Source organism: Aquarana catesbeiana, linkage group LG07 (assembly GCF_042186555.1).
Source record: "Aquarana catesbeiana isolate 2022-GZ linkage group LG07, ASM4218655v1, whole genome shotgun sequence".
Lineage (NCBI taxonomy): Eukaryota > Metazoa > Chordata > Amphibia > Anura > Ranidae > Aquarana > Aquarana catesbeiana.
In genome coordinates, this window is record NC_133330.1 from 344,171,657 (window position 1) to 344,315,835 (window position 144,179).

Here is a 144,179-nt window from a genome sequence, read left to right on the forward strand (position 1 = left end):
TTCCCCCCACACATAGCTCCCTTCAGAGACTGGACCGCAGGGCAGTATTCCAACATGATAACCACCCCAAACACACCTCCAAGACCACCACTGCCTTGCTAAAGAAGCTGAGGGTAAAGGTGATGGACTGGCCAAGCATGTCTCCAGACCTAAACCCTATTGATCATCTGTGGGACATCCTCAAATGGAAGGTGGAGGAGCGCAAGGTCTCTAACATCCACCAGCTCTGTGATGTCATCATGGAGGAGGGGAAGAGGACTCCAGTGACAACCTGTGAAGCTCTGGTGACCTCCATGCCCAAGAGGGTTAAGGCAGTGCTGGAAAATAATGGTGGCCACACAAAATATTGACACTTTGGGCCCAATTTGGAGATTTTCACTTAGGGGTGTACTGACTTTTGTTGCCAGCGGTTTAGACATTAATGGCTGTGTGTTGAGTTATTTTGAGGGGACAGTAAATTTACACTGTTATACAAGCTGTACACTCACTACTTTACATTGTAGACAAGTGTCATTTCTTCAGTGTTGTCACATGAAAAGAGAGAAGAAAAGATTTACACAAATGTCACTGAGGGGTGTACTTACTTTTGTCAGATATTGTGTATATATATATATATATATATATATATATATATATATATATATATATATGTATATGTATGTACTGTGTGTGTATGTATGTATGTAATGTGTGTGTATGTATGTACTGTGTGTAGTGTGTTTGTATGTATGTAGTTTGTGTGTATCAATGTATGTACTGTGTGTGTATGTAATGTGTGTGTATGTATGTAGTGTGTATCTATGTATGTACTGTATACCTATGTGTGTAATGTGTGTGTATCTGTTTATGTAGTGTGTATGTATGTACTGTGTGTGTATCTATGTATGTACTGTGTGTGTATGTATGTAGTGTGTATCTATGTATGTACTGTGTACCTATGTGTGTAATGTGTGTGTATCTGTTTATGTAGTGTGTATGTATGTAGTGTGTACCTATGTGTGTAATGTGTGTGTATCTGTTTATGTAGTGTGTATGTACCTATGTATGTAGTGTGTGTGTGTATGTATGTACTGTGTATCTATGTATGTAGTGTGTGTGTGTATGTATGTACTGTGTACCTATGTATGTAGTGTGTATGTGTATGTATGTACTGTGTATCTATGTATGTAGTGTGTGTGTGTATGTATGTACTGTGTATCTATGTATGTAGTGTGTGTGTGTATGTATGTACTGTGTATCTATGTATGTAGTGTGTGTGTAGGTATGTACTGTGTACCTATGTATGTAGTGTGTGTGTATGTATGTAGTGTGTGTGTATGTACTGTGTATCTATGTATGTAGTGTGTGTGTGTGTGTATGTATGTACTGTGTATCTATGTATGTAGTGTGTGTGTGTATGTATGTACTGTGTATCTATGTATGTAGTGTGTGTGTGTATGTATGTACTGTGTATCTATGTATGTAGTGTGTGTGTGTATGTATGTACTGTGTATCTATGTATGTAGTGTGTGTGTAGGTATGTACTGTGTACCTATGTATGTAGTGTGTGTGTATGTATGTAGTGTGTGTGTATGTACTGTGTACCTATGTATGTAGTGTGTGTGTACCTATGTATGTAAATGTATGTGTACCTATGTGTACCTATGTATGTAGTGTATGTGTACCTATGTGTGTGTACCTATGTGTGTGTTGATATGGGAACACGCAGCGTGTTCATTTCAGGTGAGTTATGAAGAGTATGCGGAGAATTCCGGCACTGATTTGATTACCTCCAGAGATGTCACTCCGGTGGGATGGATCTGAGAGAGAATCGCTATCATTATCCTTCTGACAAATGTGATTCCTCATTCCACATGAGCGACATCCACACTTAACACAAACTAAATAAAACATTGCACATCCTCCCTGACCCCAATTTACGTCACCTCCAGAATCCCCCCCAGCCATGATCACAGGAGAGAAATAAAGAGATACAATAACAGCAGTGATCAGATGAATATTCTTATTTCTATAACTCTGACATATACCGCAGCGCTGTACAGAGATCACCGAGGCAGTCACATCAATCTCTGTACCGGAGGAGCTTACACTCTAATGTCCCCTCCCCCACAGTCACACACAATTATTATTATACATTTATCTGGATCTGTATGATTTATAGGAGAGGAAGCATGCTGTGATTGGGGTGTGATGGGATCTCATGGGGGGATCTGTATGGGGGTAGCATGGTGTGATTGGGGTGTGATGGGATCCTTCGGGGGGATCTGTGGGGGGGGTAGTATGGTGTGATTGGGGTGTGATGGGATCCTCTGGGGGATCTGTATGGGGGGTAGCATGGTGTGATTGGGGTGTGATGGGATCCTCTGGGGGATCTGTATGGGGTGTAGCACGGTGTGATGGGATCCTGTGGGGGATATGTATGGGGGGGTAGCATGGAGTGATTGGGGTGTGATGGGATCCTGTGGGGGGATCTGTATGGGGGTAGCATGGTGTGTTTGGGGTGTGATGGAATCTTTATGGGGGGGCATGGTGTGATTGGGGTGTGATGGGATCCTGTGGGGGATCTGTATGGGGGGTAGCATGGTGTGATTGAGTGTGATGGGATCCTGTGGGGGATCTGTATGGGGGGTAGCATGGTGTGACTGGGGTATGATGGTATCCTGCGGGGGGATCTGTGGCGGGGGGGGGGTAGCATGGTGTGATTGGGGTATGATGGGATCCTGTGGGGGATCTGTAGGGGGGTAGCATGGTATGATTGGGGTGTGATGGGATCCTGTGGGGGGATCTGTATGGGGTGGTAGCATGGTGTGATTGGGGTGTGATGGGATCACGTTGGGGGATCTGTATGGGGGGTAGCATGGTGTGATTTGGTATGATGGGATCCTGTGGGGGATCTGTAGGGGGGTAGCATGGTGTGACTGTGGAATGATGGTATCCTGCGGGGGGATCTGTGGGGGGGGGGTAGCATGGTGTGATTGGGATGTGATGGGATCTGTATGGAGGGGCATGGTGTGATTGGGGTGTGATGGGATCTCGTGGGGGGATCTGTATGGGGGGTAGCATGGTGTGATTGGGGTGTGATGGGATCCTCTGGGGGATCTGTATGGGGGGTAGCATGGTGTGATGGGATCCTGTGGGGGGCTCTGTATGGGGGTAGCATGGTGTGATTGGGGTGTGATGGGATCCCCTGGGGATTCTGTAAGGGGGGGTAGCATGGTGTGATTGGGATCCTGTGGAAGATATGTATGGGGGTAGCATGGTGTGATTGGGGTGTGATGGGATCCTCTGGGGGGTCTGTATGGGGGGGAGCATGGTGTGATTGGGATGTGATGGGATTCTGTGGGGGATCTGTATGGGGGGTAGCATGGTGTGATTGGGATGTGATGGGATTCTGTGGGGGATCTGTATGGGGGGTAGCATGGTGTGACTGGGGTGTGATGGGATCCTCTGGGGGATCTGTATGGGGGGGTAGCATGGTGTGATTGGGGTGTGATGGGATCCTCTGGGGGATCTGTATGGGGGTAGCATGGTATGATTGGGGTGTGATGGGATCCTGTGGGGGGATCTGTATGGGGTGGTAGCATGGTGTGATTGGGGTGTGATGGGATCCTGTGGGGGATCTGTATGGGGGGTAGCATGGTGTGACTGGGGTATGATGGTATCCTGCGGGGGGATCTGTGGGGGGGGGGGGTAGCATGGTGTGTTTGGGGTGTGATGGGATCCTGTGGGGGGATCTGTATGGGGGACAGCATGGTGAGATTGGGGTGTGATGGGATCCTATGGGGGATCTGTATGGGGGGTAGCATGGTGTGACTGGTGTGTGATGGGATCCTCTGGGGGATCTGTATGGGGGTAGCATGGTGTGATTGGGATCCTGTGGGGGATCTGTATGGGGGTAGCATGGTGTGATTGGGGTGTGATGGGATTCTGTGGGGGATCTGTATGGGGGGGTAGCATGGTGTGATTGGGATGTGATGGGATCCTCTGGGGGATCTGTATGGGGGGTAGCATGGTGAGATTGGGGTGTGATGGGATCTTGTGGGGGGATCTGTATGGGGGGGTAGCATGGTGTGACTGGGGTGTGATGGGATCCTCTGGGGGATCTGTATGGGGGGTAGCATGGTGTGACTGGGATCCTCTGGGGGATCTGTATGGGGGATAGTATTGTGTTATTGGGGTGTGATGGGATCCTCTAGGGGATCTGTATGGGGGGTAGCATGATGTGATTGGGGTGTGATGGGATCCTCTAGGGGATCTGTATGGGGGGTAGCATGATGTGATTGGGGTGTGATGGGATCCTGTGGAGGATATGTATGGGGGGGGTAGCATGGTGTGATTGGGGTGTGATGGGATTCTGTGGGGGATCTGTATGGGGGGTAGCATGGTGTGATTGGGATGTGATGGGATCCTGTGGTAGGATCTGTGTGGGGGGTAGCATGGTGTGATTGGGGTGTGATGGGATCCTCTGGGGGATCTGTATGGGGGGTAGCATGGTGTGATTGGGGTGTGATGGGATCCTGTGGTAGGATCTGTATGGGGGGTAGCATGGTGTGATTGGGGTGTGATGGGATCCTCTGGGGGATCTGTATGGGGGGTAGCATGGTGTGACTGGGGTGTGATGGGATCCTCTGGGGGATCTGTATGGGGGGTAGTATTGTGTTATTGGGGTGTGATGGGATCCTCTAGGGGATCTGTACGGGGGGTAGCATGGTGTGATTGGGGTGTGATGGGATCCTCTAGGGGATCTGTATAGGGGTAGCATGGTGTGATTGGATCTTGTGGGGGATCTGTATGGGGGGTAGCATGGTGTTATTGGGGTGTGATGGGATACTGTGGGGGGGATCTGTAAGGGGGGTAGCATAGTGTGATTGGGATGTGATGGGATCCTCTGGGGGGTCTGTATGGGGGGTAGCATGGTGTGATTGGGGTGTGATGGGATCCTGTGGTAGGATCTGTATGGGGGGTAGCATGGTGTGATTGGGATGTGATGGGATCCTCTGGGGGATCTGTATGGGGGGTAGCATGGTGTGATTGGGATGTGATGGGATCCTCTGGGGGATCTGTATGGGGGGTAGCATGGTGTGATTGGGATGTGATGGGATCCTCTGGGGGATCTGTATGGGGGGTAGCATGGTGTGATTGGGGTGTGATGGGAACCTCTGGGGGATCTGTATGGGGGGAGCATGGTGTGATTGGGATGTGATGGGATCCTGTGGGGGGCTCTGTATGGGGGGTAGCATGGTGTGATTGGGATGTGATGGGATCCTGTGGTAGGATCTGTATGGGAGTAGCATGGTGTGATTGGGGTGTGATTGGGGTGTGATTGGATCATCTGGGTTATCTGTATGGTGTGACTGGGGTGTGATGGGATCCTGTGGGGGATCTGTATGGGGGGTAGCATGGTGTGATTGGGGAGTGATGGGATATTGTGGGGGATCTGTATGGGGGATAGCATGGTGTGATTGGGGTGTGATGGGATCCTGTGGTAGGATCTGTATGGGGGGTAGCATGGTGTGAATGGGATGTGATGGGATCTTCTGGGGGATCTGTATAGGGGTAGCATGGTGTGATTGGATCTTGTGCGGGATCTGTATGGGGTGGTAGCATGGTGTGATTGGGGTGTGATGGGATCCTGTGGGGGATCTGTATAGGGGTAGCATGGTGTGATTGGATCTTGTGGGGGATGTGTAAGGGGTGGTAGCATGGTGTGAATGGGATGTGATGGGATCTTCTGGGGGATCTGTATAGGGGTAGCATGGTGTGATTGGGATCCTGTGGGGGATCTGTATGGGGGTAGCATGGTGTGATTGGGGTGTGATGGGATTCTGTGGGGGATCTGTATGGGGGGGTAGCATGGTGTGATTGGGATGTGATGGGATCCTGTGGGGGATCTGTATAGGGGTAGCATGGTGTGATTGGATCTTGTGGGGGATGTGTAACGGGTGGTAGCATGGTGTGATTGGGATGTGACGGGATCCTGTGGGGGATCTGTATGGGGGTAGCATGGTGTGATTGGGGAGTGATGGGATCCTGTGGGGGGATCTGTATGGGGGTAGCATGGTGTGATTGGGGAGTGATGGGATCCTGTGGGGGGATCTGTATGGGGGTAGCTGTGTGTGATTGGGGTGTGATGGGATTCTCTGGGGGATCTGTATGGGGGTAGCATAGTGTGATTGGGGTATGATGGGATCCTGTGGGGGGATCTGTGGGGGGGTAGCATGGTGTGATTGGGGTGTGTTGGGATCCTGTGCGGGGATCTGTATGGGGGGTAGCATGGTGTGATTGGGGTGTGATGGGATCACGTTAGGGAATCTTTATGGGGGGTAGTATGGTGTGATTGGGGTGTGATGGGATCCTGTGGGGATCTTATGGGGGGTAGCATGATGTGATTGGGGTGTGATGGGATCCAGTGGGGGGTTCTGTATGGAGGGTAGCATGGTGTTATTGAGGTGTGAGGGGATCCTGTGGGGGATCTGTATGGGGGGTAGCATGGTGTGATTGGGATCCTCTGGGGGATCTGTATGGGGGGGGGGTAGCATGGTGTAATTGGGGTGTGATGGGATCCTGTGGTAGGATCTGTATGGGGGGAGCATGGTGTGACTGGTGTGTGATGGGATCCTGTGGGGGGATCTGTATGGGGGGTAGCATGGTGAGATTGGGGTGTGATGGGATCCTCTGGGGGATCTGTATGGGGGGTAGCATGGTGTGATTGGGGTGTGATGGGATCCTCTGGGGGATCTGTATGGGGGGTAGCATGGTGTGATTGGGGTGTGATGGGATCCTTCGGGGGGATCTGTGGGGGGGGGTAGTATGGTGTGATTGGGGTGTGATGGGATCCTGTGGGGATCTGTATGGGGGTAGCATGGTGTGATTGGGGTGTGATGGGATCCTCTGGGGGATCTGTATGGGGTGTAGCACGGTGTGATGGGATCCTGTGGGGGATATGTATGGGGGGGTAGCATGGAGTGATTGGGGTGTGATGGGATCCTGTGGGGGGATCTGTATGGGGGTAGCATGGTGTGTTTGGGGTGTGATGGAATCTTTATGGGGGGGCATGGTGTGATTGGGGTGTGATGGGATCCTGTGGGGGATCTGTATGGGGGGTAGCATGGTGTGATTGAGTGTGATGGGATCCTGTGGGGGATCTGTATGGGGGGTAGCATGGTGTGACTGGGGTATGATGGTATCCTGCGGGGGGATCTGTGGCGGGGGGGGGTAGCATGGTGTGATTGGGGTATGATGGGATCCTGTGGGGGATCTGTAGGGGGGTAGCATGGTATGATTGGGGTGTGATGGGATCCTGTGGGGGGATCTGTATGGGGTGGTAGCATGGTGTGATTGGGGTGTGATGGGATCACGTTGGGGGATCTGTATGGGGGGTAGCATGGTGTGATTTGGTATGATGGGATCCTGTGGGGGATCTGTAGGGGGGTAGCATGGTGTGACTGTGGAATGATGGTATCCTGCGGGGGGATCTGTGGGGGGGGGGTAGCATGGTGTGATTGGGATGTGATGGGATCTGTATGGAGGGGCATGGTGTGATTGGGGTGTGATGGGATCTCGTGGGGGGATCTGTATGGGGGGTAGCATGGTGTGATTGGGGTGTGATGGGATCCTCTGGGGGATCTGTATGGGGGGTAGCATGGTGTGATTGGGGTGTGATGGGATCCTGTGGGGGGCTCTGTATGGGGGTAGCATGGTGTGATTGGGGTGTGATGGGATCCCCTGGGGATTCTGTAAGGGGGGGTAGCATGGTGTGATTGGGATCCTGTGGAAGATATGTATGGGGGTAGCATGGTGTGATTGGGGTGTGATGGGATCCTCTGGGGGGTCTGTATGGGGGGGAGCATGGTGTGATTGGGATGTGATGGGATTCTGTGGGGGATCTGTATGGGGGGTAGCATGGTGTGACTGGGGTGTGATGGGATCCTCTGGGGGATCTGTATGGGGGGGTAGCATGGTGTGATTGGGGTGTGATGGGATCCTCTGGGGGATCTGTATGGGGGTAGCATGGTATGATTGGGGTGTGATGGGATCCTGTGGGGGGATCTGTATGGGGTGGTAGCATGGTGTGATTGGGGTGTGATGGGATCCTGTGGGGGATCTGTATGGGGGGTAGCATGGTGTGACTGGGGTATGATGGTATCCTGCGGGGGGATCTGTGGGGGGGGGGGGGGTAGCATGGTGTGTTTGGGGTGTGATGGGATCCTGTGGGGGATCTGTATGGGGGACAGCATGGTGAGATTGGGGTGTGATGGGATCCTATGGGGGATCTGTATGGGGGGTAGCATGGTGTGACTGGTGTGTGATGGGATCCTCTGGGGGATCTGTATGGGGGTAGCATGGTGTGATTGGGATCCTGTGGGGGATCTGTATGGGGGTAGCATGGTGTGATTGGGGTGTGATGGGATTCTGTGGGGGATCTGTATGGGGGGGTAGCATGGTGTGATTGGGATGTGATGGGATCCTCTGGGGGATCTGTATGGGGGGTAGCATGGTGAGATTGGGGTGTGATGGGATCTTGTGGGGGGATCTGTATGGGGGGAGCATGGTGTGACTGGGGTGTGATGGGATCCTCTGGGGGATCTGTATGGGGGGTAGCATGGTGTGACTGGGATCCTCTGGGGGATCTGTATGGGGGATAGTATTGTGTTATTGGGGTGTGATGGGATCCTCTAGGGGATCTGTATGGGGGGTAGCATGATGTGATTGGGGTGTGATGGGATCCTCTAGGGGATCTGTATGGGGGGTAGCATGATGTGATTGGGGTGTGATGGGATCCTGTGGAGGATATGTATGGGGGGGGTAGCATGGTGTGATTGGGGTGTGATGGGATTCTGTGGGGGATCTGTATGGGGGGTAGCATGGTGTGATTGGGATGTGATGGGATCCTGTGGTAGGATCTGTGTGGGGGGTAGCATGGTGTGATTGGGGTGTGATGGGATCCTCTGGGGGATCTGTATGGGGGGTAGCATGGTGTGATTGGGGTGTGATGGGATCCTGTGGTAGGATCTGTATGGGGGGTAGCATGGTGTGATTGGGGTGTGATGGGATCCTCTGGGGGATCTGTATGGGGGGTAGCATGGTGTGACTGGGGTGTGATGGGATCCTCTGGGGGATCTGTATGGGGGGTAGTATTGTGTTATTGGGGTGTGATGGGATCCTCTAGGGGATCTGTACGGGGGGTAGCATGGTGTGATTGGGGTGTGATGGGATCCTCTAGGGGATCTGTATAGGGGTAGCATGGTGTGATTGGATCTTGTGGGGGATCTGTATGGGGGGTAGCATGGTGTTATTGGGGTGTGATGGGATACTGTGGGGGGGATCTGTAAGGGGGGTAGCATGGTGTGATTGGGGTGTGATGGGATCCTGTGGTAGGATCTGTATGGGGGGTAGCATAGTGTGATTGGGATGTGATGGGATCCTCTGGGGGGTCTGTATGGGGGGTAGCATGGTGTGATTGGGGTGTGATGGGATCCTGTGGTAGGATCTGTATGGGGGGTAGCATGGTGTGATTGGGATGTGATGGGATCCTCTGGGGGATCTGTATGGGGGGTAGCATGGTGTGATTGGGATGTGATGGGATCCTCTGGGGGATCTGTATGGGGGGTAGCATGGTGTGATTGGGATGTGATGGGATCCTCTGGGGGATCTGTATGGGGGGTAGCATGGTGTGATTGGGGTGTGATGGGATCCTCTGGGGGATCTGTATGGGGGGAGCATGGTGTGATTGGGATGTGATGGGATCCTGTGGGGGGCTCTGTATGGGGGGTAGCATGGTGTGATTGGGATGTGATGGGATCCTGTGGTAGGATCTGTATGGGAGTAGCATGGTGTGATTGGGGTGTGATTGGGGTGTGATTGGATCATCTGGGTTATCTGTATGGTGTGACTGGGGTGTGATGGGATCCTGTGGGGGATCTGTATGGGGGGTAGCATGGTGTGATTGGGGAGTGATGGGATATTGTGGGGGATCTGTATGGGGGATAGCATGGTGTGATTGGGGTGTGATGGGATCCTGTGGTAGGATCTGTATGGGGGGGTAGCATGGTGTGAATGGGATGTGATGGGATCTTCTGGGGGATCTGTATAGGGGTAGCATGGTGTGATTGGATCTTGTGCGGGATCTGTATGGGGTGGTAGCATGGTGTGATTGGGGTGTGATGGGATCCTGTGAGGGATCTGTATAGGGGTAGCATGGTGTGATTGGATCTTGTGGGGGATGTGTAAGGGGTGGTAGCATGGTGTGAATGGGATGTGATGGGATCTTCTGGGGGATCTGTATAGGGGTAGCATGGTGTGATTGGGATCCTGTGGGGGGTCTGTATGGGGGTAGCATGGTGTGATTGGGGTGTGATGGGATTCTGTGGGGGATCTGTATGGGGGGGTAGCATGGTGTGATTGGGATGTGATGGGATCCTGTGGGGGATCTGTATAGGGGTAGCATGGTGTGATTGGATCTTGTGGGGGATGTGTAACGGGTGGTAGCATGGTGTGATTGGGATGTGACGGGATCCTGTGGGGGATCTGTATGGGGGTAGCATGGTGTGATTGGGGAGTGATGGGATCCTGTGGGGGGATCTGTATGGGGGTAGCATGGTGTGATTGGGGAGTGATGGGATCCTGTGGGGGGATCTGTATGGGGGTAGCTGTGTGTGATTGGGGTGTGATGGGATTCTCTGGGGGATCTGTATGGGGGTAGCATAGTGTGATTGGGGTATGATGGGATCCTGTGGGGGGATCTGTGGGGGGGTAGCATGGTGTGATTGGGGTGTGTTGGGATCCTGTGCGGGGATCTGTATGGGGGGTAGCATGGTGTGATTGGGGTGTGATGGGATCACGTTAGGGAATCTTTATGGGGGGTAGTATGGTGTGATTGGGGTGTGATGGGATCCTGTGGGGATCTTATGGGGGGTAGCATGATGTGATTGGGGTGTGATGGGATCCAGTGGGGGGTTCTGTATGGAGGGTAGCATGGTGTTATTGAGGTGTGAGGGGATCCTGTGGGGGATCTGTATGGGGGGTAGAATGGTGTTATTGAGGTGTGAGGGGATCCTGTGGGGGATCTGTATGGGGGGTAGCATGGTGTGATTGGGATCCTCTGGGGGATCTGTATGGGGGGGGGGTAGCATGGTGTAATTGGGGTGTGATGGGATCCTGTGGTAGGATCTGTATGGGGGGAGCATGGTGTGACTGGTGTGTGATGGGATCCTGTGGGGGGATCTGTATGGGGGGTAGCATGGTGTGATTGGAATGTGATGGGATCTAGTGGGGGGGGTCTGTATGGGGGTAGCATGGTGTGATTGGGGTGTGATGGGATCTGGTGGGGGGGTCTGTATGGGGGTAGCATGGTGTGATTGGGGTGTGATGGGATCACGTTGGGGGATCTGTCTGGGGGACAGCATGGTGTGATTGGGGTGTGATGGGATCACGTTAGGGAATCTGTATGGGGGGGTAGCATGGTGTGATTGGGGTTTGAAGGGATTCTGTGCGGGGATCTGTATTGGGGGTAGCATGGTGTGATTGGGGTGTGATGGGATCTGTATGGGGAATCTGTATGGGGGGAGCATGGTGTGATTGGGATGTGATGGGATCCTGTGGGGGGCTCTGTATGGGGGGTAGCATGGTGTGATTGGGGTGTGATGGTATCCTGCGGGGGGGATCTGTGGGGGGGGTAGCATGGTGTGATTGGGGTGTGATGGGATCCTGTGGGGGATCTGTATGGGGGTAGCACGGTGTGATTGGGGTGTGATGGGATCTTGTGGGGGGATCTTTATGGGGGGCAGCATGGTGTGATTGGGGTGTGATGGGATCTTGTAGGGGGATCTGTATGGGGGTAGCATGGTGTGATTGGGGTATGATGGGATCCTGTGGGGGATCTGTATGGGGGGTAGCATGGTGTGATGGTATCCTGCGGGGGGGGGGATCTGTGGGGGGGGGTAGCATGGTGTGATTGGGGTGTGATGGGATCCAGTGGAGGGATCTGTATGGGGGTAGCATGGTGTGATTGGGGTGTGATGGGATCACATTAGGGAATCTGTATGGGGGGTAGCATGGTGTGATTGGGGTTTGAAGGGATTCTGTGCGGGGATCTGTATTGGGGGTAGCATGGTGTGATTGGGGTGTGATGGGATCCTGTGGGGGGATCTGTATGGGGGGTAGCATGGTGTGATTGGGGTGTGATGGTATGCTGCGGGGGGATCTGTGGGGGGGGTAGCATGGTGTGATTGGGGTGTGATGGGATCCTGTGGGGGATCTGTATGGGGGTAGCACGGTGTGATTGGGGTATGATGGGATCTTGTGGGGGGATCTTTATGGGGGGCAGCATGGTGTGATTGGGGTGTGATGGGATCTTGTGGGGGGATCTGTATGGGGGTAGCATGGTGTGATTGGGGTATGATGGGATCCTGTGGGGGATCTGTATGGGGGGTAGCATGGTGAGATTGGGGTGTGATGGGATCTTGTGGAGGGATCTGTATGGGGGGTAGCATGGTGTGATGGTATCCTGCGGGGGGGGGGATCTGTGGGGGGGGGTAGCATGGTGTGATTGGGGTGTGATGGGATCCAGTGGAGGGATCTGTATGGGGGTAGCATGGTGTGATTGGGGTGTGATGGGATCACATTAGGGAATCTGTATGGGGGGGTAGCATGGTGTGATTGGGGTTTGAAGGGATTCTGTGCGGGGATCTGTATTGGGGGTAGCATGGTGTGATTGGGGTGTGATGGGATCCTGTGGGGGGATCTGTATGGGGGGTAGCATGGTGTGATTGGGGTGTGATGGTATGCTGCGGGGGGATCTGTGGGGGGGGGTAGCATGGTGTGATTGGGGTGTGATGGGATCCTGTGGGGGATCTGTATGGGGGTAGCACGGTGTGATTGGGGTATGATGGGATCTTGTGGGGGGATCTTTATGGGGGGCAGCATGGTGTGATTGGGGTGTGATGGGATCTTGTGGGGGGATCTGTATGGGGGTAGCATGGTGTGATTGGGGTATGATGGGATCCTGTGGGGGATCTGTATGGGGGGTAGCATGGTGAGATTGGGGTGTGATGGGATCTTGTGGAGGGATCTGTATGGGGGGTAGCATGGTGTGATGGTATCCTGCGGGGGGGGGGATCTGTGGGGGGGGTAGCATGGTGTGATTGGGGTGTGATGGGATCCAGTGGGGGGATCTGTATGGGGGTAGCATGGTGTGATTGGGGTGTGATGGGATCACATTAGGGAATCTGTATGGGGGGGTAGCATGGTGTGATTGGGGTGTGATGGGATCTGTATGGGGAATCTGTATGGGGGGAGCATGGTGTGATTGGGGTGTTATGGGATCCTGTGGGAGATCTGTATGGGGGGTAGCATGGTGTGATTGGGGTGTGATGGGATCCTGTGGGGGGCTCTGTATGGGGGGTAGCATGGTGTGATTGGGGTGTGATGGGATCCTGTGGGGGGATCTGTATGGGGGGTAGCATGGTGTGATTGGGGTGTGATGGTATCCTGCGGGGGGGGATCTGTGGGGGGGGGGGGGTAGCATGGTGTGATTGGGGTGTGATAGGATCCTGTGGGGGATCTGTATGGGGGTAGCATGGTGTGATTGGGGTGTGATGGGATCTTGTGGGGGGATCTTTATGGGGGGCAGCATGGTGTGATTGGGTGTGATGGGATCTTGTGGGGGGATCTGTATGAGGGTGAGGAGCATGGTGTGATTGGGGTATGATGGGATCCTGTGGGGGATCTATATGGGGGGTAGCATGGTGAGATTGGGGTGTGATGGGATCTTGTGGGGGGATCTTTATGGGGGGCAGCATGGTGTGATGGGATCTTGTGGAGGGATCTGTATGGGGGGTAGCATGGTGTGATGGTATCCTGCGGGGGGGGATCTGTGGGGGGGTAGCATGGTGTGATTGGGGTGTGTTGGGATCCTGTGGGGGATCTGTATGGGGGGTAGCATGGTGTGATTGGGGTGTGATGGGATCTTGTGGGGGGATCTTTATGGGGGCAGCATGGTGTGATTGGGTGTGATGGGATCTTGTGGGGGGATCTGTATGGGGGTAGCATGGTGTGATTGGGGTGTGATGGGATCCTGTGGGGGGATCTGTATGGGGGGGGCATGGTGTGACTGGGGTGTGATGGGATCTTGTGGGGGGATCTGTATGGGGGTAGCATGGTGTGATTGGGTGTGATGGGATCCTGTGGGGGGATCTGTATGGGGAGCAGCATGATGTGATTGGGGTGTGATGGGATCTCATGGGGGATCTGTATGGGGGTGGGGAGCATGGTGTGATTGGGGTATGATGGGATCCTGTGGGGGATTTGTATGGGGGTAGCATAGTGTGATTGGGGTGTGATGGGATTCTCTGGGAGATCTGTATGGGGGGCAGCATGGTGTGATTGGGGTGTGATGGGATCTTGTGGGGGGATCTTTATGGGGGGCAGCATGGTGTGATTGGGGTGTGATGGGATCTTGTGGGGGGATCTCTATGGGGGGGTATGGTGTGATTGGGGTGTGATGGGATGTTGTGGGGGGATCTGTATGGGGGGCAGCATGATGTGATTGGGGTGTGATGGGATCTCGTGGGGGGATCTGTATGGGGGTAGCATGATGTGATTGGGGTGTGATGGGATCTCGTGGGGGGATCTGTATGGGGGTAGCATGATGTGATTGGGGTGTGATGGGATCTCATGGGGGGATCTGTATGGGGGGTAGCATGATGTGATTGGGGTGTGATGGGATCTCGTGGGGGATCTGTAAGGGGGGTAGCACGGTGTGATTGGGGTGTGATGGGATCCTCTGGGGGATCTGTATGGGGGGTAGCATGATGTGATTGGGGTGTGATGGGATCTCATGGGGGGATATGTATGGGGGGTAGCATGATGTGATTGGGGTGTGATGGGATCTCGTGGGGGATCTGTATGGGGGCAACATGGTGTGATTGGGGTGTGATGGGATCTTGTGGGGGGATCTGTATGGGGGGGTAGCATGATGTGATTGGGGTGTGATGGGATTTCGTGGGGGATCTCAGTGGAATCCTCAGTCACGGGTGGACGGTGTCTGGATGGTGTCGGTGGAGTTATCACGTCTCGGCACCTTACACTCTCACACCTCACACACACCGGACCACCATCCGGCAGCCTAAACACTTTGGCAACTTCATGACTATAATAACGTTCGATGTTGACAGATTTCTGACGTGTCTCACAACGAGCGCCAGTGAGAATCATAAAATGTGACACATTTCAGATCTGGGGGTGAGGAGTTTGCCAATACAACGAGGAGGAGGAACATGCAAGTCATTAGGAGTTCCCCAGATTTGATGCAATAACATTGGACTGGGAAGGGGAGGAGAACCACACTGAGTGCCATGGGGCATTCCTTTCCCACTGTTCTTTTTTGAGGTCCAGTTCGGATCTCAGGGGTTTGGGTGAATAATCGCATGTGCCAGATTGTACCATAGGCTGCCAACACACAGCGACCAAAAACTAGACACGCAGCATTTGATTTTAATGGCGTGCAGCATAACGCACAGCATGCGCATTTTGGTGGCTTGCAGCAGTCCAATGGCTCCTACTTCCCTTTGCTTTGGCGTGACACATGATGGTCTGATAGGAGCCACCTTATATTTCTCTTTATATAATGTAACTCCATGCTCTGGTGTCAGTAGTTTTTTTCTTATACCATTTGTTTTATTTATTTATTTATTTTTTACGTAATTTTTTTTATTATTTAAAACAATAAATTCAGGAGCCCTGTTGGGGGGCTTTGGTGAGATATCAGGGGTCTACACAGAGCTCAGCTACACTGAAGTCTGCTTAGACCCGCTCTGTGCGGAGAGGCTTCCTGTTCATTTACAAACTAAAGCATAGCAAACATAGCTATATTGATCACATGAGCCGTGTGTGGGGAACTGTGTCCTAGTATACCACGTCCACACCCACCCCTCTGCCCAAGTATACCACGTCCACACCCACCCCTCTGTCCAAGTATACCACGTCCACACCCACCCCTCTGTCCAAGTATACCAAAGCCACCCCTCTTTCCAAGTATACCACATCCACAGCCACCCCTCTTTCCAAGTATACCACATCCACAGCCATCCTCCTTCCAAGTATACCATGTCCGCAGCCACCCCTCTTTCCAAGTATACCACGTCTACAGCCACCCCTCTGTCCAAGTATACCACGTCCACAGCCACCCCTCTGTCCAAGTATACCACGTCATAGCCACTACCATGACCAAGTATACCATGTCCACAGCCACCCATCTGTCCAAGTATACCACGTCCACAGCCACCCCTCTGTCCAAGTATACCACGTCATAGCCACTACCATGACCAAGTATACCATGTCCACAGCCACCCATCTGTCCAAGTATACCACATCCACAGCCACCCCTCTGTCCAAGTACACCACGTCCACAGCCACCCCTCTGTCCAAGTATATCACGTCCATAGCCGCTCCTTTGTCTAAGTATACCACATCCACAGCCACCCCTCTATCCAAGTATACCACGTCCACAGCCACCGCTCTGTCCAATATACAACGTTCACAGCCACCCCTCTGTCCAAGCATACCACGTCCACAGCCACCCCTCTGTCCAAGTACACCATGTCCACAATCACCCTTCTGTCCAAGTATACCATGTCCACAGCCACCCCTCTGTCCAGGTATACCACCTCCACAGCCACCCCTCTGTCCAAGTATACCACATCCACAGCCACCCCTCTGTCCAAGTATACCACATCCACAGCCACCCCTCTGTCCAAGTATACCACCTCCACAGCCACCCCTCTGTCCAAGTATACCACAGCCACCCCTCTGTCCAAGTATACCACGTCATAGCCAGTACTCTGTCCAAGTATACCATGTCCACAGCCACCCCTCTGTCCAGGTATACCACCTCCACAGCCACCCCTCTGTCCAAGTATACCACATCCACAGCCACCCATCTGTCCAAGTATACCACATCCACAGCCACCCCTCTGTCCAAGTATACCACGTCCACAGCCACCCCTCTGTCCAAGTATATCACGTCCATAGCCGCTCCTTTGTCCAAGTATACCACATCCACAGCCACACCTCTATCCAAGTATACCACATCCACAGCCACTACTCTGTCCAAGTATACCATGTCCACAGCCACCCCTCTGTCCAAGTATACCACATCCACAGTCACCCCTCTGTCCAAGTATACCACCTCCACAGCCACCCCTCTGTCCAAGTATACCACATCCACAGTCACCCCTCTGTCCAAGTATACCACATCCATAGCCACCCCTCTGTCCAAGGTTTTTTCTTGCCTTCTTATAAAAAGAAGGTTTGTTTGACAACTTCTGTCTTTCGTGAACCCATGCGGTCTGTTTCTTTAAATATTTTTTCCAGCAAGAACTCGTCTATGTGGTCTTTTATTAAACTCTCCAGTATCTTCCCAACTAACAGGTCTATAGTTACTTGGTAAAGACTCTGATCCCTTTTAAAATATTCAATGGATTGCGGACTGAAGATATCTAGATAAAGCCTCACACAATATTGTTACAAAGAAAAAACAAAAACATACTTCTATTTTCTCCTTCTTTATCTATTTCTCCTTCTGTTGCTCCTTCTCCTTCTATTTCTCCTTGTTCTTCTATTTCTCCTTCTTCATTTATTTTGCATTTTTCCATCTCCTATTTCTCCTTCTATTTCTCCTTCTTATTATTATATAGGATTTATACAGTATAGCACCAACAGTTTGCACATTGTTCTACAATATAAAGGAGACAGTACAGTTACAATACAGTACAAGAGGGTTCATGAGAGCTTACAATCTAGTAAAGGTGTTCATATAATATCAGCAAATAGTACGACATAAAATCCTTCTAGGAAAGAGTTCAAAATGTGGTCCCCATTCCTGGCCTTGTCTGTCCAGTGACCCCACATACACAGGTCCCCATTCCTGGCCTCGTCTGTCCAGTGACCCCACATACACAGGTCCCCATTCCTGGCCTTGTCTGTCCAGTGACCCCACATACACAGGTTCCCATTCCTGGCCTCGTCTGTCCAGTGACCCCACATACACAGGTCCCCATTCCTGGCCTTGTCTGTCCAGTGACCCCACATACACAGGTTCCCATTCCTGGCCTCGTCTGTCCAGTGACCCCACATACACAGGTCCCCATTCCAGGCCTTGTCTGTCCAGTGACCCCACATACACAGGTTCCCATTCCTGGCCTCGTCTGTCCAGTGACCCCACATACACGGGTCCCCATTCCTGGCCTCGTCTGTCCAGTGACCCCACATACACAGGTCCCCATTCCTGGCCTCGTCTGTCCAGTGACCCCACATACACAGGTCCCCATTCCTGGCCGCGTCTGTCCAGTGACCCCACATACACAGGTCCCCATTCCTGGCCTTGTCTGTCCAGTGACCCCACATACACAGGTTCCCATTCCTGGCCTCGTCTGTCCAGTGACCCCACATACACAGGTCCCCATTCCTGGCCTTGTCTGTCCAGTGACCCCACATACACAGGTCCCCATTCCTGGCCTTGTCTGTCCAGTGACCCCACATACACAGGTCCCCATTCCTGGCCTCGTCTGTCCAGTGACCCCACATACACAGGTCCCCATTCCTGGCCTCGTCTGTCCAGTGACCCCACATACACAGGTCCCCATTCCTGGCCTCGTCTGTCCAGTGACCCCACATACACAGGTCCCCATTCCTGGCCGCGTCTGTCCAGTGACCCCACATACACAGGTCCCCATTCCTGGCCGCGTCTGTCCAGTGACCCCACATACACAGGTCCCCATTCCTGGCCTCGTCTGTCCAGTGACCCCACATACACAGGTCCCCATTCCTGGCCTCGTCTGTCCAGTGACCCCACATACACAGGTCCCCATTCCTGGCCTTGTCTGTCCAGTGACCCCACATACACAGGTCCCCATTCCTGGCCTCGTCTGTCCAGTGACCCCACATACACAGGTCCCCATTCCTGGCCTCGTCTGTCCAGTGACCCCACATACACAGGTCCCCATTCCTGGCCTCGTCTGTCCAGTGACCCCACATACAAAGGTCCCCATTCCTGGCCTCGTCTGTCCAGTGACCCCACATACACAGGTCCCCATTCCTGGCCTCGTCTGTCCAGTGACCCCACATACACAGGTCCCCATTCCTGGCCGCGTCTGTCCAGTGACCCCACATACACAGGTCCCCATTCCTGGCCGCGTCTGTCCAGTGACCCCACATACACAGGTCCCCATTCCTGGCCTCGTCTGTCCAGTGACCCCACATACACAGGTCCCCATTCCTGGCCTCGTCTGTCCAGTGACCCCACATACACAGGTCCCCATTCCTGGCCTCGTCTGTCCAGTGACCCCACATACACAGGTCCCCATTCCTGGCCTCGTCTGTCCAGTGACCCCACATACACAGGTCCCCATTCCTGGCCGCGTCTGTCCAGTGACCCCACATACACAGGTCCCCATTCCTGGCCGCGTCTGTCCAGTGACCCCACATACACAGGTCCCCATTCCTGGCCTTGTCTGTCCAGTGACCCCACATACACAGGTCCCCATTCCTGGCCTCGTCTGTCCAGTGACCCCACATACACAGGTCCCCATTCCTGGCCTCGTCTGTCCAGTGACCCCACATACACAGGTCCCCATTCCTGGCCGCGTCGGTCCAGTGACCCCACATACACAGGTCCCCATTCCTGGCCTTGTCTGTCCAGTGACCCCACATACACAGGTCCCCATTCCTGGCCTCGTCTGTCCAGTGACCCCACATACACAGGTCCCCATTCCTGGCCTCGTCTGTCCAGTGACCCCACATACACAGGTCCCCATTCCTGGCCGCGTCGGTCCAGTGACCCCACATACACAGGTCCCCATTCCTGGCCGCGTCTGTCCAGTGACCCCACATACACAGGTCCCCATTCCTGGCCTCGTCTGTCCAGTGACCCCACATACACGGGTCCCCATTCCTGGCCGCGTCTGTCCAGTGACCCCACATACACAGGTCCCCATTCCTGGCCTCGTCTGTCCAGTGACCCCACATACACAGGTCCCCATTCCTGGCCTCGTCTGTCCAGTGACCCCACATACACAGGTCCCCATTCCTGGCCGCGTCTGTCCAGTGACCCCACATACACAGGTCCCCATTCCTGGCCTCGTCTGTCCAGTGACCCCACATACACAGGTCCCCATTCCTGGCCTCGTCTGTCCAGTGACCCCACATACACGGGTCCCCATTCCTGGCCGCGTCTGTCCAGTGACCCCACATACACGGGTCCCCATTCCTGGCCTCGTCTGTCCAGTGACCCCACATACACGGGTCCCCATTCCTGGCCTCGTCTGTCCAGTGACCCCACATACACGGGTCCACATTCCTGGCCTCGTCTGTCCAGTGACCCCACATACACAGGTCCCCATTCCTGGCCGCGTCTGTCCAGTGACCCCACATACACGGGTCCCCATTCCTGGCCTCGTCTGTCCAGTGACCTCACATACACAGGTCCTCATTTCCAGCCTCATCTGTCCAGTGACCCCACATACACAGGTCCCCATTCCTGGCCTCGTCTGTCCAGTGACCCCACATACACAGGTCCCCATTCCTGGCCTCGTCTGTCCAGTGGCCCCACATACATGGGTCCACATTCCCGGCCTCGTCTGTCCAGTGACCCCACATACACAGGTCCCCATTCCTGGCCTCGTCTGTCCAGTGACCCCACATACACAGGTCCCCATTCCTGGCCTCGTCTGTCCAGTGACCCCACATACATGGGTCCACATTCCCGGCCTCGTCTGTCCAGTGACCCCACATACACAGGTCCCCATTCCTGGCCTCTTCTGTCCAGTGACCCCACATACACAGGTCCCCATTCCTGGCCTCGTCTGTCCAGTGACCCCATATACATGGGTCCCCATTCCCGACCTCGTCTGTCCAGTGACCCCACATACACAGGCCCCCATTCCCGACCTCGTCTGTCCAGTGACCCCACATACATGGGTCCACATTTCTGGCCTCGTCTGTCCAGTGACCCCACATACACGGGTCCACATTTCCGACCTTGTCTGTCCAGTGACCCCACATACACAGGTCCTCATTTTCAGCCTCATCTGTCCAGTGACCCCACATATATGGGTCCCCATTCCCGACCTCGTCTGTCCAGTGACCCCACATATACAGGTCCACATTTCCGGCCTCGTCTGTCCAGTGACCCCCACATACACAGGTCCTCATTTTCAGCCTCATCTGTCCAGTGACCCCACATATATGGGTCCCCATTCCCGACCTCGTCTGTCCAGTGACCCCACATACACGGGTCCTCATTTCCGGGCCTCATTTGTCCAGTGACCCCACATATATGGGTCCTCATTTCCGGCCTTGTCTGTCCAGTGACCCCACATATATGGGTCCTCATTTCCGACCTCGTCTGTCCAGTGACCCCACATACACGGGTCCACATTTCCGACCTCGTCTGTCCAGTGACCCCACATACACGGGTCCACATTTCCGGCCTCTTCTGTCCAGTGACCCTCATTTCCAGCCTTGTCTGTCCAGTGACCCCACATACACAGGTCCTCATTTCCAGCCTCATCTGTCCAGTGACCCCACATACACAGGTCCCCATTCCTGGCCTCGTCTGTCCAGTGACCACACATACACAGGTCCCCATTCCTGGCCTCGTCTGTCCAGTGACCCCACATACACAGGTCCCCATTCCTGGCCTCGTCTGTCCAGTGACCCCACATATATGGCTCCTCATTTCTGACCTCGTCTGTGCAGTGACCTCACATACACAGGTCATTTCCAGCCTCGTCTGTCCAGTGACCCCACATACACGGGTCCTCATTTCCAGCCTCGTCTGTCCAGTGACCCCACATACACGGGTCCTCATTTCCAGCCTCGTCTGTCCAGTGACCCCACATACACGGGTCCTCATTTCCAGCCTCGTCTGTCCAGTGACCCCCCCATACACGGGTCCTCATTCCCGACCTCGTCTGTCCAGTGACCCCACATACACAGGTCCTCATTTCCAGCCTCATCTGTCCAGTGACCCCACATACACAGGTCCCCATTCCTGGCCTCGTCTATCCAGTGACCCCACATACATGGGTCCACATTCCCGGCCTCGTCTGTCCAGTGACCCCACATACACGGGTCCCCATTCCTGGCCTCGTCTGTCCAGTGACCCCACATACACAGGTCCCCATTCCTGGCCTCATCTGTCCAGTGATCCCATATACACAGGTCCCCATTCCTGGCCTCGTCTGTCCAGTGACCCCACATACACAGGTCCCCATTCCTGGCCGCGTCTGTCCAGTGACCCCACATACACAGGTCCCCATTCCTGGCCTCGTCTGTCCAGTGACCCCACATACACAGGTCCCCATTCCTGGCCTCGTCTGTCCAGTGACCCCACATACACGGGTCCCCATTCCTGGCCGCGTCTGTCCAGTGACCCCACATACACGGGTCCCCATTCCTGGCCTTGTCTGTCCAGTGACCCCACATACACAGGTCCCCATTCCTGGCCTCGTCTGTCCAGTGACCCCACATACACGGGTCCACATTCCTGGCCTCGTCTGTCCAGTGACCCCACATACACAGGTCCCCATTCCTGGCCGCGTCTGTCCAGTGACCCCACATACACGGGTCCCCATTCCTGGCCTCGTCTGTCCAGTGACCTCACATACACAGGTCCTCATTTCCAGCCTCATCTGTCCAGTGACCCCACATACACAGGTCCCCATTCCTGGCCGCGTCTGTCCAGTGACCCCACACACACGGGTCCCCATTCCTGGCCTCGTCTGTCCAGTGACCCCACATACACGGGTCCCCATTCCTGGCCGCGTCTGTCCAGTGACCCCACATACACGGGTCCCCATTCCTGGCCTCGTCTGTCCAGTGACCCCACATACACGGGTCCCCATTCCTGGCCTCGTCTGTCCAGTGACCCCACATACACGGGTCCACATTCCTGGCCTCGTCTGTCCAGTGACCCCACATACACAGGTCCCCATTCCTGGCCGCGTCTGTCCAGTGACCCCACATACACGGGTCCCCATTCCTGGCCTCGTCTGTCCAGTGACCTCACATACACAGGTCCTCATTTCCAGCCTCATCTGTCCAGTGACCCCACATACACAGGTCCCCATTCCTGGCCTCGTCTGTCCAGTGACCCCACATACACAGGTCCCCATTCCTGGCCTCGTCTGTCCAGTGGCCCCACATACATGGGTCCACATTCCCGGCCTCGTCTGTCCAGTGACCCCACATACACAGGTCCCCATTCCTGGCCTCGTCTGTCCAGTGACCCCACATACACAGGTCCCCATTCCTGGCCTCGTCTGTCCAGTGACCCCACATACATGGGTCCACATTCCCGGCCTCGTCTGTCCAGTGACCCCACATACACAGGTCCCCATTCCTGGCCTCTTCTGTCCAGTGACCCCACATACACAGGTCCCCATTCCTGGCCTCGTCTGTCCAGTGACCCCATATACATGGGTCCCCATTCCCGACCTCGTCTGTCCAGTGACCCCACATACACAGGCCCCCATTCCCGACCTCGTCTGTCCAGTGACCCCACATACATGGGTCCACATTTCTGGCCTCGTCTGTCCAGTGACCCCACATACACGGGTCCACATTTCCGACCTTGTCTGTCCAGTGACCCCACATACACAGGTCCTCATTTTCAGCCTCATCTGTCCAGTGACCCCACATATATGGGTCCCCATTCCCGACCTCGTCTGTCCAGTGACCCCACATATACAGGTCCACATTTCCGGCCTCGTCTGTCCAGTGACCCCCACATACACAGGTCCTCATTTTCAGCCTCATCTGTCCAGTGACCCCACATATATGGGTCCCCATTCCCGACCTCGTCTGTCCAGTGACCCCACATACACGGGTCCTCATTTCCGGGCCTCATTTGTCCAGTGACCCCACATATATGGGTCCTCATTTCCGGCCTTGTCTGTCCAGTGACCCCACATATATGGGTCCTCATTTCCGACCTCGTCTGTCCAGTGACCCCACATACACGGGTCCACATTTCCGACCTCGTCTGTCCAGTGACCCCACATACACGGGTCCACATTTCCGGCCTCTTCTGTCCAGTGACCCTCATTTCCAGCCTTGTCTGTCCAGTGACCCCACATACACAGGTCCTCATTTCCAGCCTCATCTGTCCAGTGACCCCACATACACAGGTCCCCATTCCTGGCCTCGTCTGTCCAGTGACCACACATACACAGGTCCCCATTCCTGGCCTCGTCTGTCCAGTGACCCCACATACACAGGTCCCCATTCCTGGCCTCGTCTGTCCAGTGACCCCACATATATGGCTCCTCATTTCTGACCTCGTCTGTGCAGTGACCTCACATACACAGGTCATTTCCAGCCTCGTCTGTCCAGTGACCCCACATACACGGGTCCTCATTTCCAGCCTCGTCTGTCCAGTGACCCCACATACACGGGTCCTCATTTCCAGCCTCGTCTGTCCAGTGACCCCACATACACGGGTCCTCATTTCCAGCCTCGTCTGTCCAGTGACCCCCCCATACACGGGTCCTCATTCCCGACCTCGTCTGTCCAGTGACCCCACATACACAGGTCCTCATTTCCAGCCTCATCTGTCCAGTGACCCCACATACACAGGTCCCCATTCCTGGCCTCGTCTATCCAGTGACCCCACATACATGGGTCCACATTCCCGGCCTCGTCTGTCCAGTGACCCCACATACACGGGTCCCCATTCCTGGCCTCGTCTGTCCAGTGACCCCACATACACAGGTCCCCATTCCTGGCCTCATCTGTCCAGTGATCCCATATACACAGGTCCCCATTCCTGGCCTCGTCTGTCCAGTGACCCCACATACACAGGTCCCCATTCCTGGCCGCGTCTGTCCAGTGACCCCACATACACAGGTCCCCATTCCTGGCCTCGTCTGTCCAGTGACCCCACATACACAGGTCCCCATTCCTGGCCTCGTCTGTCCAGTGACCCCACATACACGGGTCCCCATTCCTGGCCGCGTCTGTCCAGTGACCCCACATACACGGGTCCCCATTCCTGGCCTTGTCTGTCCAGTGACCCCACATACACAGGTCCCCATTCCTGGCCTCGTCTGTCCAGTGACCCCACATACACGGGTCCACATTCCTGGCCTCGTCTGTCCAGTGACCCCACATACACAGGTCCCCATTCCTGGCCGCGTCTGTCCAGTGACCCCACATACACGGGTCCCCATTCCTGGCCTCGTCTGTCCAGTGACCTCACATACACAGGTCCTCATTTCCAGCCTCATCTGTCCAGTGACCCCACATACACAGGTCCCCATTCCTGGCCGCGTCTGTCCAGTGACCCCACACACACGGGTCCCCATTCCTGGCCTCGTCTGTCCAGTGACCCCACATACATGGGTCCCCATTCCTGGCCTCGTCTGTCCAGTGACCTCACATACACAGGTCCTCATTTCCAGCCTCATCTGTCCAGTGACCCCACATACACAGGTCCCCATTCCTGGCCTCGTCTGTCCAGTGACCCCACATACACAGGTCCCCATTCCTGGCCTCGTCTGTCCAGTGATCCCACATACACAGGTCCCCATTCCTGGCCTCTTCTGTCCAGTGATCCCACATACACAGGTCCCCATTCCTGGCCTCGTCTGTCCAGTGGCCCCACATACATGGGTCCACATTCCCGGCCTCGTCTGTCCAGTGACCCCACATACACAGGTCCCCATTCCTGGCCTCGTCTGTCCAGTGACCCCACATACACAGGTCCCCATTCCTGGCCTCGTCTGTCCAGTGACCCCACATATATGGGTCCACATTCCCGGCCTCGTCTGTCCAGTGACCCCACATACACAGGTCCCCATTCCTGGCCTCTTCTGTCCAGTGACCCCACATACACAGGTCCCCATTCCTGGCCTCGTCTGTCCAGTGACCCCACATACACAGGTCCCCATTCCTGGCCTCGTCTGTCCAGTGACCCCATATACATGGGTCCCCATTCCCGACCTCGTCTGTCCAGTGACTCCACATACACAGGCCCCCATTCCCGACCTCGTCTGTCCAGTGACCCCACATACACGGGTCCACATTTCCAGCCTCATCTGTCCAGTGATCCCACATACACAGGTCCCCATTCCTGGCCTCGTCTGTCCAGTGACCCCATATACATGGGTCCCCATTCCCGACCTCGTCTGTCCAGTGACTCCACATACACAGGCCCCCATTCCCGACCTCGTCTGTCCAGTGACCCCACATACACGGGTCCACATTTCTGGCCTCATCTGTCCAGTGACCCCACATACACGGGTCCACATTTCCGACCTTGTCTGTCTAGTGACCCCACATACACAGGTCCTCATTTTCAGCCTCATCTGTCCAGTGACCCCACATATATGGGTCCCCATTCCCGACCTCGTCTGTCCAGTGACCCCACATACACGGGTCCTCATTTCCGGGCCTCATTTGTCCAGTGACCCCACATATATGGGTCCTCATTTCCGGCCTTGTCTGTCCAGTGACCCCACATATATGGGTCATTTCCGACCTCGTCTGTCCAGTGACCCCACATACACGGGTCCACATTTCCGACCTCGTCTGTCCAGTGACCCCACATACACGGGTCCACATTTCCGGCCTCTTCTGTCCAGTGACCCTCATTTCCAGCCTTGTCTGTCCAGTGACCCCACATACACAGGTCCTCATTTCCAGCCTCATCTGTCCAGTGACCCCACATACACAGGTCCCCATTCCTGGCCTCGTCTGTCCAGTGACCCCACATACACAGGTCCCCATTCCTGGCCTCGTCTGTCCAGTGACCACACATACACAGGTCCCCATTCCTGGCCTCGTCTGTCCAGTGACCCCACATACACAGGTCCCCATTCCTGGCCTCGTCTGTCCAGTGACCCCACATATATGGCTCATCATTTCTGACCTCGTCTGTGCAGTGACCTCACATACACAGGTCATTTCCAGCCTCGTCTGTCCAGTGACCCCACATACACGGGTCCTCATTTCCAGCCTCGTCTGTCCAGTGACCCCACATACACGGGTCCTCATTCCCGACCTCGTCTGTCCAGTGACCCCACATACGCAGGTCCTCATTTCCAGCCTCATCTGTCCAGTGACCCCACATACACAGGTCCCCATTCCTGGCCTCGTCTGTCCAGTGACCCCACATACATGGGTCCACATTCCCGGCCTCGTCTGTCCAGTGACCCCACATACACAGGTCCCCATTCCTGGCCTCATCTGTCCAGTGATCCCATATACACAGGTCCCCATTCCTGGCCTCATCTGTCCAGTGATCCCATATACACAGGTCCCCATTCCTGGCCTCGTCTGTCCAGTGACCCCACATACACAGGTCCCCATTCCTGGCCTCGTCTGTCCAGTGACCCCACATATATGGCTCCTCATTTCCGAACTCGTCTGTGCAGTGACCTCACATACACGGGTTCTCATTTCCAGCCTCATCTGTCCAGTGACCCCACATATATGGGTCCCCATTCCCGACCTCGTCTGTCCAGTGACCCCACATACACAGGCCCCCATTCCCGACCTCGTCTGTCCAGTGACCCCACATACACGGGTCCACATTTCTGGCCTCGTCTGTCCAGTGACCCCACATACAGGGGTCCACATTTCCGGCCTCGTCTGTCCAGTGACCCCACATACACAGGTCCTCGTTTTCAGCCTCATCTGTCCAGTGACCCCACATACACAGGTCAATTCTAGCCTCATGTGTCCAGTGACCACACATATATGGGTCCCCATTCCCAACCTCATCTGTCCAGTGATCCCACATACACGGGTCCACATTTCCGGCCTCGTCTGTCCAGTGACCCCACATACACAGGTCCTCATTTCCAGCCTCATCTGTCCAGTGACCCCACATACACAGGTCCCCATTCCTGGCCTCGTCTGTCCAGTGACCCCACATACACAGGTCCCCATTCCTGGCCTCGTCTGTCCAGTGACCCCACATATATGGCTCCTCATTTCCGACCTCGTCTGTGCAGTGACCTCACATACACAGGTCATTTCCAGCCTCGTCTGTCCAGTGACCCCACATACACGGGTCCTCATTTCCAGCCTCATCTGTCCAGTGACCCCCCACATACACAGGCCCCCATTCCCGACCTAGTCTGTCCAGTGACCCCACATACACAGGTTCTCGTTTTCAGCCTCATCTGTCCAGTGACCCCACATACACAGGTCAATTCTAGCCTCATCTGTCCAGTGACCACACATATATGGGTCCCCATTCCCAACCTCATCTGTCCAGTGATCCCACATACACGGGTCCACATTTCCGGCCTCATCTGTCTAGTGACCCCACATACACAGGTCCTCATTTTCAGCCTCATCTGTCCAGTGACCCCACATACACGGGTCCACATTTCCGGCCTCGTCTGTCCAGTGACCCCACATATACAGGTCCTCATTTCCGGCCTCGTCTGTCCAGTGACCCCCACATACACAGGTCCTCATTTTCAGCCTCATCTGTCCAGTGACCCCACATATATGGGTCCCCATTCCCGACCTCGTCTGTCCAGTGACCCCACATATACAGGTCCTCATTTCCGGCCTCGTCTGTCCAGTGACCCCCACATACACAGGTCCTCATTTTCAGCCTCATCTGTCCAGTGACCCCACATATATGGGTCCCCATTCCCGACCTCGTCTGTCCAGTGACCCCACATACACGGGTCCTCATTCCCGGGCCTCATCTGTCCAGTGACCCCACATATATGGGTCCTCATTTCCGGCCTTGTCTGTCCAGTGACCCCACATATATGGGTCCTCATTTCCGACCTCGTCTGTCCAGTGACCCTCATTTCCAGCCTTGTCTGTCCAGTGACCCCACATATATGGGTCCCCATTCCCGACCTCGTCTGTCCAGTGACCCCACATACACGGGTCCACATTTCCGGCCTCTTCTGTCCAGTGACCCTCATTTCCAGCCTCATCTGTCCAGTGACCCCACATAAACAGGTCCACATTTCCAGCCTTGTCTGTTATTATGATTTTTATGGCCACAAATATATGAAATGTATCAATTGTTGAATTGATGGGTGATCGGCAGCACCATATCCCCTAAAATATATTCCAATCAAATATCACAAAATTCACAGAGGACTTTTCACGTGCCTATGTTACACTTCCACATTTCAGATTTAAAGAAAAAAAAAAAGACACAGGTGAACATTTCCGGCCTCATCTGTCCAGTGACCCCACATACACGGGTCCGAATTTCCAGCCTCATTTGTCCAGTGACCCCACATACACGGGTCCGAATTTCCAGCCTCGTCTGTCCAGTGACCCCACATACACGGGTCCGAATTTCCAGCCTCGTCTGTCCAGTGACCCCACATACACGGGTCCGAATTTCCAGCCTCGTCTGTCCAGGGACCCCATATACACGGGTCCCCATACCTGGCCTCATCTGCCCTGTGACCCCAAATACACAGGTCCCCATTCCCGGCCTCATCTGTCCAGTGACCCCACATACACTGGTCCACATATCTGGCCTCATCTGCCCTGTGACCCCAAATACACAGGTCCCCATTCCCGGCCTCATCTGTCCAGTGACCCCACATACATGGGTCCCCATTCCCGGCCTCTTCTACTCAGTGACCCCCACATACATGGGTCCCCATTCCTGGCCTTGTCTGTCCAGTGACCACACATACACGGGTCCCCATTCCCAGCTTCATCTGTCCAGTGACCCCCCCATACACGGGTCCCCATTCCCTGCCTCATCTGTCCAGTGACCCCCCCCATACACGGGTCCCCAGTCCCGGCCTTGTCTGTTGATTGCAGTGTTTATGGCCACAAATATATATCAAATGTACACAAATGGTAAGTGTGCTTTCTTTCTACCCTTTGCAATAGATCAGATTTGACTCCACAGACACACATTGTCTTCTAATATATATATATATATATATATATATATATATATATATTTATGTATTTATTTATGGATCCCAGAGGTGACAAATTGTTCTCATCTTTATTTATCTTTAAAGACAAATTAAAAGGTGTGATAAGGGGTGACCCCAGGGTGTGTGGTATTGTGATGCCTGACCATTGTTCCTTCAAGCTGGCAGACAGGATTTGGAGGACCTATTTCCTCTCCACTTAGAGCAACAATCATCTTCATATTCCCCAAATTGGGGTCAGTAATAAGTCCATCAGCGACAGCAGCGGCCAGACTCCTCCACCTAAACCATGTTGTACTCTCCGAGGGGTTAAATCACGGTGTCCCCTGACCTGTCATACCGCCAACCAGAGATATAAATTGATAGCACATGTAGAGCGCAGAAAATCAAATCTCACAACCTTCACAACATCCCTCTAATGTGACATCAGATTAAGAAAAACCAACGTTTTAAAGGGCTCTTCCCGAGATTTAATATTCCCGAGCCTTGTACCAGGATGGAATTAATCACACGTCCCAAATCCAATTGGCTGCTGGAATTCTACATGAGCCGCTTAATTGATGGGCCTGTTATATATAGGGCTTATTATTATATTATCTGATATTACATGGCTGGGGGGGGCACAGGGGATAATGTGCCATGTTACAACTGTGGGCCCCTGAACTCTGATATTGGGGCCCCCTGCCTATATCAAAGCCAAAGATGCCCCAAATGTATCCTCCCACTTCTGTCTGCCTGGGAGCATAGAAATATATTACATTGATGAAAGGAGGAAATTTTTAATTTTAAAAATACACATAAAGCCCAAATGTCAGACAATGAAGATAAATGAATGTTAGTTAAGAATATTGAGATATGATGATATATATATATATATATATATATATATATATATATATATATATATATATATATATATACTGTATATATAATGAGAGTGAAGGAGAGGAGAAGAATGGAGCAGACAGAGAGGGAGATCCGAAATAACACAGATATACAATATATCACGATATGATGAGATATAGACTGAGAATCATTGAGAGAAAAACAATGGAGCAGACAGACAGAACACAATACAGTCATATATAGTCATAAGTCCCCAATTGCTTTGGCAATACTAAAATATAGTTGCTCCTGCCAATAAAGAGAGAGAGAGAGAGAAGAGAGAAGAGAGAAGAGAGAAGAGAGAAGAGAGAAGAGAGAAGAGAGAGAGAGAAAAGGAGAGAGAGAGAGAGAGAGAGAGAGAGAGAAGGAGAGAGGAAGAGACAGAAGAGAAGAGAGAGGGGGGAGAGGAAGAGACAGAAGAGAGAGAGAAAGAGAGAGGAAGAGAGATACAGAGAGAAGGAGAGAGAGAGAGAGAGAGAGAGAGAGAGAGAGAGAGAGAGAGAAGGAGAGAGGAAGAGACAGAAGAGAAGAGAGGGGGGGGAGAGGAAGAGACAGAAGAGAGAGAGAAAGAGAGAAGAAGAGAGAGACAGATTAGAGAGAGAGAGGAAGAGAGAGAGAGAATAGAGAGAGAATGAGAGAGGAAGAGACAGAAGAGAGAAGAAAAAGAGGGAAAAAGAGAGAAGAGAGAGAGGGGAGAGAGAGGGGAGGGGGAGAGGATTGAGACAGAAGAGAGAGAGTGAGAAGGAGAGAGGAAGAGACAGAAGAGAGGGAGAAAGAGAGGAGAGAGGAAGAGACAGAATAGAGAGAGAGAGAGAGAGAGAGAGAGAGAGAGAGAGAGAATAGAGAGTGAGAGAGAGAGAGAGAGAGAGAGAGAGGAAGAGAGGAGAGAGGAGAGAGGAAGAGACAGAAGAGAGAGAGAAAGAGGAGAGAGGAAGAGACAGAATAGAGAGAGAGAGAGAGAGAGAGAAAGAGAGGAGAGAGGAAGAGACAGAAGAGAGAGAGAAAGAGAGGAGAGAGGAAGAGACAGAAAAGAGAAGAGAGAGAGAGAGAGAGAGAGAGAGAAAAAAAGGAGAGAGGAAGAGACAGAAGAGAGAAGAGAGAGAGAAGAAAGAGAAAGAATAGAGAGAGAAGAAGGAGAGAGGAAGAGACAGAAGAGAGAGAGATAAACAAAGAGCTCTTCCTTTACATTACACAACTGCTCTGTTGATGAAACTAACAGCTACAAATACCTCGGCTTAGAAATTAACAATTCAGGAAATTTCAAATCAGCCATAGAGGCACTAAAAGACATGCAGAGCCTTCCATGCCACCAGAAGACAGCTGTACCACCTAAAACCACCAGTGAGGGTCTGGCTCAGAATATTTGATAGCGTCATCACCCCAATTCTTCTTTATGGCAGTGAAGTTTGGGGTCCCGCCACTTACCCAGACCCCGAAATGGAACCCCAGCCCAAGAGAAATATTCCATCTGGAATTCTGCAAGCACCTCCTCCAAGTCCATCGGAGCACCTCCAACAGTGTTTGCCGGTCTGAGTTGGGCAGATTTCCCTTACTTCTCGCAGTACAGAAGAGGGCGCTATCATACTGGGACCACCTACAGCAGTCCCAACTCATACCACCATAAAGCCTTCCTGAACAGTAAGGACCAGTCCAAGCCGTGTGGCCTGCAACAACTCATCAACACCTTGTCTATCCCAAACTCTCAACAATGTGGCCTGACAAAATCTCAAATAAAAAAAACATAATGACTCCAAAGAAAAACATGTTGGAGAATGGAGAAATGAACTAACAAACTCCAAAAAACTAACTGTTTACCAGTCATTGCAGAGAGACTACAAACTAGCCCTGTACCTGGAGGGGCTACAAGACCCCAAAGACAGACAGACCCTGAGCCTGTACAGACTGAGCGCCCACAGCCTGGACCCAGGGAGAGTAGACTGTGCCAGCAATGTGACCAGGAGGCCCGGGGGGATGAAGACCACTTCCTGCTACATTGCCCAAAGTACTCATCAGTGAGAGACACTCACTTCCAGAGACTCTCCTCTCTCATCCCAGACTTCAGGAAACTCCAAATTCTACTGGGAGAAGAGGAGCCAATGGTGAAAATATCTGCCCAATATGTGACAGCGTGTAACAGACTGAGAGGGACATGAAAGACTGAGGACTTAAAAATCCTTTACATAGACTTATGCCCATTCCCCTCTATATTACCCATTCAGCCCCCCCATCTCCCTTTATATTACCCCCCCCCCCCTTTTTTGCTTATAGAAACTCAACTGCTTTGGCAGTGCTGAGATGTATTTGGCCCTGCCAATAAAGCTTGTTTGAATTGAATTGAGAGAAGGAGAGAGGAAGAGAGAGAAGAGAGAGAGAGAAGGAGAGAGGAAGAGAGAGAAGAGAGAGAAGAGAGAGAGGAAGAGAGAGAAGAGACAGAAGAGAGAGAGAGAGAGAGAGAGACAGAGACAGAGACAGAAGAGAATAGAGAGAGAGGAGAGAGGAAGAGACAGAAGAGAGAGAAGAGAATAGAGAGAGAGAGAGAAGAGAGAGAAGAGAGAGAAGAGAGAGAGGAAGCGAGAGGAAGCGAGAGGAAGCGAGAGGAAGAGAGAGAAGAGAGAGAAGAGAGAGAGGAAGAGACAGAAGAGACAGAAGAGAGAGAGAGAGAGAGACACAGAGAGAGAGAGAGAGAGACACAGAGAGAGACACAGAGAGAGAGAGAGAGACACAGAGAGAGAGAGAGAGACACAGAGAGAGAGAGAGAGAGAAGAGAGAGAGGAAGCGAGAGGAAGCGAGAGGAAGCGAGAGGAAGAGAGAGAAGAGAGAGAAGAGAGAGAAGAGAGAGAGGAAGAGACAGAAGAGACAGAAGAGAGAGAGAGAGAGAGAGAGAGAGAGAGAGAGAGAGAGACACAGAGAGAGAGAGAGAGACAGAGACAGAGACAGAAGAGAATAGAGAGAGAGGAGAGAGGAAGAGACAGAAGAGAGGGAGAGAAGAGAATAGAGAGAGAGAGAGAGAGAGAAGAGAGAGAAACAAACATTGTAACTTAATTTCAGGATTTCTTTTTCTCTCTCTCCTTCCTATCTGTCACACATTCCCGCTGTGGACACTTCTCACCTCTGAACTCCAAGCTAACAGCTGAATACATTGTTAAAAGACATGCAACCTTTTAGCAGTTCAGTTGAGCCAGTTTTTTGACCCTGCCAGACAGCACAGCCAGGTCCCTGACCCACTTATTTGCACTACAGTTAAGCAACACAGCTTGGTCGCTGAGCTGCCAGTCTATTTATTGGACAATGATGGGACAGCACCCTGGTAGTGAATCTGCTCTCTCCTCCTGTCCCTATCCCACCAGTGTTAGATTGTTGTGGGGGGTGAGCAAACAGGTGAGTGGAAGCAGGTGGGGGGTGTTGAAATGCCCTAAAGTGTCTGCATAGTTCAGGTACTAATGAAGATGGCAGCTGCATGGGAGCAACTGTCTGGTAAGTTATCACTGACACAAATAAAAGGAATAGTGTACCCCCCCACCCCCACCCCTCGACACCAATGTACAGGACTGTTTTCCAAAATCGTAAATGTATTTTATTGGGATTTTATGTGATAGATCAGGGGTCTTCAAGCTATGGTCCTCCAGTTGTTCAGGAACTACAATTCCCATCATGCCTAGTCTTGTCTGCGAATGTCAGAGTTTTACAATCCCTCATGGGATGTGTAGTTCTACAACAGCTGGAGGGCCGTAGTTTGAAGATCCCTGTGATAGACCAACACAAAGTGTCACATAATTGTGAAGTGGAAGGAAAATGATAAATGATACAAATAAATATGTGAAAAGTGTGGGGGGGGCATTTGTATGGCGCCCCCCGGAGTCAATACTTTGTACAACCCCCTTTCTATGCAATTACAGCTGCAAGTCTTTTTGGGGATGTCTCTACCAGCTCTGCACATCTAGAGAGGAACATTTTTGCCCATTCTTCTTTGTATAATATATCAAGCTCTGTCAGATTGGATGGAGAACGTCTGTGAAGAGCAATTTTCAAGTCTTTCCACAGATTCTCAATGTGATTTAGGTCTGGACTGTGACTGGGCCATTCTAACACATGAATATGTTTTGATCTAAACCATTCCATTGTAGCTCTGGCTGGATGTTTCGGGTCGTTGTCCTGCTGGAAGGTGAACCTCCCCCCAGTCTCAAGTCTTTTGCAGACTCTAACAGGTTTTCTTCTAAGATTGTCCTGTATTTGTCTCCATCCATCTTCCCATCAACTCTGACCAGCTTCCCCATTCCTGCTGAAGTTAGTAGTTTTCCGCCACACATAGAGTTTTGCTTTTAGGCCAAAAAGTTGAATTTTGGTCTCATGTGACCAGATCACCTTCTTCCACATGTTTGCTGTGTCCTCCACATGGCTTCTCACAAACTACAAACTGGACTTCTTATGACTTTCTTTCTCCAATGTCTTTCTTCTTGTCACTCTTCCATAAAGGGCAGATTTGTGGAGAACACGACTAATAGTTGTCCTGTGGACAGATTCTCCCACCTGAGCTGTGGATCTCTGCAGCTCCTCCAGAGTTACCATGGACCTCTTGGCTCTTTTCCGATGAATGCTCTCCTTGCCCGGCCGGTCAGTTTAGGTGGATGGCCATGTCTTGGTAGGTTTGCAGTTGTGCCATACTCTTTCCATTTTCCGATGATGGATTGAACAGAGCTCCGTGAGATGATCAAAGCTTGGGAGATTTTTTTTATAATCTAACCCTGCTTTATACTTCTCCACAACTTTATCCATGACCCAGAAAGAAGAAAGAAATGGCTGCACATCCAGAACTCCCGATTACCTTTTACTGTTCACAGGGATAACACCAAATACGCCAACAAATGGTCACAAAGATGCGTTTCACACATACGTCTTGTGCTTAATCATTGCATAATGTAATGATTAAGCACAAGATGGGGGCATTTGTATTCAACCCTTTACTCTGATACCCCTAACTAAAATCTAGTGGAACCAATTGCCTTCAGAAGTCACCTAATTAGTAAATAAGTCCACCTAGGTGTCATTTAATCTCAGTATAATTCAGCTGTTCTCTGAAGCCCTCAGAGGTTTGTTAGAGAACCTTAGTGAACAAACTGCATCATGAAGGCCAAAGAACACACCAGACAGGTCAGGGATAAAGTTGTGGAGAAGTATAAAGCAGGGTTAGGTTATAAAAAAATCTCCCAAGCTTTGAACATCTCACGGAGCTCTGTTCAATCCATCACCGGAAAATGGAAAGAGTATGGCCCAACTGCAAACCTACCAAGACATGGCCGTCCACCTAAACTGACCGGCCGGGCAAGGAGAGCATTCATCAGAGAAGAGCCAAGAGGTCCATGGTAACTCTGGAGGAGCTGCAGAGATCCACAGCACAGGTGGGAGAGTCCTGACGTACGTGTTTTACATCACCGTGTTTAGAACGATCAGATTTTCCAACAACTTTGTGTGACCGTATGTATGCAAGACAAGTTTGAGCCAACATCCGTCGGAAAAAATCCATGGATTTTGTTGTCGGAATGTCCGATCAATGTCCAATTGTGTGTACAGGGCATAAGTTGTGCTCTCCACAAATCTGCCCTTTATGGAAGAGTGACAAGAAGAAAGACATTGGTGAAAGAAAGTCATAAGAAGTCCTGTTTGTAGTTTGTGAGAAGCCATGTGGAGGACACAGCAAACATGTGGAAGAAGGTGCTCTGGTCAGATGAGACCAAAATTCAACTTTTTGGCCTAAAAGTAAAAAGCTATGTGTGGCGGAAAACTAACAGTGAACATCACCCTGAACACACCATCCCCACCGTGAAACATGGTGGTGGCAGCATCATGTGGTGGGGATGGTTTTCTTCAGTAGGGACAGGGAAGCTGGTCAGAGTTGATGGGAAGATGGATGGACCTGTTAGAGTCTACAAAAGACTTGAGACTGGGGCGGAGGTTCACCTTCCAGAAGGACAACGACCCGAAACATCCAGCCAGAGCTACAATGGAATGGTTTAGATCAAAGCATATTCATGTGTTAGAATGGCCCAGTCACAGTCCAGATCTAAATCACCTTGAGAATCTGTGACAAGACTTGAAAATTGCTGTTCACAGACGCTCTCCATCCAATCTGACAGAGCTTGAGATATTCTACAAAGAAGAATGGGCAGAAATGTCCTCTCTAGATGTGCAAAGCTGGTAGAGACATCCCCAAAAAGACTTGTAGAGAAAGGGGGTTCTACAAAGTATTGACTCCGGGGGGCGCCATACAAATGCCCCCCCCCCACTTTTCACATATTTATTTGTATCATTTATCATTTTCCTTCCACTTCACAATTATGTGACACTTTGTGTTGGTCTATCACAGGTATCTTCAAACTACGGCCCTCCAGCTGTTGTGGAACTACACATCCTATGAGGCATTGTAAAACTCTGACATTCACAGACAAGACTAGGCATGATGGGAATTGTAGTTCCTAAACAACTGGAGGGCCGTAGCTTGAAGACCCCTGATCTATCACATAAAATCCCAATAAAATACATTTACGATTTTGGTTGTAACATGACAAAATGTGGGAAATTTCAGGGGGTATGAATACTTTTTCAAGGCACTGTACTAATGTAATAATCAGCTTTAAATTAATATATGTTAAATATCGGATTTCTTAAACTTCTCAAACCCAAGGTGAGCCCGCTTATTAGCACCACAGGGTCACCTGGGGTGTTGGGGTGTATCCAGCAGCTGAAGGGTGTTTGCAGGAAATAGTCCGGGAAAGGGTATAACTGAACCCACTGAGAGTACGTCTGGGGCGGAGTCACAGTGGGCGGGGCGGTGAGGCTTATTTCGCTTTTATACACCAACCCCCGGAGACCCGTACATAAAGACGCTTCATTAGCGGCAAAGTTCTCCGGAAAAAAAAAGAAAGGAAAAAAAAAAAAAACTTCTGAAGTTAAGTTGCTCCATCCGAGTCCCGGGGAAAGAGGAAAAAGTCAGTTCTGAAATGACTTCAGTGCCGCCACCACCGCCCGTCTCATGTATCCTTGGGCGTCAAGAATGAATAAAAAATCATAAAAAAAAAGAAAAAAAAAATGAAAGAAATGAAAAGACATAATTTGATTCTGCGCTGAAAGGCACGGCTGAGAATATTGTGATTTCTTTTTTTTTTTTTTTTTTTTTTAAAAAAGAAAAAGTTAAAACTTTTATGTGTCGTTTAAAGGGAGAACGTTCCGGAGTATTTCAGCGGAGAGCCGACGATCGCTGACAAAAAGCAATTTGCTGAAAGAGAAGAGAAAAAAAGAAAAAGAAGAAAATTTCTGTGATTGGGGACTTTATGTGACTCTGCGCGGGGCTCGTTACAGACGAGACTCATTAGGAGCCATTGTTGTACATAGCGACTGACGTTTGAAGCCCATTAAACACATATGATATTGCTTAAATGGACGCATGGAAAAATGTTTGGTTCGTTGGCACAGCAGAGCGCCCCCTTCTCCGCCCAGCTTCAGAGACTCGTAAAAAAAACGTGCGCCGCCGCACGGGGGGGGGGGGGGCTCTTCCACTAAACGCAGCTACAGCTCAACCTCACAACCCGACTAATTGACGTAACACAGTCCATTGTGTGAGAGTCTGTGGAGTAATGAGGGCGTGCGTTCTGGGGGGGGTCACTTCTCCGATAACGTCAGGTGGGGCCCTTAGGTGTCAGACGCCATTTTTTTTTTTCATAGGCTGGTAGACAATGATAGACGATCCTGAGGCATGATTCACTGAATCGCTGATCTCTGTCATTTCCTCCGCTGTGAGCGGACGCAGCAAAGAATGGAATGGGTGACGCACTTATTATGGGAGACTGGAGCAATGCTCGGAAAAGATGAATCCAAAGGGGCCCAGGGACGTGACAGCAGAGCCGCCAATTGTCCTTCGTCTACTACCTCCTCAGACACCACTCATCTACCTCTATTCGTATACAGAACAGGATCATTGTTCATTAAAGCTCCGCCTTTTATCAAGAAAAAGCCTTCCCTGAGCTCCAATCAGTGACTTAGGCTCAGATGATGTCATCAGTCAGCATTTCCTCAATCTGCCCTCCCCCAGTGATCAGACTGTACATTGTAACATTCCCTAGACTGAGATGATGTCATCAGACTGCTGCAGGCAGGAGCAAGCATTTTCTCAGTCCCCCCCCAGCGGCAAGACTGCAACATTGTAGCTTTCCCTAGGCCGAGATGATGTCATCAGCCTACTGCAGGCAAGAAACATTAACTCAGTCTCCCCTCCCCCAGTGATCAGCCTGTACATTGTAACTTTGAAGAAAGAGGGGGAAGCATTTCCTCATTCTCCCCTCTCCCGCTAATCAGGCTGCAAAACGGTAACATTCCCTAGGCTGAAATGATGTCACCAGTCTGCTGCAGGCAGGAGGAAGCATTTCTTCAGTCTCCTCTCCCTCCGGTGGCCAGACTGCAACATTGTAGCTTTCCCTAGGCTGAGATGATGTCATCAGTCTCCTGCAGATGGAAGGAATTATTTCCCTAGTCTACCCTCCCCCAGTGATCAGACTGTACATTATAACTTTGTAGGAGGAGGAAGCATTTCCTCAGTCCCCCCTCCCCCAGTGATCAGACTGTACATTATAACTTTGTAGGAGGAGGAAGCATTTCCTCAGTCCCCCCTCCCCCAGTGATCAGACTGTACATTATAACTTTGTAGAAGGAGGAGGCAGCATTTTCTCAGTGTCCCCTCCCCCAGGGTCTAGCAGGGGGTGTGTCCAGCAGGGGGTGTGTCCATTGCCTAAATATTTTGCACTAAAATGTTTTTTTCTATCCTATGTGAGAAGGTTGGGGAGTACACTAAAGTATGTTTGGAAGCCCAGGCATATGGGTGGCGGGATGCGAAGACAGGAGGGTGGTTGAATATGTAGGCAGGAAGTTGATTGGGTACACAGGCATATGGGTGGTTGGATGGGCAGTCAGGAGGGAAGTTGGATCTGCAGGTAGGAAGGAGATTTGATGTTCCGGCAGGTAGAAGGTTGGATGCACAGGCATATGTGTGGTTGGATACACAGGGATATGGGTGGTTAGATATGAAGACAGTCGGGAGGTTGGATGTGCAGGCAGTTAGAGAGTTGGATGCACAGGCATATGGGTGGTTGGATACACAGGGATATGGGTGGTTGGATACACAGGGATATGGGTGGTTGGATACACAGGGATATGGGTGGTTGGATGTGCAGGCAGGAGAGAGGTTGGATGTTCAGGCAGGAGGGTGGTTGGATGTTCAGGCAGGAGGGTGGTTGGATGTGCAAGCAGAAAATTGGTTAGGCACACAGGCAGGAGATCTGTTGGATGTGCAGGCATATGGGTGGTTGGATGTGAAGACAGGAGGGAGGTTGGATGTGCAGGCAGGTGGAAGGTTGGATGTAGAGTCATATGGGTGGTTGGATGTGCAGGCAGGAGGGAAGTTGGATCTGCAGGTAGGAAGGAGGTTTGATGTTCCGGCAGGAAGAAGGTTGGATGCACGGGCATATGTGTGGTTGGATACACAGGGATATGGGTGGTTTGATACACAGGCATATAAGTGGTTTGATGTGCGGGCAGGAGGGTGGTTGGGTGTGCAAGCAGAAAATTGGTTAGGTACACAGGCAGGAGATCTGTTGGATGTGCAGGCATACGGGTGGTTGGAAGTGAAGACAGGTGGGAGTTTAGATGTGCAGGCAGGTAGAAGGTTGGATGCAGAGTCATATGGGTGGTTGGATACACAGGGATATGTGTGGTTGGATACACAGGAATATGGGTGGTTGGATGTGCAGGCAGGAGAGTGGTTGGATGTTCAGGCAGGAGGGTGGTTGGGTGTGCAAGCAGAAAACTGGTCAGGTACACAGGCAGGAGATCTGTTGGATGTGTAGGCATATGGGTGGTTGGATATGAAGACAGGAGGGAGGTTGGATGTGCAAGCAGGTAGAAGGTTGGATGCACATGCATATGTGTGGTTGGATGTGAAGACAGGAAGGAGGTTGAATGTGCAGGCAGGTAGAGAGTTGGATGCACAGGCACATGGGTGGTTGGATGTGCAGGCAGGAGAGAGGCTGGATATGTGGGCAGGAAAGAAGTTGGATGCAAAGGTAGGAGGGTGGTTGGGTGCAAAAGGCAGGAGGGAGGCTGGATGTGCATGTAGAAGATTGGTTGAATGTGCAGTCGGGAGGATGGTTGGATGTGCAAACAGGAGGTTGTTTGGATACACAGGCGGGAGAGTGGTTAGATATGCGGGCAAGAAAGAAGTTGGATGTGAAGGCAGGAGGGAGGTTGGATGTGCAGGTAGAAGATTGGTTGGATTTGCAGTCAGGAGGGAGGTTGGATGTGCAGGTAGAAGATTGGTTGGATTTGCAGTCAGGAGGGAGGTTGGATATGTGGGCAAGAAAGACGTTGGCTGTGAAGGGTAGAGGGTGGTTAGGTGCGCAGACAGTTGGTTGAATACACAGACAGGAGGTTGGTTGGACCAGCAGGAATAAGATTGGTTGGATGTGCAGGTAGAAGATTGGTTGGATGCACAGGTAAAAGGTTGGTTGGATGTGCAGGCAGGATCCAATCTCCCTTGAGAAACTGAATCTCTGAACTGAAACACCTGGTTTGGCTGAGAGTTCATGTTCATCCAATGTAGGGTAGAGGTTGAGTACACAGACACTTCTCACCACTGGCTTATCGGGAAAAGACTGTGGATCAGGGCGGGTTCTCCAACCTAATTTATTTTATTCCACATAGACACCAGATCTTCACCTTGTCCGGCTGAACACGGAGGGACCAGCCATCTGTCTTCTGCACGCTGTGGTTACATATAGTATAGTCTTCAGCCACTCTGGGAATTTCCAGTCTCATGAAGCACAGAGCTATAAATCGCTTACTGATCACAGATTGCATGGATTAATCACAGCCATTGACTTCTATAATCATTAGATGACGCTAATGTAAACACTGTACTCTGTGATTACAGATGAGCCATAAAGAGGACAAATCTGGACAAAGTTGACTGTGTGATGAATCACAATTTTCCAGTTTTCTGCTGCAGGAAGATTAATGAAGAGCAAACCATGACAATTCCACCTGATTCTCCGAAGATCAGACAATTTACCATATACAGGACAACCTGAAAATTGTCATTTGCCAGACTGGACTTCCTTTGCCTGCTCACAGGAACGGAGATGGTTTATTGGTGGACTACAAATAGTTCAATGCTGGATAAAGGCGCCCAGATACTGAAGGTCACTCGATAGGGATCATACCATAGTTTTGGTTCTATTTTAAGTTCTAATGCGAGGATCTTATTTAACGTTTCCACCACTTCATTCCAATAGCGAAATAGCTTCGGGCATTTCCATAACATGTGAATTAGATCCCCCGATTCCTGACATCTAGGGCATTTGTCATCATTCCTCCCTCCAAACCTGAATAACCTTTTAGGAGTGTAGTATGTCCTATGTAGTAGCATTAATTGTGAAACTTTCTGAGCTGGTGATACTGAAACCTGGTGACCTCCCGCCAATATCTCTTTCCATTGTTCATCTGATATTAGTCCCAGATCTTCTTCCCATTTAGTTCTACATTTCAATTTTCCTGGAGTCTCTATAATGCTTTTACATATATCTGGGTACATTTCGGCTATGGACCCCCCATGTCCACCCTGCATATCTAATTTTTGAAATATAGTAGCCCTGTTCCAAACTGGCCCTTGTTCTCCAAACTGTCTGCTCAAGGCATGTTTAATTTGTTGGTAACTAAAATATGATTGGTTTGGGATACCAAATTCCTCCTTGAGTGATCCAAATGTTTTTAAGGTATTTTGGTTATACAGCTGGGATAATTTATTTATCCCTCTCATTTCCCATGATTTTATTTTCCCTATTTCTTTTAATTCCTCTAAGTTCTTATTATTCCACAGTGGGGTACATTTCATCAGCCCTCCCATTCCCTTCATGGCCTTGATAGTGTTCCATACTTTTTTCATCAACTTTATCGTTGGGGGTTTATGCAAAAAGGAGTTCGCCTCAAGTACTTCCGTCACTGTCCCATGGGGTGCTCCCATAATCATCAGTTCTCTCCTATTGTGGCCGTTAGGACCGGAGCTGCTCACCAGCTGCTGCATCTGTGCCACCAAAAAATAGCCCCTAGGATGAGGCACCGCTAATCCCCCTTCTTGCAATGACAGTTGTAGGGTCTGTAGTCTTATCCTAGAGGGACCCCCCTTCCAGATGAAATCTCTCAGTAGTGTATCTATTTTTTTAAACCAACTCCGGCTTATCCATATTGGGGAGTTATGCATAACGTACAGTAGCTGGGGAAGCCACAACATTTTAGTCAGGTTGCATCTCCCTGCCACTGACAGAGGCAAACCTCTCCAAATTTCAATCTTGCTTTTAAATTTCCTCAGCAGGGGAGTCAAGTTATTAACTAAATATTCCTCCGGATCTTTTGTTAACTTTATACCTAAGTATTTTGTTGATTCTACTATTTCCATATGTATATTACTTACTGGGCCGTTCTCTCCCACAGGATCTATTGGTAGCAACACCGATTTCTCCTGGTTTATGGATAAGCCCGAAACTCTTCCAAATCCTGAGAATATTTCCAACACCTGGTTAAGGGATCCCTCCAGGTCACCTAAGAATATGAGAACGTCGTCCGCATACAATGCGATTCGTTCTTCCCCCTCTGCTCTCTGGAATCCTTTTATTATCCTATTCTGCCTTATCGATATGGCTAAAGGCTCCATTGCCAGGGCAAATATTAGAGGGGACAAGGGGCAGCCTTGCCTTGAGCCTCTTTCTAGTTGGAACTCGGATGAATAGTCACCATTAATTCTTACTTTAGCTTTGGGATCATTATACAGTACTTTTACCCAGCTAATAAAGGAGGGGCCAAACCCAAACTCCCTTAGTACCCGCCAGATTTACTCCCATTCTACGCTGTCAAACGCTTTTACCACGTCAAGCTGCATAACTGCTCTCGAGCCCGTATTATCTGTGGGTATCTGAAGGTTCAGAAAAACTCTCCTGATGTTCATACTTGTTGCTCTATTTGGAATAAACCCTGTTTGATCTTGGTGAACTACTTTGTGAATGATCTTTCTTAACCTCCCTGCCAGGACCTTTGCTAGTATCTTAACATCAGAGCAGAGTAGAGATATAGGTCTGTAAGATCCTGGTTCCAGTGGGTCCTTCCCCTCTTTATGCAATACAATAATTACAGCTTCCGTCATTGACGATGGTAATTTCCCCCTCTCCTTCGCCCAGTTAAATACTTTAAGGAGTTCCGGAAGCAGTGTTTCCCCGTAGCTTTTATATATTTCTGTTGGTAGCCCATCTGGACCCGGGGACTTATTATTGGCCATTTCTGCTACTGCCCTTTTGATTTCTTCCAATGTGATTGGTCGCTCTAGTTCCTCTTTATCTGCCTCCTCAATTACTGGTATAGTTATCTTACTAAAAAAGGAGTCCATTTCCTCTCCCTCCCTGATCCCTCGGGATTTATATAAATCCATATAGTATTCTTTGAAGGTGTCTATAATTATCTCTCTCTGGGATGATATTTCACCTCTCTTAGTTCTAATTACTGAGATCGTGGAGGGGGGGGGACTGTTTTTAACAATACTGGCCAACATCTTCCCTACTTTTTCTCCTTCCCCATATACAATTTGTCTCTGGAACAATCTTTTATTTTCTACTTTCCTGAGTATTGCATCTTTATAACTTTGTTGTTTTTTCTCCCACACTTTCTGGTTCTCGGGTAGGGGGTTCTTTCACATACTCCTTCTCTGCCTCCATTAACTCTCTCCTGGTCTTATTCTCCCAGTCCCGTGAAGCTTTTTTGATTTTAGACACTTTCTGAATCAATAGACCCCTCAGGTAAGCCTTTAACGTATCCCACATCACCCCCTTTGTAACATTATCCGAATTGAACCTTATGAACTCATCCAACTCATATGCCATCCCTTCTGACTCCCCCATAATTTCCAGCCAGGCCGGGTTCAATTTCCATACTCTACCTTCTTTTTTGTTTCCAGGGTTTACTTCAACTGTCATTAAAGAATGATCTGACACCCCTCTAGGCTGATACACTATATTTTGTATTACTTGCCCTGCTAGATCATTACCCAGTACTATGTCTATCCTTGATAAGGTAGAGTAGGAACTCGAGTAACATGAGTATTGTAATATTCCTGGGTTCCGTGATCTCCAAATGTCGGATAATCCTGCTTCTTGTAGATATTGACACATCCGATTTTCTTGTGCTCCCTGGCTCTGTTTCCCTGGAGGAAATCTGTCTATTTAAATAGTTCAATGCTGGATAAAGACGCCCAGATACTGAAGGTCACTCGATAGGGATCATTCCAATTTCTTTCTTATCATTGGGATCGCTTACTGGGGTTTTGGTTCAGAACAGCTCCCCAACCTCATAAATCCCTTTTCCCCAGCAGTACGCCCCATCCTTCGCTTCACCCCCCCCCCCACTTCGCCTCAACACCAGCCCCCCCCACCATCGGACACTGAAATGTGCTGAATGAGTAAAGGCTTGTGTAGATGGCTCTGCTTATGCACATTGTGCTTTTACTATTGAACACAGCGCCACTCCAACACATGCCTTCAGATAAATGCATCAGGGACTACATCTGACCTGCTTTACCTGCAATTATGTGTCTCAATAAGACCCACCCCCAAGCAGCCACACAGGCTTTTATTCCCACAGCCAACCTCAGGCTCCTCCCAGTAATCTGACCAACCCCAGAACACCCACACAAGCTTTTATTCCTACAGCCAGCCTCAGGCTCTTCTGCAATCTGACCCACCCCCAAGCACCTACACAGGCTTTTTTTTTCCCAACAGCCAGCCCCAGGTTCCTCCAAGTAATCAGACCAACCCCAGAAAACCCACACAAGCTTTTATTCCTACAGCCAGTCTCAGGCTCTTCTGCAATATGACCCACCCCCAAGCACCTACCCAGGCTTTTTTCCAACAGCCAGCCCCAGGTTCCTCCCAGTAATCCGACCAACCCCAGAACACCCACACAGGCTTTTATTTCAGCAACCAGCCTCAGGCTTCTCTCTGCAATCTGACTCATCCCTGAGCACCCACACAAGGTTTTATTTCCAACAGCCAGCCCCAGGTGCCTCCCAGTAATCCGACCAACCCCAGAACACCCACACAGGCTTTTATTTCAGCAGCCAGCCTCAGGCTTCTCTCTGCAATCTGACTCATCCCTGAGCACCCACACAAGGTTTTATTTCCAACAGCCAGCCCCAGGTGCCTCCCAGTAATCCGACCAATCCCAGAACACCCGCACAGGCTTTTATTTCCACAGCCAACCTCAGGCTTCTCCTTGCAATCTGACTCACCCCTGAGTACCCACACAAGGTTTTATTTCCAACAGTAAGCTCCAAGCTACTCCCAGTAATCTGACTTACCCCAGAACGCCCACAGAGGCTTTTTTTTCCACATCTGGCTCCAGGCTTCTCCCTGAAATCTGACCCACTCCCGAGCACCCACACAGGTTTTTCTTCCCTCACCAGCCCTAGGCTTCACCCAGCCATCCAACAAACCCCTATCGAGCACCCACAAAAGTTTTATTTCCACAGCTAGCCCCAGGCTCCACTCAGCAATCCAACGCACCCCTGAGCACCTACACAGGCTTTTATTTCCACAGCCATCCCCAGGCTCCTTCCAGAAATACAGCCCACCCCCAAGCACCCACACAGCCTTTTATGTCCACAGCCAATCCCAGGCTCTTCCCAGCATTCCAACCCACCCCTGAGTGCCCACACATGTTTTTTTGTACCACAGCCAACCTAGCAACAAAGCAAGGTCCATAAAGACATGGATGAGCAAGTTTGGGGTGGGGGAACTTGACTGGCCTTCACCTCAACATGATAGAACACCTTTGGGATGAATTAGAGAGGAGACTGCGAGCCAGGCCTTCTCGTCCAACAGTGCCTGACCTCACAAATGCTCTTCTGGAAGAATGGTCAAACATTCCCATAGACACCCTCCTAAACCTTGTGGACGGCCTTCCCAGAAGAGTTGAAGCTCTTATAGCTGCAAAGGGCGGAGCCAACTCAATATTGAACCCTACGGACTAAGACTGGGATGCCATTAGAGTTCATGTGAAAGTAAAGTCAGGTGTCACAATACTTTTGGTAATATAGTGTAAACATTAAAAAAAAAAAATGAAAAAAAAAAGAAAAAAGGGGTGGGGGGCAGACTTCATGGACCGCTTGGTCTTTTTTACTCTTCTTCATTTCTAGGTTTTTTAAAAATTTAATCTTGCATTAAAACCTTCCGAAGATAAAGTGGTTTAAAATAAAATTTTTTAAAAATGTACAATTTTTTTTTTTAAAGGTGGGGGAGTGGTTCAGACTTTATGGGCCACTTGGTCTTTTTTTCTCCTGGCACTCTTCTTTGCTTCTATGTTTTTTTTTTTTAAATTAATCTTGCTTTTCGGGGGATGTTTCATGGGATATGTAGAATTCTGTTCTCCTTTACCCGGGGAGCCGGACGCTCCTCAGCCGACGGTGGATTTCAGTTCCCTCCTCGCAGGTCTACGAGGTGATAGTTAAATAGAACGGGATGGATTGGGGCCGGCAGGGAAAAGATATTGAGAATAATATCATTGCTTCCCATAGTGTCCTCCAGAGAGCTCCCGGCCTAATCATGGCGCTCTATATAATACTATTTGTTTGCCGTTCTGGCAGCTTTATAGGTGCTCGTAGGGCCGCAAATAAGGACACCAATTTGCCAGCGCAGTGTGTTTTGATAACCGACCTCTCCATAAATCTGGATTAAAATCAAAAGGGAGAATTTAAGGCGACTGGGGCATGGGGAACGGATGAAAGGTCGCGCGTCTTGATGGCTTCGGTGTCGCGGTGACTGAGGCGAGGCTGCGGTTCAGCATGCGGTCACAGGGGGCCGGAGATGTATGGTGGCGTGCCGGGTTCTGGGCCGGGGCATGGGTCACTCAAGTGATGACTTCTCTCTGCTCTGCATCAATGAGACAAGCAGGCAAAAAATATGGGATGTGATGGGAACGGAGCTTTATACCCCTCCGCTGCTGGGAGCTCCATGATGGAGATAGAGAGAGTCTGTAGCAGATTAATATTTTATTTCTCCTGGAGAATTCTTCAAAGAGCGAGGGGGAAAAAAGTATTTGATCCCCTGGTGATTTTGTGCGTTTGCCAACTGACAAAGAAACAATCCGTCTATAATTTTATTGGTCGGTTTATTTTACCAGTGAGAGACAGAATAACAACAACAAAATCCAGAAAAACGCATTTAAAAAAAAAAAAGTTATAAATTGATTTGCATTTTAATGAGTGAAATAAGTATTTGTTCCCCTATCACTCTACAAGATTTCTGGCTCCAGGTGTCTTCTATGCAGCTAACAAGCTGAGATTAGGAGCACTCTCCTAAAGGGAGTGCTCCTAATCTTAGCTTGTTACCTGTATAAAAGACACCTGTCCACAGAAGCAATCGATCAGTTTCCTATCTCTCCACCGTGGCCAAGACCAAAGAGCTGCCCAAGGATGTCAGGAACAAGATTGTAGACCTACACAAGGCTGGAATGGGCTACAAGACCATCGCCAAGCAGCTTGGTGAGAGGGTGACAACAGTTGGTGCGATTATTCACAAATGGAAGAAACACAAAATAACGATCGATCTCCCTCGGTCTGGGGCTCCATACAAGCTCTCACCTCATGGAGGTTCAATGATCATGAGAATGGTGAGGAATCAGCCCAGAACTACACGGGAGAATCTTGTTAATGATCTCAGCTGGGACCATAGTCACCAAGAAAACAATTGATAACACACTACACCGTGATCATTGAAATTATACTGACCATTCAAATTATAGACTGATCATTTCTTTGTCAGTGGGCAAAGAATCAGCAGGGGATCCAATACCCCCCCTCACTGTATACTCCATAGAAGGAGGAATGTCCTCACTTACTACTGGCATGATTTACTAAACGAGACGCATCTACACCATCATGTCAGAACATCCGTGGAGATGGTTCAATTAGAATAACCAACACATGTGACTGGTAGAGAAGACGGAAGCCTTAGGGGGCCCCATAACACTATCGCTGAGGTGATGTGTGTTACTGCATTACCATTAAGTGAACCGAAAAAGTGCATGTAGAAACACAAGAAAATTATTATTTTATTGAATAGCCACAGTGAACAAACGCAGATTGAGTCAGTTGACGCATTTCAGCCTAAAAAGCCTTAGTCATAACCCCATAAGCTGGTGGACCCGTCCTCGTAGACAAACCGCCTGGCGGACCCCACTCCTCGTAGATAAAAGGCCAGATGGACCCCTGTCCTCATGGACAAAACGCCTGGTGGACCCCTGTCCTCATAGACAAAACGCCTGGTGGACCCCTGTCCTCATAGACAAAACGCCTGGTCGACCCCTGTCCTCATAGACAAAACGCCTGGTCGACCCCTGTCCTCATAGACAAAACGCCTGGTCGACCCCTGTCCTCATAGACAAAACGCCTGGTCGACCCCTGTCCTCATAGACAAAACGCCTGGTCGACCCCTATCCTCATAGACAAAACGCCTGGTGGACCCCTGTCCTCGTTAACAAAAAACCTGGCAGACCCCTGTCCTCGTAGACAAAAGGCTTGGCGGACCCCTGTCCTTGTTAACAAAAGGCCTGATGGACCACTGTCCTCGTAGACAAAAGGCCTGGTGGACCACACTCCTCGTAGACAAAAGGCCTGGTGGACCCCACTCCTCGTAGACAAAAGGCCTAGTGGACCCCACTCATCGTAGACAAAAGGCCTGCTGGACTCCTGTCCTCATAAGCAAAAGGCCTGGCGGACCCCTGTCCTCATAGACAAAAGGCCTGGCAGACCCCTGTCCTCATAGACAAAAGGCCTGGCAGACCCCTGTCCTCATAGACAAAAGGCCTGGCAGACCCCTGTCCGCATAGACAAAAGGCCTGGCAGACCCCTGTCCTCATAGACAAAAGGCCTGGCAGACCCCTGTCCTCATAGTCAAAAGGCCTGGCGGACCCCTGTCCTCATAGTCAAAAGGCCTGGCGGACCCCTGTCCTCATAGACAAAAGGCCTGGCAGACCCCTGTTGTCATTGAGTAAAGAGAGGGTGAATCTATTGTCATCAAACCTGCGGACAAAGGGGGCAGTATAGTCATCCAGGACAAAGAAGACTACATCCTCGAATCACGCAGACTACTTTCTGATACTAACACCTATGCTAGGCTCCCCAGTGATCCCACATTCCAGTTTTCGCAAGAAGCAACTACACTTATTAACAAAGCCCTTACTGACGAAATCATTTCCAAATCTGAAGCCTCGTTCTTAAAGAAAAACTTCCATAAAGTTCCGTATTTCTACCATTTACCAAAAATTCATAAAGATCTCACCCGTCCCCCAGGCCGTCCCATAGTGGCTGCCATGGAGAGTGTCACCAGTGGCTTCTCCATATATATTGATCAATTTCTCCAACCCCTAGCACAGAACCTCCCTTCCTATATACGTGATGGACCCCATCTACTTGAGATGCTCAAACCCTACACATGGCATAAGAACTACTGGTGGCTTTCACTCGATGTGTCATCACTCTACACATCGATACCCCATGATATAGGAGCCAGGGCTGTCGGGCATTTTTTGGCCAACGATCCCCTCACCAACCCCCGGCAAGCTACACATCGATACCCCATGCAACTGTCTTTGTAGACAAAAGGCCTGGCGGACCCCTGTTGTCATTGAGTAAAGGCCTGGCGGACCCCTGTTGTCATTGAGTAAAGGCCTGGCGGACCCCTGTTGTCATTGAGTAAAGGCCTGGCGGACCCCTGTCTTCATAGAGAAAAGGCCTGGTAGACCCCTGTCCTTGTAGACAAAAGGCCTGGCGGATCCCTCACTCATGTCAGACCAAAGTACTGCAGAGACCTTTTTAACCACTTCAGCCACGGAAGATTCCCCCCCCCCCCCCTTCATGACCAGGCCATTTTTTGAAACGGCACTGCGTTACTTTAACTGACAATTGCGCAGTCGTGCAACGCTGTACCCAAATAAAATTGACGTCCTTTAAATACCACAGATAGAGCTTTCTTTTGGTGGTATTTGATCATCTCTGCGTTTTTTATTTTTTGCACTATAAACAAAAAAAAGAGCGACAATTTTGAAAAAAATAATATTTTTTATTTTTTGCTATAAAACATTCCCAATAAAAATTTTTTTAAAAATCTAATTTCTTCATCAGTTTAAGACAATATATATTCTGCTACATATTTTTAGTAAAAAAAATCCTAATAAGTGTATAATGATTGGTTTGCACAAAGGTTATCGCGTCTACAAACTATGGGATAGATTTATGGAATTTATATTTATTTTTTTATTTTTTACTAGTAATGGTGGCGATGAGCGATTTTCAGCGGGACTGCGACATTGCGGCGGACAAATCTGACACTAACTGACACTTTTTGGGGACCAGTGACACCAATACAGTGATCAGTGCTAAAATAAAATGCACTGTCACTGTACTAATGACACTGGCAGGGAAGTGGTTAACATCAGGGGCGATCAAAGAGTTAAATGTGTTCCCTGGGAGTGTTTTCAAACTGTGGGGGAGATGCTTTTGTCTGGGGGGGGGGAGGGGGTGAACAGAGATCAGTTTTCCTGCTTAGCACAAACACAAGTTCTCCATCTTCCCCTCGGACAGAACGTCGATCGGCCTTGTTAACATAGGCAGACTGCCGCTCTGCCTCTCCTCAAAATGATCGGCGGGCCCCGGCGGCCATCGCGTTCAGCGGACCTGCTGATTGGCTCCCACTGTGTCCAATCACCCAGACCTCGTGCACGAAATCACGTACAAGTACCTGATTTCACGCAGGAGCGCCGCCCTACCGCAGTATGTGGGGCGGTCCATAAGTGGTTAAAGCGCGACATGTTGGGTATCGATTTACTCGGCATAACATCATCTTTTATATTATACAAAAAAATTAGGCTAACTTTACAGTTTTTTTCTTTTTTATTATTCATTAATGTGTATTTTTCCCCCAAAAATTGCGTTTGAAAGACCTAAAATATTGACATAAAATATTACAACAATCGACCTTTTATTCCCTAGGGTCTCCGTAATAAACAAATATATATATACTGTTTGGGGGTTCTAATTTTCTAGCAAACAATACTGATTTTTACTTGTAAACAACAAAATGTCAGAAAAAGTCCGGGTCTCAAAGTGGTTAAGTCGCACGGTTGTGACTGAAAAACATGGAGTGCGACTTGTCCTGCGACTTTAGGCTCCATTCACACTCGTAAGACTTGTTGTGTGACTTTGGACACTAAAATCGCAGTGACAAGTCACACTCCATCAGACGCAGCCTGTGATTTGTTACTGTACTGGCCCGCTGCCGGTACCATGTGATCGCTGTGACAAATCCCAGCAGATCACATGACAATCGTAAACAATGGATGGCTTCCTTTCATGCCATCCATTTGTGTACAATTGTGTTGCTACCTGTGATCACAGCGATCACATGGTACAGACAGGGCCAATCACAACAATACACACTGAATTAATCAGTTTCAATCAATAAAAATGGTTGCTGATACCAGTGAAATTCACTGTTTTAAGCAATCGTGTGTAAAAAAAAAAAAAAAAAAAATCATGATCACTTCCTCAGAGTAGTACAATGTTACTATGGTAACATTATATTAAAAAAAAGTTATAAAAAAAAAAAAATATATAGATAGATATACTGTAGATATAGATAGAGATCTATATATATATATATATATATATATATATATATATATAATTATTATTACTATTATTTTTTAACATACTGTCACTAGTCGGTGTCCCCGATCACCGCCACACTGGTTATATGATGACGCCGTACTGCACTAGTGACAAAATTGTGATCAGTGTTTTAAAAAAAAAAAAAAAAGAAAAGAAAAAAAATGTAACAAAAAAGAAAAAACTATTAAAAATATATAATTTATATAAATATATGTGTATATATATATATATTTTTTTTTTAACATAGTGTCACCAGTTGGTGTGTCCCCGATCACCCCTTATATGATGACGCTGTACTGCACTGGTGACAAAATTGTGATTTTTCTTCATTTCTTCATTTTCCCCTCAAAAAATGCATTCCAGTCCTAATAAACAATAAATTGCAACAGCACCGTTTATTGGCGTTAGATTTTCATCTCATATACCGGGACATACATGACTCTGTCACCTCTGAGCTGTCGTCACGGTCCAGGTAGTTGAAGGTGACCATGGATGATGCCTGAACAGAGATGGTGCTGTCCTTCTGGAGAGGAGATCAGGTGACGGCATTGTCAGGGGGAGAGTCCTGTGATCTTAGTGAGAGAGAATAAATGAATAAATACCCAGAAGCGTTCTACAGACACATATTAGTCAGCATGAGGAATATAGCTGAGGCTGGGGACATGGGGGAAATCCTATAACAGTGATGGCGAAACTTGACACTCCAGATGTTTTGGAACTACATTTCCCATGATGCTTAACTACACTGCAGAGTGCCGGAGCATCATGGGAAATGTAGTTCCAAAACATCTGGAGTGCCAAGGTTTGCCATCACTGGCCTATAACATGTCAGTGCGTTAGAAGACATCCGATGGAGAGAAGGTCACATGGCCGAGGAGTCCTCTGAGAGGTCAGCCAATCAAGTCTGGATGTGATTTCCTCCATTATCCCCAACAGAGTTCTGTCTTCAGACTCATCTAACCCCCCAGAAGCCCTGATGAAGGGGGGGTGCTGTCACCCCGACATACGTTGCTTCTTCATTACGAGTGATTACAACAAATAAAAGATTCTGGGCTCTTAGAATTGGTCATCATGTTTGTATATGTGGATCTCACACTCCAGGCCCCTCTAGGTGGAGGACACTTTGCTTTTCTTAGGATCAGCTTCAGCAGAGCTTCTGTCCTCCATGAGAACTTCACTGACATTCTAGAGACTAAGAATACGATCGCTACAACATGCCTCCGACATACTAAGAGAGGGGTTCCCACCATCCCTGTGCTGAGTTCCCGGGTCTGTACACCTGCTGTGCCCATTATGAGGGGTTCTCACCATCCCTGTGCTGAGTTCCCGGGTCTGTACACCCGCTGTGCCCATTATGAGGGGTTCCCACCATCCCTGTGCTGAGTTCCCGGGTCTGTACACCCGCTGTGCCCATTATGAGGGGTTCCCACCATCCCTGTGCTGAGTTCCCGGGTCTGTACACCCGCTGTGCCCATTATTAGGGGTTCTCTCCATCCCTGTGCTGAGTTCCCGGGTCTGTACACCCGCTGTGCCCATTATGAGAGGTTCCCACCATCCCTGTGCTGAGTTCCCGGGTCTGTACACCCGCTGTGCCCATTATGAGGGGTTCCCACCATCCCTGTGCTGAGTTCCCGGGTCTGTACACCCGCTGTGCCCATTATGAGGGGTTCCCACCATCCCTGTGCTGAGTTCCCGGGTCTGTACACCCGCTGTGCCCATTATGAGGGGTTCCCACCATCCCTGTGCTGAGTTCCCAGGTCTGTACACCTGCTGTGCCCATTATGAGGGGTTCCCACCATCCCTGTGCTGAGTTCCCGGGTCTGTACACCCGCTGTGCCCATTATGAGGGGTTCCCACCATCCCTGTGCTGAGTTCCCAGGTCTGTACACCTGCTGTGCCCATTATGAGGGGTTCCCACCATCCCTGTACTAAGTTCCCGTGTCTGTACACCCGCTGTGCCCATTATGAGGGGTTCCCACCATCCCTGTGCTGAGTTCCTGGGGTCTGTACACCCGCTGTGCCCATTATGAGGGGTTCCCACCATCCCTGTGCTGAGTTCCTGGGGTCTGTACACCCGCTGTGCCCATTATGAGGGGTTCCCACCATCCCTGTGCTGAGTTCCCGGGTCTCTACACACGCTGTGCCCATTATGAGGTGTTCCCACCATCCCTGTGCTGAGTTCCCGGGTCTCTACACACACTGTGCCCATTATGAGGGGTTCCCACCATCCCTGTGCTGAGTTCCCGGGTCTGTACACACGCTGTGCCCATTATGAGGGGTTCTCACCATCCCTGTGCTGAGTTCCCGTGTCTGTACACCCGCTGTGCCCATTATGAGGGGTTCTCACCATCCCTGTGCTGAGTTCCCGGGTCTGTACACCCGCTGTGCCCATTATGAGGGGTTCCCACCATCCCTGTGCTGAGTTCCCGGGTCTGTACACCCGCTGTGCCCATTATGAGAGGTTCCCACCATCCCTGTGCTGAGTTCCCGGGTCTGTACACCTGCTGTGCCCATTATGAGAGGTTCCCACCATCCCTGTGCTGAGTTCCCGGGTCTGTACACCCGCTGTGCCCATTATGAGGGGTTCCCACCATCCCTGTGCTGAGTTCCGGGGTCTGTACACCCGCTGTGCCCATTATGAGAAGGCGATGTTGGGGGGGAGGGGGTGTTGGTGATGGGGGAAGAGTGTAAAGGGGGGTGTTGGTGATGTGGGGGGGGTGATGTGTAGGGGGGGGTGTTGGTGATGTGGAGGGGGGGTGTTGGGGGGGGTTATATGGGGGGAGGGGGGTTATGGAGGTGGGGGTGATGTGTAGGGGGGAAGTTGGTGATGGGGGGGTGTAGAGGGGGGTGTTGGTGATGTATGGGGGGGTGAAGAGGGGGGTGTTGGTGATGTATGGGGGGGGTGATGGGGGGAGGGGGGTTGTGGAGGTGGGGGTGATGTGTAGGGTGGGGGGTGTTGGTGATGGAGGGGGGTGATGTGTAGGGGGGGTTATATGGGGGGAGGGGGGTTATTCTGGTGGGGGTGATGTGTAGGGTGGGGGGTGTTGGTGATGGAGGGGGGTGATGTGTAGGGGGGGTTATATGGGGGGAGGGGGGTTATTCTGGTGGGGGTGATGTGTAGGGTGGGGAGTGTTGGTGATGGGGAGAGGTGTGTGGGGGGGGGGTGATGGGGGAGAGGTGTGGGGGGTGATTGGGGGAGGGGGGTTATGGAGGTGGAGGTGATGTGTACTGGGGAGGGGGGGAGTGTTGGTGATGTATGGGGGGTGATGGGGGAGGGGGGTTATGGAGGTGGGGGTGATGTGTATGGTGGGGGTGTTGGTGATGGAGGGGGGTGATGTGTAGGGGGGGGGGGGGGTTGGTGATGGAGGGGGGTGATGTGTAGGGGGGGTGTTGGTGATGTGGAGGGGTGATGGGGGGTTAAATGAGGGGGAGGGGGGTTATTCTGGTGGGGGTGATGTGTAGGGTGGGGGTGTTGGTGATGGAGGGGGGTGATGTGTAGGGGGGGGGGGGGTTGGTGATGGAGGGGGGTGATGTGTAGGGGGGGTTGGTGATGTGGAGGGAGAGGTGATGGGGGCTTATATGGGGGGAGGGGGGTTATTCTGGTGGGGGTGATGTGTAGGGTGGGGAGTGTTGGTGATGGGGAGAGGTGTGGGGGGGGGTGGTGATGTATGGGGGGTGGTTGGGGGAGGGGGGTTATGGAGGTGGGGGTGATGTGTACTGGGGAGGGGGGGAGTGTTGGTGATGTATGGGGGGGTGATAGGGGGAGGGGGGTTATGGAGGTGGGGGTGATGTGTAGGGGGGGTTGGTGATGTATGGGGGGGTGATGGGGGAGGGGGGTTATTCTGGTGGGGGTGATGTGTAGGGTGGGGAGTGTTGGTGATGGGGAGAGGTGTGGGGGGGGGGGGGGGGGTGATGGGGGAGGGGTGTAGAGGGGGGGTGTTGGTGATGTATGGGGGGTGATGTGTAGGGTGGGGAGTGTTGGTGATGGGGAGAGGTGTGGGGGGGTGATGGGGGAGGGGGTGATGTGGGGGGGAGTGTTGGTGATGGGGAGAGGTGCGGGGGGGGTGATGGGGGAGGGGGTGATGTGGGGGGGAGTGTTGGTGATGGGGAGAGGTGTGGGGGGGTGATGGGGGAGGGGTGTAGAGGGGGGTGTTGGTGATGTATGGGGGGTGATGTGTAGGGTGGGGAGTGTTGGTGATGGGGAGAGGTGTGGGGGGGGGGGGTGATGGGGGGGTGATGGGGGAGGGGTGCTAGGGGGGTGTTGGTGATGTATGGGGGGTGATGTGTAGGGTGGGGAGTGTTGGTGATGGGGAGAGGTGTAGAGGGGGGTGTTGGTGATGTATGGGGGGGTGATGGGGGAGGGGGGTTTATGGAGGTGGGGGTGATGTGTAGGGGGGGTTGGTGATGGGGGGGTGTTGGTGATGTATGGGGGGGGTGATGGGGGGAGGGGGGTTATGGAGGTGGGGGTGATGTGTAGGGTGGGGGGTGTTGGTGATGTGGAGGGGGAGGGGTGATGGGGGGTTATATGGGGGGAGGGGGGTTATTCTGGTGGGGGTGATGTGTAGGGTGGGGAGTGTTGGTGATGGGGAGAGGTGTGGGGGGGGGTGATGGGGGAGGGGGTGATGTGTAGGGTGGGGAGTGTTGGTGATGGGGAGAGGTGTGGGGGGGGTGATGGGGGAGGGGGTGATGTGTAGGGTGGGGAGTGTTGGTGATGGGGAGAGGTGTGGGGGGGGGGGTGATGGGGGAGGGGGTGATGTGTAGGGTGGGGAGTGTTGGTGATGGGGAGAGGTGTGGGGAGGGTGATGGGGGAGGGGGGTGATGTGTAGGGTGGGGAGTGTTGGTGATGGGGAGAGGTGTGGGGGGGGTGATGGGGAAGGGTGTAGAGGGGGGTGTTGGTGATGTACGGGGGGGAGGGGAGTGTAGCAGATATTGGGGGGATCTCACCGTCCTTCCTCTAGGGGGAGACAGTACAGTTGCCCTCACGTGGATGTAATTGCCTCAGAGGAGGGGGGGGGGAGGGGGCGCTAGTCACCTTCCCCTCCCCCGTGTATGGAGGACTCCGGACATCCCTGACCAATCAGCGCGCTCCATGCGCTCCGCTCACCTTCTCCTCGGAGGCGGAAGTCCCTCCCACCCGGCCGGTCTGCACTTGTCGCCATGGTAACCCATATCTCCCTGCGGCAGAGTCAGGCTCAGTAAGCCCCGCCCCCTCTGCAGTTCCGATATTCAGGGTTGGGATCCCGTTTTTAGGAATTATTTTTGGTGATTTGCATTTCTCTGCATTTTGGTAAAAAAAAAAAAAAAACTCAGATTGTTTACAGTTTTTTGTGCTTCCTTACTGCAGGAGCTGCACGCTGCATTCGTGCGGTACCTGGGATGCCTACTTATTGCATTGCTGGTGTTATCTTCATGCCACGCGCCCTCGAAGAGACGGCAACGCCGGAACGCTCCACCGTGCTCACCAGAGATCATCACAACGCCCAAGAAGAGTGAGAAGAGTTTGGAACGCCCCAATCTCTACATCATTGGCGCTGTGCTCACCAGCGATCATTTGGCGAACACCCATGCAGGGTTGGGAACGCCCAATCTCTCCACCGCGGGGGTCGCGCTCACCGGAGATAATCAGCACAGCGCCCAAAAAGTGTTGGGAATGCCCAGTATTTCCATCACAGAGGATCATCACCATACAACCTGAGGAGTTAAAGGTGAAGGTCAAAGTCCTCCTAGAAGTACTGAAGACAGGTCAGATTGCCCAGGAGGAGCTGTGGGATTATCTGACACAACTTCTATTGATGGTCCACAGCCGTGACCCCGAGGTGTCGTCATTTGCGGGGACCACGCTACCTCACTGCCTTCCTCATCTCTTTAGATGGCCCCGCGTGTCACTGCTATGCTGGAGAAGACAATATAGGGCAGCTAAGACAAAGGAAGAGCACCTAGAATGCCTTTACACCCTCCTTCAGAGGAAAGATCTTCTAAAGCCAGCGCTCCTTTATTGCGTAAAGATGTTGTCCCATATTAAGGACACCGATGCGCTTGTTAAATACGTCAGCCAACTAAGAGACACGATCCCTTACTCTGACGTGTTACCTACAGAACTGAGAAGACTCTACATGGATCTGCATACATCTAGCTTAGATGAATGTACCACGAGGAGGGCACAACCCATAATCCATATCCTGAAAGAAAAGTGGCGCTGCCTGGGAACTCCCTGCCAGAAGGGCACCCGATCCATTGATTAGTGAGTTCTGGTAATAGATGGGGCGCCATGCCTAGCTGGGACTTTTGGACACGTGGAGACACTTTTCTCAACAGGTTGACCACAGAAAGGGAAGAGCTTCATGTGCCTTTTTCTCACTTGTCTCCTGGGCCGGGCTAGGACCAGAGGACTTCTTATACCTTGCTGAAGGGGGGGACAGCTTGTCCTTTGGGGGGATTATACTAGGGGACAGACTGACCTGGGGGGGACAGACTGGCCTGAAGGGGATTATGCTGGGAGACAGATTGACCTGGGAGACAGGTTTATATTGGGGGGACAGACTGACCTAGGGGAATTATACTGGGGGACAGATTGACCTGGGGGGAGGAGGAAGGATTATACTATGGGACAGACTGACCTGGGGGGGATTGTACTGGAGGGGACACACTGACCAGAGGGGGATTGTACTGGGGGGGACAGATTGACTTGCGGGGGGGATTATACTGGGGGACAGACTGACCTGGAGGGGAGGGGGAAGGATTATACTGGGGGACAGACTTAGCTAGGGTAATTAAACTGGGGGACAGATTGACCTGGGGGGAGGAGGAAGGATTATACTGGGGGACAGACTTACCTGGGGGGGACACACTGACTAGAGGGGGATTGTACTGGGGGGGGGGCAGATTGACCTGGGGGGGGGAATATTCTGGGGGACAGACTGACCTGGAGGGGAGGGGGAAGGATTATACTGGGGGACAGACTGACCTAGGGGGATTAAACTGGGGGACAGATTGACCTGGGGAGGAGGGGGAAGGATTATACTGGGGGGGGGGGGTTGTACTGGGGGGGACAGATTGACCTGGGAATATACTGGGGGACAGACTGACCTAGGGTGATTTTACTGGGGGACAGATTGAGCTGGGGGGGTTGTACTGGGGGGACAGATTGTCCTACAGTGGGGCGGGATTATACTGGGGGACTGACTGACCTAGGGGGGTTATACTAGAAGGGTTAGAATGACCTGGGGAAGGAAAAGATTTTACTAGGGACAGATTGATCTGGGGTGGATTGTACATGGGGATAGATTGACCTTGTTTGATTTAACCACACCCCTGAAGCCCCTCCCATCATTAACACAATTTGGCCACACCCACTGTTCACTGCTGCATGCTACGGGCACCACATTACTCTTTTTGCTTGGCATTCCCAAAGGTGCCACAGGTTTTTTACAATCCTAGCAACACCCATTGCACAATGAAAACCACACCAACTCTTCACTAAGCACACCACGTTTTTTTTCATGGGGCCCATGTTATGATCTTGCACACAGGCCCACTGATTTCATTGTATTACACTTTGGCACCTGAAGCACTTTTGCCCTGTTTTATGTTGTTTTTGTTTGTGTTTTTGCACCTCACTAGACATGTGTAAAAATGTGTTTTGTTTTCTTTTGAATAGATTTGTTATGTTATTAAATTTGTTTCGTTGATTAGTTTCGGAATTCGATAAGTTTTGTTTTCTTTATTCATTTTTCTAACGAATTCCAAATTTGCCGAACAATTAGAATTCAGATCGGTCGAAAAATAATCAACCGATCTTAATTCTGTGTAAAGAATAGCTGGTTGTTAAAGTGGAGTTCCACCCACTTTTACAACTCTTCAGCATCCCTCACTAAACTGTGCACTGTAAACAAATTGGATATTTAAAAAAAAATTTTCTCAGCACCTACTGTATACCTGCTGTATTCATTTTTCACTTCCTCCTCCCTGGCCGCGGCCAATCGCATCATTTCCTGTTTGCAATGCCTTCTGGGAAGGGGCGGCAACTTCCTCTGAAACTGCCGTTGCTATGGAAACCTGACCTGAAACCTATTACACTGCTTGTGCTGCACTGAGCATGTGCGAGATCTGCAAGGATGAGATCCAGGAAGAAATACAGTCTGGCTTCAGATGCCCACGCTTAAGATGGCCACGGCCTGCTGTAAGTTTATAAAATAACAAACTACTGCTATAAACTAACAAAACAGACCTTAGTTTACAGACCAACTTTACTAGAATACATTAAGCTTGTGTATTATAGGGGTATTTTTATTTAAAAAGTATCATTTCGGCCAGAACACCACTTTAAGGAGCGGACCGGGAAGCCGGCTGCCGCGTCCCAACCGATGACTTATCAGCTGAAATGCAAACAAAAGAATGAAAAAAAAAGAAAGAACAAAGAAAAATTTTGGAAAAAAAACAATGTGGGTGAGCTGTTTTTTTCCTCACCCATCCATCATTTGCTATCCATACCAGACGTGTATCCAAGCATGCAGCCCCGCAGGCCAGGAAGGGGGGGGGGATGAGTGAGCGCCCCCTCCTGGACCATACCAGGCCACATGCCCTCAACATTGGGTGGGGTGCTTTGGGCAGGGGTGCACCGCCCCCCCCCCCCCCTTGAAAGCACCCTGTTCACCTGTATTGGTGGGGACAAGGGCCTCTTCCCCCACAACCCTGGCCTGGTGGTTGTAGGGGTCTGCAGGCAGGGGGCTTCTTGGGATCTAGAAGCCCCCTTTAACAAGGGGGCCCCCCCAGATCCCGGCCCCACCCATGTGAATGAGTATGGGGTTCATAGTACCCCTACTCATTCACCAAAAAGTGCTCAAAGGGTTAATAAAAACACAACAGTGTTTGACAAGTCCTTTATTAGATAATATGTAAAATCACTGACCCAAATGGAAAAAAAAAAAAAAATGCTGCTTGCCAAACACGACTGTTCCCGTCCACACAGACAAATGACAGGTAAACGTAGGGGTGGGGGTTACCCGGTGGTGTAACTGGGTGACCCTACCCGTATCTCTACCTCTCATTGGGCGAGTGTCATTCCCGAATGACAGATAAACATGGGGGTGGGGTTACCCGGTGATGTCACTGGGCGATCCCACCCCATAATGACACTCGCCCAATGAGAGGTAGACATGGGGGCAGGTCACCCGGTTGCAGCATACATGTTTACCTGTCATTCGGCTGTGTCCCTGGTCCCTGCATTTTTAAAAAAATAAAGATTTTACTGGGTCAGCACTTATGTTTTTTTTGTTTTTTTAACAAAGGACTTGTCAAACACTGTTGTGTATTTATTAACTTTTCCTTTTTTTGTTGAAAGAGTAGGGGTACAATATGCCCCATATTTATTCACATAGGGAGTCCAGAATCTGGGGGCTCCCTTGTTAAGTCAACCCCCGCACCCCCACAACCACCAAGCCAGGGTTGTGGGGAAGAGGCCCTTGTCCCCATCAATATGGGGAAAAGGTGCTTTGACGGAGGAAAGGGAGCCCCCCTGCCCCAAAGCACCCCTCCCGTGTTGAGGAAATGTGCCCTGGCATGGTTCAGAAGGGGGGGACACTCGCTCGTCACCCCCCCCCCCCCCCCCATTTTCTGGCCTGCAGGGCTGCATGCTCAGATAAGGGTCTGGTATGGATTTTGGGGGAACCCTGAAGGACCTGGTTTGAATGGGGGGGTGGGGGGGGGGGGGGGCGCTGACCGCTGATGAGTCATAAGTTATTAAGGATGTGGTGGCCGGCTTACCAACCCACTCCTTAACAACCAGCTATTCTTCAAAAATAATTCAGATCAGTCGATCATTTTTTGACTGATCTGAATTTGAATCTTCTGGTCCACTGATCTACTCATCCACTGGTCCACTGATCTGCTGGTCCACTGATCTACTCATCCACTGGTCCACTGATCTGCTGGTCCACTGATCTACTCATCCACTGATCTATTCATCCACTGATCTACTCATCCACTGATCTACTCATCCACTGGTCCACTGATCTGCTGGTCCACTGATCTACTCATCCACTGATCTACTCATCCACTGATCTGCTGGTCCACTGATCTACTCATCCACTGGTCCACTGATCTACTGGTCTACTGATATACTCATCCACTGATCTACTGGTCCACTGATCTACTCATCCATTGATCTACCAGTCCACTGTTCTACTGGTCCACCGATCCACTAGTCCACTGATCTACTAGTCTACCTATCTACCTGCAGTCTAATCAGTGCCCACCTGCAGTCTAATCAGTGCCCCCCTGCAGTCTAATCAGTGCCCACCTGCAGCATTGCTCAGTGTCCATCTGCAGCCTTGCCGTTCTATATGCTGTCAGGGATAGGTGGGGACGAGTGCTGCCGAAATAGAGCTGGATCTCCTGTGTCCTCGGCTCGGTGTCACGCTCAGTCCCACCCCTTGGCCCGGATCCTATGATGGACATAACGCCGGTCCAATGCCGGGACATCCATGCTAGGAGATCTGGCTTATTTTGGCAGCGCTCATCCCCTCCTTCCCCTCGGGGGCGGCCTATATCGGCGTATAAAGGGGAAAAAGTAAACTATTATTAAGTATTATTGTTGTACAACAAGGAGAAGAGACGCTTGAGAGGGGATACGATTTCAATTTATAAATACCGGACTGGTGACCCCACAATATACAAATACCGGACTGGTGACCCCACAATATACAAATACCGGACTGGTGACCCCACAATATATAAATACCGGACTGGTGACCCCACAATATATAAATACTGGACTGGTGACCCCACAATATACAAATACCGGACTGGTGACCCCACAATATACAAATACCGGACTGGTGACCCCACAATATACAAATACCGGACTGGTGACCCCACAATATATAAATACCGGACTGGTGACCCCACAATATATAAATACTGGACTGGTGACCCCACAATATACAAATACCGGACTGGTGACCCCACAATATATAAATACCGGACTGGTGACCCCACAATATATAAATACCAGGACTGGTGACCCCACAATACGGAGAAAACGTTTTCGCGGAAGGAAGTTTAACAAGACACGTGGCCACTCATTAACCCCTTCAATACCAGGCACTTTCGCCCTTCTCCTTCCCCAGGCCAATTTTCAGCTTTCAGCGCTCTCGCACTTTCAATAAGAATTGCGTGGTCATGCAACACCCTACCCAAAATGAAATTTTTATCATTTTGTTCACACAAATAGAGCTTTCTTTTGGTGGTATTTATTCACAAATTCGTTTTTTGTTTTTTTTTGCGATATAAGCGAGAAAAACAGAGCGGATATTTAAAAAAAAAACCAATATTTTCTACTTTCTGTTTTAAAACAAATCTAATAAAATCAAATTTTGTCATAAATTTAAGACAAAATGTATTCTGCTACATGTCTTTGGTAAAAAAAAATCCTGTTAAGTGTATAATAATTGGTTTGTGTGATCACAGACATATGTACGCAGATGATCATATACAGATGTCTGCAGATGATCATATACAGATGTGTGCAGATGATCATATACAGATGTGTGCAGATAATCATATACAGATGTACACAGATGATCATGTACAGATGTACACAGATGATCATATACAGATGTACACAGATGATCATATACAGATGTGTGCAGATGATCATATACAGATGTGTGCAGATGACCATTGGGACATATGATTTTACTGTCACATATGAAGAGAACAGGTGTTTTTACTATTTGGGGATATGTCAGGGGACATGTGTGTGGGGACAGTGTTTAGGGGACACTATTTTGGGGACATTGTGATTTTACATTATGTGTGGACACTGGGCCGGTGATCAGTGTGTAAAAAGCTGTAAAAACAAATCATATTCACTGATCACCGGATGGCTTCAGCAATCCGCTCTCTTCTCCTCACTGACAATTTCCGTGTGAGGAGAGGAGAGCCGACCGCCTAGCAACCAGCTCTCTATTTACATCACATGACGGTTGTGATTTGACACAGCCCTCGTGTGATCAGGAGGGCAAATCACAGAGCCCTCCTGCCAATCAGAGATGCCCCGTGTCTGGGAGACACAAGCAAATTGGGATTGCGCCGTTGTGCGGGCACGAGCATGCGCGATCCCCCTCCTTCTGAGGGACGTTCCTGAACATCCACTCAGACGGAGGAAGCGCCCACCCGGCCGTATATGTACAGTGGCCGGGAGGGAGGTGGTTGAGAAGAAAAGAGTTTTAACCTTAAACTACGTAGAGGGTTCTTTACTATAAGAGCGTTAAGGATGTGGAATTCCCTTCCACAGGCGGTGGTCTCAGCGGGGAGCATCGATAGTTTCAAAAAACTATTAGATAATCACCTGAACGACCGCAACATACAGGGATATACAATGTAATACTGACATATAATCACACACATAGGGTGGACTGGATGGACTTGTCTTTTTTCAGCCTCGCCTACTATGTAACTATGTAACTGCTGAGATAAAAACAAATACAAAATATTGAAATCTTTATTAGTTAGGATAAGCAGAACGATGAGATTGCATTGAGAGGGAGGAAGAGATAAGCTGGGTATACATGCCCAGTTTTATTTCATTCAACACTGTTAGATGATAAAAAACGGACAGATCCCCACCCCCACACAAGTGATAGAACTGTAGGGATGTCCTCTGCTTATTATAGTCCAACAGTGGGGACTCCCCCAGGAATACACAGATCAGCGCTGCAGCCATTGGCTTCATGTACTGATCAATGCTGGTTCTCCAGCAGGACTGATCGATGGAAGGTGATCATTAGAGGCGGACTTTGTAGAACAGACAGCGGTACATATGGACTGGGGCCCCATGATTACTTACAGCAGCCCTGTTGGATTAAATCACAAGCACTACCAAGCAGGAAGCACAGCCTGCATATGTAATGTAGCAGATCGGCGGTCTTTATCACCAAGATCTCAGCGCAGTGAGAGATCCCATTAGGATTTCTACCTTTTGGTGTACAGAAGGTTGGAGTCTGAGTATTCGGGGTGAATAGCTGTTAGAGATTCCAACTTACACTTGTATTACCACAGAAAGCCGTGCCCTGAGAATGGACTCCCAGGGCTGAGAACCCCCATATCCTCCATGTTTATATAGAACCCCCATATCCTCCATGTTTATATAGAACCCCCATATCCTCCATGTTTATATAGAACCCCCATATCCTCCATGTTTTTATAGAATTCCCTAAAGAGAAACGCGTCACATAAGATCATTTCCATAGCTCAGATGACATTCACTTACATATGTTAAAGGAAACCCATTCAACGTCCACAGATTCTGTGTGACATCAATAAATAAAGTGTAAATAGCAGGAATAGAAATAATTGGGGGTTTTTTCTCTCCCCAGATGGATACAATGACCCAACCCCCAATGAAATGGGATTGATTCTACTGGTTGAATCCATCAGTGAAGAAACCCAAGTGGTTTCAATCACCACAGAGGCTGGAAAATCACCATTCACCCATAACAAGAAACCACGAGTGGTAGTGATACCATCCACCCAGGATGAGGATGCACGAGTGGTAGTGATTCCATCTTCCAGGAGCCAGCAAATACAAGTGATCACGATTCCATCAACCAAAGGCCAGGAAGTAGAAGTGATAATAGACACCGGGAAGAAGGAGGGAAGATATATGTCAACGTCCACCATGGAGCAGGGAATGCAGATTACAAGACCCACAATGAACAGGAGAATACTGGTGAATGGGACTCCATCCACTATGGACCAGGAAATACAGATGACCCCATCCACTATGGACCAGGAAATACAGGTGACCCCATCCACTATGGACCAGGAAATACAGGTGACCCCATTCACCAAGGAGCAGGAGACACATATGTCATTGTCCACCAAGGAGCAGGGGACAGATATGTCATTGTCCACCAAGGAGCAGGGGACACAAATGTCATTGTCAACCAAGGAGCAGGGGACACATATGTCACTGTCCACCAAGTAGCAGGGGACAAATATGTCATTGTCCACCAAGGAGCAGGGGACACATATATCATTGTCCACCAAGGAGCAGGAGACACATATGTCATTGTCCACCAAGAAGCAGGAGACACATATGTCATTGTCCACCAAGGAGCAGGGGACACATATATCATTGTCCACCAAGGAGCAGGAGACACATATGTCATTGTCCACCAAGAAGCAGGAGACACATATGTCATTGTCCACCAAGGAGCAGGGAATGCAGATTACAAGATCCATGTTGAACAGGAGAGTGCAGGTGAATGTGCCTAAATCCATTATGGACCAGGAAATACAGGTGACCCCAATCACCAAGAACAGGCAAGCACAGGTGTGTCCACGCACCAAGGATCAGTCAATTGAAGTAGGTCTCTCCTTCAAGAATCAGCATACACCGGTAACTCCTCCATACAGCGGCCATGGGGCATCTCCACTAGTCCCATCCAGAAGTGTTATGGTGGAACAGTCATGCGAACTTTCATTGGAAAGATTCACTTTCCATGGAATACTTGGAGAGGGGGCCTTTGGGAAGGTGGTGTTGGCCTCCCATGCTGCCATTCCACAGAAGCTGGCCGTGAAGATTATTAAAAAGCCAAAACTACTTGATCACGATCCCAGCACGGCCACCAAAGAGCGTCAAATACTTTTAAACTACAAGAGCAATCCATATATCACCCATCTATTTGGATCATTCCAGACAAAGGTAAGTCTTTCCGTCTTCCATTTTTCATCTCTTTTCTGTACTGCGCTCCACTACTGATCAGACCCTTAAAATAGGTATTCAAATCACAACCTTGTTGGGAGTCAAAAGGTATACAAGGGTAAGCTTCCCCCCTTCCCCCCGATGATGGTCTTCAGGTCTGGCAATTAGTCCTATAGGCATTGAGTGCTGAATTGGAGGAAGAGGAAGGGAGTTTCACCTTGTGTCCCACACCAGGTTTTCTGAGGCCTCCGGCTGTAGTCGGGGAAGCAGTATAGGTAAGAGCAGAACTCTAGAGCGCCTCCTATACGGCTGGAGGCTGGTTAGGTAAACTTTACATAGTAGAGGATTTCTTTACAGAAACCATTTACTGAGAAGCTGCCATTACTGACCTACTTTGGAAAATGCTAGTAGCCTGGCTGCCTCTAGCCTCAAAATGTTGCCAGCTAGGAGGACAGGAGAAGTCAGCCCTTCTGATCTATGTGGGACTTCCATGATGGTGACCAAAGTATTGAAGTCACTGGATCACCCTAACATCCAGACAAAACTAGTATTGTGATCAGGATAGTCCAGCCATAGCTGCTTATGTATTTTCTCTGTTTGATTTTCCCAAAGTCTTAAAGGAACATCCCACATTGTCTGTTAGTGTGTGTGTCTTCCTATATTTCTCCATAAAGTGAAATCTTATTTGTCTCTAATGTAACCTTTATCTCTTATTTTCACACAGACTCATCTGTTCTTTGCCATGGAATACCTGAGTGGAGGGGACCTTGATAAACTGCTCGTGACGTACAAAGCACTTGACGAGAACATTGTAAGGTAAGTGCAATGACAGGACCATTACGGAGCTGGGGGTGGATGGCCAATGAGAACAGGCAATGACGCAGCCAGGCCCCTCCAACTGAGTCCATCCACACCTCTATGTACTATAGGGGGAAGTCACTTAGCTTTAGATTTTCTTGGTCTGTGATGATTTTGAATGCTAATTCATATTTTTCTTTCTCCTTTCAGAGGTCTCATTGCGGAGATTATTTGTGGACTGCAGTGCCTGCATGCCGGTCAGGTCATCCATAGGTAAGTATTGGATTAGCTGACTAACAATCACCCATTGGCTTCTGCTATTTTATGATGAATCAGGAAGACTTTCCACCAGAGTTCCCAGTTGTGTTGCCTCCCTTAAAGTCTCATTTCATCTGCTGCAGAAGTCTCCCTGCTCATGTCATATTCTGCTTAATGTAACTGTTCACTCTTTTTCTTCACAGAGATCTCAAACCGGGAAACATTCTACTGGATGCCGACGGTCACGTTCGAATAGCTGATTTTGGCTTGTCTGAGATGGGAGTCTCCAAAGTCAATAAGATCACAGGATGTGTGGGTACAATACCATATATGGCCCCAGAGGTAAAATTGGTGATTTCCTGATATTAGACTTAGTTGTAATGCTTATTATGGGATATAGAGAAGAGCTAAAGGGGGTTCCTCATTCATTGAATGGAGAATTCCTCCAGTGGGACCCCCGATTGCTTTCAGTGGGTCTCCAGGCCGGTTCTATATCCAACAAAAGGTGGGAAGTTCTGAGTTGGAGCGGTGTTGGAGCTTCTTTGTGGAGGACATTGAGGCCGGGTGTTGATGAATGGATCTGTCCCGCCCAATTCACACTTATAAATGGGATAAAAGCTCCTGGAGCTGCACACTTGCTGTACTCCTTCTTCTCTTTACCATGGTGAGAGCTTGTGAACAATGAGCTGTTGGGGTCAGTACACCTTTATCTGCCCCCTATAATAGACATAATTTAAGTGTACTTCTAGGCAAGGGTTGGACCCTCTCTTAGGTGTTTCTTGGTGTCTGAGTCCTCATTATGGGAAGTCACACTCTTTATTTGTACTGGTGACCATCGATAGCGAGAAAATGAAGGGAAATGCAAAATGTTAGAGCTGTCCCCAGAACAGGAATAGAGGGAAAGTCTTCCAATGGTGGGTTCAAGACTCTAAGAGTAGAATGGGAGATTTCCTTTGACTTCCTCTTGCATTTCTGGAACAGGAAGTGAACTTTCCCCAATGGTACACAGACAGAAAAATAACCTGGCAGGGGTATTAACCCTTCTGTACTCGATCCTGCTTGAGGTGATTGTAGCCGTATTAGCGCACTTGTAACAAGAACCTTCACATTTTCAGGGCAAGCTTTCGGGGGGGGTGGCTCCTTCTTCGCCCTCTTCTTTGCCCCAAATAGTACTCTTGTACCTTTGAAGAAGGGGCCACATCCCAAAAGCTTATCCTGAAAATTTGGCTGTTAGCATAAATTAAAGAAAAAGTATTTTGGATGTAAATGTACAATATATGTAAATCGCTGCATAAAATTGATGGCGCTGTATAAGAACCCGTAATAAATAAATGGACAGTACTCAATTGTTTTTGTACTCTGTCCAAAACGTTAAAAAAAAGAAAGTTGTGACTATGCGTAAACTTTAAGCCCCTCCTCCAATATTCACAAGCTCCTCCTTAGTTTAATGTCAATTTTAGGACAATTTTAGTCATCCCTGTCCTCTGCCTACAAACTCGCTCATCCTTCTTTCTCTCTCTTATGTTTCTACAGGCCCTTTCAGGTAAACCGTACGACACCATGGCAGACTATTTCTCCCTGGGAGTGATCATATACGAGATGGTCATGGGAACGCATCCTTACGGTGATTACACTAAGAATGCAGGACTACTTCGGAGAGCACACCGTACCTTCACCCCTCCTTTTATACGGGACAGAATGACTCTCATCCAGGACCTCCTATCTAGGGTGAGTATTACCTCCTTCTTCTAACATACAAAACCCTTTCCAGGTTATATACACCTTGTTAGGATTTTAGGAAACACGATTGGACATTCATGTGGGTCTAAGCAGTACTTTCAGCATGCTGACTGCTTAGTGCAGGGGTGCCCCACCCGTGTCCCTCAGAGCCCTCTGATGTGGCCTCAAAACCAGGGAAGCGCATGCCCGGGGTCAGCCAACCCGATGATCGCAATGTGGACCGGCAGTGCAGGAGGCAGGCAGCCGCAGAGGGAGCCGGAGCCGCATAAGCTGATGCTTCCTCTGTAGCGCCGCCTCCTGTCCCAGGCAGGGCTGCTGTTAGAAGTCACGGGGCCCCATACAGCCTATCTGACAGGCCCCTCCCCCACCTCCAAAAATATCAAATGCTATTTTCACTAAAGTGCCATGGCTGTGATGCCATGCTTCTCAGCCCTGGCAGAAATAATACCCTTATCCAGGGCTTTTTTTCAGGGGGAACTTGGTGGAACTCAGTTCCACCACCTCTGGCTCAGACCCTTTGGTGCCTGCTCACCGCAATCACTAGTAAACATAGAAGTCTAGTTTCTGTGTTTACAAGTGACAGCTCTGCACTCTGTATGTAATGCAATCCTGGTATTTAATGCCCCTTTAAGACCCTCCTACTGTTTTCGTGAAATTTGACTGAACACACCCACTATTTGATGTGATTTGGAGGGTGTGTGTAGGGGGAGGGGTTTTGTGGGGCCGTGGTTAAGTTCCAGCACCTATTGTTTGAGAAAAAAAGCCCTGCCCTTATCGATAAATACCTATTCAGTTGACTATAGGGTCGCCACCTTTTCTTCAAGTCAAACCCGAACACTTTAGCAGCGCACAGCAATTTTGTTTTGTAGTATAAACTATACATATATTTTGCCAATAAATAACATTTCTAATCATATGAAGTTAATAACAAGAGTCACCCTTTACATCAGAGTCCAGAGTTCCCTTTCACTGTAAGTGATGCACCGCATACTAAAGCAGGCCATACATGGTCGAATTTTGAACAAATTTTCTTTTCAAAATCAGAAAGTTCTTTTTTTTGTGATCTGATGATGCCACCATTGATTTTAGAAATTTGATCGACCAAGCCTTGAATTTCGCCTCATGTTACTACAGAAAAGAATTTTTATGGCCGGGAATCTTCTTTTCTCTCCATAAATTTTCTTTTCTTATTACATTTCTCGCACAATTCTCCCATCATTAATTAGAAAATCGTTCGTTTTCTAAAAAAATTTCCAACATGTCCGATTCCTTAAATTTGATTGCCGCACGAAAATCGGCCATTGCTGCAGCCCACTAATGGTGCGAAATTCCTACGAAAATTCTTAGATACGGTTTTCAAAAGAAAATTCTTTCGAAATTCGAACCGTGTATGGCCGGCATAACTCATTATGAAATACTTACCTTAGAACGAAGCTCCCACTGGGCCGCCGGTCACCGCTGAGGGAGCTGACATGTTCCCTCGGCGTTTCTTCCGGGTTCTCGGCTCTGGTGCTGTGAGTGGCCGGAGCTGCGGTGGAGTCACTCCTGCGCATGCACGCGGGAGCCCTCCGTTTCCACAAGTTCCATCACGATACGCCGGACCTTCACTCCGCATGCCGCATGACGTCAGCGGCTGCATGCAAGGTGAATATCTCCTAAAACGTACCGGTTTAGGAGATATTCATTTTACCTCCAGGTAAGCCTTATTATAGTACCTTATCATAGGCTTACCTGTAGGTAAAAATGACCAAGCGGACAATGACAACGGCTTTAATGTGTTTAATATATTAGGCATTGTGTATCATCATCCATGGCCCATCTAGATACACATATTGACATTTCTATTGTCCTATATACTCCACTTGCCACTCTCCAAGCACCACTGTATACCCCGACCATTCCAATATAAAACATTTGAACAAGTTCATAATGTTTTTAAAATGATTCTTTTTTAATTCTATTTTTTATTTATTTTTTTACAATTTTTGTTAAACTGCCCTGTTGGGGGGTGGGGGAGCTTTGGTTGAAATATCAGGGGTCTAAACAGACCCCTGATGTCTCACATTTGAGATAGAGAAAAGGGACTGAGAACAGATATTCATCCCTTTCTCTGCAGCCTCAGCTACACTAGATCCACAAGTGTCAGTGATAAGGCAGTACAGCCGGCCCTCCAGCTCAGCAGGTGCCTGGGCCCCCCTTTTTGAAGTGATGGGGCCCGGGCCCAATACAGGAAGGATGGCTGTACTGCCTTATCAGCGGCCCTGGTCCCAGGCAGAGTGATAACAAGTGCTCTCCTCCTTCCAGCAGCCTGGAGAGCGATGCCAGCAGAAGCTGGAAGAGGAAAAGGGAGGTCGGTGTATTAAACAACACATACAATGGGCATATTAGCACCTATAAAAGGGATAACAACTATAAGCTGCTATCACACTGACCCGCAGGTGCAGCGCAGTGAATGGCAGCGAAAGATCATTTTATTTATATATTCTTCATAACAATTCACTGCCAGAAATCTGTTTGATTTTTTGTGAAATACTCAGTTTTTCTTTAAAAATACCCGACCCAATATTACACAATAGGGTCCCATGCTACGACCCGATCCAATATTACACAATAAGGTCCCATGCTACGACCCGATCCAATATTACACAATAAGGTACCATGCTATGACCCGATCCAATATTACACAATAAGGTACCATGCTACAACCCGATCCAATATTACACAATAAGGTACCATACTACGACCCGATCCAATATTACACAATAAGGTCCCATGCTACGACCCGATCCAATATTACACAATAAGGTACCATGCCAGGACCAGATCCAATATTACACAATAAGGTACCATGCTACGACCCGATCCAATATTACACAATAAGGTGCCATGCCAGGACCAGATCCAATATTACACAATAAGGTACCATGCTACGACCCGATCCAATATTACACAATAAGGTCCCATGCTACGACCCGATCCAATATTACACAATAAGGTACCATACTATGACCCGATCCAATATTACACAATAAGGTGCCATGCCAGGACCCGATCCAATATTACACAATAAGGTACCATGCTACGACCCGATCCAATATTACACAATAAGGTACCATACTATGACCCGATCCAATATTACACAATAAGGTGCCATGCCAGGACCCGATCCAATATTACACAATAAGGTACCATACTACGACCCGATCCAATATTACACAATAAGGTACCATACTACGACCCGATCCAATATTACACAATAAGGTCCCATACTACGACCCGATCCAATATTACACAATAAGGTACCATACTACGACCCGATCCAATATTACACAATAAAGTACCATTCTACGACCCGATCCAATATTACACAATAAAGTACCATTCTACGACCCGATCCAAGCATGACATAGTAGGGGGATTGAAAGCAACATCACAGAAGTTGAAATACGTCACTGTCAGAATCCAATATTAAAATGGGTGTTGTACTGTTCACATATCGCTATTGTGGTTTCTTATCGTATTTCTTTCTCCTTTACAGCTCTTAAAGGTTGACCCAGAAAAACGTGAATTCTTCATAACATCAGAAGTCACCCATTCTTCAACACAATCAACTGGACGGAGGTAGAGAAAGGAATATCACCATCACCGCTTACACCAGATATGGTAAGTATACGAATAATGGAGGAGTCCATGTACATTGGGGGGGGGGGTCAGCCCCAGGTTCTTCTTTACTGCACATACATATAAAACGTATGTTATGTACAGAATCCTCACATTTGTCTGTGACTTTACGGTCGCTGCACAATCACATGGTCCGGGGACAATCACATGGTCTGGGACAATCGCATGGTCACATTGTCCGGGGACAATCACATGATCCGGGGACAATCACATGGTCTGAGAACAATCACAAGGTCTGGGGACAATCACATGGTCTGAGAACAATCACATGGTCTGAGAACAATCACATGGTCTGGGGACAATCACATGGTCTGAGAACAATCACATGGTCTGGGGACAATCACATGGTCCAGGGACAATCACATGTACTGGGACAATCGCATGGTCACATTGTTCGGGGACAATCACATGGTCCGGGGACAATCACATGGCCCGGGGACAATCACATGGTCCAGGGACAATCACATGGTCCGGGGACAATCACATGGTCCGGGGACAATCACATGGTCCGAGGACAATCACATGGTCTGGAGACAATCACATGATCCGGGGACAATCACACGGTCTGGGGACAATCACATGGTCTGGAGACAATCACATGGTCTGGAGACAATCACATGGTCTGGGGACTTGTCTGAATGGATTCTGTTTATTCTTGGTGATAATTATTGTGTATGTGTCAGGCACACAGCTTAGACCTGCTTTCATTTACATGGTGATCCCGCCACTAACCCACTTCCTGTCCTGGGGTGACAACACACACTCGCTGCCTCTGTGGAGAAGAAGTGTTGTCACCCTAGCCTGCCTTCCTGATTAGAACTAAAAACACCTGCACCTCTCCTTATCTCTAGTGCATAGAGGGGTGTTGCTTTGTAGTTTACAGACAATAGATGAGAAAGCTGATAAGGATTTTTGAGATCTCAGCTCAGTGCACAGGAACTTAAGCCGGCCTTAGATGGATTGAATCTCGGTCGGTTCAGCAGGGGACCTGTCGAGATTCAATCCATCTATGGGCAGGCTGGTGGTACTGACATTGATCCATCGATCGGGTACAGCCTGTCTGATATTTTGCATGCGATCACTACCAGCGGCTATAGCCACCAGCAGCGATCATTGTGGGAAAAGGTTGAAAGGTTGAAGACTGGGCCCAACGATACACAATACATAAACAACCCAACCTGGGATACGGTATCAATATCTTATGTATTGAAGTGTGTGTGAAATATATATGATAACAGGAACCAGTTGCACCTTTTAAAAAATGTGAATAAACTGCCGTGCAGGATAGCCCCTATAGGGTAGCCACGAAGCACGTCCTATGGTTATGTGATATATGTGCATACACAAAGTGAATAAGTGGCATGTAGGTCCCGGCAGCTACATAGCCAAAAGATGAAACATAATTATATAATGCAACAAATAATGAGTGCCTGGTAGTAGTGCAGCCAACTGACAAAGTGAAAATCCCTATAACCCAGTAAGAATAAAATAAACCACAACCAAGAATATCATGTCAGAGATTCCAAACATAATACCCTGATGCATGAAATATGCCAGAGTACCAACGTGAGGTCACACTTCAAAGGCATGTATGAGTCCGTTACATTGGTGGAAATTGGGTTCACATATAGATGAAGGAATGACAGTTCATATGAGGTGTGAGTCCGGCAATGTTCAGATATATGGCAAAAAATCTAATGGTGACTTGAGTGCTCGCAGTATCCTTAGGTGACTTTTGTGCTCCCCCTCAAGGGTCCCCACTCACCAAATCCAATCACCCCCTACCTATCTGAAGTCAGAGGTGTGCTTCTGGAACAACCATAACAGATATCGTGGCAAATTGGTCGCAGTGACTATATCCATATGCGCATTGCCCCGCTGGGGTGATTGGATATTACACCCATAGCCACCCCCCCAGCAGGAATATTACACCCATACTTCCCCCCGGCAGGAATATTACACACATACTCCCCCCAGAATGAATATTACACCCATACCCCCCCCCCAGCAGGAATATTACACCCATACCCCCCCCAGCAAAAATATTACACCCATACCCCCCCCAACAGAAATATTACACCCATACCTCCCCAACAGGAATATTACACCCATACTCCCCCCAGCAGGAATATTACACCCATACCCCCCCAGCAGGAATATTACACCCATACCCCCCCCAGCAGGAATATTACACCCATACTTCCCCCCGGCAGGAATATTACACACATACTCCCCCCAGAATGAATATTACACCCATACCCCCCCCCCCAGCAGGAATATTACACCCATACTCCCCCCCAGCAAAAATATTACACCCATACCCCCCCAACAGAAATATTACACCCATACCCCCCCAACAGAAATATTACACCCATACCTCCCCAACAGGAATATTACACCCATACTCCCCCCAGCAGGAATATTACACCCATACTCCCCCCAGCAGGAATATTACACCCATACTCCCCCCAGCAGGAATATTACACCCATACCCCCCAAGCAGGAATATTACACCCATACTCCCCCCAGCAGGAATATTACACCCATACCCCCCCCAGCAGGAATATTACACCCATACTCCCCCCAGCAGGAATATTACACCCATACTCCCCCCAGCAGGAATATTACACCCATACTCCCCCCAGCAGGAATATTACACCCATACCCCCCCCCAGCAGGAATATTACACCCATACTCCCCCCAGCAGGAATATTACACCCATACTCCCCCCAGCAGGAATATTACACCCATACTCCCCCCAGCAGGAATATTACACCCATACTCCCCCCAGCAGGAATATTACACCCATACTCCCCCCAGCAGGAATATTACACCCATACCCCCCCCCAGCAGGAATATTACACCCATACTCCCCCCAGCAGGAATATTACACCCATACTCCCCCCCAGCAGGAATATTACACCCATACTCCCCCCAGCAGGAATATTACACCCATACTCCCCCCAGCAGGAATATTACACCCATACTCCCCCCAGCAGGAATATTACACCCATACCCCCCCCCAGCAGGAATATTACACCCATACTCCCCCCAGCAGGAATATTACACCCAAACTCCCCCTAGCAGGAGTATTACACCCATACCCCCCCCCCAGCAGGAATATTACACCCATAGTCCCCCCAGCAGGAATATTACACCCATACCCCCCCCCCAGCAGGAATATTACACCCATACTCCCCCCCCCCAGCAGGAATATTACACCCATACTCCCCAAGCAGTAATATTACACCCATACCTCCCCAACAGGAATATTACACCCATACTCCCCCCAGCAGGAATATTAGACCCATACTCCCCCCAGCAGGAATATTACACCCATACCCCCCCAGCAGGAATATTACACCCATACTCCCCCACAAAGACCACTGAATCCGCCGCAGAGACCACTTTTTATCTTAAAGAGAAACGCACATCGTTCCTGAAAATACTGGGGTTAGGGTAGCAGATAACCCCAGTATTTAACGTCAAAGTACCGACATACAGTCACGTTAATTTACGTGAAGTGGTTAGGAGTATCAAGGCGCCAGACACACAGCGATCTATGGGAAGCTTCCCAGCTTGCAATCAGCTGATTTGCCCGTGTTTTGGGAGTGTCCGGGGAGGAAGCGATGCGCCCGCAAACACTCCCACTCTCCAATGATTTGTCTCTGGCCTCCTGTGCTTTATTTTTATTGGCAGGGACCAGAGGACGGTGGGCGGTACTTTTTGCGGCACCCCACTTCTGGTTTCCCGGCTCACTTTGCTGTGGACTGTCTGAGTCCGACCGACTGTGCGAGTTTCCAACGCGTGGTGGATTAGGAAAGCCTGAGCTCAGCTGAGCGGCGTGATTCCAGGCAAGGTAAGGCTAATTTAAGTGTGCCGCAGGACTCAGTCTCTCTCTCCTGACAATGTCCGCCTCTGACAGCCGCGATCCGCCCCTCCACTCCGCACACACTTCCCTGATCGACTCGCACTCATTCTCCAGTCTCTACTCAGACAGTGCACACTGAAGACTGGGCCCAGGCCAAGGAGGATGAGTGGTGCCCGGCTGGACTGGGCACTGGAGCAGCAGGGTGTTAGTGAGTACATCTGTCCTGTGTGGTGTATACAGCTATATACACCCACCTTCTTCCTTCCTATATATAGAGACTCTCTACATACAGGAAGGAAGAAGGTGGGTGTATATAGCTGTATACACTACACAGGACAGATGTACTCACAATTTGTAAATATCTGTGTAGCGTATACAGCTATATACACCCACCTTCTTCCTTCCTGTATATAGAGACCTTCCTCCATCACCACTGACGGCAGATATACATCATCTGTCCTGTTACTGTATATATAGCTATATACAAGACAGATGATGTATATCTGCCGTCAGTGATGGAGGAAGTTCTCTATATACAGGAAGGAAGGTGTGTGTATATAGCTAGCTGTATACAGGACAGATTATGTATACCTGCATAACCTGACCTGTGATGTCGAGCCATATACCCTGACCTGTGATGCTGGGCCGTATACCATGTCCTGTGATACCAAGCTGTATACCCTGTCCTGTGAGGCCGAGCAGTAAACCCTGTCTTATGAGGCTGAGCCGTATACCCTGTCCTGTGATGCCGAGCCATATACCCTGTCCTGTGATGCCGGGCCGTATACCATGTCCTGTGATACCAAGCCGTATACCCTGTCCTGTGATACCGTGCCATATACCCTGTCCTGTGATGCCGAGCTGTATACTGTGTCCTGTGATGCTGTATACTCTGTAATGTGATGCTGTATAATCTGTCCTGTGATGCCGAGCTATATACCCTGTCCTGTGATGCCAAATACTCTGTCCTGTGATGCCGAGCTGTATACTCTGTCCTGTGATGCCGAGCTGTATACTCTGTCCTGTGATGCCGAGCTGTATACTCTGTCCTGTGATGCTGTATACTCTGTCCTGTGATGATGTATACTCTGTCCTGTGATGCTGTATACTCTGTCCTGTGATGATGTATACTCTGTCCTGTGATGCTGTATACTCTGTCCTGTGATGCTGTATACTCTGTCCTGTGATGCCGTATACCCTGTCCTGTGATGCCGAGCTGTATACTGTCCTGTGATGCGGAGCTGTATACTCTGTCCTGTGATGCCGAACTGTATACTCTGTCCTGTGATGCGGAGCTGTATACTCTGTCCTGTGATGCCGAACTGTATACTCTGTCCTGTGATGCTGAGCTGTATACTCCTGACACTATGGGTGAAAGCAAGTGGAATACAGGGGACGGAGTGGGTGGATTCTATAAGAGGTGGGGGTTATGAAAAGTGGAAGCGGTCTAAAAAGCAAGGGGGGGGGGGGGTCTGGCACCCCCCATCCTAAAACTTCACCAGCTGCCACTGTGACCAGGTATTGGTACTTCTCGCAGTGTGGGAGGTGCCAAGTCCTGCTGGAAAATGAAATCAGCATCTCCATAAAGCTGGTCAGCAGAGGGAAGCATGAAGTGCTCTAGAATCTCCTGATAGAGGGCTGCGCAGACTTTGGATTTGATAAAACGCAGTGGACTAACACCAGTAGATGACACGGCTCCCCAAATCATCACTGTCTGTGGAAATTTCACACTGGACCTCATGCAACTTGTATTCTGTGCCTTTCCACTCCTCCTCCAGACTCTGGTGAAAATTTTGCATTTGATTTGGAAATCGTGGACCCAGAGTCTGGAGGAGGAGTGGAGAGGTTATTCACCTTAACACACCTCCCAACTTATTGAGATGGGAATGAGGGACACCTATTAGCAAAGGGATGTAGGCATAGGACTCGCCCCTTGCCACACCCCCTTAAAGGGGAATTAACCAAAAAAATTTAGTTAAACCCACAAGTGTTTTTTTTTTTTTTTTACCTCTACTATTTCTTTATATTGGCTTTTGAAATTTACAAATGTAGCCATTTAGAGATTGGATGAAAGGTTTCGCACTGGGAAAACACATTTTGATAGATAAATAATGCATTTTAACCACCTCAATACTGGGCACTTTCACCCTCTTCCTGCCCAGGCCATTTTTCAGCTTTCAGCTCTGTCCCACTTTGAATGACAATTGCGCAGGCATACAACACTGTACCCAAATGAAATTGTTATCATTTTTTCCCCCACAAATAGAGCTCTCTTTTGGTGGTATTTGATGCGTTTTTTATTTTCTTGCGCTATAAACAAAAAAGAGCGATGATTTTGAAAAAAAAAAGCATTATTTTTTACTTTTTGCTATAATAAATATCCAATTTTTAAAAAAAAAAAAAAACAATTTTTTCCCACAGTTTAGGCCGATATGTATTCTTCTACATATTTTTGATAAAATAAGAAAAACACAATAAGCGTAAATTGAACGGTTTGCGCAAAAGTTATCGCGTCTACAAAATAGGGGATAGATTTATAGCATTTTTATTATTTTTTTTTTACTAGTAATGGCGGCGATCTGTGATTTTTATCATGACTGTGACATTGCAGCGGACATATCAGATACTTTTGACACATTTTTGGGACCATTCACATTTATACAGCGATCCGTGCTATAAAATTGCAATGATTACTGTATAAATGTGACTGGCAGGGAAGGGGTTAACTTGTTCTGGGTGGAACGTCATATGGCGGCTGGGCGGTGCGGCTCTTGTTCTGGGTGGACGTCATATGGCGGCTGGGCGGTGCGGCTCTTGTTCTGGGTGGAACGTCATATGGCGGCTGGGCGGTGCGGCTCTTGTTCTGGGTGGACGTCATATGGCGGCTGGGCGGTGCGGCTCTCGTTCTGGGTGGACATCATATGGCGGCTGGGCGGTGCGGCTCTTGTTCTGGGTGGAACGTCATATGGCGGCTGGGCGGTGCGGCTCTTGTTCTGGGTGGACGTCATATGGCGGCTGGGCGGTGCGGCTCTTGTTCTGGGTGGACGTTATATGGCGGCTGGGCGGTGCGGCTCTTGTTCTGGGTGGACGTCATATGGCGGCTGGGCGGTGCGGCTCTTGTTCTGGGTGGAACGTCATATGGCGGCTGGGCGGTGCGGCTCTTGTTCTGGGTGGAACGTCATATGGCGGCTGGGCGGTGCGGCTCTTGTTCTGGGTGGACGTCATATGGCGGCTGGGCGGTGCGGCTCTTGTTCTGGGTGGAACGTCATATGGCGGCTGGGCGGTGCGGCTCTTGTTCTGGGTGGACGTCATATGGCGGCTGGGCGGTGCGGCTCTTGTTCTGGGTGGACGTTATATGGCGGCTGGGCGGTGCGGCTCTTGTTCTGGGTGGACGTCATATGGCGGCTGGGCGGTGCGGCTCTTGTTCTGGGTGGAACGTCATATGGCGGCTGGGCGGTGCGGCTCTTGTTCTGGGTGGACGTCATATGGCGGCTGGGCGGTGCGGCTCTTGTTCTGGGTGGAACGTCATATGGCGGCTGGGCGGTGCGGCTCTTGTTCTGGGTGGACGTCATATGGCGGCTGGGCGGTGCGGCTCTTGTTCTGGGTGGACGTCATATGGCGGCTGGGCGGTGCGGCTCTTGTTCTGGGTGGACGTCATATGGCGGCTGGGCGGTGCGGCTCTTGTTCTGGGTGGAACGTCATATGGCGGCTGGGCGGTGCGGCTCTTGTTCTGGGTGGAACGTCATATGGCGGCTGGGCGGTGCGGCTCTTGTTCTGGGTGGAACGTCATTTGGCGGCTGGGCGGTGCGGCTCTTGTTCTGGGTGGAACGTCATTTGGCGGCTGGGCGGTGCGGCTCTTGTTCTGGGTGGAACGTCATATGGCGGCTGGGCGGTGCGGCTCTTGTTCTGGGTGGAACGTCATATGGCGGCTGGGCGGTGCGGCTCTTGTTCTGGGTGGAACGTCATTTGGCGGCTGGGCGGTGCGGCTCTTGTTCTGGGTGGAACGTCATATGGCGGCTGGGCGGTGCGGCTCTTGTTCTGGGTGGAACGTCATATGGCGGCTGGGCGGTGCGGCTCTTGTTCTGGGTGGAACGTCATATGGCGGCTGGGCGGTGCGGCTCTTGTTCTGGGTGGACGTCATATGGCGGCTGGGCGGTGCGGCTCTTGTTCTGGGTGGAACGTCATATGGCGGCTGGGCGGTGCGGCTCTTGTTCTGGGTGGAACGTCATATGGCGGCTGGGCGGTGCGGCTCTTGTTCTGGGTGGAACGTCATATGGCGGCTGGGCGGTGCGGCTCTTGTTCTGGGTGGACGTCATATGGCGGCTGGGCGGTGCGGCTCTTGTTCTGGGTGGAACGTCATATGGCGGCTGGGCGGTGCGGCTCTTGTTCTGGGTGGACGTCATATGGCGGCTGGGCGGTGCGGCTCTTGTTCTGGGTGGAACGTCATATGGCGGCTGGGCGGTGCGGCTCTTGTTCTGGGTGGACGTCATATGGCGGCTGGGCGGTGCGGCTCTTGTTCTGGGTGGACGTCATATGGCGGCTGGGCGGTGCGGCTCTTGTTCTGGGTGGACTTCATATGATGGCCTCCCAGAACGACCGCTCTCTCGCCCCATCGCGGCCATGACGTTTCCTACCCCGATCTGTGTAAAGAGCCGTGGCCGTGGCTCTTTAACCATGTGATTGGCTGTGTCCAATCACAGCGAGTCACATGTAAACATGGAAATGCCGGTAATCAGCGCTCCTCGCCTCACACTGACAGAGTGTGAGGAGAGGAGAGCCGATCAGCGACATCTCCTCACAGGGGACAGCTAGGGATGTAATCAGGGCACTGATCATTAATACCCTGATTACAATTAAGTGCCCACCACTGCCAGCAATCAGTGCCAACCAGTGCCCACAATTGCCACCAATCTGTGCCCAAAAGTGCCAGCAATCAGTGGCCATTAGTGATACCAGTCAGCACTGGCTATCAGTGCTGCCCATCACTGCTGCCCATCACTGCTGCCCATCAGTGCCGCCTATCCATGCTGCCTATCTGTGCCCACCAGTGCCACCTATCTGTGCCCAGTGCCTCCTCATCAGTGCCACCTCATCAGTGCTCATCAGTGCCACATATCAGTGCCCATAAGTGTGGCATATTCGTGCCACTTCATCAGTGCCCATCAGTGAAGGAGAAAAATTACTTACTTACAAAATTTAATGACAGAAACAAAGATTTTTTTTTTTTTTTAATTTTGAAGGAAAAAATTAAAAACCCAGAGGTGATAAAATACCACCAAAAGAAAGTTCTATTTGTGCGAAGAAATCGATAAAAATTTCACATGGTTACAGTGTTGTATGACCGTGTAATTGTCATTCAAAGTACGACTGCGCTGAAAGCTGAAAAGTGGCCTGGGCAGGAGGGGGGGGGGGGGGGTAAGTGCCCGGTACAGAACGGGTTAATGAATGGATGATGGGTGTAAATGGGTCTCCAAGGAAAGACCTAAATAGATGAAATACGTATGTGGGAGCGGGTTTATCTGCCAAAGGATCTGGATTTCTGTCCATCCAGTCCTGAGATTTACACAGCTCTGTCACACAGCGGGTGAATTATACCACTCACAGTTAGTGCAATATTGAGGTTTTTTTCTCTCCAGGAGGCCGTCGCCATCTCTGCTCAGGCAACATCCGGGGGTCACCCTCTACTTCCTGGAACTCAGACGCCGGCTCAGAGAGCCATTTAAATCCTGATGCCTCTGCAGTTCTTGGCTGTGTTCACAAATGTCTGACACAGATGGGCCCCCTGCTGCAGCCTCTCACCTTGGGACTGGATACAAAATACAATGTACAGCCTGGGAACCAATGCGGGGGTTGATGTGTATTATGTCACCTCCGGGGGCCACAACTGTCCTTCATTGGATGGCGTAGCCGAGGATGCAGCTATTTAACCCCTTCAATCCCCAACACCCCCCCCCCCATTCCAGGCCAATGTTCAGCTTTCAGCGCTGTCACACTTTGAATGACAATTACGCGGTCATGCTACACTGTTATCATGTGAAATTTTTAGAATTTCTTTCACACAAATAGAGCTTTCCTTTGGTGGTATTTATTCACCACCGGGGGGGTTTATTTTTTCTAAATAAACAAAAAAAGACAGAATATTTTGAAAAAAAAAATGCGTTTTTCTTTATTTGTTATAAAATTTAGCAAATATATCATCTTTCTTCATAAATTTAAAATAATAATATATAATAATACTATAATTTAATATTTATAATAATTATATATAATAATAATATAATTTATAATGAATAATCTTTCTTCATAAATGTATAATTTATAATAATAATAATAATATATAATAATACTATAATTTATCATTTATAATAATTATATAAAATAATAATATAATTTATAATAAATAATTCTTCATAAATTTCATAAATTTATATATTTACACATAATAATACGCTCGCCCATCAATCACCCACCAGGCCCCCTGCCAGCCCTGCACTTACCCCATCCAGGTCGTGGCATCGTCGGCTCCTCCCCTCCCCACGTCTCCTCCCGAGTCCTGGCGGTCGCTTGTCCTCCCAGCCAATCAGGACTTAGGACTTGTGGCCAATCGGGTCTCAGGACCCGCTTCCTGATTGGCCGGGAGGAGAAGCAGTAAGACATTAGCGAATAGAGCCCCCCCCCCTTTTTTAAGCCAATTAGAGCCTCTGGTTTTAATCATGTGCTTCAAAAACAAAAAAAAAACTCATTGGAATCCATGCGTCCGGCACCCTGCATGTAGATTAGGGGGCCGGGTGCATGGATTAAGGGGGCGGCGCCCTGGTCCAGCCGGATCTAGAACAGTCCCGTCCAGCCTATAGTCAAATGACTGGTTACCCAGTCATTTTCTTTCAAGAAAAAAAAAACAAAAATTTGAAAGGATGAAAATCCGAAAATTCTAAAAAATTAATTAACTAACTAATAATAACTAACTATCAAATTATAGGTATTGGAATTCCCTTTCAAATTTGGCTGTTAGTGAGCGTAACGAATACGAATTAATCCGAAATTATGAATTATCCGAAATAATGAATGCCGCATCTAAACAAATGGAACGGATCGAAAAATAATAATAAATGATAATAAAAAGTTTTTATTTTTATTATTTATTATTAATTTGTTACATTCTATTCGTTTAGATGCGGCATTCGTTATTTTGGATAATTCGTAACTTCGGATAAATTTGTATTCTTATGCCCCGTACACACGATCGACATTGATCGGACATTCCAACAACAAAATCCATGGATTTTTTCCGACGGATGTTGGCTCAAACTTGTTTTGCGTACACACGGTCACACAAAGTTGTCGGAATTTGCGAACGCCAAGAACGCGGTGACGTACACCACGTATGACGAGACTATAAAAGGGCAGTTCAGAACCAAGCGCGGCACCCTTTGGGCTCCTTTTGCTAATCTCGTGTTAGTAAAAGTTTGGTGAGAGACGATTTGCGCTTTTTCAGACTCGTGGTTTTCAGATCGTTTTCTGCCGTTCAGTTTGTGCTTGTGGGTTTGTATCTGCTCTTCAGTGCAGCGAGTTCTCATTGACTTGTCATTGTGTTCTTGTTCATTCGTTACTGTTCTTCAGGTCGCTCTTCACAGGCCTTGCTGTTCTTCAGTGCGTTCTGTTACTTCGTTCTGAGCAGCCGACCGTTTTCTAGCCATGTTGCGTATGCGTACTCCTCGTAGAGTTCGTGCTGTGCGGGGGCTTGGTGTTGGGGTCCTGACCTTGACACAAGTCCAGTCCATGAACAGGGTGGGGAGGAGTTCATGGACCAAGAATTGGTTGCTTCAGCGTGACCAGTTCTCTCATATGCCTTTGCTCCGTGAGATCCGTGAGAATAATCCTGATGATTTCAGGAACTTTCTCAGGATGACGGACCCCGTGTTTCACCGTTTGTTGGCTTCGCTGGCCCCCTATATCAGCAGGCAGGATACCTGCATGAGGCAAGCCATCACTCCGGAGCAGAGGTTGGTCGCCACCCTGCGGTACTTGGTGACGGGGAGAAGCCTGCAGGACCTCAAGTTCTCGACAGGCATCTCCCCCCAGGCTCTGGGAATCATTATCCCAGAGACCTGTTCTGCCATCATCCAGGTCCTGCAGAAGGAGTATATGAAGGTAAGATTTATCCTTTAATATCACATTTTATTGTATAGAATGTTTGATAATATATTGTATTTCTTTCCTCATTCCCTAATGACCATGATTGGAATATGCTGTGAATGACTCCTTTGTCCTCATGCATGCTGGATTTTTATGAGGTTTTTTTTGTCCTTCATACATATTTGCCTTCACTTACCTCCCCAGCATGCACTGTAGCACCTGTGTGGCCCCCTAATAAAAAGGGTGTTCTTGTGTCCCACACTAGTGCTCCAGCGTCCCGATGTGTAAACAGCTGCTGAGTGTCCTCTCCTTACACAGAATCTAGTTTGCATTTCAATCTAGTTACCAACCCATCTAGACAACAAAATTATTTTAAGAGAAGTAGACCAGAAAAAATGTATTTAAATGCATCTGGACAAAACATGGTGTTTTATTGGTCGAACGAACAATGTTTCCTACGAACTAATAATGTGCCCATGAACATGAAAGTTGACATTTTAAACTGTACAACAGTAAAGAAAAGCACATGGAGCAGCACGAATGTTATAAAAATAACGAATAGGAACACAGGACAACTACTTACTTTTTTACAGCACTCTCCTGATCCTTCTATACTGATCGTGCTCCCTTAATTTGAGGTCCGACCACAGCTTCCTCAGTTGATCCTTGGATCGACGTACCCCAAAATTATGCTGCAGACTCTTCGCAACTTTAGTCATGATCTTGGCCTTTCTGACATTGGGGTTGGGGTAAGGTCCATACTTGCCGTCATAGTCGGTCCTTTTCAAGATGTCCACCATCACCAACATTTCCCCAAAGGACATATTTGAGGCCTTAAATCGTCTCCTCCGGGATCGTGACGTTTCTGGCTCCGGGCTTTCCTCCTCCTTCACCTCGTTGGTGTAATTATCAGACACCTGCTCTGTATCCGCCATGTGCTCTTCCCCCACTGCGCCGAACGAGAAGGGGCAGGGAATAGACTAGAAAGAACGTCAGGGGGGGCGGAGTTTCACGCATGCGCAGTGTATATAAAGCGTAACACGCGTGCGTAGTACGTACGATCTGTGAGTGGAGGAAGGAGTATCGCAGGCGCCAATCGTGATAACGAAGGTAACATTTAAACTTGGGCCTATACTGCTTATAGATTGAGGCCTATATTAGGACAAGATCAGGAGAGCAGAGCCTGACATTAGGGTTTGTCTTGTGTTGTGTCTTGCATAGAAAATGGATATATTGAAGGATCAGGACTTTATAACCATATTCATTGATATGTTCAGGGAGCTGCCCTGTCTGTGGCAGGTAAACCACCCACATTATAAGAACCAAACAAAGAGGAAGGCAGCGCTGGATCAATTGCTGGAAATTGTGAAGCCGGTGATCCCCACGGCAGACATCCCCTATTTGAAGATCTTAATTGGTGGCCTGAGGAGCACTTATCTAAGGGAGCGCAAGAAGGTCCAGGATTCCCCGAGATCAGGAGCAGCAGATGACATTTATCTGCCCAGGCTGTAGTACTATGACAGGCTGCATTTTCTGGCAGGTCAGACTGAACCCGAGTCATCACTCTCCAATCTTCCTTCCACACTTCCGTCCCCCTCAGCTGAGGCTTCTGACGTCCAACCTGGGCCTTCCAGGCAACAACATGTGGAGGAGCCCAGCTTGAGCCAGGTATAGCATTCTTCTAAATATTTCTGGTTGTCAAATTAATGATGTTAAATAGATGTTAGGTTGGATTCCTAATTTATGATTGTGATTGATGAACCAAAAACTAAAATGATGTCCCTTTTTCATACACAGGAAAGTCTCAGCCAGGAGGTGGCCGGCTGAGTAGGCTGCCCGATACCCAGGTCCCTCCCCTCCGCCTTCAAAGAAAAAGTGGCAGGAAGAGGAGTAACCTAGAGGAGGCTGCAATTGGCCTATTTTGGAAGGCTACTGAGGCCCTCAGAACACCCCACAGTGTGGAAGAGGATTTTGCTGACAGCCTGCAAAATGCAGCAAATGAAGGAGGGCCAACGCCTCTTATGTGAGTTTCTCATTTTAGAAGCACTAAATAAGGGGTTGAGGGGCCAACTCACATGCCAAAGCCACATTTGTGAGCTCACCCAGGGTCCTCGTCCTCCTCCTCCTCCTCCTCCAGGTCCTCCTCCTCCTCCTCCTCCAGGTCCTACTCCTCCTACTGCCACACCTCCAACAGCAGAGCCACAGCCAGGAAGGAAGCGTTGAAGGAAGACCAGAGAGTGATGGCCCTGGGTTCAGTCTGGTCTGGCAAAAGATGCAGGCTCTTGTATGACCACAGCCTGGGGACATACATGTCATCTGCTGCTGTTCTGGATCTCTTGGACTTCTGGACCAGATTGTACTCCCTTATATAAGGACTCCTCAGGCCACCAATTTTGCAGGAAAATAATTGATGTGTGCCCTGGGGGCCAAAGGCTTCGCCAGTTTCTGCTGTTTATCCAGCGTTGCATCCCTCTTTCTTTGGTTATGACCCCTTAATAAATTTTTGGTTTGATTTATTATACTCGCCTATGTGTGTTTTCATTCAAAAAGGACAGTTTGTTTGTGAGGAGGCAGGTACACTTCAAAAACACAATGTGAAATTAACAAGAGACACCAACAGCAAGCAATCTCCTTGAGATTAAATAATACAAGATAATAATGGTGTTGTGGTAACTTGACACACAAAACACACCCAAAAATATTCTGGAGTTCAAAAAAAAAAAAAAAACACAAGATCAGGCGTTAAAAAAATCCCAAAATAATTATTTAATCTAAAAACATCAAAAAAAATTTTTTTTCGGTAGATGTGACAAATAAAAATATTATATTTATGAAATCACGATAAATAATAAAGAAAGAAGTTTGTAAGAACTCTGTGTGAATATGAGCAGCAAAACTACTTCATTATAACTAGCATTATAAAGAAGAAGAGAGTGCGCTGCATTAAACTATTTAAAACATTGCAGCGTGACGAAAGTGCTATATCCATTCCGAACGCTAATTTTACCAGACCGAGCTGTTCCGTCTCTGAATTTATTCTGAGCATGAGTGGCACTTTGTGCGTCAGAATTGTCCACACACGGTCGGAATTGACGCGATCGGATTTTGTTGTCGGAAAATTTTATAGCCTGCTCTCAAACTTTGTGTGTCAGAAATTTCCGATGGAAAAAGTCCGATGGAGCACACACACGGTCAGAATTTCCGACAACAAGCTCCAATCGCACATTTTCTGTCGGAAAATCCGACGGTGTGTACAGGGCATTAGTGTACTGTGTCCTCTGCACAGTGTGCACCTAAAGCTACCTGAAGAAAATTGGCGGTGTTCTTCTGATCCTATTAGTACCACAGGCAGGCAGCTGCAGTATTTACAGTTAGTGTACTGTGTCCTCTGCACAGTGTGCACCTAAAGCTACCTGAAGACAATTGCTGGTGTTCTCATACTAATAATACTACAGGCAGGCAGTTGATTCTGCTAGCTGCAGTATAATCAGTATATATATACATCCAAGCTTTGTGCAGCTACATCTCACTGCAGGCCATTAGTATGTCTGGAAGGCCAACAAGGAGAGGCAGACAGTCACAAGCCAATAAAAGAGGGCAAGCAGGCTCTGTGTCTAGAGGTAACAGTGCTGGTCGTGGAGACGGTGCATCCTCATCAGAACGTGGCCGTGGGACACGCTTGTCCTTTTTTTCAGCAGCTGGCCATGTTGAGCCGCAACATGCCGAAGACTTTGTAGAGTGGATGACCAAGCCGTCCTCATCCTCCTCATCCTCTCTCACCCAGGCTCAGGATACTTTGTCTGGTAAAGCAGCTGCCAACGCGGCCTCTTCCCTCAGCTCAATGGCATCAGTCACTCCTTCCCTAGCCCCACCATGTCCTCCTGAGGAGTCCCCCGAACTGTTTGACCACAGTGTTGGGTACATGCTCCAGGAGGATGCCCAGCGTTTTGAAGGCTCCGATGATGGTACCCAGCTAGAGGAAGGCAGTAACGAGAGCCCAGAGAAAGGGGGTGCCCAAAAAGGACAGCAATCTGGCAGCCATGTTCCCCCAGCTGCAGCATACTGCCAGCTTTGCTCCAGTGATGAGGAGGGAGGGGATGATGAGGAAGTCACTGACTCCATGTGGGTGCTTGATAGGAGAGAGGAGTAGGAGGAGGCACATCTCCAACGAGGCAGGATGCCCTCCAGGGGCCAGCTTATGCTGTCTCTGCACGTTATTCCAAAAGTTCTTTGGTGTGGGCCTTTTTTGAGATGAGTGCATCAGATCGCACTGCTGCTATTTGCAACATATGTCTCAAGCGTATCTTGCGTGGCCAAAACATCACGCGCTTGGGCACCACATGCTTGACCAGACATATGTCGACCTGCCATGCAGTTTGATGGCAAGCGTACCTAGAAGACCCACACCAAAGAACAAAAAGGACCTCTCCTTGCTCCTCATCAGCTGGGATCTCCAACCCCACTATACCTTCAGTCCTCTCTGAAACCTGCACTGAGAGGAATGAAGGTGTTGAATTAGGTGTGTCACAGCCAAGTACTTGTGGGCAATCTGCTATCGGTACACCAACGTCAGATTGTACCAGGCAAATATCCCTGCCCCAGCTGCTGCACCGCCGAAAGACGTTCGCTCCCAGCCGTCCACATGCCCAGCGGTTGAATGCTAGCTTGGCTAAATTGCTAGCACGTCAACTGCTGCCTTTTCAGTTGGTAGACTCTGCCCCCTTCCTTGAGTTTGGGAACCTGCCACTGAGGAACCGCACATTCCACAAACGCCACTTTTTCTCACGGAAGTCGATTCCGGCTCTCTACCGGCATGTGGAAGGCAATGTCTTGGCCTCGCTGGACATGGCGGTCAGCGGTAAGGTGCATATTACCGCTGACCCATGGTCCAGCAGGCATGGACAGGGACGTTACCTATCTTTCACCGCACACTAGGTGACCCTCTGGCAGCTGGGAAGGATGCAGGACAGGGTGTAGTAGTGTTGGAGGTTGTTCCGCCACCACGCCTCCAAAATTCTACTAGTGGTGATTCTGCCACACCTCTCTCCCCCCCCCCCCCCCCTCCTTTTCTTCTTCCTCCATGGCCTCTTCCTCTGCTCCGTAGGCATTCAAGGGGCTACGCAAGCACGCAGGCAAAAAGATGCCATGAGGTGCTTGAGCTGGGGTGCTTGGGGGACAAGAGCCACACTGGGGCAGAGATTCTGTCAGCTCTGCAGAGACAGGTTCAGAGGTGGTTGACGCCACGCCAGCTTAAGCCAGGAATGGTGGTTTGCGACAATGGCACCAACCTCCTCTCCGCCCTCCGACAGGGACAACTGACCCATGTGCCCTGTTTGGCTCATGTCCTTAACTTGGTGTTGCAGCCGTTCTTGGGCAGGTACCTGGGCTTACAGGATGTCCTGAGGCAGGCCAGGAAAGTCTGTGTGCATTTCCGCAGTTTATATAATGCCAGTGCTCAGTTGGCTGACCTCCAAAAGGAATTTAACCTGCCCAAGAACCGCCTAATCTGTGGCATGCCCACCAGATGGAACTCAACGTTGGCCATGCTGCAGCAGCTGCACACGCAGCAGAGGGCCATCAATGAGTACCTGTGCGACTATGGCACCAGGACAGGGTCAGGGGAGCTTGTTTTTTTTCCCCACGCCAGTGGGCTATGATCAGGGATGCATGCACTGTACTGTCAAGATTTGAGGAGGCCACGAGGATGGTGAGCAGTGACAGTGCACGCATCAGTGACACTGTCCCTCTTGTCCACCTGTTGGAGCACACGCTGCGTGGAATAATGGACAGGGCACTTGAGGCAGAACAGAGGGAGGAAGAGGAGGACTTCCTTACCTCTCAAGGCCCCCTTTATCCAGACAGTGTTCTTGCATGCCCGTCGATCACACAGGAAGAGGAGGAGGAGGAGAATTGTGTCAGCATGGAGGTGGAGCCTGGCACTCAGCATCAGCAGCAGTCTTTAAGGGATCATTGACAGTCCGAAGAAACCCATGGACTTGTACGTGGCTGGGACTGGGTGGCTGCAGATCATGTTGTCCTTAGTGACCTAGAGGACTCTGGACCGAATGCCTCAGCAAACTTACGCTGCATCGCCTCCCTGATCCTGCAAAGCCTGCGGAAGGATCCTCGTATTTGTGGTATCAAGGGGAGGGATCATTACTGGCTGGCAACCCTTCTTGATCCACGTTACAAGGGTAAGGTTGCGGACCTTATCTTGCCGTTGCAGAGGGATCAGAGGATGAAACATCTTCTGGAGGCCCTGCAGAACGGTTTGTGCAACGCGTTTCCAGAGCCTGGGGGGTTACAATTTCCTGGTCCTCCTGGACAATGTGTTGCTGAGGCTTCGGTCAGTCACAGAAGGAGCGGTGGAGAAGGTGGCCATCTGACCAATGCGTTCAGACAATTTTTTAGTCCGCAGCCCCAAGGTATGATCGGTTCCAGCATGCATCGCCAGCGTCTGTTTTACATGGTGCAGGAATACCTAGGGGCAAGATCTGACTTGGACACCTTTCCCATCGAAAATCCTCTGGGTTACTGGGTCTTGAGGATGGATCACTGGCCAGAGCTTGCACAGTTTGCAATTGAGCTACTGGCCTGTCCTGCATACAGCGTCCTTTTTGGAACGCACATTCAGTGCTGCTGTAGGCTTTGCAACCGATCACAGGGTGCGTCTGTCCACCAAATCGGTCGATTGGCTGACCTTCATAAAACTGAATCAGTCTTGGATCACCAGCTACCAAGCACCTGATGCTGATGTAACCCAATATTTTTTTTTTTAATGTGAGATTCCTTCAAGACTGCCTATGCTGATGCTGAGTGACTATACTGTTATGCACCAGTGGCTAAGGCCCAATTTTTCTGCCCCTGTTTAACAGGGGCGTATAATTACAATTTTTGATGGAATACTTTGCAGCAGGGCTCATTCCTCCGCTCCAACTAGAGTATCTGTGAGGGGTTGCAGTGTTGTGGCACCAGCACCAGAGCCCAAGGCCCACTTTTTTCAGCCCCTGTTTAACAGGGGCGTATAATCACAATTTTTGATGCAATACTTTGCAGCAGGGCTCATTCCTGCGCTCCAACTCTAGCATCTGTGAGGGGTTGTAGTGTGGTGGCAGCAGTGCCTAAGGCCCAATTTTTCTGCCCCTGTTCAACAGGTGCATGTAATTACAATTCTTGATCTAATATTTCACAGCAGGGCCCGTTCCTGCGCCCATCGAGAGTAACTGTGAGGGCTTACAGTGTTGTGGCAACACCAACACCTAAAGCTCCAATTTCTGCAGAGTATATAGGGCAGGCTCCTACTTTCAAACATGCAACTTACAAAAGACTCCTACTTGCAAACGAAAGGAGACAACAGGAAGTGAGATGAAATCTACCCCTAGGAAGGGAGATTCTCTCCTGTAAGAGTTAATATGGGATGCTTTATCACCAATCCTTGTTTCACTAAAAAAACCCAAATTGTCAAAAAACATTTGTTATTGGGACAGAAAGTGAGGTGAAATCTTCTGAAGAGGGGCACAGACAGCAAAACAAATGTTACAGTGGTGATAACCCTTCCCTATGTTTTCCAAAAAGCTTAAAAATAGATTTTTTTTGCTGGAGCTACACTTTAAAAATGTATCAGTTCAAAATTACAAACAGATTCTACTTAACAACAAACCTACAATCCCTGTCTTGTTTGCACCGCCTGTATACTGCTGTTCAAAGTATATAGGGCCTGGGGGCCCCAAGCCTTTCCTTTTTTTAATTTGCGTGCAGGGTTCCCCTTAATATCCATACAAGACCCAAAGGGCCTGGTAATGGACTGGGGGGTACCCATGCCGTTTGTCTCACTGATTTTCATTCATATTGCCAGGACCCGACATTACATTAAAGCTGCAAGCAGTTTTAAATGACTTTTATTCCTTTAAAAATGTCATTTTGTGCAGGGACTGTTCTAAGCATGGGAAACACGCGCCACTTTACAGGCATACTATAGACACCCCCCAGGTACGATATTTAAAGGAATATTTCACTTTTTTTTCCACTTTAAGCATCATTAAAATCACTGCTCCCGAAAAAAACGGCTGTTTTTTAAAACTTTTTTTTGCATTGATACATGTCCCCTGGGGTAGGACCCGGGTCCTCATCCCCTTTTTAGGACAATAACTTGCATATTAGCCTTTAAAATTAGCACTTTTGATTTGGAAAGTTCGAGTCCCATAGACTTTAACGGGGTTCTAAAGTTCGTGCGAACTTTCGGTCCGTTCTCAGGTTCTGGTGCGAACCGAACAGGGGGGTGTTCGGCTCATCCCTAGTAACCAGTACAATACGGTGTCATCATATAACTGGTGTGAGGTGATCAGGGTGTCACCAGTACAGTACAGTGTCATCATGTAACTGGTGTGAGGTGATCAGGGTGTCACCAGTACAGTACAGTGTCATCATATAACTGGTGTGAGGTGATCAGGGTGTCACCAGTACAGTACAGTGTCTTCATATAACTGGTGTGAGGTGATCAGGGTGTCACCAGTACAGTACAGTGTCATCATATAACTGGTGTGAGGTGATCAGGGTGTCACCAGTACAGTACAGTGTCATCATATAACTGGTGTGAGGTGATCAGGGTGTCACCAGTACAGTACAGTGTCATCATATAACTGGTGTGAGGTGATCAGGGTGTCACCAGTACAGTACAGTGTCATCATATAACTGGTGTGAGGAGATCAGGGTGTCACCAGTACAGTGCAGTGTCATCATATAACTGGTGTGAGGAGATCAGGGTGTCACCAGTACAGTACAGTGTCATCATATAACTGGTGTGAGGAGATCAGGGTGTCACCAGTACAGTACAGTGTCATCATATAACTGGTGTGAGGAGATCAGGGTGTCACCAGTACAGTACAGTGTCATCATATAACTGGTGTGAGGAGATCAGGGTGTCACCAGTACAGTACAGTGTCATCATATAACTAGTGTGAGGTGATCAGGGTGTCACCAGTACAGTACAGTGTCATCATATAACTGGTGTGAGGTGATCAGGGTGTCACCAGTACAGTGCAGTGTCATCATATAACTGGTATGAGGAGATCAGGGTGTCACCAGTACAGTACAGTGTCATCATATAACTGGTGTGAGGTGATCAGGGTGTCACCAGTACAGTACAGTGTCATCATATAACTGGTGTGAGGAGATCAGGGTGTCACCAGTACAGTACAGTGTCATCATATAACTGGTGTGAGGAGATCAGGGTGTCACCAGTACAGTACAGTGTCATCATATAACTAGTGTGAGGAGATCAGGGTGTCACCAGTACAGTACGGCGTCATCATATAAATGGTGTGAGGTGATCAGGGAGTCACCAGTACAGTATAGTGTCATCATATAACTGGTGCGAGGAGATCAGGGTGTCACCAGTACAGTACGGCGTCATCATATAACTGGTGTGATGTGATCAGGGTGTCACCAGTACAGTACAGTGTCATCATATAACTGGTGTGATGTGATCAGGGTGTCACCAGTACAGTACAGTGTCATCATATAACTGGTGTGAGGTGATCAGGGTGCCACCAGTACAGTACACTGTCATCATATAACTGGTGTGAGGTGATCAGGGTGTCACCAGTACAGTACAGTGTCATCATATAACTGGTGTGAGGTGATCAGGATGTCACCAGTACAGTACAGTGTCATCATGTAACTGGTGTGAGGTGATCAGGGTGTCACCAGTACAGTACAGTGTCATCATGTAACTGGTGTGAGGTGATCAGGGTGTCACCAGTACAGTACAGTGTCATCATATAACTGGTGTGAGGAAGACAGGGTGTCACCAGTACAGTACAGTGTCTTCATATAACTGGTGTGAGGTGATCAGGGTGTCACCAGTACAGTACATTGTCATCATATAACTGGTGTGTGGTGATCAGGGTGTCACCAGTACAGTACAGTGTCATCATATAACTGGTGTGAGGTGATCAGGGTGTCACCAGTACAGTACAGTGTCATCATATAACTGGTGTGAGGTGATCAGGGTGTCACCAGTACAGTACAGTGTCATCATATAACTGGTGTGAGGTGATCAGGGTGTCACCAGTACAGTACAGTGTCATCATATAACTGGTGTGAGGTGATCAGGGTGTCACCAGTACAGTACAGTGTCATCATATAACTGGTGTGAGGAGATCAGGGTGTCACCAGTACAGTACAGTGTCATCATATAACTGGTGTGAGGTGATCAGGGTGTCACCAGTACAGTACAGTGTCATCATATAACTGGTGTGAGGTGATCAGGGTGTCACCAGTACAGTACAGTGTCATCATATAACTGGTGTGAGGTGATCAGGGTGTCACCAGTACAGTACAGTGTCATCATATAACTGGTGTGAGGTGATCAGGGTGTCACCAGTACAGTACAGTGTCATCATATAACTGGTGTGAGGTGATCAGGGTGTCACCAGTACAGTACAGTGTCATCATATAACTGGTGTGAGGTGATCAGGGTGTCACCAGTACAGTACAGTGTCATCATATAACTGGTGTGAGGTGATCAGGGTGTCACCAGTACAGTACAGTGTCATCATATAACTGGTGTGAGGTGATCAGGGTGTCACCAGTACAGTACAGTGTCATCCTATAACTGGTGTGAGGAGATCAGGGTGTCACCAGTACAGTACAGTGTCATCATATAACTGCATAGTTGCCAACATTGTAAAAAAAATTTTGGGACACTTTTTTGGCTGTAGGCGGAGTCACACTATAATTAGGGGCGTGGCATGCATTTGTAGGCGTAGCATAGGGAAAAGAAAAAATGTGCCGTGCCAGAAAATGGGCGTGGTTTACGTGAAATAGTGGGCGTGTCTTAAATGGGTGTGGCTCAAAAGGGGTCTGGTTAGAGTCTGACATGAATGAGGGATGGAGAGGGAAAGGGGGAAAGGGGGGTAGAGGGAGAGGAATGGAGGGACAGCAGACCCAGATCCTACACCACAATAGCAATGTGTATTCCAGAGTTTAACAATCAGCAGATAAAGATACTCAAAAGACCTGGTGTTAGCGCTTCAATCATCCCGGCACCATGGTTGTTATGGTGTCAGGATGATTGAAGTGCATTATTTCTATTATTACATTGTAATATAGAATGAAATTATTCAACTCACCATAATGCAGAATCAGTGGGACCCCTGAGCGTGTCAACTGCCACCAGATGCCATCAGGTGCCCCCAGCAGAGTTCGTCCTTACATCAGGTGCCCCCAGCAGAGTGCCTCCTTACATCAGGTGTCCCCAGGACAGTACCTCTTACATCAGGTATCCCCAGTACAGTACCTCTTACATCAGGTGTCCCTAGTACAGTACGTCTTACATCAGGTGCCCCCAGCAGAGTGCCTCCTTACATCAGGTGTCCCCAGTACAGTGCCTTATACATCAGGTGTCCCCAGGACAGTACCTCTTACGTCAGGTGTCCCCAGGACAGTACCTCCTACGTCAGGTATCCCCAGGACAGTACCTCCTACGTCAGGTGTCTCCAGGACAGTACCTCTTACGTCAGGTGTCCCCAGGACAGTGCCTCTTACATCAGGTGTCCCCGGGACAGTGCCTCTTACATCAGGTGTCCCCGGGACAGTGCCTCTTACATCAGGTGTCCCCGGGACAGTGCCTCTTACATCAGGTGTCCCCGGGACAGTGCCTCTTACATCAGGTGTCCCCGGGACAGTGCCTCTTACATCAGGTGTCCCCGGGACAGTGCCTCTTACATCAGGTGTCCCCGGGACAGTGCCTCTTACATCAGGTGTCCCCGGGACAGTGCCTCTTACATCAGGTGTCCCCGGGACAGTGCCTCTTACATCAGGTGTCCCCGGGACAGTGCCTCTTACATCAGGTGTCCCCGGGACAGTGCCTCTAACATCAGGTGTCCCCGGGACAGTGCCTCTAACATCAGGTGTCCCCGGGACAGTGCCTCTAACATCAGGTGTCCCCGGGACAGTGCCTCTAACATCAGGTGTCCCCGGGACAGTGCCTCTAAGATCAGGTGTCCCCAGGACAGTGCCTCTAAGATCAGGTGTCCCCAGGACAGTGCCTCCTACATCAGGTGTCCCCAGGACAGTGCCTCCTACATCAGGTGTCCCCAGGACAGTGCCTCCTACATCAGGTGTTCCCAGGACAGTGCCTCCTACATCAGGTGTCCCCAGTACAGAGCCTCTTACATCAGGTGTCCCCAGTACAGTGCCTCTTACATCAGGTGTCCCCAGTACAGTGCCTCTTACAACAGGTGTCCCCAGTACAGTGCCTCTTACATCAGGTGTCCTCAGTACAGTACCTCTTACAACAGGTGTCCCCAGCGGAGTGCCTCTTACGTCAGGTGTTCCCAGCGGAGTGCCTCTTACGTCAGGTGTCCCCAGCGGAGTGCCTCTTACGTCAGGTGTCCCCAGCGGAGTGCCTCTTACGTCAGGTGTCCCCAGCGGAGTGCCTCTTACGTCAGGTGTCCCCAGCGGAGTGCCTCTTACGTCAGGTGTCCCAGCGGAGTGCTTCTTACGTCAGGTGTCCCCAGCGGAGTGTTGGCTGCAGATGGAGTGTTGGCTGCAGTCTAGCTACATCTCCTCAAGAGTGGTGACAAGTGGGGAGAGGTATGTGGGTGGAGGCATGGTGACTTGGGGTGTTACAGGCTGACTTGGGGAAGGGTGGAGGCAGGGTGGTGATTTGGGGGTGCAGGCATGATGGTGACCTGGGGGGTGCAGGCATGGTGGTGACTAGGTCGGAGGGGGTGCAGGCATGGTGGTGACTAGGCTGGAGGGGGTGCAGGCATGGTGGTGACTAGGCCGGAGGGGGTGCAGGCATGGTGGTGACATGGGGGGGAGGGGGTGCAGGTATGGTGGTGACATGGGGGGGAACAGGTATAGTGATGACATGGGGGAGGGGGGTGCAGGTATGGTGGTGACATGGGGGGGAGGGGGGTGCAGGTATGGTGGTGACATGGGGGGGAGGGGGGTGCAGGTATGGTGGTGACATGGGGGGGAGGGGGGTGCAGGTATGGTGGTGACATGTATGGTGATGACATGGGGGGAGGGGAGTGCAGGTATGGCGGTGACATGTATGGTGATGACATGGGGGGAGGGGGGTGCAGGTATGGTGGTGACATGGGGGGAGGGGGGTGCAGGTATGGTGGTGACATAGGGGGAGGGGGGTGCAGGTATGGTGGTGACATGTATGGTGATGACATGGGGGGAGGGGAGTGCAGGTATGGCGGTGACATGTATGGTGATGACATGGGGGGAGGGGGGTGCAGGTATGGTGGTGACATGTATGGTGATGACATGGGGGGAGGGGGGTGCAGGTATGGTGGTGACATGGGGGGGAGGGGGGTGCAGGTATGGCGGTGACATGTATGGTGATGACATGGGGGGAGGGGGGTGCAGGTATGGCGGTGACATGTATGGTGATGACATGGGGGGAGGGGGGTGCAGGTATGGTGGTGACATGGGGGGGAGGGGGGTGCAGGTATGGTGGTGACATGGGGGGGAGGGGGGTGCAGGTATGGTGGTGACATGGGGGGGAGGGGGGTGCAGGTATGGTGGTGACATGGGGGGAGGGGGTGCAGGTATGGTGGTGACATGGGGGGGAGGGGGGTGCAGGTATGGTGGTGACATGGGGGGGAGGGGGGTGCAGGTATGGTGGTGACATGGGGGGGAGGGGGGTGCAGGTATGGTGGTGACATGGGGGGGAGAGGGGTGCAGGTATGGTGGTGACACGAGAGGGGGGTGATGGTGATATCTTGATATCTGGGGGGTGATGGGGGAGGGGAGTAGAGGGGGGGTGTTGATGATGTGGGTGGGGGGTGGAGGGGTGTAGAGGGGGTTGTTGGTGATGGGGGAGGGGTGTAGAGGGGGGTGATGTGTGTGGGGGGGTGATGGGTGTAGAGGGGGTCGTTGGTGATGTCTGGGGGGGGTGATGGGGGAGGGCTGTAGAGTGATAGTGATGGGGGAGGGGAGTGTAGCAGAGATTGGGGGGATCTCACTGTCCTTCCTCTAGGGGGCGCAGGCAGTGCAGTTGCCCTCACATGGATGTAATGGCCCCATACATGGCCGCTAGCCATCCTCCCCTCCCCCGTGTATGGAGGACTCCGGACATCCCTGACCAATCACCGCGCTCCATGCGCTCCGCTCACCTTCTCCTCAGGGGCGGAAGTCCCTCCCACCTTGCCGGCCTGCACGTGTCGCCATGGTAACCCATTTCTTCCTTCGCGAGTATCAGGCTCCATAAGCTCCGCCCTCTATGTAGCTTTGCCCGTGGTCATGTGACGCGCTATACTGTGACGTCAGAACACAGCTTAGCTTGTTTACAGGAGTGCGGGGAAGGGAAGAGCTCAGGTCTTCGGAGACAGTGAGGAGTGAAGACGTGTTTTCTGTGCTCTGTGATTAATTATCAGTCTATTCCCTGTGATTTCTCATACACAGGATTGTTATACATTTGTAGGAATTATTTAGGAATTATTTTTGCTGATTTGCATTTCTGTGCATTTTGGTAAAAAGAAAAAAAAAAAGCGTATTTTTTACACTTTTACAGTTAGTTGTATTTGAGTTCAGTTTCTGCTTTCCAGCATCATGTGCTACCTGCAGGAGCTGCACACCGCGTTCATGCTGGTGTTATCTTCATGCCGCGCGCTCTGGAAGAGACGGCGACGCCGGAATGCTCCACCTATGGCGCCGTCCTCACCAGAGGCCATCACCGTAACTCCCAAGAAGAGTTTGGAACGTCCAATCTCTCCACCACTTGTGCCATGCTCACCAGAGATCATCAGCACAATGCCCAAGAAGAGTTTGGAGTGTTCAGTCTCTCCACCGCTGGTGCCGGACTCACCAGAGATTATCACCACAATGCCTAAGAAGAGTTTGGAACGTCCAATCTCTCCACTGCTGACAGTATGCTCACCAGAGATCATCACCACAACGCCCAAGAAGAGTTTGGAGTGTTCAATCTCTCCACCGCTGGTGCCGGACTCACCAGAGATCATCAGCACAATGCCCAAGAAGAGTTTGGAGTGTTCAATCTCTCCACCGCTGGTGCCGGACTCACCAGAGATCATCAGCACAATGCCCAAGAAGAGTTTGGAGTGTTCAATCTCTCCACCGCTGGTGCCGGACTCACCAGAGATCATCAGCACAATGCCCAAGAAGAGTTTGGAGTGTTCAGTCTCTCCACCACTTGTGCCATGCTCACCAGAAATCATCAGCACAATGCCCAAGAAGAGTTTGGAGTGTTCAGTCTCTCCACCGCTGGTGCCGTGCTCACCAGAGATCATCACCACAACGCCCAAGAAGAGTTTGGAGTGTTCAATCTCTCCACCGCTGGTGCCGGACTCACCAGAGATCATCAGCACAATGCCCAAGAAGAGTTTGGAGCATCCAAACTCTCCACCGCTGGTGCCGTGCTCACCAGAGATCATCAGCACAACGCCCAAGAAGAGTTTGGAACATCCAATCTCTCCACTGCTGACAGTATGCTCACCAGAGATCATCACCACAACGCCCAAGAAGAGTTTGGAGTGTTTAATCTCTCCACCGCTGGTGCCGGACTCACCAGAGATCATCAGCACAATGGCCAAGAAGAGTTTGGAGTGTTCAATCTCTCCACCGCTGGTGCCGTGCTCACCAGAGATCATCTGCACAATGCCTAAGAAGAGTTTGGAGCATCCAATCTCTCCACTGCTGGTGCCACACTCACCAGAGATTATCAGCACAATGCCCAAGAAGAGTTTGGAGCATCCAAACTCTCCACCGCTGGTGCCGTGCTTACCAGAGATTATCACCACAATGCCTAAGAAGAGTTTGGAACGTCCAATCTCTCCACTGCTGACAGTATGCTCACCAGAGATCATCACCACAACGCCCAAGAAGAGTTTGGAGTGTTCAATCTCTCCACCGCTGGTGCCGGACTCACCAGAGATCATCAGCACAATGCCCAAGAAGAGTTTGGAGTGTTCAATCTCTCCACCGCTGGTGCCGTGCTCACCAGAGATCATCAGCACAATGCCCAAGAAGAGTTTGGAGTGTTCAATCTCTCCACCGCTGGTGCTGTGCTCACCAGAGATCATCAGCACAACGCCCAAGAAGAGTTTGGAACGTCCAATCCCTCCACCGCTGGTGCTGTGCTCACAAGAGACCATCACTACGACGCCCAAGAAGAGTTTGGAACTTCCAATCTCTCCACCGCTGGTGCTGTGCTCACCAGAGATCATCAGCACAATGCCCAAGAAGAGTTTGGAACTTCCAATCTCTCCACCGCTGGTGCCATGGTCACCAGAGATCATCTGCACAATGCCCAAGAAGAGTTTGGAACGTCCAATCTCTCCACTGCTGACAGTATGCTCACCAGAGATCTTCACCACAAAGTCCAAGAAGAGTTTGGAGTGTTCATTCTCTGCACCGCTGGTGCCGTGCTCACTAGAGATCATCAGCACAATGCCCAAGAAGAGTTTGGAGCGTCCAATCTCTTCAACGCTGGTGCCGTGCTCACCAGAGATCATCTACACAATGCCCAAGAAGAGTTTGGAACGTCCAATCTCTACGCTGCTGACAGTATGCTCACCAGAGATCATCACCACAACGCCCAAGAATAGTTTGGAGTGTTCAATCTCTCCACTGCTGGTGCCGTGCTCACCAGAGATCATCAGCACAATGCCCAAGAAGAGTTTGGAGCGTCCAATCTCTCCACCGCTGGTGCCGTGCTCACAAGAGACCATCGCCACAACGCCCAAGAAGAGTTTGGAACGTCCAATCTCTCCACTGCTGGTGTCATGCTCACCAGGGATCATCTGCACAACGTCTAAAAAGAGTTGGGAATGTCCAAACCTTTCATCATGGAGCTTTATCAACATGAGACCTGAGGAGCTTGAGAAGAAGGTCAAAGTCCTCCTAGAAGGACTGAAGACAGGCCAGGTTCCCCAGGACCACAAGGAGGTTGTTTATAAGTATATTAAGCAAGTGATGCGCTTTAGGGAGGATATGATGAAAGAGGTTGTGTCTGTAGTCGTGAAGGACATGTTGGAAGCAGAACGGGAAAGCTGCAAAGACATAGAACTCTACATCCTCATACTACTCTATGAGTTGGTTGGAAGCCATATAAATCAAGAGACCTATGAGGACCTTGGGTCTGGTATATGCATATCGAACAAGGTCTACAGGTGCATGAAGAACTTTTTGAGCTGCTCCCAACTGCACAAGAAGCGGGTGGCCACCACTTTCATAGCAGAGCTTCTGGCTAATGCTATGGAGCTGAGCGATGAGGAGCACAGGTTTTTAATGGCCAAAATGATCGACCTGCTCAGTGAATATGACCCAACCATCTTGTTTTCTGCCCTGGACTGCATACAGCACTTGCTCCAACAAAGTCCAAAAGTGGCAGCTAAGTTCAAGAATGAACTTACTAAGGCTCTGACAAAGCAGATCCGTCCTCACCAGTCCTTAATGAACACCAAGCTGATGGACACGGCCTTGGCTTCAATAGATCTGTTCAAGAGGAGGTTCAAGAGTAAAGTGCTCAAGGAGCTCCTCAAAGTAGTCGTCAAGCATGTAGACAGCTTTGGCACCAAGACTCAGCTGAGTGCCATCAAGCTGGTTGACGCTGTTGTTCAAAAATTCAAATCTTGTCTCTGCAGCTCTATAGCTGATGTGTTGTGGGAGCATATGACGCTACTTTCACTGAAGGTCCACAGCTGTGACCCCGAGGTGTCGTCATCCGCGGAGACAATGCTACGTCACTGCCTTCCTCATCTCCTTAGATGGCAACCCGTGTCACTGCTATGTTGGAGAAGACAATATAGGGCAGCTAAGACAAAGGAAGAGCGCCTAGACTGCATTTACAGCCTCCTTCAGAAGAACAATCTCCTAAAGCTAGAGCTCCTTTTTTGCGGGAACATATTGTCTGATATCAGAGACTCCGATGCACTTGTTAGATTTGTTCGCCAACTAAGAGACACGATCCCTTACTCGGACCTGTTAGCTACAGAACTGAGAACTCTCTACATGGAACTGCATACATCTAGCTTAGACAAACATACAGCGAGAAAGGCACAACACGTAATCAAAATCCTGAAAGAAAAGTGGCGCTGCCTGGGAACGCCCTGCCAGAAAGGCACCGAATCCGGGGATTACTGGTGGTAGGCGGGTGCCATGCCTAGCTGGGATTTTTGGCTTGTGGTGCCCCAGAACGCCCAAGAAGAGTTTGGAATGTCCAGTCTCTCCACCGCTGGTGCCATGCTCACCAGAGATCATGAGCACAAAGCCCAAGAAGAGTTTGGAGCATCCAATCTCTCCACCACTGGCATCGTGCTCACCGGAGATAATGCCCAAAAAAGTGTTGGGAATGCCCAAACCTTTTATCACTGAGGTTTATCACTATGACACCTGAGGAGCTTGAGAAGGTCAAAGTCCTCCTGGAAGGACTGAAGGCAGGCCAGGTTCCGCAGGACCACAAGGGGGTTATGTGTGTATACTGGGGAGACAGACTGACCTAAGGGGTAGGGGGGATTGTACTGGAGGGGACAGACTGACCTGAGAGGGATTGTACTGGGGGGGACAGATTGACCTGGGGTTGATTATACCGGGGAACAGACTAATCTGGGGGAGGGGAAAGGATTATATTGGGGGACAGACCGACCTGGGGGGATTATACTGGGGGGACAGCTTGACCTGGGGGGGATTACACTGGGGGCAGAATGACCTGAGTGAGGGAAGTATTTTCCAGGGGGACAGACTGACCTTGGGGGGGGGTTATACTGGAGGATAGACTGGCCTAGTGGGATTATACTGGAGGATAGACTGACCTAGTGGGATTATACTGGAGGATAGACTGACTTAGTGGGTTTATACTGGAGGATAGACTGACCTAGTGGGATTATACTGGGGGGACAGATTGACCCAAGGGGGAGGGGGAAAGATTATACTGGGGGACAGACTGACCTAAGGGGGGGGTTGTACTGGAGGGGAAAGACTGACCTGAGAGGGATTGTACTGGGGGGGCAGGTTGACCTGGGGGGGAGGGGGAAGGATTATACTGGGGGACAGACTGACCTAAGGGGGAGGGGGTTGTACTGGAGAGGACAGACTGACCTGAGAGGGATTTTACTGGGGGGACAGATTGACCTGGGGGAAGGATTATACTGGAGGATAGACTGACCTAGTGGGATTATACTGGGGGGACAGATTGACCTGGGGGAGGGGGAAGTATTATACTGGGGGACAGACTGACCTAAGGGGGAGGAGGGGATTATACTGGAAGGGACAGACTGACCTGAGAGGGATTGACCTGGGGGGGAGGATTATACTGGGGAAGAGACTGACCTGGGGGGACAGATTGACCTGGGGGAGGGGGAAGTATTATACTGGGGGACAGACTGACCTAAGGGGGAGGGGGTTGTACTGGAGAGGACAGACTGGCCTGAGAGGGATTTTACTGGGGGGACAGATTGACCTGGGGGAAGGATTATACTGGAGGATAGACTGACCTAGTGGGATTATACTGGGGGGACAGATTGACCTGGGGGAGGGGGAAGTATTATACTGGGGGACAGACTGACCTAAGGGGGAGGAGGGGATTATACTGGAAGGGACAGACTGACCTGAGAGGGATTGACCTGGGGGGGAGGATTATACTGGGGAACAGACTGACCTGGGGGGACAGATTGACCTGGGGGAGGGGGAAGTATTATACTGGGGGACAGACTGACCTAAGGGGGAGGGGGTTGTACTGGAGAGGACAGACTGGCCTGAGAGGGATTTTACTGGGGGGACAGATTGACCTGGGGGAAGGATTATACTGGAGGATAGACTGACCTAGTGGGATTATACTGGGGGGACAGATTGACCTGGGGGAGGGGGAAGTATTATACTGGGGGACAGACTGACCTAAGGGGGAGGAGGGGATTATACTGGAAGGGACAGACTGACCTGAGAGGGATTGACCTGGGGGGGAGGATTATACTGGGGAACAGACTGACCTGGGGGGACAGATTGACCTGGGGGAGGGGGAAGTATTATACTGGGGGACAGACTGACCTAAGGGGGAGGAGGAGATTATACTGGAGGGGACAGACTGACCTGAGAGGGATTGACCTGGGGGGGGGATTATACTGGGGAACAGACTGACCTGGGGGAGAGTAAGGATTATATAGGGGGACAGACTGACCTGGGGGGATTATACTGGGGAACAGATTCACCTGGTGGGGGCGGTATTATACTGGGGAACAGTTTGACCTGGGGGGGGTTATACTGGGGGGCATAATGACCTGAGGGAGGGAAGGATTTTACTGGGGGACAAATTGACCTGGGGGGATTGTACTGGGGGACAGACTGACCTTGTTTGATTTAACCACGCCCCTGAAGTCCTTCCCACCATTAACACAATTTGGCCACACCCACTGTTCACTGCTGCATGCTACACGCACCACATTACTCTTCTGCTTGCCGTGCCCAAAGGTGCCCCAGATCTTTTACAATCCTAGCAACACCAATGGCACAATGAAAACCACACCCAGTATTTATTTAAGCAAGCAATGGGGCCCATGTTATGATCTTGCGCACAGGCCCACTGATTTCATAAAACACCCCTGCATTGTATTTGTACTTTGGCACTTGAAGCACTTTTCCCCTTTTTTATGTTGTTTTTATTTATGTTTTTGCACCTATACACTGCACTAGACGTGCAGAATGGAAAAATTTGTTTTGTTTTGGATAGATTTGTTATGTTACTAATTTTGTTTTGTTGATTCGTTTCGGAATCCGTATGGTTTTGTTTATTCATTTTCTTACGAATTCCAAATTTTCGGAACAATTCAAATTCGGATTGGTCAATCATTTTTGGAATGAAGAACAGCTGGTTAAGGAGCAGGCCGGGAAGCTGGCCGTCGCGTCCTTAACAACCGATGACTCATCAGGTTTCCCCGCTAAAAGCTGAAATGTAAACAAAAGAGTGCCAGAAATGAAAAATTCAGGGAAAAAAAACAGCGTGGGGGTCCCCCTTACATCTATATTTGGATTGGGGATGTGTCACAAACCATGAAATCAGACCGAGACAGAAATACAGTTAAATCACACTTGTTTAATAATAAAAGTAAATAGAACAAATGTAGTCAAAACATAGCCAGAGTTCAAGAGCCGGAACGGATAGTCAGACAAGCCAAACGTCAGGGAGCCGGAGATGAGCGTAGTAAAACAGCAAACAGGATCTGGAGCCAGAAGGCATGTCAGCCAAACAAGTCTTTAACAGAAATGCAGGAGATAGTCTCTGTGATGTTGACCAAGGCAATGGCAGAGATCCTCTGGACTGGACGGCTTAACCACTTGCCGACCGCCTCACGCAGATATACGTCTCCAGAATGGCACGGGCAGGCAAAATCACGTACCTGGTACGTGATTGCCTTCCCGCGGGCGGGGGGTCCAATCGGACCCCCCCCCCCGGTGCCAGAGGCGGTCGGCTCTTGTTTGCGGGCAATGAGAGGTGAGGGGGAGGCCATCCATTGTTGGCCACCACCTCCCGATCACTCCCAGCGAATGAAAATGCTTCCTCTCCCTCTGTAATGTAAACAGAGGGAGAGGAAGTGATGTCATCCCTCCTCGAGCCGGTCTTTTTCGTTCCGGCGCCGAGGAGAGAAGACATCAAGTAAGTGTACAACACTTCAGTAGAACACGCCAGGCAAACTTGTCACCCCCCAATCACCCCCCTGTACCCCCTGTCACACTGACACCAATAGCAGTTTTTTTTTTTTTTTTTTGCATTGGTGTCAGTTTGTGACAGTTATAAGTGTTAGGGCAGTTAGGTTAGCCCCCTTTAGGTCTGGGGTATCCCCCTTTAGGTCTAGGGTACCCCCCTAACCCCCCCTAATAAAGGTTAACCCCTTGATCACCCCCCCGTCACCAGTGTCGCTAAGCGATCGTTTTTCTGATCGCTGTATTAGTGACACAGGTGACGCTAGTTAGGGAGGTAAGTATATAGATTCGCTGTCAGTGTTTTATAGCGACAGGGACCCCCATATACTACCTACTAAAGGTTTTAACCCCCTGATTGCCCCCTAGTTAACCCTTTCACCAACGATCACCGTATAAGTGTTACGGGTGACGCTGGTTAGTTAGTTTGTTTTTAATAGTTTATTATAGTTTATTATAGTTTTAGGGCACCCGCCGTTTATTACCTTATAAAGGTTTAACCCCCTAATTGCCCGGCGGTGATATAAGTTACGTTTTTAGGATCAGATAAGGTCTGCGTCGCCCCAGGCAGCGTCAGGTTAGCGCCAGTACCGCTAACACCCACGCACGCAGCATACACCTCCCTTAGTGCTATAGTATCTGAACGGATCGATATCTGATCCGATCAGATCTATACTAGCGTCCCCAGCAGTTTAGGGTTCCCAAAAACGCAGTGTTAGTGGGATCAGCCCAGATACCTGCTAGCACCTGCGTTTTCCCCTTCGGCCCAGCCCACCCAAGTGCAGTATCGATCGATAACTGTCACTTACAAAACACTAAGCACACATAACTGTAGCGTTCGCAGAGTCAGGCCTGATCCCTGCGATCGCTAACAGTTTTTTGGTAGCGTTTTGATACAGTCGCTAACAGTCAGGATCTTTTTTGCCTGTGAGTCTCACTAGTGTACCCCTAAATTTAGAGCCCAAAATGGCAAATCGAAAGTACACTAGTGAAGAGGCCTACACGTTTCTGAGCATGACAGATAGTGAAGAGGAAGTCACTCATCTGTCAGATTCAGGCTCAGAATACGATCCTGTAGAGGACAGCGGCTCCATGACAGATAGCTCTGACGACGGAGTTGTGGTCCCTGCCAAGGTCAGGTGTACCAGACCCCGAACTTCTTCTTCTGTCCTTGAAGTGCAAGAACCACAGGTCCCTCGTATGGAGCAGAGAAGTACTAGTGCCGCTACTCCTTCTGGTGAACTGGCAAGCACCAGCAGCCTAGTACACCCTGGTCGTACATCCAGCACTGCAGTAACACTTGGTGATGTGGCGAGTCCCATAAGTGCAGTTCAAGCTGGTGAGGTGGCAAGCACAAGTAGTGTTCCGCTGCCACCAAGAAGAAGAACACAGGCCCGTCGTGCCCATAATGCCCTTCCTGCTGCATTCGCCAATCCGAATTGGGAACCCACCACTTCTGCAGCACCCGTACTTCCCCCATTCACTGGCCAACCCGGAATTCAGGTGGAAACAGTTGACTTTACGCCACTGGATTTTTATTCGCTGTTTTTCACCGAAGATCTCTATAGATCTATTGTGGACCAAAGCAATTTATACGCTGGTCAACACATCGCTACTATTCCCCAGTCCTCCCTTGCCAGAGATTGGAAACCAATGACGGTTTCCGAATTTAAGATCTTTCTGGGCCTTTCCCTCCTCATGGGCATATATAAAAAGAGTGAGTTGCGGTCATATTGGTCCACTGACCCAATTTACCATGCACCCGTGTTCTCTGCCTCCATGGCCAGGACACGATACGAGCAGATCTTGCAGTTCATGCACTTCAACGACAATGAACTCTGTCGTCCTCGTGGAGACCCTGGATACGATCGGCTCTACAAAATTCGGCCCCTCGTAAACCACTTCAACCAACGTTTTGCAGACTTGTTTACTCCCCATCAAGTTGTCTACGTTGATGAGTCCCTGATTAAGTTTTCTGGCCGCTTGTCATTCAAACAGTACCTTCCCAGCAAGCGTGCCAGATATGGGGTCAAGATGTATAAGCTCTGTGACAGGGCCACAGGCTATACATGTAGTTTTATGGTTTACGAGGGAAGAGATAGTCACGTAGAGCCAACAAACTGCCCTGACTACATAGGAAGCGCTGGCAAGATAGTGTGGGACTTGGTGTCACCCTTATTCGGAAAGGGGTACCACTTGTACGTGGACAATTATTACACGAGCGTGCCACTTTTTAGCCACCTTTTTGATCATCAGATTGGAGCATGTGGCACCGTGCGACCTAATCGCCGGGGCTTTCCCCAGCGGCTTGTAGAATCCCGTCTTAGGCTGGGGGAGAGAGCCTGCTTGAAGTATAATAATTTGCTCGCTATGAAGTGGAGGGACAATAAGAATGTTTTCGTTCTCACCTCCCTTCATGCAGACACGACGGTCCAAATTACTACGGCGACTGGTGTTGTGGAGAAACCCCTCTGTGTCCACGAATATAACCAAAATATGGGTGGGGTGAACCTCAACGACCAGTTGTTGGCGCCGTACCTAATTGCCCGTAAGGCCAGACGCTGGTACAAAAAAGTGTCTGTTTATTTATTTCAATTGGCTTTGCTGAACGCTCATGTGCTATACAGAGCTTCAGGATGGACTGGATCCTTCCTTAAATTCCAGGAAGAGATCGTCAGAGCCCTTCTGTTTCCAGACGGTGCTCCACCTCACCATCCCCAACCAAATGCAGTAAGCCGGCTGCATGAGAGGCATTTTCAATATGTCCTCCCAAGTACCCCTACACAACGAGCCCCCCAAAAAAGATGTTGTGTCTGCAGCAAGCGCGGATATAGGCGTGACACCCGCTATTATTGTCCCTTCTGTCCTGGCAATCCTGGTCTTTGCATTGGTGAATGTTTTGAACGCTACCATACACTAGTGAAGTATTAGCGTAGGGTACAGCATTGCACAGACTAGGCACACTTTCACAGGGTCTCCCAAGATGCCATCGCATTTTGAGAGACCCAAACCTGGTACCAGTTAAAAAAGTTAAAGTTACTAAAAAAAGTGTAAAAAAAACAAAAAAAAGTAAAAAAAAAAAGAAAAAAACACAAAAAAATATATAAAATAAAAAAAAAACAAAAATAGTTGTTTTATTGTTCTCTCTCTATTCTCTCTCTATTGTTCTGCTGTTTTTTATTGCATTCTTTACTGCAATGTTTTATTGTTATGTTTTTATCATGTTTGCTTTATAGGTATGCAATTTTTTTATACTTTTTTTATTGTTAACCACTTTTTTGTTTTCAGGTACGCCATTCAGCTGCAGAGCGGATTTATTTATCTTGACAGCAACAGCGTTTGCTCCCACGATACATAAAGCCGTGACTCCAGCACTGTCGGAGGTGATTTCACCACCACAGTTACATACTTCAGCATATATGCCGAAGCGTGGGGGCAGCAGTGGGTGGAGGAGCGATTTGCTCCTAACTTTTGCGGGAGGATGCCCCCATGCTTCGGCATATATATATTTTAGGTAGGCACAGGTTGCGTTAAATGTTTTATTTTTTACTATGGTTTTTTTTGTATTTGCTTTGCAGGTATGGTAAGTATTACTGTTATACTGTAATGTTACTTTGTTTTTTTTGTTAACCATCATTTGCTTAGCAGGTACGCCATTCAGTTGCAGCGCGGATTTATTTATCTTGACAGCAACAGCGTTTGCTCCCACGATATATAAAGCCGTGACTCCAGCGCTGTCGGAGGTGATTTCACCACCACAGTTACATACTTCAGCATATATGCCGAAGCGTGGGGGCAGCAGTGGGTGGAGGAGTGATTTGCTCCTAACTTTTGCGTGAGGATGCCCCCATGCTTCGGCATATATATACGGTGCATGTATGCCCATCATTAGAAGTGGGTGGATGAAGGGAGGAATTCTAATGGTGGGCATACCCACCGATCAATATCTTTTTTTCGTTCAGCCCACAGGCTGCATGAAAAAAAAGTTTACAATATATGCCCAACAAGGACCAGCAACGTACTGGTATGTTTCTGGACTTTGAGTGGTTATACCAGAATGATGCCTGCAGGTTTAGCTATCATCTTGGTATCATTCTTTTTAGCCAGCGGTCGGCTTTCATGTAAAAGTAATCCTAGCGGCTAGTTAGCCTCTAGACTGCTTTTACAAGCAGTGGGAGGGAATGCCCCCCCACCGTCTTCCATGTTTTTCTCTGGCTCCTGTCCCAACAGGGAACCTGAGAATGCAGCCGGTGATTCAGCCAGCTGACCATAGAGCTGATCAGAGACCAGAATGGCTCCAAACATCTCTATGGCCTAAGAAACCGGAAGCTACGAGCATTTCATGACTTAGATTTCGCCGGATGTAAACAGCGTCATTGGGAAATTGGGAAAACATTTTATCACACCGATCTTGGTGTGGTCAGATGCTTTGAGGGCAGAGGAGAGATCTAGGGTCTAATAGACCCCAATTTTTTCAAAAAAGAGTACCTGTCACTACCTATTGCTATCATAGGGGATATTTACATTCCCTGAGATAACAATAAAAATGATAAAAAAAAATAAAAATGAAAGGAACAGTTTAAAAATAAGATAAAAAAGAAAAAAAAATAATAAAGAAAAAAAAAAAAAAAAAAAGCACCCCTGTCCCCCCCCTGCTCTCGCACAAAGGCGAACGCAAGCGTCGGTCTGGCGTCAAATGTAAACAGCAATTGCACCATGCATGTGAGGTATCACCGCGAAGGTCAGATCGAGGGCAGTAATTTTAGCAGTAGACCTCCTCTGTAAATCTAAAGTGGTAACCTGTAAAGGCTTTTAAAGGCTTTTAAAAATGTATTTAGTTTGTCGCCACTGCACATTTGTGCGCAATTTTAAAGCATGTCATGTTTGGTATCCATGTACTCGGCCTAAGATCATCTTTTTTATTTCATCAAACATTTGGGCAATATAGTGTGTTTTAGTGCATTAAAATTTTAAAAAGTGTGTTTTTTCCCCCAAAAATGCGTTTGAAAAATCGCTGCGCAAATACTGTGTGAAAAAAAAAATGAAACACCCACCATTTTAATCTGTAGGGCATTTGCTTTAAAAAATATATAATGTTTGGGGGTTCAAAGTAATTTTCTTGCAAAAAAAAATAATTTTTTCATGTAAACAAAAAGTGTCAGAAAGGGCTTTGTCTTCAAGTGGTTAGAAGAGTGGGTGATGTGTGACATAAGCTTCTAAATGTTGTGCATAAAATGCCAGGACAGTTCAGTGACCCCATTTTGGAAAGTAGACACTCCAAGCTATTTGCTGAGAGGCATGTCGAGTCCATGGAATATTTTATATTGTGACACAAGTTGCGGGAAAAAGACAAATTTTTTTTTCCTTTTTTTTGCACAAAGTTGTCACTAAATGATATATTGCTCAAACATGCCATGGGAATATGTGAAATTACACCCCAAAATACATTCTGTTGCTTCTCCTGAGTACGGGGATACCACATGTGTGAGACTTTTTGGGAGCCTAGCCGCGTACGGGACCCCGAAAACCAAGCACCGCCTTCAGGCTTTCTAAGGGCGTACATTTTTGATTTCACTCTTCACTGCCTATCACAGTTTCGGAGGCCATGGAATGCCCAGATGGCACAACCCCCCCCCCCCCCCCCCCCAATGACCCCATTTTGGAAAATAGACACCCAAAGCTATTTGCTGAGAGGTATAGTGAGTATTTTGCAGACCTCACTTTTTGTCACAAACTTTTGAAAATTGAAAAAAGAAAAAAAAATTTTTTTTCTTGTCTTTCTTCATTTTCAAAAACAAATGAGAGCTGCAAAATACTCACCATGCCTCTCAGCAAATAGCTTGGGGTGTCTACTTTCCAAAATGGGGTCATTTTGGGGGGTTTTGTGCTATCTTGGCATTTTATGGCCTTCGAAACTGTGATGGGTAGTGAAGAGTGAAATCAAATTTTACGCCCTTAGAAATCCTGAAGGCGGTGATTGGTTTTCGGGGCCCCGTACGCGGCTAGGCTCCTAAAAAGTCCTAAACATGTGGTATCCCCGTACTCAGGAGAAGCAGCAGAATGTATTTTGGGGTGCAATTCCACATATGCCCATGGCCTGTGTGAGCAATATATCATTTAGTGACAACTTTGTGAAAAAAAAAAAATTGTCACTTTCCCGCAACTTGTGTCAAAATATAAAATATTCCATGGACTCAACATGCCTCTCAGCAAATAGCTTGGGGTGTCTACTTTCCAAAATTGGGTCATTTGGGGGGGGTTTGTGCCATCTTGGCATTTTATGGCCTTCAAAACTGTGATAGGTAGTGAGGAGTGAAATAAAAAATTTATGCCCTTAGAAATCCTGAAGGCGGTGATTGGTTTTCGGGGCCCCGTACGCGGCTAGGCTCCCAAAAAGTCCCACACATGTGGTATCCCCGTACTCAGGAGAAGCAGCTGAATGTATTTTGTGGTGCAATTCCACATATGCCCATGGCCTGTGTGAGCAATATATCATTTAGTGACAACTTTTTGTAATTTTTTTTTTTTTTGTCATTATTCAATCACTTGGGACAAAAAAAATAAATATTCAATGGGCTCAACATGCCTCTCAGCAATTTCCTTGGGGTGTCTACTTTCCAAAATGGGGTCATTTGGGGGGGTTTTGTACTGCCCTGCCATTTTGGCACCTCAAGAAATGACATAGGCAGTCATAAACTAAAAGCTGTGTAAATTCCAGAAAATGTACCCTAGTTTGTAGACGCTATAACTTTTGCGCAAACCAATAAATATACGCTTATTGACATTTTTTTTACCAAAGACATGTGGCCGAATACATTTTGGCCTAAATGTATGACTAAAATTGAGTTTATTGGATTTTTTTTAGAACAAAAAGTAGAAAATATCATTTTTTTTCCAAATTTTCGGTCTTTTTCCGTGTATAGCGCAAAAAATAAAAACGGCAGAGGTGATCAAATACCATCAAAAGAAAGCTCTATTTGTGGGAAGAAAAGGACGCAAATTTCGTTTGGGTACAGCATTGCATGACCGCGCAATTAGCACTTAAAGCGACGCAGTGCCAAATTGTAAAAAGTGCTCTGGTCAGGAAGGGGGTAAATCCTTCTGGGGCTGAAGTGGTTAAAGTGGGGTTCCACCCAAAAAAAAAAAAAAATACATGAAAAATCATAAAACAAAAAAACATTTGGATATATATATATTTTTAACTTACCTCTAAATGCCTGTTGCTAGGTGGTCCCTCGTAGTCTGCCTCTTCCAGTGCCTGGGCTGGTGACATCACTTCCCCCTCGGCACAGGAAGGGCTCCGCTCTGCTCCCTCCCTCCTGTCAATCATCTGGGACCCATTACAGGTCCCAGGTGACTGAGCGGCCAATCACGGCGCGTGGCGCCACTCGCGCATGCGCAGTGGGTGCCAGGCTGTGAAGCCACAGCTCGGCGCCCACAGTTGCAATGCCGGCGCCGCTGAGCGGAGGGGGAGACGAGCGGGGCTTCGATCCCCCACATCGCTGGACCCTGGGACAGGTAAGTGTCCGATTAAAAGTCAGCAGCTGCAGTATTTGTAGCTGCTGACTTTTAATTTTTTTTTTTTTTTTGACTGGACCTCGGGTGGAACTCCTCTTTAAGTAGGCAGGACTGACGAGCAGGATATCATCAACAGCTGAGTGACTGTGGAGAGATAGGAGCTGGCAATTAGCTGACAGCTGAGCGGCGGAGAAGGAAGGGCTGAGCCCAGACCTGACAGGATGAGAGAGAGAGGGGGGATGTGGGTTGTGTGGATTGTGGATGAGGGCGGGTGAAAGAGGGATGAGAGGGGAGGATGAGGGAGACGGGTGGGGGTGAGAAAGAGGGGGGATTGGGGATGAGAGAGAGGGGGATTGGGGATGAATTGTTAGAGGAAACAATTCGGTTGGTTGCAGGCTGGCTGGTAAGTTGAGCTGGGAATTTAAAAATAAGTAAGGCTCGATTCACACAGGGGCAACACGACTTCAGCGCGACTTTGTACCACGGCTTTAACGCGACTTCAGCGCGACTTCAGCAAATTACAACGCGACTTGAAGTCGCCTCCATGACAGGCGACTTCGGCTGTGGCCAATCACAGGGCAATCAGCTCTCTGGGAGGGAGGGGTTTTCCCTGCAAAAGTCGCTTGACTTTGAGAGAGAGATCCGACTTGGAGGCGACTTCCATTGATTTCTTTGGTACAGGTCGCCTACCAAGTCGGATCAAAGTAGTACAGGGAGTACGCTCTGAAGTAGCAGCATTGGTGTCAGTGGCAGTAATAATAACCCCCAGCATTGGCGTCAGTGGCAGTAATAATAACCCCCAGCATTGGCGTCAGTGGCAGTAATAATAACCCCTAACATTGGTGTCAGTGGCTGTAATAATAACCCCCAGCATTGGTGTCAGTGGCTGTAATAATAACCCCCAGCATTAGTGTCAGTGGCAGTAATAATAACCCCCAGCATTGGTGTCAGTAATAATATGACCTAGGATTGCTGTCAGTGGCTGTAATAATAACCCCCAGCATTGGTGTCAGTGGCTGTAATAATAACCCCCAACATTGGTGTCAGTGGCTGTAATAATAACCCCCAGCATTGGTGTCAGTGGCAGTAATAATAACCCCCAGCATTGGTGTCAGTGGCTGTAATAATAACCCCCAGCATTGGTGTCAGTATTAATAACCCCCAGCATTGGTGTCAGTTGCAGTAATAATAACCCCCAGCATTGGTGTCAGTGGCTGTAATAATAACCCCTAACATTGGTGTCAGTGGCTGTAATAATAACCCCCAGCATTGGTGTCAGTGGCTGTAATAATAACCCCTAACATTGGTGTCAGTGGCTGTAATAATAACCCCTAACATTGGTGTCAGTGGCTGTAATAATAACCCCCAGCATTGGTGTCAGTGGCAGTAATAATAACCCCCAACATTGGTGTCAGTGGCTGTAATAATAACCCCCAACATTGGTGTCAGTGGCTTTAATAATAGCCCCCAGCATTGGCATCAGTGGCTGTAATAATAACCCCCAGCATTGGTGTCAGTGGCTGTAATAATAACCCCCAACATTGGTGTCAGTGGCTTTAATAATAACCCCCAGCATTGGTGTCAGTGAAGGTTATATAGCTGTGTATCTCCGGGCCCCATGTTGGACCTCCGTCCACTGAAGGATGCTGTATGTATGTAGGGATTGTGTAGGGACGAGTAGGGACTGGCCAGAGAGGGATTACTTTGACGCAGTTGGTCGGCTTAAACATGTATTGTTAGACATGTGAACCAAAAATCCCCATCTATGTCATGTGTGATAGAGACGTGTACAGGTGTGTGCCTTCTGGAATATCAGGTAAGCGGAACGCTGTGTCCCCGTCTACAAACTCTGCTTCTGTGTTGTCACCGACCTCATAATAGTAATAATAATAATAGTGTGTGACTGTGGGGGAGGGGACATTAAAGTGTAAGCTCCTATGGTGCTCTATAGACACACTGGATGCACTGTGGCCCCTCCAGGGCTGGGGGGAGGGGGTTCTCTGGTCACACTTGGGCCCCCAGCTCTGGCAGTCTCTCTCTCGTCACGTGGTACAGGTCAGACTACATCTCCCGGCATGCTCAGCGGCGGCGCCATGTTTCTACGTGATTCCGAGCTGGAGAGCTGGCGCCGTGTCACCGCCCCCTGCGGGCGCTGATTGGCGGAGCGGGCCGGCGGCGCAGCTGCTGATTGGCTGGCGGTGGGTGCCAGTCAGGGCCGTCTCCATAGACAGGGGGAGAGTGCGAGGTGAGTGTTGCCTGTGCTGTGTGTGAGGAGGGGCCCCTGGCAGCGGCATGTTGGGGGCCCCGGGGGGTACTGGTGGGGGAAGGCTCAGTGGGGCCCCGGAGAGCGCGGAGAACAGTGCCAGGGGCCCAACATCACGTGACTTATGTCTGGTCATCTCTGGCCTACAGCTGCCTGGGGCCCCAGAGGGAGGGCAGGGGGCCCTAAGTGGTCCCAGGGGCCCCAGGAGGGGGTGTACAGGACGCCTGTCATTGTGGGGCCAGTCTGGAGCAGGGGCCCCTCAGGTCTGCTCCTGTCCTGGCCTAACAAGGGCCCCAGAGGAGGCAGCACATGGCCTGGGGCCCTCAGAGTGCCCCTCCCCCCCCTCATAGGAGAAACATGGTCTGGGGCCCTCAGAGTGCCCCTCCCCCCCCCACATAGGAGAAACATGGTCTGGGGCCCCTACAGAAGGTGTGACTGGGGCCCCAACTCACCCCATAAATACCAAAGAGGGACTGTTCTGTGGTCACCAGTGCTACACCATATACCAGAGCGATGTACAAGACACAGTCCCTTTCCCCCCCCGCCTAGTCCCTGGCCTCCCTTTCCCCCCCCGCCTAGTCCCTGGCCTCCCTTTCCCCCCCCTGCCTAGACCCTGGCCTCCCTCTCCCTCTCCCCGCCTAGTCCCTGGCCTCCTCCCCCCACCTAGTCCCTGGCCCCCCACCTTGTCCCTGGCCTCCTCCCCCCCGCCTAGTCCCTGGCCTCCCTTTCCCCCCCGCCTAGTCCCTGGCCTCCTCCCCCCCGCCTAGTCCCTGGCCTCCCTTTCCCCCCGCCTAGTCCCTGGCCTCCCTTTCCCCCCCGCCTAGTCCCTGGCCTCCCTCTCCCTCTCCCCGCCTAGTCCCTGGCCTCCTCCCCCCACCTAGTCCCTGGCCCCCACCTTGTCCCTGGCCTCCTCCCCCCCGCCTAGTCCCTGGCCTCCCTTTCCCCCCCGCCTAGTCCCTGGCCTCCTCCCCCCCGCCTAGTCCCTGGCCTCCCTTTCCCCCCCGCCTAGTCCCTGGCCTCCCTTTCCCCCCCGCCTAGTCCCTGGCCTCCCTTTTCCCCCCCGTCTAGACCCTGGCCTCCCTCTCCCTCCCCCCGCTTAGTCCCTGGCCTCCCTTTCCCCCCGCCTAGTCCCTGGCCTCCCTTTCCCCCCGCCTAGTCCCTGGCCTCCCTTTTCCCCCGTCTAGACCCTGGCCTCCCTCTCCCTCCCCCCGCTTAGTCCCTGGCCTCCTCCCCCCCGCCTAGTCCCTGGCCCCCCACTTTGTCCCTGGCCTCCTCCCCCCGCCTAGTCCCTGGCCTCCCTTTCCCCCCGCCTAGTCCCTGGCCTCCCTTTCCCCCCGCCTAGTCCCTGGCCTCCCTTTCCCCCCCGCCTAGTCCCTGGCCTCCCTTTCCCCCCCGCCTAGTCCCTGGCCTCCCTTTCCCCCCCGCCTAGTCCCTGGCCTCCCTTTCCCCCCCGCCTAGTCCCTGGCCTCCCTTTCCCCCCCCGCCTAGTCCCTGGCCTCCCTTTCCCCCCTGCCTAGTCCCTGGCCTCTCTTCCCACCCGCCTAGTCCCTGGCCTCTCTCCCCCCCCGCCCAGTCCCCCGGTCTCCCTTCCCCCCCCGCCTAGTCCCCGGTCTCCCTCCCCCCCCCCCCGCCTAGTCCCCGGTCTCCCTTCCCCCCCCCCCCCGCCCAGTCCCCGGTCTCCCTCCCCCCCCCCCCCCGCCTAGTCCCCGGTCTCCCTTCCCCCCCCCCCCGCCTAGTCCCCGGTCTCCCTCCCCCCCCCCCCCGCTTAGTCCCCGGTCTTCCTTCCCCCCCCCCCCGCCTAGTCCCCGGTCTCCCTTCCCCCTGCCTAGCCCCTGGCCTCTCTCCCCCCCGCCTAGTCCCTGGCCTCTCCCCCCCCCCCCCCCGCCTAGTCCCTGGCCTCTCCCCCCCCCCGCCTAGTCCCTGGCCTCTCTTCTCCCCCCGCCCAGTCCCCGGTCTCCCTTCCCCCTGCCTAGCCCCTGGCCTCTCTCCCCCCTGCCTAGTCCCCGGCCTCTCTTCTCCCCCCCCCCCAGTCCCTGGCCTCTCCCCCCCCCCTCTTTTCCCCCTCCGCCTAGTCCCCCGGCTTCTCTTCCCCCCCGCCTAGTCCCCGGCCTCTCTTCTCCCCCCCTAGTCCCCGGCCTCTCTTCTCCCCCCCTAGTCCCTGGCCTCTCTTCTCCCCCCCTAGTCCCTGGCCTCTCTTCTCCCCCCCCTAGTCCCTGGCTTGTCGCCCCCCGGCCTCTCTCCCCTCCGCCTAGTCCCCGGCCTCTCTCCCCTCCGCCTAGTCCCCGGCCTCTCTCCCCCCACCTAGTCCCTGGCTCCCCCCCCTAGTCCCCGCCCCCCCGCCTAGTCCCCGGCCTCTCCTCTTCCCACCTAGTTCCCAGCCTCTCCCCCTCCCGCCAAGTCCCTGGCCTTCCTTTTTCCTGCGTGGTCCTTGGCCTCTTTTTCTCCCGCCTAATAATAATTCCCTGCCTCTCTCTCCCCCCCCGCCTAGTCCCCGTCCTCCCTTCCCCCCGCCTAGTCCCCGTCCTCCCTTCCCCCCCGCCTAGTCCCCGGCCTCTCCTCTTCCCGCCTAGTCCCCGGCCTCTCCTCTTCCCGCCTAGTCCCCGACCTCTCCTCCTCCCGCCAAGTCCCTAGCCTTCCTTTTTCCTGTGTGGTCCTTGACCTCTTTTTCTCCCGACTAGTCCCCAGCCTCGCCTCCTCCCGCCTAGTCCCTAGCCTTCCTTTTTCCTGTGTGGTCCTTGTCCTCTTTTTCTCCTGCCTAGTCCCCAGCCTCGCCTCCTCCCGCCTAGTCCCTAGCCTTCCTTTTTCCTGTGTGGTCCTTGACCTCTTTTCTCCCACCTAGTCCCCAGCCTCCCCTCCTCCCGCCTAGTCCCTGGTCTCCCTTCCTCCCACCTGCTCCCCGGCCTCCCTTCCTCCCGCCTAGTCCCCGGCCTCCCTTCCTCCCGCCTAGTCCCCGGCCTCCCTTCCTCCCGCCTAGTCCCCGGCCTCCCTTCCTCCCGCCTAGTCCCCGGCCTCCCTTCCTCCCGCCTAGTTCCCTGCCCCCCCCCCACCTAGTTCCCTGCCTCTCCCCCCCCGCCTAGTCCCCGGCCTCCCTTCCCCCCCGCCTAGTCCCCGGCCTCTCCTCTTCCCGCCTAGTCCCCGGCCTCTCCTCTTCCCGCCTAGTCCCCGGCCTCTCCTCTTCCCGCCTAGTCCCCGGCCTCTCCTCTTCCCGCCTAGTCCCCGGCCTCTCCTCTTCCCGCCTAGTCCCCGGCCTCTCCTCCTCCCGCCTAGTCCCTGGCCTTCCTTTTTCCTGCATGATCCTTGACCTTTTTCTACCACCTAGTCTCTGGCCTCCCTTCCTCCCACCTAGTCCCTGGCTTCATGCTTTTATTTTTGTCCTCTTCTCCAGCGTGATCCCCGGCCTCTCTGACCTCATCCCCGACCTCTCCTCTTACCCAATACCTGTCCTCTCCTCCTACCCAATACCTGTCCTCTCCTCCTACCCAATACCTGTCCTCTCCTCCTACCCAATACCTGTCCTCTCCTCCTACCCAATACCTGTCCTCTCCTCCTACCCAATCCCTGGCCTCTCTGACCTCATCCCCGACCTCTCCTCCTACCCAATACCTGTCCTCTCCTCCTACCCAATCCCTGGCCTCTCTGACCTCATCCCCGACCTCTCCTCCTACCCAATACCTGTCCTCTCCTCCTACCCAATCCCCGGCCTCTCTGACCTCATCCCCGACCTCTCCTCCTACCCAATACCTGTCCTCTCCTCCTACCCAATCCCTGGCCTCTCTGACCTCATCCCCGACCTCTCCTCCTACCCAATACCTGTCCTCTCCTCCTACCCAATCTCTGACCTCATCCCCGACCTCTCCTCCTACCCAATACCTGTCTTCTCCTCCTACCCAATCCCCGGCCTCTCTGACCTCATCCCCGACCTCTCCTCCTACCCAATACCTGTCCTCTCCTCCTACCCAATACCTGTCCTCTCCTCCTACCCAATACCTGTCCTCTCCTCCTACCCAATACCTGTCCTCTCCTCCTACCCAATCCCTGGCCTCTCTGACCTCATCCCCGACCTCTCCTCCTACCCAATACCTGTCTTCTCCTCCTACCCAATCCCCGGCCTCTCTGACCTCATCCCCGACCTCTCCTCCTACCCAATACCTGTCCTCTCCTCCTACCCAATACCTGTCCTCTCCTCCTACCCAATACCTGTCCTCTCCTCCTACCCAATACCTGTCCTCTCCTCCTACCCAATACCTGTCCTCTCCTCCTACCCAATCCCTGGCCTCTCTGACCTCATCCCCGACCTCTCCTCCTACCCAATCCCCGACCTCTCCTCTTCCTCCTACCTTATCCCAACCTCTCCTATCCAATCCCTGACCTCTCCTCCTACCCGACCTCTCCTCCTACCCTATCCCCGGCCTCTCTGACCCAGTCTCCGACCTCTCCTTCTCCTCCTACCCCATCCCGAAGTCTCCTCCTACCTTATCTCGACCTCTCCTCCTACCCCATCCCAACCTCTCCTATCCAATCCCCAGCGCCTCCTCCTACCCGATCCCCTAACCTCTCCTCCCACCCGATCCCCGGCCTCTCCTCCCACCCGATCCCCGGCCTCTCCTCCCACCCGATCCCCGGCCTCTCCTCCCACCCGATCCCCGGCCTCTCCTCCCACCCGATCCCCTAACCTCTCCTCCGACACGATCCCCTGACCTCTCCTCCTACCCGATCCCCGACCTCTCCTCCAAACCGATCCCCTAACCTCTCCTCCGACACGATCCCCTAACTTCTCCTCCTACCCGATCCCCTAACTTCTCCTCCTACCCGATCCCCGACCTCTCCTCCTACCCGATCCCTGACCTCTCCTCCTACCCGATCCCTGACCTCTCCTCCGACCCGATCCCCTAACTTCTCCTCCTACTCGATCCCCGACCTCTCCTCCTACCCGATCCCCGGCCTATCCTCCTAACCAATCCCTGGCCTCTCCTACCTAATCCCGACCTCTCCTACCTGATCGCCGACCTCTCCTCCTACCCGATCCTTAACCTCTCCTCCTACCCGATCCTTAACCTCTCCTCCTACCCGATCCTTAACCTCTCCTCCTACCCGATCCTCAGCCTCTCCTCCTACCCGATCCCCTAACCTCTCCTCCTACCCGATCCCCTAACCTCTCCTCCTACCCGATCCCCTAACCTCTCCTCCTACCCGATCCCCTAACCTCTCCTCCTACCCGATCCCCACCTCTGCTACCCGATCCCTGACTTCTCCTCCTACCCGATCCCTGACCTCTCCTTCTACCCGACCCTCGACCTCTCCTCCTACCCGATCCCCTAACCTCTCCTCCTACCCGATCCCCGAGCTCTCCTCCTACCCGATCCCCGAGCTCTCCTCCTACCCGATCCCCGAGCTCTCCTCCTACCCAATCCCAACCTCTCCTACCCGATCCCCAGCCTCTCCTCCTCCCCGATCCCCAACCTCTCCTACCCAATCCCCAACCTCTCCTCCTACCCGCCTCTCCTCCTCCCCGATCCCCAACCTCTCCTACCCAATCCCCAACCTCTCCTCCTACCCGCCTCTCCTCCTACCCGATCCCTGACCTCTCCTACCCGATCTTCTAACCTCTCCTCCTACCCGATCCCCTAGCCTCTCCTCCTACCCGATCCCCTAGCCTCTCCTCCTACCCGATCCCCTAACCTCTCCTCCTACCCGATCCCCTAACCTCTCCTCCTACCCGATCCCCTAACCTCTCCTCCTACCCGATCCCCTAACCTCTCCTCCTACCCGATCCCCTAACCTCTCCTCCTACCCGATCCCCGAGCTCTCCTCCTACCCGATCCCCGAGCTCTCCTCCTACCCGATCCCCGAGCTCTCCTCCTACCCAATCCCAACCTCTCCTACCCGATCCCCAGCCTCTCCTCCTCCCCGATCCCCAACCTCTCCTACCCAATCCCCAACCTCTCCTCCTACCCGCCTCTCCTCCTACCCGATCCCTGACCTCTCCTACCCGATCTTCTAACCTCTCCTCCTACCCGATCCCCTAGCCTCTCCTCCTACCCGATCCCCTAGCCTCTCCTCCTACCCGATCCCCTAACCTCTCCTCCTACCCGATCCCCTAACCTCTCCTCCTACCCGATCCCCTAACCTCTCCTCCTACCCGATCCCCTAACCTCTCCTCCTACCCGATCCCCGAGCTCTCCTCCTACCCGATCCCCGAGCTCTCCTCCTACCCAATCCCAACCTCTCCTACCCGATCCCCAGCCTCTCCTCCTCCCCGATCCCCAACCTCTCCTACCCAATCCCAACCTCTCCTCCTACCCGCCTCTCCTCCTCCCCGATCCCCAACCTCTCCTACCCAATCCCCAACCTCTCCTCCTACCCGCCTCTCCTCCTACCCGATCCCTGACCTCTCCTACCCGATCTTCTAACCTCTCCTCCTACCCGATCCCCTAGCCTCTCCTCCTACCCGATCCCCTAGCCTCTCCTCCTACCCGATCCCCTAACCTCTCCTACCCGATCCCCTAACCTCTCCTACCCGATCCCCTAACCTCTCCTCCTACCCGATCCCCTAACCTCTCCTCCTACCCGATCCCCTAACCTCTCCTCCTACCCGATCCCCTAACCTCTCCTCCTACCTGATCCCCGGCCTCTCCTCATACCTGATCCCCGGCCTCTCCTCATACCTGATCCCGACCTCTGCTACCCAATCCCCGACCTCTCCTCCGACCCGATCCTCTCCTCCTACCCGATCCCTGACCTCTCCTCCTACCCGATCCCCGACCTCTCCTCCTACCCGATCCCCGACCTCTCCTCCTACCCGATCCCCGAACCTCTCCTCCTACCCGATCCCCGAACCTCTCCTCCTACCCGATCCCCGACCTCTCCTCCTACCCGATCCCCGACCTCTCCTCCTACCCGATCCCCGACCTCTCCTCCTACCCGATCCCCGACCTCTCCTCCTACCCGATCCCCGACCTCTCCTCCGACCCGATCCCCTAACCTCTCCTCCTACCCGCCTCTCCTCCTACCCGATCACCGGCCTCTCCCCCCACCCGTTCCCCGGCCTCTCCTCCCACCCGTTCCCCGGCCTCTCCTCCCACCCGTTCCCCGGCCTCTCCTCCCACCCGTTCCCCGGCCTCTCCTCCCACCCATTCCCCGGCCTCTCCTCCCACCCGTTCCCCGGCCTCTCCTCCCACCCGTTCCCCGGACTCTCCTCCTCCCCGATCCCCAGACTCTCCTCCTCCCCGATCCCCGGACTCTCCTCCTACCCGCCTCTCCTCCTACCCGATCACCGGCCTCTCCTCCCACCCGTTCCCCGGCCTCTCCTCCCACCCGTTCCCCGGCCTCTCCTCCCACCCGTTCCCCGGCCTCTCCTCCCACCCGTTCCCCGGCCTCTCCTCCCACCCGTTCCCCGGCCTCTCCTCCCACCCGTTCCCCGGCCTCTCCTCCCACCCGTTCCCCGGACTCTCCTCCCACCCGTTCCCCGGACTCTCCTCCTCCCCGATCCCCGGACTCTCCTCCTCCCCGATCCCCGGACTCTCCTCCTACCCGCCTCTCCTCCCACGCGATCCCCGGCGTCTCCTCCCACGCGATCCCCGGCGTCTCCTCCCACGCGATCCCCGGCGTCTCCTCCCACGCGATCCCCGGCGTCTCCTCCCACGCGATCCCCGGCGTCTCCTCCTACCCGATCTCGGACCTCTCCTCTTACCTGATCCCCAGCCTGCCAAATGCTGCAGAGAATGTGTACGTCCTTGAGCGGCTGCGCGTCAGAGGTGGTAAATCGTCGACTCAACCACCTGCTTTTACTGCTCCTGTTAACAAGCCCTAAAGGAGATTCTCCCTCTCTATTTGTCCTTTATAGAGAGAGTGAAAGGAAATCCCAAATTTTGGGTTGTCTGCAGAACAAGAATAGAGGGGAAATCTTCCAGTGGGGACACTAGTTCTGGTGACAACCACTTTGGAGGGATTTCCTCTCACCTGCTGCAGTTATGGGACAGGAAGTGACGGGAGATCTCCCCGATGGGACACAGATGACAAGAGTGATAACATCCCCCCCCACCCCTCCCCCCGTACTACATCCAAAACTTCTACTACCAATACTGATAACAATCAGGTACTTACCTGTGGCTGGGGTGCAACACTGACTTCTCTCAGTCGCCTCTTCCTGCTGCGGGTCCCTGGTGCCCCCATATGGCATAAAGGAGCCGACTGTGACTACCTAAGGAGCTGCAACCGGCACCCCGCTACGCATGACGAGAAATCTGTAATACCTTCTACATCTTCCGGGGAGATGGGAGGTTCAATGTTTACACCGTGTCCCACCGACTCCCAATAGGAAACTCCCCAGAGTATGAATCCGATTGTTCAGTGATCATGCCTGGGTCAAAGTATGCAACTACTACCACTAATACCACTACTACCTCTAATACTAATACCACTGATATTACTACTTCTACTTTCACTAATACTGCCATTACTACTGCCATCAATACTACCGCTAATACCACTAATACTACTACTAATACTACTACCTCTAATACTAATACCACTGATATTACTACTACTACTACTATCACTAATACTACTACTGCCATTGCTACGACCATTAATACTACTACTACTACCACTAATACTACTACTACCACTAATACTACTACCACTGATATTACTACTACTACTATCACTAATACTGTCATTACTACTGCCATCAATACTACCGCTAATACTACTATCACTAATACTACTACTAATACTGCCATTGCTACGACCATTAATACTACTATTGCTATCACTAATACTGCTACTACTATTACTACTAATACTGCCATTACTACTACTACTACCACTAATAATACCATTACTACTAATACTGCCATTACTACTTCTACTACCATTAATACTGCCATTGCTACTACTAATACTGCTACTACCAGTACTACCACTAATGCTGCAATTACTACTACTACTACCACCACTACTACTAATACTGCCATTACTACTGCTACCACTAATACTACCACAAATGCGGCCATTACTACAACTACTACCACCACTGCTGCTAATACTGCTAGTACTATTGCTACCACCACTACTACTAATACTACCATTACTACTTCTACTGCTACCACTAATACTGCCATTGCTACTTCTACTGCTACCACCAGTACTGCTATTACTACGGCCATTACTACTGCTACCACTACTACCACTTATACTGCCATTACTGCTACTTTTTACTACTACTACTATTATTTCTACCGCTAATATTTCCATTACTTCTATTATTACTGCTGCTACTACTACTACTACCACCACCATCACTACTACTGCTAGTACTCTGCTGCTGACCCAGACACGATCGCTCAGGGAATGATTTCCTGATTTAGATTCACATTCTCCGGAAATTCCTGTTCATGTGACACATGTTGACTCTTATAACACTGATGATGAAGGGAATGTCTGGCCCTGAAACACGTTGGTACTTTCTATTTCCCTGTGGTCATTTGTCAAATCAATAACACACATTTTGTTCCACTACATCAGGGTGTTACCAGTGTGTGAGAATGTGTCAGAAATCTCAGAGGGAATGTGAATCTACATGAAAACCTGATCCAGTGTCGGGGGCGGGGTAGTAGACCTGTCCTGCGTTAGCACAGTCCCTCGTGGAACAATCTCTGGATTTCGGTTCACGTTCCCCGGAGTTTCCTGATCATTTCACACATTGTGGCTGTTAAAGCCCTGATGACGATAAAGGGATATTTTATGGCCCTGAAATGCGTTGGGACCTTCTATTTTTCTATTGGAATTAATCTGGTATCAATAAAAACAATTGGAGAGGTTTGTTTGGGGCTCTTTCAGGAGAACTACAAGTAGCAGCATGCAATGGCCGCTGGGCGTCTCCCGTACAACATCACACCTACACCGGGCGTCTCCCGTACAACATCACACCTACACCAGGCGTCTCCCGTACAACATCACATCTACACTGGGCGTCTCCCGTACAACATCATACCTACACCGGGCGTCTCCCGTACAACATCACACCTACACCAGGCGTCTCCCGTACAACATCACACCTACACTGGGCGTCTCCCGTACAACATCATACCTACACCGGGCGTCTCCCGTACAACATCACACCTACACCAGGCGTCTCCCGTACAACATCACATCTACACTGGGCGTCTCCCGTACAACATCATACCTACACCGGGCGTCTCCCGTACAACATCACATCTACACTGGGCGTCTCCCGTACAACATCATACCTACACCGGGCGTCTCCCGTACAACATCACACCTACACCAGGCGTCTCCCGTACAACATCACATCTACACTGGGCGTCTCCCGTACAACATCATACCTACACCGGGCGTCTCCCGTACAACATCACACCTACACCAGGCGTCTCCCGTACAACATCACATCTACACTGGGCGTCTCCCGTACAACATCATACCTACACCGGGCGTCTCCCGTACAACATCACACCTACCCCAGGCGTCTCCCGTACAACATCACATCTACACTGGGCGTCTCCCGTACATCATACCTACACCGGGCGTCTCCCGTACAACATCACACCTACACCAGGCGTCTCCCGTACAACATCACATCTACACTGGGCGTCTCCCGTACAACATCATACCTACACCGGGCGTCTCCCGTACAACATCACATCTACACCAGGCGTCTCCCGTACAACATCACATCTACACTGGGCGTCTCCCGTACAACATCATACCTACACCGGGCGTCTCCCTACGGCATCACACCTACACCGGGCGTCTCCCGTACAACATCACACCTACACCAGGCGTCTCCCGTACAACATCACATCTACACTGGGCGTCTCCCGTACAATATCATACCTACACCGGGCGTCTCCCGTACAACATCACACCTACACCGGGCGTCTCCCGTACAACATCACACCTACACTGGGCGTCTCCCGTACAACATCATACCTACACCGGGCGTCTCCCGTACAACATCATACCTACACCGGGCGTCTCCCGTACAACATCACACCTACACCAGGCGTCTCCCGTACAACATCACATCTACACTGGGCGTCTCCCGTACAACATCATACCTACACCGGGCGTCTCCCGTACAACATCACATCTACACCAGGCGTCTCCCGTACAACATCACATCTACACTGGGCGTCTCCCGTACAACATCATACCTACACCGGGCGTCTCCCTACGGCATCACACCTACACCGGGCGTCTCCCGTACAACATCACACCTACACCAGGCGTCTCCCGTACAACATCACATCTACACTGGGCGTCTCCCGTACAATATCATACCTACACCGGGCGTCTCCCGTACAACATCACACCTACACCGGGCGTCTCCCGTACAACATCACACCTACACTGGGCGTCTCCCGTACAACATCATACCTACACCGGGCGTCTCCCGTACAACATCACACCTACACCGGGCGTCTCCCGTACAACATCACATCTACACTGGGCGTCTCCCGTACAACATCATACCTACACCGGGCGTCTCCCGTACAACATCACATTTACACTGGGCGTCTCCCGTACAACATCACACCTACACCGGGCGTCTCCTGTACAACATCACACCTACACTGAGCGTCTCCCGTACAACATCACACCTACACCGGGCGTCTCCCGTACAACATCACACCTACACCAGGCGTCTCCCGTACAACATCACATCTACACTGGGCGTCTCCCGTACAACATCATACCTACACCGGGCGTCTCCCATACAACATCACATCTACACTGGGCGTCTCCCGTACAACATCACACCTACACCAGGCGTCTCCCGTACAACATCACATCTACACTGGGCGTCTCCCGTACAACATCACACCTACACCAGGCGTCTCCCGTACAACATCACACCTACACTGAGCGTCTCCTGTACAACATCACATCTACACTGGGCATCTCCCGTACAACATCACACCTACACCGGGCGTCTCCCGTACAACATCACACCTACACCAGGCGTCTCCCGTACAACATCACACCTACACTGGGCGTCTCCCGTACAACATCATACCTACACCGGGCGTCTCCCGTACAACATCACACCTACACCAGGCGTCTCCCGTACAACATCACATCTACACTGGGCGTCTCCCGTACAACATCATACCTACACCGGGCGTCTCCCGTACAACATCACATCTACACTGGGCGTCTCCCGTACAACATCACACCTACACCAGGCGTCTCCTGTACAACATCACACCTACACTGAGCGTCTCCTGTACAACATCACACCTACACTGGGCATCTCCCGTACAACATCACACCTACACCGGGCGTCTCCCGTACAACATCACACCTACACTGGGCGTCTCCCTACGGCATCACACCTACACCGGGCGTCTCCCGTACAACATCACACCTACACTGGGCGACTCCCTTTGGCACCACACCTACACCGGGCGTCTCCCGTACAACATCACACCTACACTGGGCGTCTCCCGTACAACATCACACCTACACTGGGCGTCTCCCGTACAACATCACACCTACACTGGGCGTCTCCCGTACAACATCACACCTACACTGGGCGTCTCCCTACGGCATTACACCTACACTGGGCGTCTCCCGTACAACATCACACCTACACTGGGCGTCTCCCGTACAACATCACACCTACACTGAGCGTCTCCCGTACAACATCACACCTACACTGGGCGTCTCCCGTACAACATCACACCTACACTGAGCGTCTCCCGTACAACATCACACCTACACTGAGCGTCTCCCGTACAACATCACACCTACACTGGGCATCTCCCGTACAACATCACACCTACACTGAGCGTCTCCCGTACAACATCACACCTACACTGGGCATCTCCCGTACAACATCACACCTACACTGGGCGTCTCCCTACGGCATCACACCTACACTGGGCGTCTCCCGTACGGCATTACACCTACACTGGGCGTCTCCCGTACAACATCACACCTACACTGAGCGTCTCCCGTACAACATCACACCTACACTGGGCGTCTCCCGTACAACATCACACCTACACTGGGCGTCTCCCGTACAACATCAAACCTACACCGGGCGTCTCCCGTACAACATCACACCTACACTGGGCGTCTCCCGTACGGCATCACACCTACACTGGGCGTCTCCCGTACGGCATCACACCTACACTGGCCGTCTCCCGTACGGCATCACACCTACACTGGGCGTCTCCCGTACAACATCACACCTACACTGGCCGTCTCCCGTACGGCATCACACCTACACTGGCCGTCTCCCGTACGGCATCACGCCTACACTGGGCGTCTCCCGTACAACATCACACCTACACTGGCCGTCTCCCGTACGGCATCACACCTACACTGGCCGTCTCCCGTACGGCATCACACCTACACTGGCCGTCTCCCGTACGGCATCACGCCTACACTGGGCGTCTCCCGTACAACATCACGCCTACACTGGGCGTCTCCCGTACGGCTTTACATCTATGCTGGGCGTCTCCCGTACAACATCACGCCTACACTGGGCGTCTCCCGTACGGCTTTACATCTATGCTGGGCGTCTCCCGTACAACATCACACCTACACTGGGCGTCTCCCGTACAACATCACACCTACACTGGGCGTCTCCCGTACATCACACCTACACTGGGCGTCTCCCGTACGGCATCACACCTACACTGGGCGTCTCCCGTACGGCATCACACCTACACTGGGCGTCTCCCGTACGGCATCACACCTACACTGGGCGTCTCCCGTACGGCATCACACCTACACTGGGCGTCTCCCGTACAACATCACATCTACACTGGGCGTCTCCCGTACAGCATCACACCTACACTGGGCGTCTCCCGTACAACATCACACCTACACTGGGCGTCTCCCGTACAGCATCACACCTACACTGGGCGTCTCCCGTACAACATCACACCTACACTGGGCGTCTCCCGTACAACATCACGCCTACACTGGGCGTCTCCCGTACAACATCACACCTACACTGGGCGACTCCTGTACCCCTTTACACCTATGCTGGGCGTCTCCCGTACAACCTCACACCTACGCTGGGCGTCTCCCGTACGGCATCACACCTACACTGGGTGTCTCCCGTACGGCTTTACACCTACCCCGGGGTGTCTCCCGTACGGCATCACACCTACACAGGGCGTCTCCCGTACGGCATCACACCTACGCTGGGCGTCTTCCATACGACTTCACACCTACACTGGGCGTCTCCCATACGGCTTCACACCTCACTTTTGAAGGGATCTCCTCTCACTTCCTGTTGTTGCCATGGGGCAGGAAGTGAAGGGAAATGCCCCGAGTGGGGAGGCTATTTCTGGTGACACCTCACTTTGGAGGGATTTCCTCTCACTTCCTGTTGTGGCCATAGGACAGGAAGTGAGGGATAATCTCCCGAGTGGGGACACTATTTCTGGTGACACCTCACTTTGGAGGGATTTCCTCTCACTTCCTGTTGTGGCCATAGGACAGGAAGTGAGGGATAATCTCCCGAGTGGGGACACTATTTCTGGTGACACCTCACTTTGGAGGGATCTCCTCTCACTTTCTGTTGTGGCCATGGGATAGGAAGTGAAGGGGAATCTCCCCAAATAGGACGTATGAAAAAATCCGAGAAAAGAAGATACAAATGTATATGTCTAGGCAGGTTCTGTTACATTGTCACAATTTAAATACAGGAGACCAAAAACGTGTCAAAAAAAAATAAATACACACACAGTTTTTGACAATCCTTTTATTAACAGTGTCCCCCCCGTGTAGATCCATCGTCCAATCACAACGCCCACCGACCCAAAGAAAAAAAAAAAGCTCCACTCCCGCCGTCTGCCTGCTCCTCCGTGTGACAGTTCATAAATAACTAAGGAGCGGGGCCACTCGGTGACGTCACCTGGTGGCACCGCCCCCCCTGTGACGGCACTGTGACTGGAGATGTGTGGAAACCCAGCCATAAAGTGAAATTTCACTCTCCCAATCATCATTGATTATATTTAAAGTGGAGTTCCGCCAATTTTTTTTTTAAAGTCAGCAGCTACAAATACTGCAGCTTCTGACTTTTAAAATATGGACACTTCCCTGTCCAGGGAGCCTGTGATGTCGGCACCCGAAGCCGATATGCCCCTCGACTCCCGGGTGGAGGCGCCGCCATCTTTGGTAAGGAAATCAGGAAGTGAAGCCTTGCGGCTTCACAGTCTTGTTCCCTACTGCGCATGCGCGAATTGCGCTGCTCGATTCCACTTGTCCCTGCTGTCTTCTGGGACTTGTCTGTCCCCCAGAAGACAGCGGGGGAGGGGGGCGGAGGAGGCGCCGGACAAGGCGCAGATACTGTGGCTATCTATGCCCGGAAGTGGGAGCAGATACCTGGATTAGACAGGTATCTGCTCCCCCCTGAAAGGTGCCAAATGTGACACCGGAGAGGGGGGGGGATTTCGAAAAGTGGAAGTTCCATTTTTGGGTGGAACTCCGCTTTAATCCTCATCCTACTTTTGTAAGGAAATAGATAGGAAAGTATATTATATTTACTTGTTTTATACTTTATTTTTTTTTTTTTTTTACATTTCTTAAGTTACTTCCTGGTTTCTTGCCTGGGCAAATAATGTCATACATCCCAGGAGTCTTCAGGAGGGGAGGAGGGGCTTTTTCAGCTAAGCACACCCTCTCCTGCATGCTTGAGCTAAGGGCAGATGGATTCCAGGAATTAAATGCTACATGAATCATTTGCCCTTACTCAAGATGGCCCTGGCCAGAAATCCTAGGCGGGTGTTTTTCAAAGTGATTTCTCAGCAAACTAAAGTGTGGAGACATGGATGGGGGAGTAGAGGATGGATGGATGGAGATATGGATGGGGGAATGGATGGAGACATGGATGGGTGGGGGAGTGGATGGATGGACAGAGACATGGATGGATGGGGGAGTGGATGGATGGATGGAGACATGGATGGATGGATGGATGGGGGAGTGGATGGATGGAGACATAGATGGATGGTTGGAAGGGGGAGTGGAAGGATGGATGGAGGAGTGGAAGTATGGGTGGAGACATGGATAGATGGGGGAGTGGATGGATGGATGGAAGAATGGGTGGAGACATGGATGGAGGAGTGGAAGGATGGATGGGGGCTTGGATGGATGGAGGAGTGGAAGGATGGGTGGAGACATGGATGGAGGAGTGGAAGGATGGATGGGGGCTTGGATGGATGGGGGGTTGGATGGATGGAGACATGGATGGATGGAGACATGGATGGATGGGGGGTTGGATGGATGGAGACATGGATGGATGGAGACATGGTGGATGGAGACATGGATGGATGGAGACATGGATGGATGGAGACATGGTGGATGGAGACATGGATGGATGGGGGGTTGGATGGATGGAGACATGGATGGATGGAGACATGGATGGATGGAGACATGGATGGATGGAGACATGGTGGATGGAGACATGGATGGATGGAGACATGGTGGATGGAGACATGGATGGATGGGGGGTTGGATGGATGGAGACATGGATGGATGGAGACATGGTGGATGGAGACATGGATGGATGGATGGATGGGGGAGGGAGTTTGCTTTGAATATTATAAATTAATTAAATAGAATTTTTGGTTTGTGGTCCTCAGATGAAGTGCAGCTCCACTTTAATAACTGATCTCTTATCGATCTCTGTGTGTTTATTGTAGGCCGATTAATATCCATCTCTTTCCTTTATAGTCATGATATTTATGTTTTTCTGCAGCGCTGATGAAGGGGGAGGGGTTTGGTCCCTGAAATGCATTGGATGTTTTATGTGATTATACTATTACAATGTTTGTAACCCCAGAGATAAAATGTTTCTGTCTCTGCAAGGGGTTCCTAGGAGCTCTTTAATATCAATATTTTCTTTATGTCTGCGGTGCTTCTGTATTACCTGGTTGGTCCTGCTGGTTCCCTTCTTCCTGGTAGTAAACTGACCACGCCATGCATGGCAGCCGATAGGGTTAAGATTATGGTTAGGGTTATGGCTAAATTTAGGCTTATGGCTAGGGTTAGGGTTATGGCTAGGGTTATGGTTAAGGTTATGTTTAGGGTTAGGCTAGGGTTATGGCTAAATTTAGGGTTATGGCTAGGGTTAGGTTAGGGTCATGGCTAGATTTAGGTTAGGCTAGGGTTATATTTAGGGTTATGGCTATAGTGAGAGTTAGGCTAGGATTAGGGTTATGGCTAGGCTTAAGGTTAGGGTTATGGTTAAGGTTAGGGTTATGGTTAAGGTTAGGGTTATGGTTAAGGTTAGGGTTATGGTTAAGGTTAGGGTTATGGTTAAGGTTAGGGTTATGGTTAAGGTTAGGGTTAGAGTTATGGGTAGTGTTATGGTTTTGGCTAGAGTTAGAGTTAGGCTAGGATTAGGGTTATGTCTAGGGTTAGGTTATGGCTAGATGTAGGCTCTGTTCTCACCTAGGTGTTTTGTTTTCAGACCGAAAGACGGGTGATTTTTTGCCGTGATTTTGCTGTGATTTTGTACAGGTCAAAAGGTCACCAAGGTAAAAAGCAGAGAACGCATGTAATCTGCCAAAAAAGAAGCTCACGTACTTTTTTTGAGCTTCAGGCATTTCGCTTCAGATGACAAAACGCTCAGATGTGAACGGGGGCTACATCTTACAGCAGAAAAACACCTAGGTGTGAACAGAGCCTTAGGGTTAGGGTTATGGTTAAGGTTAGGCTAGGATTAGGGTTATGTTTAGGGTTAGGCTAGGGTTATGGCTAGGGTTAGGGTTATAGCTTGGGTTAGGATTAGGGTTATGGTTATGATTAGAGTTATTGCTAGGATTAGGGTTATGTTTAGGGTTAGGCTAGGATTAGGGTTATAGCTTGGGTTAGGATTAGGGTTATGGCTAGGGTTAGGCTAGGGTTAGGGTTATAGCTTGGGTTAGGATTAGGGTTATGGTTATGATTAGAGTTATGGCTAGGATTAGGGTTATGTTTAGGGTTAGGCTAGGATTAGGGTTATAGCTTGGGTTAGGATTAGGGTTATGGCTAGGGTTAGGCTAGGGTTAGGGTTATGGTTAGGATTAGGGTTATAGCTTGGGTTAGGATTAGGGTTATGGCTAGGGTTAGGGTTATGGTTAGGATTAGGGTTATAGCTTGGGTTAGGATTAGGGTTATGGCTAGGGGTAGGGTTAGGGTTTTGGCTAGATTAAGACCCCATTCACACAGGGGCAACACGACTTGCAGGTCGCTTCAGCGAGGCGACCTGCAAACGAATGCCCGGGCGACTTGCAAAACAACTTCTGCATAGAAGTCTATGCAAGTCGCCCCAAGTCGCCCCCGAAGTCGTACAGGAACCTTTTTCTAAGTCGGAGCGACTTGCGTCGCTCCCCTTAGAACGGCTCCATAGTACAGAACGGGAGGCGACTTGTCAGGCGACTAGGTCGCCTGACAAGTCGTCCCTGTGTGAATGGGGTCTTAGGGTTATGGTTAGGATTAGGTTTAGGTTAAGATTAGGGTTATGGCTAGGGTTAGGGTTATGGCTAGGATTAGGTTTAGGTTAAGATTAGGGTTGGAGCTCATTTCTCTTGTGGAAGGGCCACCAGGAACAGAGCTGGATGGACCATTTTCTTGGGGGGAGGGTCTTCTCGGCAGAAGGGATGGGCTGGGACAAGGGTCAAAAAGCAGAGTATGTGATTGTTTGTGCTTTACAGTGTCGCACACAAGTTGAACAGAAGTCACATGTATATAGTTCATATGTGACTTTTATGCAACTTTTGAGGGTTTACGTGGAAGTTTCTGACCCTCAAGTTGCATGAAAGTCGGACCAAAGTGGTGCAGGAACTACTTTAAGTCGCACAGGTATGAACGGTACTCATTGGGAAATGTAGTGCGACTTGTCATGCGACGTTGGATTCCAAAGTCGCATGACAAGTTACACAAATGTGAATGGGATCTTAACTCGCCAATCCAGCGCCATGCTCAGCCCAGCCATTTTCATCCTGTGACCTCTCGCCCCGGCATCTTTGCTATTGGCACCTGGCCGTGACCAATTGTGGCTCCAGAGCCGGGTGCCAACTGCGCATGCAGGGGCGATGCTACGAACTGTGAATGATTCCACAATCTTCTGGGACCTGTCACGTGTTCTACAAGATGGAGGGAGGGAGAGAAAAGTTTCCCCTTCCGATTGCCTAGGCGGTCGAGGCAGAAGTGAGAGCGGGTACCTGTCAAAATCAGGTACCCGCTCCCCCTCATCCCCAAAAGCTCAGTTTCAGAATCAAGAATGGGGGGGGGGCTTAAAGTGCTCCTTTGTGATGTCCACAGTTAGATGGCATTGCCACCCCCCTCATGCCAGCAAATGACTGCAATGCGGTAAATCCTTTGTTGGGAAGAAAGGAGCATCAATCATACAAGAGTATCCGTCAAAGTGTACTCAGTATACAAGAAAGGGCCCCACGCGTTTCGGGGCTCCATCCTCTGTGTGCTGTGACAATTGGGGTATAAAGGATGCTGGGATTGAAAGGGTTAAATATACTCAAAAGTATAAATCCAAAATACACCAGAAAAATCATCTCCAGCAGCTAAAATGTGTCATCTGTATAAATGAGCTGCTGGACCACGCAGAGCCCTGATGAAGGAGATCTCTGGGGCCCCCGAGACGTGTTGTATTGTGGAGTGGAAAGGATATTGGACCCCTTGTCAGGATTTTATTGCTGTTTGTGCCTGTTAGGGAGAGTCACCCCCTCTGTGTCCTGCTTATCGTTATCAGCAAAAGTTAAAGAAAATCAAAATTTTTGGGTTGTCACCAGAACAGGAATAGAGGGGAAATCTTCCAATGAGGACTTCCTATATTGGCTATGGGACAGGAAGTGAGAGGAAATCTCCCCACTGGGGACAGGTAACATCATTGTGAATGCAGCCTACCAATCACTAGAGAGTGGGGACATCACTGAGAATGCAGCCTATCTATTCACTAGAGAGCGGTGACATCACTGGGAATGCAGCCTATCCAATCACTAGAGAGCGATGACATCACTGTGAATGCAGCCTATCCAATCACTAGAGAGCGATGACATCACTGAGAATGCAGCCTATCCAATCACTAGAGAGCGATGACATCACTTAGAATGCAGCCTATCCAATCACTAGAGAGCGGTGACATCACTGTGAATGCAGCCTATCCAATCACTAGAGAGCGATGACATCACTGTGAATGCAGCCTATCCAATCACTAGAGAGCGATGACATCACTGAGAATGCAGCCTATCCATTCACTAGAGAGCGATGACATCACTGAGAATGCAGCCTATCCAATCACTAGAGAGCGATGACATCACTGAGAATGCAGCCTATCCAATCACTAGAGAGCGGTGACATCACTGAGAATGCAGCCTATCCAATCACTAGAGAGCGATGACATCACTGAGAATGCAGCCTATCCAATCACTAGAGAGTGGTGACATCACTGAGAATGCAGCCTATCCAATCACTAGAGAGCGCTGACATCACTGAGAATGCAGCCTATCCAATCACTAGAGAGCGGTGACATCACTGAGAATGCAGCCTATCCAATCACTAGAGAGCGATGACATCACTGAGAATGCAGCCTATCCAATCACTAGAGAGCGGTGACATCACTGAGAATGCAGCCTGTCCATTGGCTGGAGAGATGACGACACATGTTGGGTTGCAGGCTGGGATGTTGTCCGCGGCTCTCTCTGTGTACTGAGTGTGCGGCGGGTCTCAGGTTTCTGTTGTTGGCGGGGTATTTATAGCCGCACACTGTGTCTCGGTGTCGGTGAGGGTGGTGGATCTGGTGACATTGGAGGAGAGATCGGTATCCATTGTTCTATTCTGGGAAGACGCAATGTTTGTAGAATCCCAGTAAACCAATGAGAGTGCACAGAGCTCCCGGGTCATCTCTGGTTTTATCAGTGGGAGATGATACGTTGTAACATCAGTTTCCTGCCTGGAGGTCTGTCACATCCCCAGCAGAAGGTGACTCTCCCGCCACATATGTGACAAGTCAGCGCTGATCCCCCCCCCCGCCCGTCCGCCCCCACCCCCGAGACCTATTCTCATCTGTCTTTGTATGTGATCCGATTACTCCAAGTCTGACATTTGGAATATTTGGCCCCAGAGCCTTTATTGGGACGGCTCGGTGACACTCACTTCTTCCCCTCATCTGCAGCTATCTTTGCATTTTTTTGGGTCATTAATGAGCTGATTTATGGGTGGGGGAGGGGACACATTGTGAGCATGAGACGTGTGAAATCTTAACACACACTATATTCCCAAAAGTATTGGGACGCCTGCCTTTACATGAACTTTAATGACATCCCAGTCTTAGTCCGTAGTGTTCAATATTGAGTTGGCTCCGCCCTTTACACCTATAACAGCTTCAACTCTTCTGGGAAGGCCGTCTACAAGGTTTAGGAGGGTGTCTATGGGAAGGTTTGACCATTCTTCCAGAAGAGCATTTGTGAGGTCAGGCACTGATGTTGGATGAGAAGGGTTGAGGTCAGGGCTCTGTGCAGGCCAGTCATGGTCCTCCATCCCAAACTTGCTCATCCATGTCTTTATGGACCTTGCTTTGTGCACTGGTGGGCAGTCATGTTGGAACAGGAATGGGCCGTCCCCAAACTGTTCCCACAAAGTTGGGGGCATGAAATTGTCCAAAATGTCTTGGTATGCCGGCGCCTTAAGAGTTCCCTTCACTGGAACTAAGGGGCCAAGCCCAACCCCTGAAAAACAACCCCCACACCATAATCCCCCCTCCACCACCATAATCCCCCCCCCCCCACCATAATCCCCTCCCCACACCAAAATCCCCCCTCCACTAAATGATTGGGACCAGTGCACAAGGCCTGAAAGTATCAGTTTCAGGTATTGGAGCGTTTGTATGAGTACCGATATTCATGCAAATGCTTAATATCGGCACAGATACCGTTATGGTGCAATCCTATAAGCAATGTTACTTTGTATCTCTCTATGTCCTGTCTGAACAATGTTTATAAACATTGTTACTTTCCATTTCACAATCTCCTACCTGAACAATCTCCTCTCCTTAGCTCCTCCCCCTCATCATTTCCATAATCCTTCCTCCTCTCTATCTCTATAAAGTTTCCTTATCTCCATAGCTTCTGTTTATCTCCTCCACCACCTCATCTCCATAACTCCTCATCATTGAAATAGCCTGTCCATCTCCTCTCCCCTTCTCATCCCCATAGCCCCTTTTTATTTCCTCCCCCACCCCTCCTCATTTCCATAACTTTCCTCTCTTCCCCATCTGTAAAACTTCTCTTCATCGCCATAGGCCCTCCTCATCTCCCCGCCTCCTCATCTCCTCCCCGCCTCCTCATCTCCTCCCCCCTCCTCATCTCCTCCCCCCTTCTTATCTCCATAACCCCTCATCATTGAAATAACTTGTCCATCTCCTCTCCCCTTCTCATCCCCATAGCCCCTCCTTATTTCCTCCCCCACCCCTCCTCATTTCCATAACTCTCCTTTCTTCCCCATCTGTAAAACTTCTCTTCAACGCCATAGGCCCTCCTCATCTCCCCACCTCCTCATCTCCTCCCCCCTCCTCATCTCCATAACCCCTCATCATTGAAATAACTTGTCCATCTCTTCTCCCCTTCTCATCCCCATAGCCCCTCCTTATTTCCTCCCCCACCCCTCCTCATTTCCATAACTCTCCTCTCTTCCACATCTGTAAAAATTCTCTTTATCGCCATAGGCCCTCCTCATCTCCCCGCCTCCTCATCTCCTCCCACCCTCCTCATCGCCATAACCCCTCCTCTTTTAAATAGCCTGCCCAGCTCCTCTCCCCTTCTCATCCCTATAGCCTCTCCTTATCTCCCCCCCCCCCTCATTTCCATAACCATTCTCCTCTCTTCCCCATCTGTAAAAATTCTCTTTATTGCCATAGGCCTTCCTCAACTCTCTGCCTCCTCACCCCCCCCCCCCCTCATTTCCATAACACCTCCTCGTGGACAGGAAGTTATCAGCTGTCAGGATCAACAGCTTTTATTTATTTATGGATTTGTTTTTGCACCTGTTGAAAAGATAAAGTCTTACAATGATATATTTAGAAGACTAGAAGGGAGAAAATAAGAGAAGATTATTGCTGTACATATACAACAAATCTGATGTCAGGAGGAGCGGGTCATAAAACTATATTACAGGGGGACTCTGATAAACAAAAACGACAAATTGTACAGACTGGCTGCATATTTCATTCATTGATTTGCAAAGAAATTCCACATTAAACTCGTTCCTCTGTTGTACACTGACGACAGATTCCAAAGAGTTCCTCACATGTGTGGTGGGTGACTGCTTCCTGCGGTGTGATCTCCTCTCTTTCTGCATGTTGTTTGATTGCTGAGATCCGAGGCTGGTCTGAATCTGATGGCTGTGATGAGCTTCTTAGCCCTGGTGCACACTGCTGTGACTTCTCATGCGGCTTGCTGCAACATGTGATCGCTGAATAAAGCTATGGACCCATTCTGGAGATCCAAGGTGTGCTGGTGACATTTTCTTGCTCTTGCTGCGACTTACGACACAGATCATTCGAATGATAGTCAGGTAGTGTGGTGGACTAGAGAAGTGACAGGTTGGAGGACTGACACCATGGGTAGGTAGGCTCCACCCCTAATAGGTAAGATTGGCCACAGGTAGTAGGCTCAGCCCATGGTAGGTAAGCTTGGCCCTGGATAGGTAAGATTGGCCACAGGTAGTAGTCTCAGCCCAAGGTAGGTAAGCTCGGCTCTGGGTAGGTAAGCTTGGCCCCAGGTATGTAGGCTTAGCCCATGAAAGGTAAGCTCGGGCCTTGGGTAGGTAGGCTCAGCCCCTAATAGGTAAGATTGGCCACAGGTAGAAGGGTCAGCCCTTGGTAGGTAAGCTTGGCCCTGGGTAGGTAAGATTGGCCTCAGGTAGTAGTCTCAGCCCATGGTAGGTAAGCTCGGCCCTGGCTAGGTAAGCTTGGCCCTGGGTACGTAGGCTTAGCCCATGGTAGGTAAGCTCGGCCCTGGGTAGGTAAGCTTGGCCCCAGGTAGGTAGGTTCGGCCACGGGTAGCTAGGCTCAGCCCCTGGTAGGTAGGCTCGGCCCCTGGTAGGTAAGCTTGGCCCTGGGTATGTAGGCTCTGCCCCAGGTAGCGAAGCTCTGCCCCAGGTAGCGAAGCTCTGCCCCAGGTAGCGAAGCTCTGCCCCAGGTAGGTAGGCACGCTCAACCTCTGGTAGGTAAGCTTGGACCCGGGTAGGTAAGCTTGGCCCCTGGTAGGTAGGCTCGGCTACAGGTAGGGAAGCTTGGACCCAGGTAAGTAGGCTCGACCACAGGTAGGTAAGCTTAGACCTGGTTAGGTAGGCTCGACCCCAGGTAGGTAAGCTTGGCCTCGGGTAGGTGGGCTCGGCCCCAGGTAGGTAAGCTCAGCCCTTGGTAGGTAAGCTTGACCACAGGTAGCCTCGGCCCTTGGTAGGTAAGCTCCCCTTCGGGTAGGTAAGCTTGGCCGCAGATAGGTAGGCTCGGCCCCTAATAGGTAAGCTCGGCTCCGGGTAGGTGAGCTTGACCACAGGTAGGTAGGCTCAGCCCCTAGTGCGCATCTCAGGGCTAAATATTCGATATAAGAATCCATCCCTGTCCCACCTGTTATCAGTCTTTTCTCTCGGTCTGTCCTACCCCCCCATTTGCCGGTTCCTGGACTCCTCATCTCTCTCTGGAGTTGGGTCGCTGTATGTGCCTCCCCCCCCACCCGCCAGTTCTTGCACTCCTTATCTCTCTCGAGTTGGGTCGCTCGGTGTGCCTCCCCCCCACCCGCCAGTTCCTGGACTCCTCATCTCTCTCTGGAGTTGGGTCGCTTGATTTGCCCCCCCCCCCCACCCGCCAGTTCCTGGACAACTCAACTCTCTCCAGAGTTGGGTCTCTCAGTGTGCCCCCCCCCCACCCGCCAGTTCCTGGACTTCTCATCTCTCTCTGGTGTTGGGTCGCCAGGTGTGTCTTCCCCACCCCACCCCCTCCCCAGCCAGTTCCTGGACTTCTCATCTCTCTCCGAAGTTGGGTCACTGTGTATCACTCTGCAGTGTCGCCTTTCTTTCTTGTGGTTGCGGAGATGATTCTGATGGCATCTCAAGCTTCCCAGGGGCGGCCGGGCTCTGTACGGCGTGGAGAGTGATGACACCAGAGATGTGCGATGTAATAGATCATCCGAGCCGGCCTGTGTCTGGGGAGGACGTACACGACGCTGGAGCGGTGAAAGTCACCAAGATGACGAGAATACCAGCCGACAGCTGAGCCGCCTCATGAGCCGCTGTCAGACGCAGGCTGCAAGTTCGGGAAGCTCTTTGTATTCCAAGAAGATCCGGGTCTATTGTTACATTATATCCGCAGACAAATCTTTTCTTTAGTTATGGATGAAGTGTAGAGGGGTGAGAACCTCTGCCACGTCTTTATCGCCGGGGCTTTATGCGGGCCGGAGACTATCACCCTCTCTATTCATCGAAATAACAAAATGAATAGAGAAGACGCTAGTTATTGTCACAGCTGTCTAAGAAGGGACATCCCGTCGCTTTGAAAAGATTTCCTCTAACTTCCTGTTGTGTCTGCGGGACAGGAAGTGGAGGGAAATTTACCTGAGGTTAAAAAATATCCATAAGACGTTGGCTCTCCTCATTGGCTTGCTGACTGTGATTGACAGCCAATGCTGAGGGAGAGTCCCCATACAAATGAGGCTTTCGTTAACATCGCTGGATTGGAGGGGGCTCAGGTAAGAATTGGGATGCTGCACACAGAAGATTATTTCCATGCATAGAATGCGCCTTCAGCCTTTACAACCACTTTAAGGCTCTACAATATCTTTGATAAAAGAAAAGTGCTTGTCTTGTGATACAATGTATGTGTTATGTACAACTTTCTGAGAGTTATTCTGGTTGGTTGGTTACTCCTGATTGGTTCCTACTGACATATTTCTTGTACAAAGGGTTTTATTGAAAATATACATCATCAGAATAGTACAAAAATAGTGGTGGATACATCGTGGACTAACCGGTATAAAACTGCATGTTTCAGGCGGGTTAATCTAACATTCAAAAACTTGAGCCAGTCCTCAATAGTCCGAGGGGCGGACCCAGGTGACTTGCAAAAGCATGTCCGCATCTCGCGAGTTCTGGTGGAGTGCCATTATGTAGATGTAGAATTGTATATTAGTTGACACTCAAGGTCATATGTGAAAGATATGGCACGATGATATTATAACATGTAACATTATAAAACGAAAAACAAAAATAAAACCAAATTAAACTGAATACGTAAAAGAGGGTAACGTTCACATTGCGTCATATCAAGTATCCAATCCCAGCAGGGCTAAGCCTGAGGGCCAGAGCATCAAGAAGAAGAAAGAGAGAAATAGAAATAGAGAGACAGCGAGGAGAAAAGAGGAGCAGAGAAAAGAGTAGCGTAAGCATATGATGCAGGAATAGAGAAAGAAAAAGAAAGAAATTAAGAGGGAAGTGGGGGATAGGGAAGGAGGGAGGTCCCTGGGGTGGGGGGAACAGAGGCTCATTAAAGGGAAAGGAGCGCTGGATCAAATCGTGAAGCGTGGCTATGAGCCACCCAGGGTTGCCATACCCGGAGGAACTTGTCATGAGTGTCCGATAATACGGCAGTAAGTTTCTCATTTACTATGATGTCATTCCTGCAGTTTTTAACTGCTTTAAAGATAAGGGCTGGGGTCTTCCAGGCCCGTGCTATGGTCAATTTATGTGCAGTAAAGATATGTGCTCCCAGTTGGCGTTCAGGACGGAGAAGTTCTGTGATCGTTTTCCACAAAAGGGCCTCCAAAGGGTCCCTCTTTATAGTGGTGTTGAAAAGGTTGCGAAGCAGCGCATAGATTCTGACCCATAATCTGCATACCCTGGGGCAGGTCCACCAAATGTGTGCCAGTGTACCCTCCTGA

The 144,179-nt window shown here is 50.5% G+C and overlaps 1 protein-coding gene and 1 long non-coding RNA gene across 6 annotated transcripts in view; one reads left to right on the forward strand and one right to left on the reverse strand.

Moving 5' to 3' along the window:
• Positions 1-17,551: 17,551 nt before the first annotated feature.
• Positions 17,552-98,551, reverse strand: LOC141102597 (uncharacterized). Of its 2 annotated transcripts, none has more exons than XR_012235171.1 (3): positions 98,108-98,551; positions 53,075-53,198; positions 17,552-17,731 (listed from the first exon to the last, which is right to left on the reverse strand). It is a non-coding gene; the product is annotated as an uncharacterized lncRNA (long non-coding RNA). The 2 variants fall into 2 exon arrangements; XR_012235170.1 differs by having other exon boundaries at positions 53,062-53,198.
• An 18,577-nt stretch (positions 98,552-117,128) lies between these two features.
• Positions 117,129-144,179, forward strand: part of ERI3 (ERI1 exoribonuclease family member 3) — a 310,298-nt gene continuing 283,247 nt past the window's right edge. For 2 of the 4 annotated variants that reach the window (XM_073593981.1, XM_073593983.1), the window contains exon 1: positions 117,159-117,249. The gene's annotated coding sequence lies outside the window, so the exon portion shown is untranslated. Of the gene's footprint in view, positions 117,250-144,179 lie in introns of all 4 variants that reach the window. The other 2 variants (XM_073593982.1, XM_073593980.1) reach the window with 2 other exon arrangements.